The following is a 121,896-nucleotide window of genomic DNA, read 5'->3' as shown; positions in this document are numbered from 1 at the left end:
TATCCTTTATATCATTTATTAGAATACATTTTTAAAGCATAACAATCTTTTAATTACACTTAAATGTCTATGGATAGGTTTAGTATTTATATTTTTTTAATCAATAGAAAACATTTGATTATATCTTTGGAAACATTCGTCAAGCTCAACAAGCTGAAACCTTGTGGATTTCTAATAGACGCCTTTGAAAAAGTGCTTTACCTTGCAGAATTATAAGCCAGGAGTTGCCATGGCATTAAGTTATTGCAAAGCATTGTGATCCATCCAGGAAAACGTGTGGCTACACCCTGCATGGGTTTCTTACACTAAGGTACATCCTCCTTCATCCTCACAGAGAAGTGATTTTGCACTGCCCATGAACCTCAAGGTTGCTAAATGACCTACTGTGTGCCCGTCCATCCATGGTGGCCCCCAGTTTTGTACTATCTGGACCAACACTGATCTCAGGCAATCACTCTTCTTCCATCTCCTATGCCTCTCCATGCTTGGAAAGGTGCCTTCTCCCTCTTCTGGCCTGACTTTGCTAGAGAAGGTGTTGACAAAGGAGGACACATCCTTTGTCATTCTACATTTTGTGCTGACCTGGAAGTGCCTAAAATCATTCTCCTGACATTTAACCCCAGGATTCATTTTGTCATCAGATAGGACAAGCTGGGGTAGAATGTGGTCCTACTCAGTCCTGGTGGAAACTGGACCTGTCCTGAACCTCTCCCACTCCAATTCCAGACCAATGAATCTTACATTCCCACTATGTTTTCAGGCTTTGAAATGAGACCTGTGTAGACTAATGACTGTACCACCCAATTTTACTCAAATGTGAGCAGTATGCTGAATGTTAGACACAAAAGTAACAGCTTATCTTGACCTATGACCTCATAACCAATACAAGTTAACCCGTTTTGTGATGATGGAAGTCTCTCAAGCTCCCTCCCCAAGAGCATGGAATGCTGGTATTACCTGGCTCATTAGCAGAGACCCAGCAGGACTTCACAACTAGACCAATTCAGACCACACAAACTTCAGAATTCTTTGTTCTTGATTACCACTCTCACATTTTTTAAGCAATCAGAGCAAAATTCTCAATGCCTAAGTGTCTCACTAGTACCTTCTATTGGATTTGCAATTGTTTAATTTGATTAAAGTCAGTAGGTAACTTGAACACTATTAACAATCCTATTAAAAAATGCTAGTTGCTACATTTTTCCCTTTGAGCTTTCTTTTGGTAATGTAATGGCTCTAAATCTTGCTCCTGTTTGTTTATGGACTGTTTCATTTGCTACCACCCCTCTCCCTCTTTTCATTAGACTCCAAGGATTTAAAAGTATTAAGGTACCCAGGGCAATATTACTAAGCTTTTGATAAATATTGTTGAGGAGGATGATGCTTACATTTTTAACTTATACAGAACCCAGAATTTTGACTTGGCCAATATTTTGAATTTTAGGGCTTAGATCAAGCTGTCTTAATGGTTTTTTTTTTTTTATCAGTTTTCTTCACATTCCATCTGAAGCAAAGAATAAAAACCAAACTCCTCTATCTGGTCCATTTTGGTAAAAAAAGAAAAAAAAAAAGAGGGGAAAAATAGTTGGCCCAAGGGCCATTTTGCCAATAAATACAGATTATTATCTTCTTTAGCAACCACTAACACTGAAAGAAAACTTTAGGAGATGCATGCATTTCACTTCAAATTTAACATTTAAAATCAGCCACCCCCATTTTGAGGACTGGTAACTGGTTTGAAGGAGCACTTGGGAGAATTTGATTTTGCAGCCCCTTCTAGAGCACCATGCAGATCCACCTAAAAACACCGCCCTTGTCCTGTCCGCTGTCTGGATGGAAGCAGGCAATTTGATTTCCATCCAGCCATTCTCAGGGGGGTCTTTTTTCAGTCCCAAATGAATGACCAAACAGGTAATCTTGGGGCATTTGAGGGAACAATTTCAGGGGAGGAAATCTGAGTTCTCTTTGCCATGAAACGGAATCTCCTCGGCGTCGGGTTAGCCCCAGCCCACAGGAAGCTTATGAATGTGTTTGTGACAGTTGACAGGCTGGGCTGTATTGAAGAAGTCCACACTTTAGCCATGGGACACTGATCGAGAAGGTGAGTCAGCTTCCACAGCCTTCCGGATTCACTGGCTTAGGAAAACTCAGAATAGAGAGTATCTCCAGACAGTTGTCATTGTGTCTCATGACAGCATCCACACACCCACACTCTTGAAGATGATGCTATAAACAAAAGATGTCAGTCTCTGGGGCATGGCAGCCATTTAACAATCTGCCTAGGCGCCTCGGGCAGAACTCATGCATTAAGGTGTACTTAGTGGCTTCTCAGTCTATCCCCGAGTAAAATATATCCTCTAAGCGTTACAAACAAAAATTCAAAATAATCATAAAATAGTTTAAATATTTCATTATGTGGCTCAGAGTTCTGATGGTGAAGCAAAGTCCAGTTCCTTTCCTCTCTCACATTCTAACTGGAACATGGTCTTTATCAAAGCATAGACACCACAGTGCACTGCGACTGGGATAAAGCCTATCTGCCCACATTTTCTGATAAGGCAGGAATGTACTTTTCAAATCTCCTGAACATGGCCTTTCTCATCTGTCACCACTATATTTCTTCACCTTGCTTGCCCAGGAGGGAAAATGCCATACCCCAGCACTTTTTTTTTATGGGTTGACATCCCATCGGCTGGACCCACTGGTCCAGGGGCTGGCTCACCTCATGAGAAGGCAAGACACTGAACCTATTAATCTGCTCCCCTTGCTCATTCACCTTAGTGCCCTCTGAAAGGAGAACTCATCAGCTGGCCTCCCAGTTACCCCTGAAACAGACACTGGCTTAAAAGGTTCAGCACAAGATTTCAAAACTGTAAGGTTTATCAGGGAAGAAGGGAGAGAGGAATATGGATCTGTTGCAGGGTACCACCTCCAATTCTCCCTGGACGAGGTAACTTCAGTTCAGCCCCTACCCATCCCACCGGCGGCCTTGTGAGGTCTGCTAAGAGTTACTGCTAGCCCCTAGAGAAATTTCTGCAATGACAGAGCTTGTGGAGAGAGTTCAGCCAGACTTGAACCTGAGAAGATGTGCACAGAGCTAGAACAGGTCTGTTTTAATTTCTTTCTAAATAAAATTGCTGTGTTAGAAGGTTTGAAACCATTGATACCCTAATGGGTTTTGCCTTGAGAAGGGCTCCTGTGAATCCCTTTTTGGGGGAGCACCAAAAATCTGCCAGTAGGTTCTATTAGTTCTCCTTCCTCTTACCAGCTGAAAAAGAAAGAAGCACTGAGGTTCTAAATAACTGAAATAAAATCACATTGGTTTATTGCTTCTACTTGCATGTAGACAGGAGAATGGCCATGGGTGGGTAATGGATGAGGGGGGTTATGGGATGGAGAAAGGTGCCTCAACTCTGCTCTGAGTAATGGAAGAAGAGGGAGAAAGGGAGGTACCCACTGGCTAAAATGAAATACATGTTCCAAAGGGCATTTCTCCCCAAGTGACAGAGATGGCCACCCTGTTGGGGCTCCCTCCTTATCCTCTCCTGTACTCCCAGCCTAGTGTGGAAGGACAGGGAACCTGAGCTAGAAGTGTTTTCTACTAATGCCCCATCAATTTAAACACATTGACTTTGGAGCATAGTTCTACCTATGTGTGAGGTTGTTCTCTACGATGATATCCTGTCTGTAGACTCTGATGGAAAGAACACAGGTCACTTCACTGTTGCATATCTAAGTGAAAATTCACCACATGTCATTGAGGTAACCTTCAGCTCAGCCCCCAGTCTGCCCAACCACTAGATTTATATATCAGAGGTCAGGAGAATGGCAGAGTCCCCAAAAAATAACAAAAGCCACAGCCAGGCAGTCCTCTTAGATTTTGCCAGTCATAGAATTTGCTCTTGTGTATAGATTCTGATTTTCTACGCTGATACATGCAACCATCTCCCACAGGTCTGCAGAGGTTCCAGGGAAAGAGCATGGGCACCTTCACCCTGTCGGATCTGTAAGTGTACATTAGTTTGCACTTCCAAATCTACTTCTGTTCTGGAGTGTACATGTGTACAAAGCTTATCAGAAAACTGGTCTAAAAGAATGCATGCTTTAAGGAGCATTAAAAAGCGTGAAGGAAAAAGGAGGCCTTCCAACCTCAACAGCAACATTTTCCAACACAGGCAAAGGATTTCTCTTTCTTTCAAAAAAAAAATGTTATTTTAGCCAACTCTCAACAGTAATAGGTAATGACAGTGTGGGAGAAACATAACTCAGAAACAACCCCAAATCTCATTGGAAGAAAGCATTTTGGCTTCTTTCTTTACCTGACCTTTTCCCACCTGCTGTTAAGGACTGATCTAAATTTCATTTCTTGGTCCTTCCCTTGACCTCTCTTCTGGCAAATGGACTAATTAATAAATGGTCAAAAAGCTGAAGAAAGAAAAGAGGCCAAAATAAGTCCAAACTTGGATAACCTATGCCTGGAATAATGGCAAGTTGGCCCTGTAATAACTTCCAGATGATGAATCATGACTTTTTTTTCGGACACCAGCAGGTGAACTGATGTCATTCTATTTGCCTCCCACTTCTTCCATCCAGAATCACTGACCTCCTCTGGGGCTGGTAAAAACAGCTGGTTGAGGTCTCTAGTCTTTGGCCATTCTTAGGGATGGTCATTTTATTCCTAAGCGTAACCCCTTCTGGTGTGACCCACGTGTTTTCTGCCAAATCCCCACAAAGAAGGCCAGGGGAAACTGTCTGGGTGGGACTTCTGATAGGGGACAGGAGAACCTTGGAATCTGTCACTGTGGAGGAAGGGGGTGGGTGGTCCATAATGGGGAAAGGAGGACTGAATAAGATTAGGCTCTGAGGTCTTCCTGGCCTTGACCTGTGGAAAGGTTTAGAACCCCCTGATGGTCGCTCTATTTTTGAAGAAAGAAGGTTGTCTCCGGAAGGCTCTGTCTCTGATGTACGCTTTCTGCATTGCACTGTTGCATCTTGGGTGGAGAGCAGATTAGCCAAGACTGGTTCTGGAGGAAGGGTGGGTCCCTCGCACATGTGGGATGTAGTGGTATCCATTAGCGAGGCCTCAATGGCTCCCATATCTTGCTTTGGTTTCTCTTCCTTTGGGCTTTCCAAGGAGGGAGAATCATCTCTGGCAGATTTCTGCGAGGTCCCACCAGTTGAGCTGGGTTCTTCCTGGCTCCTCTCCAGAGGCTGAACTCCACTGTCCCCTGAGTTCTGAGATGGCAGGGGCTGTGGGATCTGTGTGTACTGAATCTTGGGTGGGATGACTGGGACTGCCCTAGCCTGGCACATTTTGACCATGAAGGAGGTTCTCACAGCTGACACACTCACAGGAGCTGAGTTACGGCGGCCCGTCAGGGCATGAGCCACAATGTCCAGGTCCTGAGGGTCCTGGGAGCAAATGCTCCACGGGTCTACTTTACAGTGAGATGAGGTCATCCATGCGACTTTTGTGTCTCCTGGCTCAGAGAGCTGCATTCCAGGTGAACCAAATGAGGCCACATTGTCAAACCGAAAGAGGTCAGTGATGGGAACGGCAGAGTCCAAATTAAGGGAAGAAGGCCTGTTTTTCCCTTTTGGAAGCCCAGACTCAGTGCTCTTCAGCTGTAACTTTGGGGGATGCTCTCCACATGAGGCACTGTCTTGCACACCAGGAGAACTCTCTTTGCTGTTGTCTGGCCCAGGAGCACTACCTTGTTCAATCTGAGGGCTGCTGTGCCCTTGGTGTGTCCCTAGTTCCTTTCCCTCTGCTAGGCTCCCAGGGCTGATTTCTGCTGATTTGGGCTGCAAACCACCCAGTCCCTTCTGGCTGGGAGCAGCCTCTGTCCCTCTGTCCCCAGAGAACTCTCTGAAGGACTTCAGGGTTTTCTCATCCCATCCAGTAATCTCTCTCCTGGGGGCCAGGGGCTGCAGAAGGTCGGAATTCCTCTCTGCTTCGAGGTTAGCACAGCTGCTGGAGGAGGGAGCCTCAAGAGTCCACTGGCTCTTAACCGTGGTGGTTTTGCTATCTAGAGAATGGCTCTGACGAAGGCTGGGCCTGTGGGGAAGCCTCCTCTCCAGTCGGTGGCCCTGGGGGCCCTGCACCTGGGCCTCCTGCACATCTTTCAGGGTGGGAGAGTGAAGGGGACTCGTTACCCACTGGGGCTCCTCCCAGGGCTCCACCATCTCCAGGCCATGCTGGGCAATGTCTGTCACAGTTTCGTCTTCATCACAGTCTGAGGGCTCCTGCACTGAATGGGCTACATCCCCCTCTCCTTGTGGGGAGATCTCAACCTCGCTTGTTGGGCTTTGAAAACCAGAGCCTTTTCCCTCACGAGCAGCATTCTTTGAATTTTGCTTTTCACTTTGTCCTAGAGAGGGCTCCTCCTCCTGACACAGGCTGGGGGTCCCAGGGCTGCCATTAGACTTCAGCTGGTCTGTGTATGGATTTGTCCTCAAACTCCTAGATGAGTCTTCTCTCTCAGGACTGCCCTTTGATAGCTGGACTCGAGGCGCCTCCTCCAGAGGAGTTGGAGGAGGCGCAGCAGGCGGGAGAGGAGGCGACAGATTCCCTGTGCCTTCCTGGCCCACCTTTGTTTGTAAAGAAGCCGTTTCAAATGGAACTATTTCCAGAGGAGCTAAGCTGGTGGGGTCCCGACGCGGGCCCTTCTCTGTCTCGGGTCTGTGGAGGACGCTCGTCGTCTCTGGCTTTTCTCTATTGGCTGCCGGGGAAGCCCCCTGTGCCGGGGTCTGATTGGCTGGATCGCTAGTCCACTCCTCCGGAGGGGTGGAGCCTGGTGGTCGGCCACAAGACAAGCTCCCAGGAGGCTCCTGGGAAGCAAAAGCCACCGGATTGGCCTCCAGGATTGGCTGAGTGGGGCTGATCTTTAGGGCAGGTGCTGGCAATGAGGAGAGCTCCTCCTCAGATTCGATGATCTTCAGCTCCTGTTGAATCTCAGGCCAGATCAGGGCATTGGCCAGGTCATCCTCATCCTGAAAAATATCAAGGAACGGATTATTTTAGAGCCAAGGACTCATGGCCCTGACAACTGCACTATTTTCCCAGTGACAGTGAAGGGCTTGGCGCTGGGCCAGGCTGCACTATCCCAGCAAATAAGGACTACCGTATTACTAATCACTGGCTGTTTATCCAGGGCTTACCGCGTGCCATAACACATTCTAACTGCATGTTCTTGTTTAATTGTCCCAGCGATAAATACTACTATAACTACTCCCATTTTAGAGGTGAGGAGACCTATGTTCAAACAGATTAAACAATTTACCTAAGTCACACAGCAGCAGCCCGGGACCGAAATCCAGCTATGTCCACACCAGAACAAAACACTTAATCCCCGTGCACTGTTGATTTATAAAACAAACCAACCCCTAGTCTAGTTAACCTCAGGTTTACCAGATGGCACACAAGAATGTGATTCTCCCCGTGGAATGTAAATGTTAACTCTTGCCCTGACATCTGCTTTCCAAATAAATAAATAAATACAGCTTTTCTTATTACCAAAGAAATACATACATCACGTGGAAAAAAATTTGACACATGTTAAAAGAAAGGAGAATACAAAAACAGCAAAATCTTATATTCCAACTACCTACAGATAACCATTGTGGATCTAAAGAGGTGCCTCCTACTGGGTATTCAGCCCAAAGATACAGATGGAGTGTAAAGAAGGTGCCATTTTCACGCCAATGTTCCTAGCAGCAACATCCACAATAGCCAAACTGTGGAAAGAGCCAAGATGCCCTTCAACAGATGAATGGATAAAGAAGATATGGTCCATATATACAATAGAATATTACTCAGCCATCAGAAAGAATGAATACCCAACTTTTGCATCAACATGGACAGGACTGGAGGAGATTATGCTGAGTGAAATAAGTCAAACAGAGAAAGTCAATTATCATGTGGTTTCACTTATTTGTGGAATATAAGGAATAGCATGGAGGACATCAGGAGAAGGAAGGGAAAAATGAAGATGGGGGGGATTGGAGGGGGAGATGAACCATGAGAGACTATGGCCTCCTAGAAGCAAACTGAGGGTTTTAGAGGGGACAGGGGTAGGAGGAATAGGTTGACCTGGTGATGGGTATTAAGGAGGGCATGCAATGCATGGAGCACTGGGTGTTATATGTAAACAATGAATCTTGGAACACTACACCAAAAACTAATGATGTACTAACATAACAGAATAAAAAATAGTAATACTTAAAAACAAACAAACAAATAAACAAAGGTGTACCTCCTCCTCCATCTTGTTTGCCACCCGTTGTCTCTCCTCAAGTCTAGTTTCTCTTTGACTCCTCCCTTCCCCTACACAAAGTCTCAAACTGCAGATAGGAAAGGGATGAAGGAAGTCCCAGTAAGGGCCATGGAAATAAATTTCAGTGGCCTTCATTTCTTGTCTCAAGACACATCTGTCCCAAGGAGAAGCAGTTCCAGGAGGCAAATCCATCCTGGGGTGGGGGTGGGGGTGGAGTTCAGCTGGGGTTCTTTATGAGAAATCTGACCTGCTGTCAACCTGACATCACTTCCCACCAGGCTCTGATCACATGTTTTATATTACAATTAATTTGATGTTTATCTTTCTCAATGGACTATGAGCTCCTTGAGGTAAGGAATTTGGTTTGTTCATCTTTGATTCCTCAAGGCCAAATGTTATCTGGTATACTGTGAATAATTGCTCAATAAGAGGGTTTTTTTTTTCACTATTCCAAAATTCATTGTTTATGCACCACATCCCTGTGCTCCATGCAATATGTGCCCTCCATAATACCAACCAGACTCACCCAACCCCTGCGTCCCTTCCCCTCCAAAACCCTCAGTTTGTTTCTCAGAGTCCACAGTCTCTCAAGGTTTGTCTCCCCCTCCGATTTCCCCCAACTCACTTCTCCTCTCCATCTCCCAATGTCCTCCGTGTTATTCCTTATGCTCCACCAAGTAAGTGAAACCATATGATAATTGACTTTCTCTGCTTGACTTATTTCACTCAGCATAATCTCCTCCAGTCTCGTCCATGTTGACGCAAAAGTTGGGTATTCATCCTTTCTGATGGAGGCATAATACTCCATTGTATATGTGGACCATATCTTCTTTATCCATTCATCCATTGAAGGGCATCTTGGTCCTTTCCATAGTTTGGCGACTGTAGCCATTGCTGCTATGAACATTGGGGTACAGATGGCCCTTCTTTTCACTACATCTGTATCTTTTGGGTAAATACCCAGTAGTGCAATTGCAGGGTCATAGGGTAGCTCTATTTTCTTTATTTTTTTTTCAAAGATTTTATTTATTTATTTGAGAGAGAGACAGTGAGAGAGAGCATGAGTGAGGAGAAGGTGAGAGGGAGAAGCAGACTCCCCGCGGAGTTGGGAGCCCTATGCGGGACTCGATCCCAGGACTCCGGGATCATGACCCGAGCTGAAGGCAGTCGTTTAACCACTGAGCCACCCAGGCGCCCCGGGTAGCTCTATTTTAAATTTCTTAAGGAATCTCCACACTGTTTTCCAAAGTGGCTGCACCAACTTGCATTTCCACCAACAGTGTAGAGGGCTCCCCTTTCTCCACATCCTCTCCAACACTTGTTTACTGTCTTGTTGATTTCAGCCATTCTGACTTGTGTAAGGTAGTATCTCAGTGTAGTTTTGATTTGAATCTTCCTGATGGTTAATGATAATGAACATTTTTTCATGTGTCTGTTAGCCATTTTTATGTCTTCCTTGGAGAAGTGTCCGTTCATGTCTTCTGCCCATTTTTTGACATGATTATTATCTGTTTTGTGTGTGTTGAGTTTGAGGAGTTCTTTATAGATCTTGGATATCAGCCCTTTGTCTGTAGTGTCATTTGTGAATATCTTCTCCCATTCCGTGGGTTGCCTCTTTGTTTAGTTAACTGTTTCCTTTGCTGTGCAGAAGCTTTTGATCTTGACGAAGTCCCAAAAGTTCATTTTCGCTTTTGTTTCCTTTGCCTTTGGAGACATATCTTGAAAGAAGTTGCTGTGGCCAATGTCGAAGAAGTTAGTGCCTATGTTCTCCTCTAGGATTTTGATAGATTCACACCTCACGTTGAGGTCTTTTATCTATTTCGAGTTTATCTTTGTGTATGGTGTAAGAGAATGGTTGAGTTTCATTCCTCTACACATTGCTGTCCAATTTTCCCAGCACAATTTATTGAAGCGACTGTCATTTTTCCATTGTATATTTTTTCCTGCTTTGTCAAAGATTATTTAACCATAGAGTTGAGGGTCCATATCTGGGCATTCTACTCTGTTCCACTGGTCTATGTGTCTGTTTTTGTGCCAGTACCATGCTGTCTTGGTGATCACAACTTTGTAGTAAAGCTTGAAATCAGGCAATGTGATGGCCCCAGTTTTATTTTTCTTTTTCATCATTTCCTTAGCAATTCGGGGTCTCTTCTGGTTCCATATAAATTTTAGGATTGTTTGTTCCAGCTCTTTGAAAAATGCTTGTGGAATTTTGATTGGGATGGCATTGAAAGTATAGATTGCTCTGGGCAGTACAGACATTTTAATGATGTTTATTCTTCCAATCCATGAGCATGGAATCCTCTTCCATCTTTTTGTGACTCCTTCAATTTCTTTCATGAGTGTTCTGTAGTTCCTCGAGTACAGATCCTTTACCTCTTTGGTTAGGTTTATTCCCAGGTATCTTATGGTTCTTGGTGCTATAGTAAGTGGAATCGATTCTCTAATTTCCCTTTCTATATTTCATTGTTAGTGTATAAGAAAGCAACTGATTTCTGTACATTGATTTTGTATCCTTGATTTTGCCACATTACTGAATTGCTGTATGAGTTCTAGTGTTTTGGGGGTGGAGTCTTTTGGGTTTTCCATATAAAGTATCATGCCATCTGCGAAGATAGTTTGACTTCTTCTTTGCCAATTTGAATATGTTCTCTCTCTTTTTGTTGTCTGATTGCTGGTGCTAGGACTTCTAGTACTATGTTGAACAACAGTGGCAAGAGTGGACATCCTTGTCGTGTTCCTAATCTCAAAGGGAAGGCTGTCAGCTTTTCTCCATTGAGGATGATATTCACTGTGGGTTTTTCATAGATAGATTTTATGAAGTTGAGGAATGTTCCCTCTATCCCTATATTTTGAATTGTTTTAATCAGGAACGGTTGTGGTATCTTGTCAAATGCTTTTTCTGCATCAGTTGAGAGGACCATGTTGTTCTTCTCTCTTCTTATTGATTTCTTCTATCACATTGATTGATTTGCAAATATTGAATCACCCTTGCATCCCATGGATAAATCCCACCTAGTCATGGTGGATAATCTTTTTAATGTACTGTTGGATCCTATTAGCTAGGATCTTGTTGAGAATCTTGGCATCCATATTCACCAGGGATATTGGTCTGAAATTCTCCTTTTTGGTAGGGTCTTTGCCTGGTTTGGGGATCAGGGTAATGCTGGCTTCATAAAAAGAGTTTGGAAGTTTCCCTTCTGTTTCTATTTTTTGAAACAGCTTCAGGAGAATAGTTATTATTTCTTCTTTAAATGTTTGGTAGAATTCTCCAGGGAATCTGTCGTGTCCTGGGCAATTGTTTTTTGGGAGGTTTTTGGTCACTGCTTCAATCTCGTTACTAGATATTGCTCTATTCAGGTTGTCAATTTCTTCCTGATTCAGTTTTGGAAGTTTATAGGTTTCCAGGAACCCAACCATTTCATCTAGGTTGCTTAAGTTATTGGCATATAACTGTTGATAATAATTTCTGATGATTGTTTCTATTTCCTTGGTGTTAGTCATGATCTCTTCCTTTTCATTCATAATTTTATTAATTTCGGGTCCTCTCTCTTTTCTTTTGGATTATTTTGGCCAATGGTTTATCGATCTTATTGATTCTTTCAGAAAACCACCTTCTAGTTTTGTTGATGTATCTACTATATCTCTAGTTTCTATCTCATTGATCTCTGCTCTAATTTTGATTATTTCCCTTCTTGTGTGTGGGGTTGGCTTAATTTGTTGTTGATTCTCCAGTTCTTTAAGGTGTAAAGAAAGCTGGTGTATTCTGGATTTTTCAATTTTTTGAGGGAGGCTTGGATGGCTATGTAGTTCCCCCTTAGGACTGCCTTTGCCATATCCCATAGGTCTTGGGCGAAAGCGTCTTCATTCTCATTGGTGTCCATGAATTGTTTAAGTTCTTCTTTGATTTTCTGGTTAATCCAAACATGCTTAAGCAGGGTGGTCTTTAGCTTCCAAGTGTTTGAGTTCCTTCCAAACTTTTTCTTGTGGTTGAGTTCCAGTTTCAAAGCACTGTGGTCTGAGAATATGCAGGAAATAATCTCAATCTTTTGGTATCGGTTGAGCCCTGATTTTGACCCAGTATGTGGTCTATTCTGGAGAAGGTTCCATGCGTGCTCAAGGAGAATGAGTATTCTGTTGTTTCAGGGCAGAATGTTCTGTATAAATCTTTGAGGTCCATCTGGTCCATCTGGCCCAATTCAATGCTCTTGTTTCTTTACGGATTTTCTGCTTGGATGATCTGTCTATTACTGAGAGTGGCATGTTAAGATCCCCTACTATTAATGTATTCATATCAATATGACCCTTTATCTTGATTAACAGTTGTCTTACGCAGTTGGCTGCTCCTGTATTGGGGGCATAAATATTTACAATTGTTAGATCTTCTTGGTGGATAGACCCTTTAAGAATGATGTAGTGTCCTTCTTTATCCCTGACTACAGTCTTTAGTTTAAAATCTAATTTACCTGATATGAGAATCACTACCCCAGCTTTCTTTTGAGGCACATTGGCATGAAAGATGCTTCTCCATCCCTTCACTTTCAGTCTGGATGTATCCTTAGGTTCCAAATGGGTCTCTTGTAGACAATATATGGATGGGTCCTGTCATTTTATCCAATCTGCAACCCTGTGCTGTCTTATGGGAGTGTTTAGGCCATTCACGTTGAGAGTGATTATTGAAAGATACATTTTTATTGACATCATGTTGCCTGTGAAGTCCTTGTTTCTATATATTGTTTCTGCAAATTTCTGTTCTATGACACTCTTGGGTTCTTTCTTCTTTTATAGAACACCCCTTAATATTTCTTGTAGTGTCGGCTTGGTGGTCACATACTCTATTAAACCTTGCCGGTCTTGGAAGTTCTTTATTTCTCCATCCATTTTGAATGTCATCCTTGCTGGATAAAGTATTCTTGGCTGCATGTTATTCTCATTTAGGGCCCTGAATATGTCTTGCCAGCCCTTTCTGGCTTGCCAGGTTTCTGTGGACAGGTCTGACATTATTCTTCTGTACATAAGGAATCTCTTCCCCCTAGCTGCTCTCAAAAGCTCTTGTCTAAAATCATGATCATCAGTCTTACAATCAAGTGCCTCAAGGTCTTTCTAGATTCATTGATCTTGGGGGGGGGGGGTGTTCTTTCTACCTCTAGGGCACGAATGCTGGTTCCATTCCCCAGACTGGGAAAATTTTCACGGAGAATTTTTTCAAGTATATCTTCTAGTCTTCTTTCTTTCTCCTCCCACTCAGGGATCCCAATAATTCTGACGTTGGAACGCTTCATGGCATCATTTGTTTCCCTAATTCTGTTTTCATGGCTTCTAAGCTGTTTGTTCCAGGCCTCCTCCTGATCCTTTTTCTCTATCAGTTTGTCCTCTACATCACTAATTCTATCTTCTGCCTCAGTTACCCTAGCTGTTAGAGTATTTAGATTAGATTGGATCTCATTGATAGCATTTTTAACTTCTCACAGGTGGCTTTTACTTCTGTCCTTAGCGATTCCATGTTGTCACTAATGGTTTTCTCCAACTTAGCCTTCGCTTGGATAATTGTTACCCTGAATTCCCTTTCCGACACACTATTTATGTCCATATCCAATAGTTCTGATGGAGAGGGCACAGTCTCTGAATTTTTCTTCTGTTGGGTGTACCTCCTAGTAATTTTGGTGAGAGGCAGTTGAGGGGATATGTAGCTGAATGTATCAACTGTGATCCAGGCAAGATGCACCCTGGAACACTTCTGAGCAATTGAAGTCACCACCAAAAAGAAAGAAAAAAGAAAAAGAGAGAGAGAGAGAAAGAGAGAGGCAGAAAAAAGAAAAGACCCAGCCAGAATGGGCCCCAAAGGTAAGATTTATAAGGCATACAAACAAAAAGACCAACAAAAGTAAATGACAAGAAAAATAAAGAACCCACCCAAAATGAACCCCAAGGATAGGATTTATATAATACCAGAACAAAAACAAATACACTGACAGAAGAAGAAGATGGGAGGGTGGTTATAAATCCTCGATGTGGGAGAGGAAGATCATTTGATTCTTTCTGGGTGTATCTTGATATTTTTGTTAAAGGACTCAACTTTCCAGGGATAAAGGGAAATTAAAACTGGTTTATATACAGGGGTAGTATTGATTAGGGAAAGAGGTTTACCTTGAAGCTTATATCTATATGTATATTTAAAAAAATAGAAAAGAAAAAAACAGGTATAAGTATGAAAAAAGTTCAAGTTAAAAGGTTATTATGGAATATGTTGTATTAAACCTCTAGTTGTAATGGTAAGTAGGTTTAAAAAAAATTAAAGAGAACAAGAATAGTGAGAACAAATTTAAAAGTAAAAGTTGTATCTATGAAATATACAGGTTTTAAGGCAATACCGGGAGTTTAATATCTTCTTTTCCCCTGATATTGGGGCTTTACAGTTTTATGGGGACCCTGTGGTGGCTGTCCTCTCGATCTTTTGACTGGCTTTCTGGGGGGAGGGGCTCGCCGCATTGTTTTTCAGTCAGTCTTGCTTGGGTTGAGTCCTCCTGCCCCCTATCAAGGGACTGGGCTCTGTGGAAACTGGTTTTTCAGGCTTTTGTCCTCTGGAGGTTTTTCCTTTGGAGGCTCTTTGCGGCTTCTCAGAGGTTTGGTGGAAAGCAAACTGCACCCAGACCTCCGACTCAGAGAGAAGCCTCCATCTGCTCCTCTCTGGGTGGTCCAGAACACAGACTCCCCCTCTGCAAACTCCGCTGAGCCGTGTAGCCTCCCACAGGCAGAGCACGTCCCCAGCCACTGTCTCAGGGGTCGCCTGAAGTGCCCGCTTGTCTCTGCACCCCTGTGCCACTAAAACCGCAAGCGATATTGGTCCAGGGAGCTTGCTTCCGGTGACTGCCTTTGCCAGGACTACTGTCTGGGGTCCAACCCTCAGGTTGCCACCACAGATCGCACTGAATTCCTTCAGGCCCCGGCTAGGAGAGTCCAGACCCTAGGCCGCTCCTAGAGAGCACCAGCTAGTGTCAGGACCGGTGCTGGCAGGGAGTGGGTCAGACCCTGGTCACACGGTGAGCAAAAGTTCTAGGGAGCGCAGGCTGGCACTGTCACCAGACTCCCTCATGTGGGGGTGGGAGTGTGCCCAGCCAATCCGTGATGCAAGCTGGGCAACCCTGGGGGCTCCGCCATACTCTCTCTGGCACAGATGGTTGCTGGCGGTGGCCCTTCTGGGTCTGTGGGCTTTGGCCCGTGCCCATGACTGCCTGATTCCACCAGCTGCCCCTTAAGATCTTTTGCTCTTTTTGAGTGCTTTTAACCAGACTCCAAGTTAATGCTGGTCCCCAATCACAGGGCACTCTTGTATTGGGGTATTACTTTCCAATGGGTCGCTTCTGGTGGCTCCCTGCCCCTTCTGTTTATCCTCCGATATCAGTCTGATCGTTCCTACTCCGCTTTACCACTCCACTGTTGTCTTCTGCCCCCGAAGAGATCCAGAAGTGTATAGTCCTACAGCTCAGGCTGATTTCATGGGTGTTCAGAGTGTTCTGGTAGATAATTAGCTCACTTTAGGGGACTGGCTGAAGTAGAGTCTTCTACTTCTCCACCATCTTGCCCCTCCTTCAATAAGAGGTTTTCTTTTGTGGTATTTCTATTTGATTGTTTCCTTCAGAGAACTCTCCAGCAGTAGGATTCCTTGGTCAAAAGGCAGGGGTGTTTTTGAGATCTGATTCTATCATATCACACTGACTTGTATCTACTCCTATTTCACCTTCAGGCAGAGGCAGACTTTCACTCAACTGCTTACTCTCCTTAGCACCTACACGAATTGATCTCTTATAAGAAATAAATATTTAGATAAGTAAATGAGCACATAAACTCTCCTCTCCCACCATCTCAGTAAATGGATCATAGTGTGTCTTTCTGCTTAGATCAGAAATCTATGAGGTGTTTTGACTCTTCCTTCTTCCTCACTCTTATCCAATCCTTTACCAAGCCCTGTTCATTCTAGCTTCTTTCTCTGTGTGGGTGATAAATTCTATTTCAGACACTGCTTTTTATTTTATTTTATTTTATTTTAGTAGGCTCCATCCCCAATGTAGGGCTTGAACTCACAACGCTGAGATCAAGAGTCACATACTCTACCAACTGAGCCAGGCAGGAACACCCCCCACCCCAAAAATATGGAAGAAGTCCAATGCGCTATCCATTGCGTGACAGAGCCAGGCACTCACCCCAAAAATATGGAATGCTTCACGAATTTGTATATCATCCTAGCACAGGGGCTATGCTAATCTTCTCTGTATCATTCCAATTTTAGTACAAGTGCTGCCAAAGCGAGCACCATTCTAGTTTCTAAATAGCTTTTGAAGACTTCCATTTCTTTCCTTGTTAACCCCGCCCTCCAAGCCACCATGTTTTCTCACCTGGCCTGTCACATACTAGCCTTCTAACTGGCACCCATGCCTCCTCTCCTGCCTTTTCCAAGCCATTCTCCTCACGAAAGAGTGACCTTTAAAGCATAAAATTCTAGGATAGCCTGGTGGCATTAATTTATACTTGCCCCTTCCCCGAAATTCAATCCCTGTAAGAATCTCTGTATCCTTCTCTTTCTACGGTTGCAAATACATCTTTTGGGAACCTTATTTCGGCCCTCTTGAGGCCACTACAGCCCTCCAGCACTGCCCTAACTCCCAGCACGTGGTTGTGAAGGTTGTCTCTTCAAGTCATGTTGGCAGAAACTGGTTCTTAAATAAGCCCCCTTCCTCCCCCAACAAATCCCTGCTTTCAGCTCTACCAGGAGCCCCTGGGACAAAGAGGACTGTATTGGCTGGCCCACACGGTGAGTGCATCTTACCACGTCCTGGAGAAACACTGCTTCGGCTCTGGCCCCGGGGCTCTCCTGCAGAGTGCTGGGCTCCACCTGGCCAGCCTCTCGACCCTCCTCCTCCGCCATCTCTGGGTCCAGCCTCTCCTCTAAGTCACTTAAATGTTGAGAGCCCAGGGAGGTTTCCGAGGCCTTCTTTTCCTCCTGTTGGGGGCCTGGCTCCAGGGGGAGGCCTTTGTTGCATTCCACCGTCCTCACTGCTTCTGGTCCTGGCTTGGCCTCCTCGAGAACCCCCTTCTTAGGTACGGAAGCTGTGAAGGATGAGAGTTACGTTGAAGACTTCATTTGCAGAGAGGCCTTAACCCGAGCACTCACTGTCCTGGACAGTCCCGCTTCACAAGGATGGAGGGAATTCTCCCAGCTTGCTGCTCTTCACATTTTGACCCTTTCCCCTTCGCCGTGTCCTGCCTTTAGTTCCCAGAGTCACAGACTGTCAGAGATGGGACGGGTCTTGAAGATCCCCCAGTCCAGGGGCTTGTGACCGGGGACCCCTTGCTCTTTCCCTCCCCAGGAGACATTTGGGCGGGGAGGAGGTAGCTATTGGCATTTAGTGGGCAGAAGCCAGGAATGTTGCCAAATATCCTACGAAAAGTAAAACAGCCCCTGCCCCCAACAAAGAGTTGCCCGGCCACAATGTCAATAGTACCAAGTTGAGAAACCCTGTTCTAATCTAATCTTTCACTTCACATCTAAGTAAATTCAGATCCTGAGGAGGCAAGCTGTTGCCTAGGGCACAGGAATCCCCTATTACACCAAGCCATAGAGATGGGCTGTGATTTGGACTGACAGCTTCCTGTGTGACTCTTCCCAGGGGCAACTCCACACCAGTTTGGATATATCTCACAAAACCCTCTGGGAACACTTTTTCCTCAAGTGCTTCCCTACCTCTTCTAGCCCTCACCCTGCTCCATCCCACCAGCCCACCACAGAACATTCTCCACACAGGGCATCAGGGCATCACGTGATACCCCTGAGTTTTTGCTCATCTTCTGCCCTCTGTCCTGAAGGGAAAGGGAGGAGAAAAGGACAAATACTTAGTGAACATCGTCTGTGAGCCAGACCATGAACAGGCATTTTATGGACATTCCCCCGTTCAGACTTCACCCCAGCCCTTGTGAGAGCGACCACCTCTGGCTCAGCGATATCAACCACTGTCCACTGTCACACAGCCCCAAAGCGCTGAAGCTAGGATTCAAATCACCCCAGGTGAAGTCCAAAACCTACAGACTTTCCACAATATTCAGCTGCCTCTCACCCCAGAATGCCTTCCCCGTCTTTTCTGTATGGAGAAAGCCCACCCATTTACGAAAGCCCTCCCAAATGTCACCACTTCTGGGAAGCCTTCCTAGAATCCTCCCGAGAGGACTGCCTCTTCTTGACACCCTTGAAATCCTTTCTGAACACCTCTTTCATTATCTTTCAGGGACTGAAGTCCTCCCTCGTTCAAAGAGCCCAAGGAGAGGGGCGCCTGGGTGGCTCGGTGGGTTAAAGCCTCTGCCTTTGGCTTGGGTCATGATCCCAGAGTCCTGGAATCGAGCCCCGCATGGGGTTCTCTGCTCATCGGGGAGCCTGCTGCCCCCCTCTCTCTCTGCCTGCCTCTCTGTCTGCTTGTGATTTCTCTCTGTCAAATAAATAATCTTAAAAAAAAAAAAAAAAAGAGCCCAAGGAGGGAGGCTCTTGGGTGGTGCAGTCAGTTAAGTGACCAACTCATGTCATGATCTCAGGGTTGTGAGATCGGGCCCTATGTCGGGCTCCATACAGAGCTCAGAGTCTGCTTGAGATTCTCTCTCCCCCCTCTACCCCTCCCCCTTGTGCTCTCTTGCTTTCTATAAAAATAAATAAATACATCTCTTTTTTTTAAAAAAAGCCCAAGGAGAGTCTTGTGCTACTTCGACAGGCTGACCCTGTGCCACACTTTGGTATGGTTTTAGTTTCTCTTCCTAGTTCATGAGCTTGCTGGGCAAAGGGATCCTGTTCTAACAATCTCTGAGCCTCCACAGCCCCTTGTAAACATGTGAGGGTGCATGGGGGAGTGTTTTAAAGCACAGGTTTTAAAATCTGGGTTAAAACCCTGGTTCTTCTACTTCCTTTCTTTGAGTCATTTGGCAAGTTAACTGATTTCCTCTCTAAGCAAATGGGGAGGATAGTAACAACCTATACCTCATAGGGTTGTTGTGCAGAACACTTAGGACAGTGCCTGATATCATAACAGTTGTTCAAAAAACGTTAGCTAATATTAATAACAAAAATAAGCTTAAACCAAAGTGGGCATTTGCTGGTTTGTCTATCAGTCATCCTTTCTTTTGCGGTTCTCCCTACTTCCATTTTATGTGGCTCACAGCTGGCTGTTGACCACAGAACCCCTCTTAACTCAAAAGATGGTTCAGACACTCGGCCTTAGCCAATCCTAAAACCCTAAGCGCCTGGCACCCACGATTCATCCAAGGCTGGGCACGTGTCCCAGGCAGGCCCAACAGAGTCTTCCCTGCATTTGATATATGGAAATTGGGAGCAAGATACCCTTTCTCATTGCTAGGGTTGCTAGCCATATTCTCTTCAGATATGAGGTAGAAGTGAGGGGTGGATGGATGGGTGGAGAGAGGCTGAGTCCAGAAGAGTTGAATTCCTTGAGCTTTTCCTCCTGCCTGCTCACTGTATGGGTGAATAAAATAATAGGCAACATTTGCTGAGTACTTGCTATGTATTACTCCCTGTTCTGAGAGCTTCCCATGTATTAACTAATTTAATATTCCCAGCAAATTTATGAAGAGGATATGATTAGGAACTTCATTCCCATTTTACAGCTCAAGCAGTTGAGGCACACAGCTGCTAAAGATCATCCAGTGAAATGGCTGACACTGGACTCGGGCAATCTGGCTCCAGAGCCCACAGTCTTTTTTTTTTTTTTTTTAAGATTTTAATTATTTATTTGGCAGACAGATCACAGGCAGAGAGGCAGGCAGAGGGAGAGGGGGAAGCAGGCTCCCCACTGTGCAGAGAGCCTGATACAGGACTGGATCCCAGGACCCTGAGATCATGACCTGAGCCGAAGGCAGGGGCTTAATCCACTGAGCCACCCAGGCATCCCCGGAGCCCACAGTCTTAACCACTTCACTAAATTATCTTGCAAACTCTGGTTAGGCAAGTTTGTCTATTTTTTTAAATTCCTTTCGATGAAAAGAAACCCTCCCTCCCTGCTTTACCTGTAGAGGTCTCAGCAACCAGTGGCTTGTCATCTTCAGGCCAACCTCCACTCTCTGACCCCTGGAAAGAAAATTCTTCTAGGCTGGAAAGTGACTGGAGCTCCTTCGGGGGTGTTCTGCACGGGGTGCTATTGGTGCTGATGACCGCTGACACGCGCAGCGGAACGGACACCGCAAAGGGCTCAGAGATGTTCAGGGCCTTGCGCTGGTGACGGGGAGAGGGCTCCATCTGGAAGAGACTGCTGGTAAAGACAGATTTGCTGGGGCTGTCGTTCGATGTGTAGAACATACCCAGCATCTTCGGGGCTGTTTGCTCACTCTCTGGATCCTCGAGAGGCCGGAACACCTTCAGCTGCTCAGGTGGGGGCCGGGCCTGAGCGCCCTGAAGTTGGCTTCGGTCACTGCTCATGTTGAAGCCCCCCTCCGCCCCTGCCAGCATCCCCTCCTGGCCCCATTCGCCCTCCTGCTTGCTGAGGTCACATGAGCTACCAGTGTTGGTTGAATGCAATTTTGCCGCTGGGATGAAAAATCCACCAGTGGTGACCGTTCGATTAAAATTTCCTTTGGTTTCTTTCCCTAGTGAAAAAGCAAACACACACACGGTCAGCAGCCTTGGCACACACACACACACACCACGACACAGCCTTCCAGTAAGGGAAGGTGCACAACACCTGAACATTGGGAAGGCATAGCCTTCTAAAAAGGATGTAGCCCTCCCAAGAGAGACAGATAACGTTTGGCTGATGGGAGAGCAAGCATCTTCTCGTGTGCACAGAATGTTGGCACGATGCCCTGACAGGACCATTTTCTGTTGTGTTGTATGCATCTGTTTTAAACTCTGCAGGGAGAGCAGTTTCCAAATGGCTAATGTTGCTAGACACAGCAGTCATCCACATAGCAGTAAATGTAGATCATGAAAAAAGACAAAGATGGGAGATGGAATGAAGTTTTCTCAAAATGAAGGAGAAGACAAAAAGGGCAAAATAGCAGAATTCTGTTTTACTTTAAAACTTTCAAATGTATTGTTTTAAGTCTCCTCTGGCAGACGGACCCAAAAGGGGTTTGATTTCCCAGCAAGGAAACAAATGCTGTTCTCAGCTAGACCTTTCTCCCTTTTCCCAGGCTTCCTCCTGCTGATTCAGGGGATGAGAAACTAGAAATGTAAATTAACTAAAAGTTCGAAAGCCCAGTTGTGAGCAGCAATTTCCCAACTGACTTAACAAGTGAAAGCAAAGAGGAGAAAAATCTGTACGGGAAATAAGGTATGAGATAACGATATGGGATCGGGAGAAAAACTACACGAGGTACCAAGGGCTCTACTGGACGTCTTATGTGACACGAGGTTTACAATTCTCCTGACTGCTCATGGAGGAGAAGTTTAATGACCTCCTTTAACACATGAGGAAACCGAGACTCAGAGAGGCAGAGAACCTGCCCAGTGCCCACCAAAGTGAGGACCTCAGTTTAGGTCCTCACCTAAATTCAGTAGAACCGCCTCAGGGGGGTTCAAAACCAAAGCAAATGGCCAAATAAAAAGGCATGAAAATGCTAAAAGTATCGAGTCAGCTTGAAAAAGAGCTCACGGAGGATTTTACAAGTTTATAGTTATTTTTTAAAAGGTTGTTCTGCGGACGCCCTGCACGGTTTCAGGCTGCCTCCTTTATCAAAGAGCAAAATGGTTTGCATTTTCAAAGGAGCTGGAAAAGTCACGGGATACATGTGGGGGTATGAACCTTCTGCTGCTGGGGAAGCCTTGTGCCTTATACCATGTAGAGGTGCTTGTTGCTTCCTTAACAGAACAGAAGCCAGAGGGATAGGCAAAGCAGCTCTGAAGACCAGTGTGGTGTCACTGTGATGTGTCACCTCGAGTGCAACTCTACACACATCTACTCCACCCCAGGCTGACTGGCTACATGACAGGCTGGTGTCCATCACTGTTTACTGGTGAATGAATGAACCAATCTACCGACTCGAAATCATGACCTGACAGGTACGATGAAGCTACTGCCTGCAGAAGGAAATGGGCAAATTCAAGACATGTAAGTATCTAGGCACCAAACTATGAGGTAAAAACCAGTGCTTGGCTCTTCCTTACGCCTAAGGTGAAAGCCTCGCCTGCCTTGGCTCGCAGGTGTTGCCCTTTTACCTAGTTCAGGTTTGAGTGTACAATGGCTGCCATCGCCAGCTGTGGGGAGAGGAAGGCCGGGGGAGGAGGATGGCCCTTGAGGCCAAGACTTGTGTAATGTGGGGTGGGGAGAGGCCGGGGAGGTGGTTAAGGCAAGGGCTGTGGGAACCTGTTGGGTTCAGGAAGGGTCAGGATGGATTTGGGACTGCGCATGATTGTGATGAGACTGGCAGGCAGGTAACTCATGAAGGCAAGTCTGGTAGGGGAGCTTGTGTCTCCCAGTGGTGATCCCCAGCTCCGAGAGCATTGTGAGAGCTCACCTTCCACAGGCACTGAGCACAGCGAGTCCATGCTTTTAGCTGGTCGGATAGTAGCCTTTTCCACTAAAGACAAAAGAGAAAATATCCCTGATGAATGCATATTGAGAGGAAGCGTTCAGAACAAAAATCAGGCTCTAAGTACACAAGAGAACTTTCTTTGCTAAAGTTTTTCAAGTATTTATAATTTTCCCCTTTGGTAAACATTCCTCCATCCCACCCTGGATGCTCCCACTTTCATGAGACTGGCTTATAAAAACAGGGCATTTCTAGATCAAAGTCTCATGAATATTTTACAGATAAAGGTAAATTACAATTTTATCAAGTAGCTTTTAGCAAATGAGCCCTGAACCAAATTTTATGATACAAAGATTCATCCAGGAGGTAGATAGAGTCCATGAGGCTCAAGGCAACAACCCCCCACCCCACCATCCTACAGGCTGGAGAGCAAGATTCTTGGCTGTAGCCACAACTGAGGGCACCCAGGAATGTGGTACAGCAAAGGAGGGGGCCCCCAGGGACAGAAGTCCCCTTTCTCCCACATGCTCTGATCCTGAGATCTGCAGGCTGGTTGCTGCTCTAAATCATCTCACCCTGGAGCAGATCCAAACCAAACAGACCTTTTTTGAGTACCTAATATATGCCTGGTGTCCCCGGCGCATCTTGGTAAGCCACCTAGGCAGATCTGGGGAGGAGTGTGGCTTAAAGAAGTAAACACTTATTCCGGGCACGGGATTAGGCACTTCAAGATTTCCTTTCTTCTCTGGGAGCTGAAGTGGTTGGAAGGTAGTTCCTCTTGACGAGCTTGCCAGGAGGGGAAAGAGGGCAGTCTGGGAGCCGAGTGGGGGCCCCAGGACTCGTGGCTGTGAGGTCACTCTGGATTCAGACAGATCAGGCTTCCAGTGCCGACTCTGCCCCTTCAGGTGGTAAACTCAGACACGCAGCTGGTCCGCAGGAAGCCCTGGGAGTTGGCCCTACCCCAAACTGAGCTGTTTTATCCCTCATAAATTTCCCCCATTTCCCTCCTTGCCCAAACCCTGCTGCCTCTGAGAGGCTCTAAATTAGCCCCTTGGCCTCCCTGGCTTAGGGCTTCTCTCTGTCTGGGCCCTGTAAGGAGGGGACAGGGCCATCTTCACTCAGAACCCTGGAGACGGCAAGACTGCCTTCAACCTCCTCGCTTCTACTGAGGCACTAGAACCCTTGTCCTTTCGTGATCTGCTACTTCTGCAAGTTTACAAACTGACTTATCCTACAACTGCCTGATCAGTGTCCCTTGATTCAGAGACAATTTTTTGCCTTTGTTTTCCAGAGGCTGTGTTTCTGGACTTCCTCTGGGTTTCATATGTCAGACTTGAGGGCCAGTGACCTGATGACACTAAGTGTCATGGAGGATAGGTAACAGTTCTCTCTGCCACCAGTGTTCACCTTTCATGTTGGATCCTCTTTCTGATGACGTGGCTTCTTGTGGCCTTCGTGGCCACAGCGGCTGCCTTTGGGAACAGTCCCCAAGGATTCCCTGGCTTCATTTCCATTTCAGTAACTGAGCACTCAGGGCTCCTTCACCCATGACTGTATTTAGCCCACAGTTTTCTGTCTGGGACCTTGTCCTGGACTCGTGGAGGTACATCTACCAGTTTTCTGGCAGCTTTGGGGTCCTCAAGTCCCCTCTCTTTGATTATCCCTATAGCTTTGGGACTTCCCTGCTGAAAAGTGTTTACTTTAGAGAGTACCCTGGACTCTCCCTGTGGGATAAGGCATAAATTTCAGTACATCCCCTTCATCTGTCCCCTCCAAAAAAATCCCCAGTACTATTCATGGTGAATCAATTTTTAAAATTCCCTTAGTTATGGAGCTTAGAAAAGATTTTAAAAAATCATTTAAATATGTCAATCCACTGACTCATTTTTTCACATGCATATTTCAACAAGCAGTGGAGTCATGTCACTTACAGACACCATGCAGGTGGATATGACCACAAGTGGCCCCCACCCCTGTGAGGGTCCCAGCAACACTCCTCTGGTGGAAAGTGGGCACTTAGGCCCCCAGTCAAGGTCAGAGAGTCACTTGTATTGGCCCTGACAGTTCTTTCATTTCACCCCTGCATCCCATCAAAATTCAGTCATTCCCTTGATCTGCCTGATTAGTGTGTTCATGAGGTTTTAGACCAGCAGCTTCCAACCCTGGCTGCATTTCAGAATTGCCTGGGGAACTTTCTAAAAATGACCAAGACTCTGGTTTTCCCACAGCTCCTGAGGCAGAACCACTATGGGTGTGAGCCTCTGAGGTGCAGCCAGGCCGAGACCCCCAGGCCGGGGACATCCTGTGCGTTCTGTGAGTAGACGACCATTTGATCCTGCACCTTGGACTTCTTCCTTCTGAAAGCCACGCGGGGGGTGGGGGTGGGTGGGGGTTGGAAATCTTCCTAAGGCCAGATCAAAGCAGACCATTTATTTCATTTTTTGCTGTTTGTTTTGCTCTATTGTTTTTGACTTTTTGTTATGTGGTAAACTTCTTTCATGGTATCACTGATTCTGTGACTGAAATTGTCTTTGATGTGCTCAAGCAAATCCCTTTATTATTAGATCAGGAGTTTCTTGCCAGGTACTCCTCCCTTCAGATTCTCCTTTGAGAAGCCTAATTTCTGATTTGTATCTGATCTACCATACCTGTGGCAACCCACCCTCTTCACCTGAGATAGCTTTCCGGTTGATGAAAGCCTTGTTTCCTCATATAGTGAATGTTGTAGATGCCTACCCAGAATCCTTTGCCCTTCCCCCTTCTCACAGAGCCCTTGTACTTCTTGGCTGCTTTGACTGTAATCCCATTCCTCATGCTGGGGATTGGTTTAGGAAGCCAGACCTATGCCAGTCAGTACAGGGCACCCCCTTGACCATAGGGATTGATCCATACGACCAGTGAAGGCAATGAGATGGGGTGGCATGGGGGCTGTTTCTGATGGGGGGCTGCTGGGAAAGAAGGGTCCCTGCTTTGAGGAGCAAGCTACCAGAAATGATGTTCTTTCTCCTTTTGGATGTAGTGATAGTCAAAGGGAAAGCCTAGAAGTACTACAGCCACTTTGTTGCAGCCAAGAAGCCAGACTGGGGATGAAGCTGACCCAGGAGCTGAGGAAAACAGGGAAATGGAGACAGAGCCACTGTGTTAAACCCTGAAGCCCTCCCTGTATCTGGGTGTCCAATTTCAGAGCCCAGGAAGTCCCCTCACTGGATAAGCCAATAGAGTTGGAGGTACTCTTGTTTCCAGGCTACGTCACTGTACCTGCTATACCCCACGACATGCTTCATTACTCCAGGAGGCAAATGTGATTTCTTTTCTTTTTTTTTTTCTTAAAGATTTTATTTATTTATTTGACACAGAGAGAGATCACAAGTAGGAGGAGATAGAGAGGGGGAAACAGGCTCCCTGCTGAGCAGAGAGCCCGATGCGGGGCTCAATCCCAGGACCCTGAGATCATGACCCGAGCTGAAGGCAGATGCTTAACCGACTGAGCCACCCAGGCGCCCCAAATGTGAAGATTTCTAACATCTGTCTTTGGCATACAGTTATCACTGGCTTCAAGGAAAGTCCTTCAAAATATTTTCACTCATTTTTCCTATAAGCATTCATTTCTCCCCAAAATCTTTATTACTAAAAACTTCAGGGGGCACCTGAGTGGTACAGTCGATTAAGAGCTGGACTCTTGTGGGTGCCTGGGTGGCTCAGTGGGTTAAAGCCTCTGCCTTTGGCTCAGGATATGATATCAGGGTCCTGGGATCGAGCCCTACATTGGGCTCTCCGCTCAGCAGGGAGCCTGCTTCCCCCTCTCTATCTCTGCCTACTTGTGATCTCTGTCTGTCAAATTAAAAAAAAAAAAAAAAAAGAGTTGGACTTTTGGTTTCTACTCAGGTCATGATCTCCAGGTCATGGGTTGGTACCCTGTGTCTGCTTAAGATCCTCTCCCTCTCCCCCTCCCCCACTCATGTGTTCACTCCCTCCCTCTCTCTCTCTCTCAAAATAAAATCTTCAAAAAACAAAAAAAACTTCAAACATTTCCAAAGTTTGAAGATCTCTAAACTTACTACTCAAGTTGACATTTGCCATATATTTGCTTTCTCTATTTAAGTAGATATCTGTATCTACTTACTCCCTTAAATTTTGCTGAATCATATGAAAGTGAGTTTCAATATTTTGATGCTCATCTTTACATACTTCAACCTTGGGGGCACCTGAGTGGCTCAGTTGGTTAAGTGTCTGACTTTGGCTTGGGTCACGATCCCAGGGTTCTGGGATCAAACCCTATATCGGGCTCCTCGCTCATCAGGAAGCCTGCTTCTCCTTCTGCCCCTCACCCTGCTTGTGCTCTCTCTCTCTCAAATAAATAAATAAAATATTGAAAAATGATAACAAATAAATAAATAATTCAAACTTATCATATGCCTCCTAAGAACCATTAGAACCCTATGAAAATTTATAATTCTGTAATAACATCTAATAACTTATCCGTCCCCAAAATTATCATTTGTAGCCCTTTCTCAAAGGACTCAATCAAGGTTTGCTCATTGCATCTGTACATTTAACTTTTACAACTTGTTTTCATAACTATTGGCCCCCATTTAAAAAAAAAATCAGACTTTCAGTCTATCACACTAAAGGTCATTATGGCAGATTTCTTTGGGCTTCCCTTTATGACAGTATTCAGCTGGATTGGTTATATTCCTTATTGTACTGTGATTCCCTCAGTTCCTTCCTGCACTCATTCCCATTCATTATTTAGATTTCATTCCCACAAGGCAACACTCGTATTTAAAAATTATAACCCCGGCATGAGTCATGGGGGAGAAGAGACAGATCTTCCTTATAGTAGAGTTTAATTAATCAGTGTAGAAGGAATGATGGAAACAGAAAATGGCCATTTGGCAAACACCACAGTAATAACTGCTGTAATAACAGTAATAACTTTTGGGGCGCCTGGGTGGCTCAGTCAGTTAAGTGTCTGCCTTCGGCTCAGGTCATGATCCCAGGGTCCTGGGATTGAGCCCCGAGTCAGGCTCCCTGCTCCACGGAGAGCCTGCTTCTCCTTCTCCCTCTGCTGCTCCCCTTGCTTGTATTTCTCTCTCTCTCTCTGTGTCAAATAAATAAATATTAAAAAAAAATAACAGCAATAACTTTTGCAGACAAGAATCAATGATGGATGCTTAAATTCAGGGATGAGAAACAGGATATTTTCATAGTCTCAAAATATCTTCCACAATATACTTGTTAATTAGAAAGGAAAAAACAGTAACTTTACATGGACAAGCACTTTAAGCAAGTGATCAAAATTAAGATCACAAGCAATAAGACATTGACGTCGTGTGCCTCCTGATAACGACACGCTGAGACAGGCACAACATTCATCACCACAACTGAATCATGAAAAAACGTCAGACAAACCGAGGCTGAAATACTATCTACAAGATAAATGGCCGCACTCTTCCCAAGTGTCATGGTCAGTAACACTGAGGAAATGTCCTAGACTAGAGTAGATTAAGGAGGCATGACAATTGAATGCAGTGTGCATTCCTGGACCAGAAAAAGGATAATAGTTGGACAATTGGTCAATTATGAATAAGGTCTGTAAATTATTTAGTAGTATTATATTGATGTTAATTTTTTGGCTTGGCTCGTTGTATTATGGTGAACATCAAAAGCAGCTGTGTGAAGGCTACAAGGGTTCTCTGTGTACTATTTCTGCAACTTTTTTTTGTAAATCTAAAATTATTTAAAAAAAAAAAAGACTCCCTAGTTAATCTTTAAGTTTATGTTTCAGGTCTAGTGAGTTTCACATGATCAAAACAAAGACCACCCAAGAAGCAGAACTAGGGAGGTAAAATAAATATACATAGATTTATATATATATTGAAAGAGTATTAAATATATTTTCCATTTTATAAAAATTTATTTATCATATATATACATATGTATATCACATGTATTTATGATATACATATGTATATGATAAATATTTATAAAATAGAAAATCTATTGGTCTCTGTCCCTGTTTTAGGAGCACAGAGCCGCTAAAACCCTTATAACTTCCTAGGTAATTAGAATGTCCTTTGTTCTAATGAGTCCATTAGTGGGTGGGCTCCTGGATGGCCCCTGAATGGGGCTGGTCACCAGAAAGACCAAGCCATGATTGCAAACTTGGAATTTTCAGCCTCACCCCCTATTCTCTTGAGAAGGGAGAAGGGCTGAAAATGGAGTTTATGATTGATTATGCCTATGTGACAAGCTTCCATAAAATCCCAATGGTATGTGGTTCAGAGAGTCTCCAGATAAGCAAACATCCCCACCAGGAGAGTGACGCACCCCAACTCTGTGGAGGAGACAGAAGCTCCTGGGCTCAGGCTTCTCTCAGACCTCACCTCATATATCCCTTCCACTGGCTGTTCATCCGTGTCCTTCATCATATCCTTCAATAAACTGGTCAACATAATGAAGGGTTTCCCTAGGTTCTGTGAGCTGTTCTAGCAAAGAACCCAATGAGGGGGTCTTTAGAACCTCCCATCTACAGCTGGTTGGTCAGGAGCACAGGTAACAACTAGGCGTGTGACTGGCCCCTGAAGTGTGTGAATGTGTGGATGGGGGCAATCTTGTGGGAAGGAGCCCTTAACCCGTGGGACCTGGTGCGGTCTCTGGATAGACAGTGTCAGAATTGAGCTAAGTTGTAGACCACCCAGCGGTGTAGCAGAGAATTGCTTGCTGTGAGGAAAAACCTCCACACATTTGGTGACCAGGAGTGTCAGAAGTGAGGTAGTCTGTGTAGGTAGTGAGGAGACACATGGGAAAGAAACAGTAGGGAAGAACTGGGTTTTCCCTACACAGGAGGTCGATTGAACAGTTTTTCAAATACAATATATATCTCATAAAACTGCTAGGGATTCTTACCTGAGAGTCTCTGGCCTCTCACAAATACACTCCCATTTCTACTCAGCTTTGATTTGGAGTCTGATCCAGAACGTCCCAGGTTAAATATTGATTTCCACTTCTTTGATTTACTGGAGAGCTTTCTTCTAAAAGAGCCAAGCCATAATAAAGGGTTAGTTCAGTGACTGGTCATTTCAGTGGGACCTTTAAATTGAGAAGGAATACCCCAGTCATGTTCTTGGTTACGAATGGCTCTGGCATTTCAGGAAATTCCTCTCTAAAATTCAGTTTGAGCCCGAGTCTGACCCTGTTTGGGGTTGCCTTGGACGACCAAGCTGGGCTTTCATATTCCTCAGGGGAAGGGGCAAAGTTGTGCTTTTAAAGGCAGGCATGAGGGCAGACAGAGGCAGGATGGGCAGGAGACTTGGAGGTCACAAGCAAGCACACGGTTCTGGGAATTTTGGTAGGAATTCTTGTAAGCACCGCAGTCCTGGGCTTCGAAAGAGACCTATTTTTTGCAGGAGTGAAAGACCAAAGAACTCAGTGCCGTTATGCCCCCTGCACTTTGGACATCCTGCTTGGTCATCCACAGGGAGGGACCAGCTGGCGAAGACTTCCATGGACTGAAAAAGGGGCAGATAAGAAAGTGACATGGGAAAGAGTCTGGCCTGGAAGAGTCAGGCTGCTGGGTGTGGTGGGACATCACTGCAGAGAAAAGCAGAGGGTAATTAGGGCTTCACTCTTGTTTCCCTGCCAGGCTGCCTTAGCAGGAGGCAAGAAAAGGAGAGTGCTAGACTGGGTCGGGGGAGCCTGGAGCCACCAGAGGTCACCCTAGAGGCCCTGCCCTGCTCTGGCCTGCCCAGCTATCAGACTTCATATGAAGTTCCAGGATGAAACCCTCAACCTGTGGGTTCCACAAAGGGCCTTTCCTCCACAGGGTTTTCATAGAACATCCAGATTTCAAGCCCAGCATGTTTTCACAATCAATCAGAGATAGACCTGCAATGCTTGGTGGTTTCTTTTGAATCTGGCCCAGTTTTTTTTCCAAGCACTTGGCCTGGGATGTATTTTATAGGCTTGCGTACGTTGGGGTGCACCACATGTGTGGTGAAGGCACAGAGAAAACACACTCGATGGTCTCCCTGGGGTACTCTTCTTCCTGAGCCCTGGGTAGAAGTCTTATTCCCCAGGGATTTAGGGAGCGGAGTAATGGGGCTCAGTCTAGAGAGAACATGATCCATGTACTTCAGGAAATGGAGGGGTTTCTCGCCAGGTGAGGTCGAGGTGTGCCATTCCCATAATGCCCATGCACTGTGACAGACACCCCTCCTGCTGGGTAATGTGGCATCACTCCTCTCTCCCCAAAGGGAAATAGCCCCACCATCTTGGGGATCATGATGACAAGAAGATTGAGATGCCTCTTTTTATACCTTGATGACTAAACATTGAGGATGACAGTATCCCATGAAAAGGTTGCCTTTTAGCCCCTCTACCTACTATCTGCCTAGAGGTTGGGACTCCTGCTTCAATCACTGCCAGCTTTCTAGAGCGCAGTGTGAAGCTGAGAAGGGAAGGGGGCAGTGTGGAGACCAGGGTTCCAACAGAGGAAGCAATGAAGAAAGAAAACATCCTATGAATAAAATTGATGTTTGGTTTGGTTTTGGAGGGGAAGGAGAGCTCTGATGGGTATGGACGGAGGAACAGAAGCCAGACAAATATGTCCCCAAGTGCCACCTGCCCAGAGCTCTCAGTCTAGAGTGGCACTACTTGTCAGATTATGCTCCATTCATCTCTATGGCTTTTATAATGTCACCTGGAGGTGCAGGATGGGGGGAGGGGACCAAGTTGTTGATAGCAAACTTCCTTCCGAAAATGTCAAGACTGTTTTGTGTAAATGAAGGAGTAAGGGATTTTAGCCATAACTCTTGACCCCTTTGACCCCACCCCCATCATGGTACTTAGGGATCTCTGGTGGGAGAGCTGGTCTTGATAACTTGGGGGCAGGGAGGGAAGACATTAATCACCAGTGGGAGAGAGCTGTGGAGACAGCTCCCTTCTCTTCGGAAATGTTCCCTCATACACCGACCCAGCCCGTACCCCCAACCCATGCTGCCATTGTGACCTTGAGACTATATAACTACTTCCTCTTTCCCCCTCCACCCAGGTGTTCCCTAGAATTTAAGAGAATGCTGCTTACTTGTTGTCTGGTAACTCAAGAACAGTGTGGAAGAGGGTGCCCATGGGAGGGACAATTTCAGGCAAGCTATTCTCCCTCCTTTCCTTCCGAGCAGGATGGTTAGTAGCCAGGCTCCTGGCCTGAGCTTCCTCCAGGCTCACCAGCTTCATGGGCAAGGAGAGGGCTGGCAAGGTCAGGCTCTTTGTGATGGGTGGGTTTTCTGTACAAAAGAGAAAAGAGCTCAGTCGTGGAAGGAGGCCTGTGCATCAGGTGTAGCCAGATTCCCCTTCCACAGTGCCTCCATTCCTGATCCCCTGACAGGAGGCTTCTGGGGACTTTGGGGGTTGGGGGCAGAAGCTGCACATAGGAAACCAACAACCTCATGGCCAGCCAGCCAGCCAACAGACATGTAGGGCTTCAGGAGGAAACCTGCACTTCTTATACCTTTTAGAGAGGGATCCTGCTTGCTTGCTCCCTTCCTTCCTTCATAGGACAAACATTTATTGAACATTTACTGCCTAGTACTTTCTTGTTTTTTTTTTTTTTTTACTTAAAAATTTAAAAAAAATTTTTTTTAATTGACGTATAATGTATTATTTGCCCCAGGGGTACAGGTCTGTGAATTGTCAGGCTTACACACTTCACAGCACTCACCGTGGCACATACCCTCCCCAATGCCCATAACCCAACCACCCTCTCCATTCCCCCCCCCCCCAATCCCCGGACAACCCTCAGCTGCCTAGTACTTTGGCCAGGTGGGAATTTACGTCCGGCCATAGACGTGACCTCACCAGCCTAGAACAAGGCAGGGGACCTTTCCTGCTCTCGGTAGCTGCAGAACCCACACACCAAGGTGATTTAATGTGGGAGCCAATACTTTCCCTAGATCAGGAAGGTTTTTATTCCTGCAGTGAAAAGACATTTTATGGCCCCTACTATTCCCTAAAAAACAGCTTGCTTTTTACTCACTACTCAGCGGTTTTAAGTGTATGCAAACTAACCTTTTCTATCCATGGTTGGGGGGGAGGGTTTGTTTATTTTTTATTTTTGTTTTTATTTTTTGTTTAAAGAAATAGAAGTAATGATGATAGATCAATGGTGTCCAGGGTCATCTCTTTTCTCCAAGTCATTTGTTCTCAACTTGGGGCAATTTTGCAGCCCCCACCCCTTTTCTAGGGACATTTAGCAATGTCTGGAGACATTTTTGGTTGTCATAAGCATGTGTGGGAGTACTACTGGCATCTAGTGGGTAGAGGTCAAGGACGCTGCTAACCACCCTACAATGCATAGCACGGCCCCACAACAAGAACTACCTGGTACTAGCACATGGGCAGGCACTAATGGCAGGCCCTCCTCTGTGGGCCTCTCATAGTGGACCCATGCCGGAGGAGCGGGCAACCCTGAACCAACCTCCTCACTGGTGGGCTATGAGCACTAAACGGGGCTGTCCAGTATAGGAAAATAAAAAAGGAAAAAGAAAACCCCAACCACACACACAAACAAACAAAAAACCAAAAAAGTACTACCCAGCACAAAATATCATTAGTGCCAAGATTGAGAAACCTTGGTCTAAGTAAAAGAAGGGGAGGTCCAAGTTGGCCTCTGTGTAGTCTTTGGCAACCTTTGCAGTTTTCTGCAACTTTAGAAGGTGTCAAGAGACTCAAAGATAACTTGGACCAACTGAGAATCAATCTTTTTCGGTATAGGACCCACCTAATTTTCAGAAAGCAACTTGGCAGCACACTATTCCTCTTTGCAGAGCATGACCTTTTCTGGGAGGAGGGAAGTAAAACCACTGAACAAGGGCCTTGTGGAAACAGAGACGGTGTGCGATACCAGGGTTCTTCCAGGCAGGAGAGCATGGCAGTCATTTCATGGGACTGCAATTAAGTAAATCCGTGATCCTAAAAACTTCTTTTCAGTAAAGTTTCCAACATTAGACCAGTTTTCCAACTTAACCCCAAGGAGGTTAAAATATTTAAATTCTATATTCTCTTACTATTTGCATTCTAGATTATTTATGATTTGTTAATTATTTATTTACTTAAAAAATTCAGTCACTCTGGGAGCAACCGGATTAATGGGAAGAACCTACACTGCAGGGTTGGAAGACCTCAGCTGGTTCAGCACCTACCCCTAGTTTCAGGCCGCAGTGTCCTAAGGCCAGCTCACTGTCTCTGCTCTGATGTTTAACAAGCATCTCTAACTTATCATTTCATCACAGAGCTTGTGATGGCTGCTCTTCACCTCTAAACTGCAACCCCCTCCCATCTTTGCCATGTCAGTCAATGGCACCATGGACCACCCAGCCAAAACCTGGAGGAGTTCTTTTCCATGCGTTCCTTTTTTTTTTTTTTTTTTTTTTTTGATGCACCACCTCCTCCCACATCCAGACTATAAGCAAGTCCTATGACTCTTACCTCCAAAATGCATCCCAAATCCAGCTACCTTCCTTCTGTCCACTGCTAACATGCTAGCCCAGGCCACCATGATTGCCCACCTGATTTTGGCCATTGCTCCTTCACTAGTCTCCCTGCTTCCAGACTTGCTGCCTTTCCATCTCTCCTTCATACCATTGTCAGAATGCTCAGACCCTGTACTCCCTGCTCAAAATCCTCAGATAATCTCCCATGGCATTGAGAACAAACCAAACTCTTAGCTTGACCTACAAGGACCTTCCATCAGGTTTCCCCTCCTCTTTGCCCACTGATCCAGTGGGCTACAAAAATATACAGTAAAAATTTTTGACTGTATAGTCCCATTATAAATTCTATACATATGTCACTGTATTGGTGTTATTTATAACAGAAAACATAAAAAATCATAGAAATTACAAAATATACAATAGAAAGAAATGAGAAAGAAATGCTAATAGTTTCTTCCAACATCTATGGTTTGGTACCTCGGTCTTTGGTGCCCCCTAGGGTGGGGCACCCCACTTTGGAGACTCACTGGCTCAAGCCACACTAGACTACTTTCTATACCACTCGGATCCCCTGTCCACTTCAGAGATTTTATAATTTCTGTTTCCCGTGTTTGAAACATTCATCCCTCAGATCCTCACATGAGTGGTTCCTCTTATCATAAGGTCTCAGATTACAAATCACTTCTTCAGAGATCATGGCCACTCTGTACCAAAGTAACACCACCAAATCATTGACCATCGCACTAACCTGCTGTGTTTTCTGCATGCTATTTCTTGTCTTTGAAGTGATAATGTATTTATTTGCCTTCCTTCCCAACTAGACCATAGCTTTCTGCAGGGCAGGATCATTGCCATTTTATGCACTGATGGTCCCCAGTGTGTGGACTAGTGCCTGGCACCTAGAAGTTGCTCGATGCATATTCATGTTTTAATGAATCTTGGGTACATCACAATCTCTCTGGCCTCCTTGCTCTTATTCATTAAACAAAAGTACTGGATTCTGTGACTACTAAAATCTTTCCAATTTGAAACAGAACCCTAATCCCAAATCTAAAATTCCAGAGGGTATGGCTTCTCCCATTTTGTGTAAACATTACCTGTGCTATCTTAGCAAAGTCAATACAAGTTCATGACAACATTTAAATGAAATGCATTGAATAATAAGCATTAGAGGCCATCAAGAGTTAAAGGCTCACGAGGCAACTGGATTTCCGTATACAGTACAAGAGATGATGAAGGCAATGGTCACAAGGAGAGCAGGCATTTCCAGGTTAGAATCAGGAATGGCTTTAACACTAACTGTCACAGATAGGATTTGCTGTTGGGAAGAACAGTTCCCAAAAGTCATTAGTTCTTTACAATGGTTTACTGGTCTATTTTTCTATTTTTTTTTTCCTCTTCATAAAGGCAGCGTAGAGCTGAAGAAAGAGCCAGGGGCTGAAAAATTAGGTTCCATGTTCAGTCTCAAAGCACTAGTTGTACAACTTGGGGCAGTTACTAAGCTTTTCTGGTCCTCTGGTTCTTCCCATATAAAATAAGGTCCATGACAACTTCTTGTGATAAGCCAATGAGATGATGTATGGGGAGTGCCTGCAATCATTCCTGGCATAGAATAAGTCCCCAATAACTTACTGGTCGATTCAAAAGGGTGAATGAATGAATGCACCCTCTCACCTACCTTCAAAAAGGATTTCTATAGCTTACGATAAAAACTATATCTCTAGTGGGAGAGTTAAAATAAAGATAAACGAAACATTAGCCACTCCTCAGTATATAACCAAGAGAATCGAAAACATGTGTTCACACAAAAACTTGTATTCACAGCAGCATTATTCATAATAACCAAAAAGTAGAAACAACACAAATGGCCATCAACTGACGAGTGGGTAAACAAAATGTAGTACAGGCATACAACAGAAGATATATTATTCATCTGTAAAAAGGGAGGAAACACTGACATATGTAACAACGTGGGTCAACCTCAGAGAACATGTGCTAAGTGAAAGAAGTCAGTCACAAAAGACCACATGTTGTATGATTCCATTTATATAAAATGTCCAGAGGAGGCAAATCCCTAGAAATAGAAAGTAGCTTTGTGGTTGCCAGGGTCTCGGGGGAAGGGTGAAACGTGCAGAGACTGCTTCATGTGTATGGGGTTTCTTTCTGGAGTGATGCAATGTTCTGAAATTAGATGGTGGTGATGGTTGCACAATTCCGTGAATACTAAAAGCCACCGAACTGTATATTTTAAAATGATTAAAATAGTGAATTTTATGCCATGTGAATTTTATTTCAATAAAAAATGTTTTCAAAGGAAGGTTATAAACCACATAGAGGACTGGGTCGGGGTGAGAGCACATATACCAGGAATCAAAATTGGATGTTAGCTGCAATTGATTATTCTAATGGTTATGTTCGTCTTTCCCAACTACATTAGCTAAATGAGAAAAGAATGCTTTAATCAGCTAACCCAAATATTTGGCAGATAGGGTTCTCATAGACCACTGGTTCCCCAAGTGTGGGCCCTGGCCAGCAGCAGCAACACCACCTGAAAACACATCAGAAATACAAATTCTCAGAAGCATCCCAGACGCACCGAATCACAAGTTCTGGGGATTAGGTCCGGTAATCTGTGTTTGGACAGCCCCCCAGGGGATTGTGACGTATGCTAATGCTGAAAAACTCACACAAGTGGTAGTTATGAGGCATCCTGACCAGCTGGATAGTTGATTTAGACAAATCAAGCCTACAGGAGTTCAAGCAACAGAAACCAGTTCATTCCTAGCGTGTTCATTAGAGCATTACAAGAGCTATTGGAAACCACAGTCTTGCATCTTCTCACATCCAGCCTCAAATTGCTGTATCTTTCTCACCAGAATGGCCACAGAGGGTTTCAGTGCTGACCAGTCTCTGCATAGGCACACCTACAGATACACACTCATTTTTGTATGCCTAGTGCCTGGTGCGTGGTAGAACAAAGTAAGCACTCAAGAAACGCTTATGAAGAGAACCATTCTGCATATACATGTGCATACAGCCATACTGCCTCTTAACCCACTCATAAAACTCCAAGATGAAGACATAAGGGTCTTCTGAAATCCCATCAGGAAAGTAAAGGTGAGGGAAGAATGTTACCTGCTGATAACAACCCAGAGAGTTTAATCGCTCACTAAAACCAATAGATTATTCCAGCACAGAACTCTCTGTTCAAGGGCTAGGTCATGCATGCGACTGCTCAGAAACATGCCACAGCCACCCATGAACACATCTTGTTGCACGAAGGCCAATGTACACACGTGCACGATCCCCAGACGCTGACACACGGAGTAGTCAGCCCACACACACACAGCCAAAGCTCAGGGCTAGAAGCAAGGCCGCCCTAAGTTGTTCTTGGGCCCCGTGACTAAGGCAAGGAAGAAGGATGGCCTGGTGGGGAGTATGCCAGAAGAAGCCATTACCGTTGTGCTCCAAAGATGCAGGTGTGCCGTTGTTAAAGAGTTGATCCACATGATTCAGGATGAACTCGATCACCACCTGCTGGACCCGAACTGCAAGGAAAGCCGCGTCTCCATTGCACCCAGTGGCTTCGATTTCTTTGGACCTAAATCGTGGATGAAACACATTCAGTGAGTGAGTCTGCCCACCCCCCAATGGAAAGCAGTCAGGGGGAGCCAGGGGGTCTTTTGTACAAGCCCCATTTCCTAAATGTATACAGTTTGTTAATCTCTAGAATATTTTAACTATTTAAGACCAATGAAAAGGACTCCCCAAAGGCTGTGATGCCAAACACACTGAACAAATTTGAGAACAGTTACCAGGGACCATACATTGCTAGACTATAAACACTGTATTTGTGAATATACAGGAATTGCTTTTTTTTCTTCATGGGATCTCCTTCCATCCCCTCCCCCCACCACCCAATTGTTCTGTGGGTCAGGTCATCATTTATGAAGTCCTCTGACACTGTGACTCCGCCAAAACCAACAAAAGCCAATGAGCCCTCAAGACAAGAAAGGCCTTTTCAAGAAATTATAACACAAAGACCCGTAACTTTAGCCACATGCTGGTTGTAGCCAGAAAATGCCTTTGGAGCCCAGAGTTTCCAGGATGGCAGATAAAGAGCTCAGGCTATTACAATCCTCTTAACTTACAGGTGTTACAAATGACCACTTGGCTACAGCTTTGTCTTCAAGGGGCTTCATTTCAGTCGGTGGCTGCTTTGAGCCCACGGGGGTGGTGAGAAGGTGAGGGTATGGGGGTTACCTGAGCAGGTTTGGTGCCCACACCAGGGCGAGGTTCCTGGCATGCATGTTGGTCTTGCTGCTGAAGGAGGCAATGTGGGCCAGGTGTCGAATCAGGTATTCCAAGGTCCTGTAACGGTTCATTTTTTTTTTTTTTTAAAGCAAAGTAAGAAACTTTAGTGCCTACGTCAAGACCAACATCTGGAGATAATTTCTAGGTTTGGATTTAAGAGATTCTAAATATTTCTATCTCATGAATTTTGGAGGAAAATCAGGAAGGTTTCAAGATTGATGGAAATAATCTTCTTAGCCCTAGGCATGCTGGCTCAGGGTGGAGAAGGGGAATGGTTTTGTCAGAAGTCAGCCGAGGCCCCTGGAGAGCCAGAGACCACTCCCTGGGCCTCGTTTTACCCAGGCCACCATTGCCGCCACACAATCTTATAACCGCGTCTTAACTCTTCTCTTTCTGGAATTCTCCCAGCTACAGGTAACTTGGTCCTTGTTAGTTAGAGAGCTCATCTCATGGACGAATGACATCTGTTACTGTAGGAAGTTCTTCCTTATACCACATCAAAATCTACCCCCTTATAAAAGAGGCTTAGAGAACCCTGGGAAAGGTGGTAAGATGAGGGGCTAAACTGCGAGAACAAAATGGAAGGATGGGATGATGTGGGGGATGGTACTGAGGAGCAAATAGATCGTCAGCCAGAAGTTCAAGAGCTACAGCCAAACCCTATTTAAAGACCCTTCTGGATCCCACAGATGTGTTTATGCTATGAATCTGGGTAAGAACCTAGGATATCACAGCCAGTGAGGCTGACTTGTGTGATCATAATGACTTCCTGTGAGACTCTGAGGGGGGCCCCACAAGTAAATAGGACATGGGCTGCCCCTTCCTGCCAATATCCCTGGGCAGGCACCAATGCACTCTGATAAAAGTTGACCCATTCACCCACCTCAAAATGCCACAGGAAAGTCACTGTCCACTAAACTTGCTCGCTCTTATGACACCAGCCCGCATCTCTGGTATTATACCACCTTGAGAGGCTGCGGACATCTTTTACCAAAAATTCTTACCTATAATGGGATGGGGGAAGCTCCTGGATAACATTTTGGATTCGGGCCAGTTGGCCTTCTTCCGGGCAATGCGACACGGCCTCCTGTGGAGAAGAACGTGAAGCAGCCCAGTGAGTGCTTGAGAGGATGGATGTCCACCTTGTCTCCTGGCTTTATTTAGGTTTCTGGTACTCCAGCCTCCCAACCAGGCCTAGAGATCATCCTTCCAAGAGGCATGCTTTTCTATTAAAAACCAACGACTAAAACCTGAGGGTTCATGATGCGAAGTGTCTAACAATGAGTGCACACAGGGGCATGTGGATTGCTCAGGTCTCTGTGTAGCCTCAAAAGGTTGTTAGGTATCTGATAAGGGTGTAGAATCTTGGGTGTGTGGTGTGGCAGAGAGAGTGACAGAGGTTCACACTGGGAGAGAGGAAGAGGCAGAGACGAGGAGAGATGGACGGGGATGACAGGGTGTCTCCATGTTGACTCAGCCAGCTGTCTTCTTGGGTGCAAACAGCCACTTTCTGTCTGGCCTGACACAATTCCGTGACCTCACTACTCAGTGCCTCATCCACTGTCATAGATGCTGATGTGAGGAAGGAGGGAAGATGAGCCTTCTCAGCAGGGTAAGAACTTTGTACCCTAGACCTGATGGTCTCACTTGGACATGCTCTGGTTATTTCCTGTGTGGGTATTTGTTCTCCTGAGACAGAGAAACCAAAGGGATCCTTCGAAAAAAAGCTGTTGTTTTTTGTTTGTTTGTTTTAAATCTTTGCTCCTTTTCCTGCTTCTTTTTTTTTTTTAATTTTTTATTTCTTTTCAGCATAACAGTATTCATTGTTTTGGCACCACACCCAGTGCTCCATGCAATCCGTGCCCTCCCTAATACCCACCACCTCGTTCCCCCAAACTCCCACCCCCGCCCCTTCAAAACCCTCAGGTTATTTTTCAGAGTCCATAGTCTCTCATGGTTCACCTCCCCTTCCAATTTCCCTCAACTCCTTTCTCTCTCCATCTCCCCTTGTCCTCCATGTTATTTGTTACGCTACACAAATAAGTGAAACCATATGATAATTGACTCTCTCTGCTTGACTTATTTCACTCAGCATAATCTCTTCCAGTCCCGTCAATGTTGCTACAAAAGTTGGGTATTCATCCTTTCTGATGGAGGCATAATACTCCATAGTGTATATGGACCACATCTTCCTTATCCATTCGTCCATTGAAGGGCATCTTGGTTCTTTCCACAGTTTGGCGACCATGGCCATTGCTGCTATAAACATTGGGGTACAGATGGCCCTTCTTTTCACTACATCCTGCTTCTGTTCTTGCTAGGACCGACACCCCTCGCCTTACAGAACAGAAAACGTTATGTCCTCCTTGTAAAGCAAGAGAAGTTAATGATCTCCAGCACAATGGATGAATCTAAGGAATGATGGGGGGAGGGTTTGTCATGACCAGTTTCCATGACCACTGACTCATTAAGACTCCTGGCTCCAGGGCATAAGTGACTTACAGAGTCTTTATTCCTGGATTACTGAGAGGACACGTGCACCACACCTCAACAAAAACCTCAGGCCCCAAGCAAAGATGAGACTCAGTCTTATCTCCTTTCTGAGTCTTCCAGAAAATTCTCTGTCCATATCTACTCTCTCCATGTTTTCGATAAACTCGACTCTCACTTCTTCTTGGCTTGCATTTGATTTCCATCCTGTGACAAGCCAAGAACCTTCTTGGCTGGTCCTGTGGGACTCCCCCACTCTGGGCCCGAGGACCCAGCCAGCCTGCACCACTCCCGCCTGCCCAGGGTCTTCAGGGAGAGCCAAGGGCATTCATAAAGGCAGTGTGAGCACAGACTTGCCCAGAATGTCCGCACAGTGTAGATGTTCCCGGGCAGATGCCTGGTGTCCTGTCCTGAGAAGTTGTCCTGCCTGTGCCCAGGCTCAAGGGGGCCTCTTCCAGTGCAGTGGCCGAGGGCTCACAAACTGCCTGTGTGGGAGCAAGTCTAAGACCTAGGTCCAAGGTCAATGGTAATCACATCTTTCTTTGTTTATTGAGGTATACTTTACAGACAGTAAAAATATACCAATCTTAAGCCGTAGCCCCATGATTTCTTTCATAAGCACATACTGTTGTAACCCCACCTAGATCAAGACACACTTTAAAGAGAGCTCCTGAGCTCATGTCAATCCGTAACGGCCCTGAATTCACAAGCAGATGTGACTTACACAGTCTTGAATTTCCTCCCAGTGCCAGAAACTTGCTTTACATTTTGTACATAAGGCAAAGTCAAATCGGGAAATACATTCTTTACTTTGAGAAATAGTGCCCTTTCCAATTCAACCAGAAAGAAGATCCTAAGTGTGGTGTGGTTTTCTCATATCGTTCACCTCTGCTCAGGCTTCAGCTGTCATCTTTGGCTTATGTGCAAAGGCTGAAGCTCATACTCTGGGTAATGAGAATTCTTAGGCACAGAAAAGTAGAAGGAACTTGACTTGGGCAGTCTCTGTTATGCCCGGCCCTATTCTAGGCCACATGTGCAGTGTCTGTTCTGCTCTAGCTTTGAGAAGACGTCCTAAGTGCCGCCCCAGCCTAGACTTCCCAATTCCCTGACTTGTCTCCATTGTTTCCCACAGAGCACGCACGCCACCATTACCAAGAGACTGCAGCCCGTACTTAGTGATTAGGTCTATTGCTTATTGTCAGTCTCCTACACTAGACGTAAGCTCTGCAGGTGCAGGGGTGTGACGAGTCCTAGCACTCAGAGTGCCTAGCACCCACAGAGCACTCCCTTCATATTTGTCAGCTTTGTTATACTCCATCTAAGTGGGACATAGTGCTAGGGCTCTGTCCACCCCCCCCTTTTTTTATCTTTCTTCTCTCCCCTCCCCTTTTAATTTAATTGAAATAAAACATACACAGACACCAACTGGTTTTTTTTTTTTTTAATGCTATCAAAATTCTCCACATGGAAAAACTTGAGTTTTTGTTTCCTAAGCATTGGTGGGAGAAATGAGGCACTGGGAGGGTCACAGTGTCCCAATCTTCAGGTCGGGGTGCAAGCCTGAGACTAGAACCAGCATAAGCGTGATCTCTGTTGCAACCCTCCATTTTGGAGATAGGGAGGAGACGGAGGGTGGGAACAAGAATGGGGCCTGGAGTAGGAACCTGGACACCCCTGCTTCCTTTCTAAGGAACTCATAAGGGGAGCCAGCAGAGAGAAGCTCCCGAGGAAGGAGGGGCTATGGAATATGTGGACCCTCCCGCATTCTATTCTGCAAAAGGGGAAGGGTGGAAAGCCTCTCTTCCTCTCAGCAAACTTTGTACAGTGCCCCCCATTTTCAAAAAAATGTGTCTGGGGAATAAAGGTGCCGGTCAATCTAAGAGCCCTCATGGAAAGTTTCTTTGATATTTTAGGAAGCTGTTAGTCATCTTTGTTCTGAGAGGCTGGGCGGGTCCTCCCCCTGATGCCTGCAGGTCCCATTTGGGATTCTTGTTTATTTCATTGTTCACAGCCTCTCCCCTTCCTATTCAGAAGCCCTCTGGACCCCGGAATTTCTCCTGGAGGGGTCCAGTCCTACAAGCTCATTTTTCGCTCTATGTTCCCCCATTAGGTTGGCTGAACCTATCATTGGGGAATTGGGGAAGGGGAGTTGAAGCTCTGCCTATCCCATTTTTTTTGCCTTGAAGAGAATTTCACTCAACTTTTGCCAAGCTAATCTGGCTATGAGTTAAATCTTAAAAGACCTAGGATGAATCTGTGACTCTTCATTCTCTTACAATCAGTATCAATAAGACCGGCTTCCTGCCCTTTGAGGACTTGGTCCAAGACTGGACTCTCGTTCCTTCTGGTGGCCCCTTGCTCTTGTTTTATCTGTTCACCTGAATGCTACGTCACCCTTAGAGCTCAAGTCCTGCTGCCTCGGCAGCCCTGTCACCAGGGGAGACAAACAACCCACACCTCTCCGTTTCAGTTGTGCCCCAGCTACAACTTAGCCAATTATTTTAAATTATTAGACTAAAAAGTCTAATGCCCATTATTTAAAATGGGCATTTTAAGTCTAATGTCCATTATTTAAAAAATGAAAGCATTCAAAGGAATACACAGAAGAAAGTCAGTCTTCCTGCCAACTGCAGACCTTCAGGGGTTGTCTCCAGATGCAACCTGTGTGTGTCCTTCCAGATAGTCCTTAGACCTTTCCAACTTTGTCACACACGTGGAACAAGCCCGACTGTGACAGAGAACTTCAGCTACTTCTGTTTGATCTCAAACTTTCAGTTGATTAAGTTCTTCTTTCTGGCTTATCTCTTAACTCAGGCAAAAGACCCTGTGGACAAGCAGCCCCTGAGGGGAATGAACTTACCCCTCAAGCCATAAGGACCACCCTGAACCAGCAAGACCCCGTGTGACTGACCCTGAGACAAAGATCTGTGGGACCTTCACCGCCCACCTGCATGTACCCACCCACCTTTGCCCCCAATTTTCCTTATATAAACCTGGAAAGCATCTTCAGGGCTTTGGAGGTGGTCTTGGAGACGCTAGTCTGCTGTCTCCCCGGTGCTGGCCTCACTGAAATACATTCCTGTCTTGTTTCACCACCACTCACATCTCTGCCTTTGGCTTTCGTCAGTGGCGAGTGATGGAACCTGGTCCCTGTGGCACCCCAGGAGTCAGGTGCTCTTGTGGTCCTGCACCCCCACTTGAGTTACGGGACCTGGTCCATCTGCAATTTCCCACCATCCTGGTTTGCCTGAGATTAGGGGTTTCCTGGGGCTTTCAGCATTAAAGCTGGGGGAGTCCGAGGCAAACGAAGAGCAGCTGGCCGCTGCCCACCCCTGCAGCTCTCTTGAGCTCCCAGCCAACCTGCTTTTGCCTTGTGCCACACACTAGTAGCCCATCCCACCCCAAGGAACATTTCAAATTCTGTATGTGAGTCCACAAACCTGTCAGCAAAGGCTCACTAGGTAAACATCTTCCAGCATCAGGAGAGCAGGGAAAGGAAACACAACAAGGAACAAAACGAACACCGTTTCTGTCCTCAGGAAGCTTACAGTTAAATGAGGAAGACTGATCCACAAAGAAGTTATTTCAATATAAACTCACTCTAAAATTAAACACCTCTCTAAATTGCCTTCTCTAAAAATCCAGAATCGCAACTTTCCTTTTGGGTGTAATGATTCCAACTGAATCAATAGGACCAAAATTGAATTTTTCCTAAAATGAGCTTTTTATCTGATAAAAATAAAATGTAATATAGTAGGCTGAAGAGTTGCTCTCAAAGATAACAGGTCCAAATCTCCGGAACATATCCACCTTACTTTATTTAGGAAAGGAGTCTTTGCAGATGTGATTCAGTTCAAGGTTTTGAGATGAGATGATCCTGGATTAACCCAATGGGCCCTAAATGCAATCACAGCTATCCTTATAAGAGGGAGGCAGAGGGAGCTCTGACACAGACAGAAGAGGAGAGGAAAATGCCATCACAGAGGCAGAGATAGAAGTGCTGGCACCTACTGGAAGAGGTGACCACTTCCGGGCCCCGCCCCAGCCACTCCCCTACCCCCAATCTGGGCTCTTGAACTGGGAGAGAAGAAATTTTTTTTGTTTAAGCCACTAAGTTTGCGGTGATTTATTACAGCAGCTACAGGAAACTTATATGTGTACTCAAAATTATAATATGAAATATGAAGTAATTAACAATCACTTGCTATCCTACCAGTCAGACATTACTATTAACCTCCTCACGTGTGCAGCATACAAGAGGCAATCTTCCTGACTTCCCAGCACCAAATATGAACATGCATTATTTCCTAGTCAGTTGCATATACTGCTTTCTGCCGTTTAACTTTATATTGTGGCTGATAAATACTCTTCAAAAATGTGACTTTTCATGGCTACCCAGGATCAAAAATAACAGCATTTATTTAACTTACCCCTTATTGTTAGAAACATAGATACTCCCACATTTTGGTATTATACTATTGCAATGGAGCATTTAGAAGTCCATTATTTGTGGACACATCTGATTGTTATCGTAGAATGTGGTCCTAGAAATAGTTACTATATTTAAAAAATAAGAGCACTTTAGGATTCTCAATAGTAATTACAAATGACTTTCTGAGCTGTCCAGCGAATTCACACTTTCCAACATAGAAAACCATAGAGGGGCACCTGCTAGTTCAGTCAGTACAGCATGCAACTCTTGATCTAGGGGTTGTGAGTTCAAATCCCATGTTGGGTGTAGAGATTACCTGAAATTAAAATCTTAAAAAGATAACAACAAAACACCCTAAAAGACCCAGTGTCACCACAGGATTGCCAGCATGAAATACTAATGTCAAAAAATTACTTATTTAATATGCAAATATATTTTCTAATACATTTATACTTTTTTTTAATTAAAAATTTTTTTCTACATTTTAAAACTATCTATGGTGGCTGGGTGGCTCAGTCAGTTAGGCATCTGCCTTTGGCTGAGATCATGATCCCAGAGTCCTGGGAAGGAGTCCCTCATCGGGCTCCCTGCTCAGTGGGGAGCCTGTTTCTCCCTCTACTCCTCCCCGCTGCTTGTGCTCTGTCTCTCTCTCTCTCTCACAAGATCTCTCTCTCTCACTCTCTCTCAAATAAACAAATAAAATCTAAAAAACAAAAACCTATTTACCTATCTGACTTTTCTTTTCTTTTATTTTTTTTAAGAGATTTATTTATTTATTTATTTATTTGTCAGAGAGAGAGAGAGAGGAGCGAGAGTGAGCACAAGCAGACAGAGTGGCAGGCAGAGGGAGAAGCAGGCTTCCTGCCGAGCAAGGAGCCCAATGATGTGGGACTCGATCCCAGGACGCTGGGATCATGACCTGAGCCGAAGGCAGCTGCTTAACCAACTGAGCCACCCAGGCGTCCCTGACTTTTCTTTTAAACTGAAGTACAGTTATACACAATGTTACATCAGTTTTGGGTGCATTTATAATTTTTTAAAAACTATATTTCTTGGGGACGCCTGGGTGGCTCAGTTGGTTGAGCAGCTGCCTTCGGCTCAGGTCATGATCCCAGCGTCCTGGGATCGAGTCCCACATCGGGCTCCTTGCTCCGCGGGGAGCCTGCTTCTCCCTCTGCCTCTGCCTGCCACTCTGTCTGCCTGTGCTCGCTCGCTCTCTCTCTCTAACAAATAAATAAAATTAAAAATAAATAAATAAATAAATAAAAACTATATTTCTTCACTGCTTTGTTCAACAAATTGTTCGTTGATGTTCTTTGCTCATTTGTTTAGCAAGTGGTTTTTGTTATGTGGTGCTTTTATCTTTTTTTATAGTTGATCATTTGCCTTTTAATTAATTAATTAATTTATTTATTTAGGACAAAGAGAGATACAGAGAGAGAAGGAACACAAGCAAGGGGAGTGGGAGAGGGAGAAGCAGGCTTCCCGCTGAGCAGGGAGCCCTATCTGGGGCTACATCCCAGGACCCTGGGATCATGACCCGAGTGGAAGGCAGATGCTTAACAACTGAGCCACCCTGGTGCTCCTGCCTTTTAATTTTGTTAATGTGTTTTTTATATAGAAAAAAATTATATATAGTTTAGTTTGTTACATTTGCCTCTGGTGATCTTTTGCCTTTTGCTTTTGTTAAAAAGCTTTCACCTGAAATCTGCTAAATGGTAAGAATGTAACTTGACTTTCCTCCTTTCTCAATAGTTAGTCAATTTTGCTAATACCATTGATTGAATTCTTTGTTAGCCTGGGATGCTTTCTTTATCTCATATTAAGTTACTGACCACCTGGGCCTACTTAGGAGTTGTTAACTCTATTTTAAAATAGTGTCATAGTTTTGAGACAGAATATTCAATCTTTCCTTCCATTTACTAGCTGTACAAACCCAGGCAGGAGTGTCTCTGAGCCTAATCTATAATTCACTCATCTGTAAGAGACTATAAAACCTACTTTATAGAGTTATTCTGAAGAGGAAATGAAATAATATTTTAATGTTTATTATATAGTAAGTACTCAATAAATAAACATTATTATTATTATTATTCCATTAATATTTTTCTAGTTTTACTATTTCACTGAGATAGTATTCTAATTTAGCGGTGCAAGTGGGTTTAAATAAATCATTTTAAGAATATGTGACGTTAACAGAGCTATTTCCATACTCCCGAAGGTTTGCTTATATTATAATTTGTTATTGTGATCAAAGAAATCAATTAAATGATATATTTTCAGTGTAGTTAACTTCACTAGGTCCTACTTATGTAGAAGTCAGTTATACAGCAAAATATTCTTTATTTTATTTTTTTAGTGTCAATACCATGTTAGATTTCCTGGAAACCTGATGACAAGTTGAAAATAATGTTGCTTTGATATTATTCTGTTGCTGTGGGAGAACAGAACGATTAGCAATGTTAAGGAATAAAAGTGGGAAGAGATAAATACGGGGTTCGCTCTGAGCCTATAAGCAAGACTTAAGAAAAAAACACATCTCTGAACTTTCCAGATAAGAATTCTTATCTACCCCCAACTATCATAAAGTGAAATTTAGTTAAAATAAATTAGACTCATTCTGTTCTTTAACATGATGATATTCTATTCTATCATATTCTAAGATGTACTATTATACTGATAAGAGGATTAAAACTATGTAGAAAAAGACAATAAAGTCTTATGCACAAAATAAAACAAAAATAATAATTTACAAATTGGAAATATCAAGTGTTGTTGAGGCTGCCGGGAAAAGACCATTCTTATCTCTCTGGAGAACAATTTGGCAACGTAACATTTTATTTTTATTTTTTTTTTTTTTATTTTTTTTTTTTATTTTTTTTTTAAAGATTTTATTTATTTATTTGACAGACAGAGATCACAAGTAGACAGAGAGGCAGGCGGAGAGAGAGGGAAGCAGGCTCCCTGCCGAGCAGAGAGCCCGATGCGGGACTCGATCCCAGGACCCTGAGATCATGACCTGAGCCGAAGGCAGCGGCTTAACCCACTGAGCCACCCAGGCGCCCGCAACGTAACATTTTAAATAAGAGTTTTTTACTCAATAAATCTAAATCTATGGTTTTTTCCTAAAGATACAAACAGAAAAGGATAAAGATATATGTACAAAAATATTTATCATCACATTGTTTTATAAAAGCAAAGTTTTGAGAAACAAAAAGTAAAAATGTCCATCAGTCGGAAACTGGCTTCAGAAATTCATTGTGCATATGAGAAAATACTCTGTAAAAATGGTGTTTCTCTCTTTGTCAGCATGGAAAGATGGCCACATTGTTGAGTTAACATGAGAAAGCAATGATACATAGTATTGAGAAGGGAAAGGGGAGAGGGAGAAAGAGAGATCCTGAAATGAGAGAAAATGATGTCTCCTGAAATGTTGCCAGCAGATATGTCCGGGGTGTGGAGTTTCCAGCAATTTATACTTTCTCCTTTACACATTTCTGTATTGCTTTCATTTTTGCAATAAAATTCTATTTTGACTTGGGAAAACAAAATATACCAAAAACACTATGCGAAGAACAGAAGAGTGAAAGAAATACCCACATATTAACCATAGCCGACTTTGGTCTTTAAGAGAGGAGACAAAGGGTTCCTCTCTACCTTTCCTCCATTTTCCAAACTGTCTTTTACCAAATACGATTACTTTTAAAATGAGGAAATAATCACAGATTATACTCTGGCAGACTCACATGAGACCCATAACTTTTCCTCCTGGTTCCCAGGAAAGACTCCTCTGTAGATTCAATTGTTAGAGGCTACCATTATTTTTGACTTAGCCACTCAGAGTGGAGGCTCGTTTGCCTTCAGCCTTAGATCTGGAGGTCACCTTAGATGTCTAAGGGTCCACAAACCCCTGACACTTCGTATCAGCTGATAATGTTGGCTTCTCCAGTAGTCAACCTCTAGGCCCATGTTTTTTGTGTTTTGGCCTAATTTTTTTCATTAAAAAATTAATGTACATTTAGTAGATGAGATATCGAACGTTAAAGTCTTAAAGAAGCAGGGTAAACTATAATCTCATCATTGAAACAAATGGCTATTAATCTTTGCCCTTATTGGGATGAATAATCCATCAATGATATTTTTTCACTGTTACTCACTGCCTTATGGCCTTACTTCCCCTCTTATCCAGACAAAATTCCATGGTCAACTATTTCTATCACTCTCTTGCATACACCCTCATCTTCCTCACCCCCCTTATTAGGTGAACCTCAATCTCGGCTGAACCCGTCTCTCCACCTACTCTGCACCTCCACCCCAGCAGCCAAACGTTCAAGCCCATTTTTAATGCTATCTCTACAAACATCCTGTGAGCATTTATTCTTTCTACTTTTCCCACAGATGCCCCTATTTGGTGACCACAGAGCTGCTGGTAAGGTGTCCTGCCCACCCACCCTCCACCAATTCAACTCACGGGCCCAGCCTGTTCTTCCTCTTGGCTGCATTTCCCAGATTCTTTCCTCTTTCCAGCCTTCTGATCTCTCCCTTGACTTAGGTGTGTTCTCTCTCCCTTCTCTACCTGCCCGCCTCATTCCCCAGACCCCAAAAGAACTACAGAAGGAGAAGCCTGATGAAAATGAACTAGCAGTAGAGGTACATCTGGAGTCTTTGGTTCCTGTCCTGCTGTGTGACCTTGGGCCGGTCGTTTCACACCTCTGCTGCTTAGCTTTCCCTTATACAATGAGGAGCATTCAGTTAAGTAAACACAGAGATAATTCTAATCCAGCTCTTGAAACAAATAAACACGATTCTGAAAATCTAAAAAAGGAAAAATTTAGCCAATGGATCCACTACCTTACTCCCCTCACTATAGCAACCTACTTCCATTACCTGATGAAGATAATGTCAACCATCTGGTGAGTTTTATTATTGTTATTTTAGTGTTGAAATTCTCCTTGGCCCATCCAGGAGTCCCACCCAATAACCATAATGGAAATCCAAACACTCACCGTGAATTTCTCATAGAGCTCATAAGTCAGGAGGGGGTTGGGCAGCTCCCTAAAGTAGAGCTTGCAGAGTGAGCCCACACAGTGGATGTCCTGGAGGTACACTTCCCTTGTCAGATCTGGACATTGATCTGAACCAAACTCTTGCCTGAAACAACACAGACAGAGACATAACAATCCGGAGAGCATAGGCTCCTTGTCAGCAGCTGCTTGGCTGCTGATGGGTACAAAGACCCTAAACTGCTGATCTGACTCTGTTTTTGACCTTGATCAAAATGACCTTCTCTTCCCAGCACAAGGAAGCTCCGGGAAGACTTCCACTTCAGGTCTGGATCTTCCCTGTGAAAGCTTGCTGTCATCGGAAAAACACAATGCCCATTTACAAATGGATTTCTCAAGGCATTATGTCCCAGCCTAAACTATGAACGGTGGGGAAATACGAACTTTTGTTGCCAAAAAAGCCTGTTCAGATTTCAGTTCTTCCAAAATATTTTTCTAAATGAACTTCTCTTTCTTGGAGGAGAAACCAAAACCAGGGTGTGTCAGATTGTTATCATTCATCTCCGTACACTCACGTCAACAAACTTGTTTTATCTGGAGACTCCGAACCCTTCTAAGCCAACGGAGAGTGACTCCCACAGGATAGTCGGGAGTACAAATGTCTTCTTATGAACAACGTATAGCGAGGTGTTTGGGAACAACATCAGGTTCCAGGCCTTGTTTCTAATTTAAAAACATTTCTTGACCAAGGTGATAAGAATACACTGCCTCAAATAATATATACATACAAGTTAAAAACCTGTTTGAAAGGGACAAATTGGAGCTTTCATATACAGGAGAAGTTAGATTTCTTGAGAGAATTCATTTGGTCAGCCGCATTGTGACAGACTGAACAGGACTCTCAGAGCCGGCATTTTTTTTTTAAGGTTCTAAAATTTTTATTTTTAAAAAGTTAACATGTGCATAAAAGGAAATTGAAAAACACAAGAAGCAAAGAACAAAGTGATCCATAATCACAAGCAGTTTACAGTTTGACTTCTAGGTCCCATGTGTGTATCTACAAAAGTAAGCATTTTAATGTAATTAAGATCGTAGTTATGTATCATGCTTTTCTACACACCATGAATATTTACCATTTCAAAGTCCCCAAACTATGAGTATTTTGATAACCAAGAATACACCACACCAACTCCATCTGAAAGAAAAAAGTGTAATCCTGCCTTTCTCGGCGACAAAGATTTCAGAAAAGACAAAAATTTCAACAACAACCCCCTGCCCGGCTTCCTGCCACCTGCTTCTGGCCCTTTAACAAAGGGTGGGGAAATCCCTGAGGCTGCCTGAGCCCAAAAGGAGCCAGGTGGGGCCCTGAAAAGAAAACCTTGCAGCACCGTATAAATTTAGGGGCATGGGTTTGTTTTGGGTTTTTTTTTTTTTGGTGTTCTGTTTTGTTTTATTTGTTATTGTTTTTGTTTTTAAGAGAGCAGAAGAGCAGAATAAGAACACATTTGGAGCTTACCCATTTATTGAGCCAAAATTTCCCTGCAGAGGCTAAGGTTGGTCCTTTAATGAAAAAGAATTTGGCTACTGCCCAAGAGTTCTCCCACCATACCAACTACTGTGTAGTCTCTTTCAGAGCAAAGAGCAAAATATTAAAAAGTATTTGCTGTTGAAACTCTAGAAAAGTTCAGGCTAGTAAATTATAGCGACATTATGTAAGTACATAGTTCTGTCAAACTCGATGGTTGCACAAACCAATTAGTTTTTAACAGTCATCACTTCCCCAGGAGTAAAAAAGAATGTCTTATTCCTTTTCCTTTTGTAGAATGTCATTACAATTGCGATAGGAAGAGGAGAGGCAGAAAACTAAATCAGAGGGAGAAGACAGAAGATGAATTAACCGTACAATCTATTCAATTTAATGGACTAATCTGCTAATATGAATGTTTTTATTGTTTTAAAAGTCTACCCTTATAATTAAACATATAAATATATAAAAATAACACTTGGTAAAACACTGTAAATATACTATATATCTACTCCCTTTATTATATATATATAATACACATAAAACATACACATACATATCTGTGTTTTGTGTGAAGGTTATTGTACTCTTAATTCAATGTGATAGAAATTTCTTCCCCACAATTCAAGATACATTTTGGAATTGTTTAGGATAAATCTATGGAATTGGAAATAGTTCACCTATTCATAATTTTTAAAATCTCAGCCTCATTGACAGAAATACACAGTCATGCAGATTTTTAATTTCCTGAGCGAGGGAACTAGCACATGGTGAGTGTGCGCACCAACAAAAAAACTCGAATCATCTCCAAGTTCTGAACAGGAACCTAACTGAGCTCTGGGTAGATAAGTGAGTCCTAGTTATGTTGTTCTAACTTGTGATTGAAATCATTTGAGTTCCACTGAATCCACCTAAGAAGGATAAACCTGGTGCAAGACAAAGAAACAGATTAGGGGCGACTGGGTGGCTCAGTGGGTTAAAGCCTCTGCCTTCAGCTCAGGTCATGATCTCAGGGTCCTGGGATCAAGCCCGGCATAGGGCTCTCTGCTCAGCAGGAAGCCTGCTTCCCCCTCTCTCTCTGCCTGCTTCTCTGCCTACTTGTGATCTCTCTCTGTCAAATAAATAAATAAAATATTTTTAAAAAAGAAACAGATTAAAAACCTCAGGAGCTTTTGTTGGAAAGAATTACATCAGAGGAGAGGATTTCCTGATTAGATTAAGAAACAGTTAGGCATCTGAAAACTTAGCACTTAGTCTGCTCTGCCACCCTTCCCTCAACCCCTTCAGGTCTGTAATACTCCCAACCCTGGCAGACAGAGGTACGGACAGTGGAAGGATCGCAGGAGAATTCTTTCTGGGGCTATTCTTTCAGCTTACCTTAGCCTTTGTATATTTGAGGTGACTCCTGAAAGCCGATAGATTCCATCCACAATGCCGTGAGTCTCTATAAATTCCGCACAGCTCTTCAATACATATGGAACTACGTAAAGAAAAACAATAAAGCATTAGCTATAAGTCTAACTGTCCTTTAAAGATATCCTTTAAAAAATCCAGGTAACTTCAAAGTGAAGCAAGTATGGAATGCATGTGAGTTACAAGTGGAAACAATTACTTTTCAATGGTAGATGATATTCTTTTGTGTTTAAAAAAATCATGAGGTTTTGTTAAAGTTTAGAAAAGTCATGTGTTTTAAAAGTTGGTTGGGTTTTTTCAAGGAATTTGAGAAATATGCAAACACTTAGATTCTGAAACCAGCAGTGACCTTGGAAATCCCACAACTCGATCTCCTCATTTCACTGGTGCTCCAAGTGTGGTCTTCTGACTGGCAGCATCAGCATCTCCTGGGAACTTGTTGGCCGTGCAAATTCCCAGGCCCTACTCCAGACCCAGTGAATCAGAAATTCTGGAGGTGGGGCCTAGCATTCTATGCTTTAAAAGCTTTCCAGGTGACTGTCGCATGATACAACTGTCTATATTCTACACATGAAGAAACCGAGGGTGCGGATAAATTTACTTATGTCACTCAAGATTATTTGTCACTTATAAAAAGTAATTAACATGTGGAAAAATGCATATAAGTCAGTAAAAGAAAAAACAAGGCACAAGTTCGAATACACGTTGTGAATTTAGCTATGTTTAAAAAGATGCAAAGGAAAAGAGACTGATGATGTCTACTAGAATATTAAAGGTGATAATAGGTTAAAGTGTTTTTTTAAAGGTGAGAACCACCCTCCGCCAACACCATGAATGGGTCAAAGAGCCATGGATTGAATGGACCACATAAAAGGGATCAACATGGCCTTCTGAATTCCTGCCACTCCAGAAGTTTCTACTGCCTAGGTAGAAATGTCTGAATATGCCGACCTCTCCTCAAGGCTGACCCTGATTGGTCCAGCAAGATCAGTGCCATAGAATGGCAGCTACAAGCATTTTGGATGGCATGGAGAGAGCAGTGAATTACTTGCCACTTTGGCCCCTGGCAGATCACCTGAGGTCCCTCCATGAGACTGCTGTGGACGGTGGTTTTTTATGGAGCTCCCAAAGCCTTGGGCACTTGAAGTCTTCAGTTGTGGAGGTGGTAGGGTGCAGGAACTCTATGAGCCAGTGCTTGGGCTAGCACTGTGCTGCCTCCCCCCAAAATATACCCAATCCATGAATGCCTTAGGCTTAGAGGAACGCCAATCCATTAATGCTTAAGGTACATGATGGTGCTTGCACACGATTCCAGGCTGAGCTGGGCTTTTATGGAAGTAAACACTGGGTTTTTAGACACAACGCTCTGCCTGGAGTCCCCATTACAACATTTCCTTTCTTCCTTTTCTCTTTCTTTCTTTCTTCCTTTCGTTCTTTTCAACTGCCCAGTTTTATGATTAACCAGCAAAATGCAAATTGAAACACTGATTATTTTTTCTATTACAACATTTTCTAAACAATTCCTCCACCGTTTCATTCAACTACTAACTCTAACTTTGGACGCTCAGTAAAACTTGTTATACTTCAAGTATTCCACCCATCTTTCAAAGGCCGTGCATCCCCAGGGCCATTCCCCTCCGGGACACATCCATGTTTTAGCCTGGTCTCCCATGACCGGAACCGGAGAAGAGCTTCGTAGTTATCCCAGATGGAAAGAGGGCAGGGAATGGACTCGGGACTGGAAATATTGAGACGAGAAACCTGCATGGTAGTACCCCTCACTATGAGGGAATACGGGATGGGAGCAGAGTGTGGTGGAGGAGGGGCTGTGAGGGTGGGAAGGGGTCTGGGACCTCTGCTTGGCTTCTACAAGAAGAGCTCTACTTTGATCTGTTTTATGAGATAGTGTTCTTTGTGAGATTTTTGTCTCTTACCCTATGCCGCTAAATAATAAATAAATAAATACATAAGTAGGCAAACAAAGTTCCATTGCTTTAAAAAATTGTTTCGGGTTTTCTTGTTTTTGTTTTTTTTAAATCCCTGTCATACACAATAATGGCCAGTCCTTTCCCTATCATGCCAAGCTGTGGTTTTTGTAACCTGCCACATTTGGTCTATGGTTAAGAACACAGGTTTGGACATCAAACTGCCTTTGCAACCTTGAACAAAATATATATGTCATAATCCGGTTTCTTGGTTTCTACATCTATAAAATGAGGATAATGGTGATATTAACCTCATACCTAGGATTGAAGTAATACTGTAAACATTTAGCACAGATCCTGACATATAATAAGCATTCTACAATGACGGTTATTATTTCTATTTGAAGCCTATTTGTGATTTAAGTTCATAATTTGTGAAATGTAATCTTGGTGAAAATAATTTGTGTCCTCCCATCCAATGGGTGATTAGGGCATAATGGATCAACCTCTTTCCAGCTGACACTCATCGCTACTATGTGGAATGGCTTTTGTGTCCTTCTTTGGTTAAATATTTCTACTTGAAGATAATTTTGCTTGTCTGAAGTCTCTTTTCTATGCATTTAGGTGTGTCTTCGTAGCACAGAGGCAGCAGGATTCAACAGTGTACCAACTGTGCATTAGAGTCCCAGGGCTGTGGTTGGCCTTGTGTTCTGCAGTGTGTCTCTGTGCCGAGGCACACAGCTATTGGGCCATGCAGGGCACAAGTGGACTTAAGAGCTCTGAGCATTCCCAAGAAGGACTCAAGACAAAAGCCCTGGACTTGAAGGACCTTTAGAAAACACTCTCCAGGAGGGGTAGTGCAGGGTCACCAACCATCCTATCCCATTCTCAGGACCATAGCTCTTAGCTGTAGCACCTCGGGTCTGTTTGTTTTAAAGGTGGAGAAAACACATTCCCGGATGGAGCCTCTGCCATAAATTTACTCTGCTTTTGATACCGAGGCCCTAGAACCTTTCATCCACAGCTCTGTTTAAACAAGAGGCAATATTAAAACAACTCAGGGGAGGAGGCCATGGTCCCAGTCCCTGAGGAGTGTTAGCTTTCCTGGATTCTTATCTCAGGCTGAGTTGGGAGATGTAGGGATTCTCCATCATACTCAGCAAGTGGTAAAGGATCCACTTAATCTCTGTAATCATCTAGCTCTAGAGCCAGAGCCGCGGTTCTCAGACTGTGGAACCCCCAGCCAGGTGCACCTGCAGCAGCTGCCTCCGGGAGATTCTCATCTGGGCTAAGGCTGAAGAACCACTAGTCTATAAACATGAGCTTCTCATACTTTTTAATGTGACACAGATCTCTGGGATCTTGTTAACATGTGGGTCCCAATGGGGGAAGAGTGTCAAGAATTTGCATTTTTAAGAAATTCCCAGATGATGGGAACACTGCCCACCTGAGGCCCCCACTTAGGGAAGCCAGGGTCTAAGGGTAATACTGGTGCAGGGTGCTGTGGGGGGCTACTAAAAGTTCAGTCTCAGAGTCTCAGATCTCTTTAGACCATTGTCCCTAGGGTCCAACCAAATTAGGGACACCCTCGGATTCTGGACAGGATAGAAGTTTGACACCAAATAGCTGAATGGTGATAGATGGAAAGAAAGCTTTCACTGCCACTTTGGGCATGGGAAGGAGTGATGCTAGCTAGAGTCCCAGAGCTACTTCTGTAGGATTTATCACGGACCCAAAGAACTTGAAGTCTCCTACAGAGATCCACACAGATGCTGATTATGATATAATGTTATAACTTCTTTGAACTGTTTCACTGAAGGTTCTTGAAGACCCTTTTTTGTTTTGTTTCTCCTGGATCAGCAATCTCAAATGTTACATTTTAAATGTGAGCACAAAATAAATCTTGAGGTAGTTTCTGGTGGGAAAGAAAACTCTGCCTTTGATTTATGCCTTACAATTGACACAACATTTTAAAGTCCTTTGTCTCGTTTGATCCAATCTGGTACAACTAAAAGACATTTGATACTTATACATAATATGGTGCACTTCTTTTCTCAATTCCTAGCCTCTTCGAGGGCAGAAGGGGTTAGGAAGAAAAGGCCCGCAGTTAAATCATTTCTCTGAGTACTCCTAGAAGTAATGTCTGCTAAGCTGCCCTGGTTCCCTTTGTGGCCAGGACCTGATCAGATCTGGAGACAGAGATTGGAACAAGCAGTTTGGTTTGCTTACTGATTTGCTCCTGGCGGCCATATGATTTCATAGTTCAAAGTGCATTTGGGTTTTAGGAAAACATGGTCCTCTTTCCTCTCTGTTCTGGATTTTTGTTAAGGTCTTCTACTAATCGGATTTCATCCCCTCTCTGGGTCCTGCATTCCTAATCTTGAAAGTGAAGTTAATGGTGTATACACACAGTGGAATCCTGGTCAGCCATAAAAAAAGAATAGTATGGCATATGGGTGACAGAAGCCAAACTATATACATTCTGTACACTTCCGTTTATATTAGCAAGTGCACACTAATTTATAGTAGGAGAAAGCAGGGGAGAGGCAGGAGGTAGGAATTGCGAAGGAGTCAGGGAAACTTCCAGGAGTGAAGGATAGTTTCATCATCTTGACTGAGGTGCTAGAAAGGACCAAGGGCCACTTGGGTGGGTGCAGAAGAATTGATACTTGCAGGAGGAAGGTAAAAGAGTGAGGGAGACAAGCCCTGAACAAGGAAGAAATTCTCTGAGACTGCTGATGTGTGTAGGGTAGAGAGTGAGGTATTTAAGCAGCATTGCTATGCTGTGAATGAGGTGGCCCTATGGCATTGTTTTTCATGAGATGGAGTAAAGAATTCGTTTGCTTTTCCATTATTCTTGGCTGTCAGCAGAGAACTTCCTAGCTCCCCCCCACCCCCGGGGAATCTAAGAGCTGTCCCAGTGGCTCCGGAAAATCTCTCTCTCTGCTAGCTCCTGCTCTTTCTTTCTGTCCTGCAACTCAGGTTATTTGTGCCATGCTCCCCTCTAGCCTCTGTGAGTCTCAGCTTGCCTAGAGGTTGCCGTCCCCCGCAATTTCCCCTCTGATTCTTCTTCCTCCCCTTGTAACTTCTTTCTACTCTCTTCCTCCTGGTCTAATGTCGTGTTAAAGAAAAGTTTCAAAATGTGTGGTATTGATTTTATTTATTTTTAAAGATTTATTTATTTGAGAAAGAGAGAAAAAGAGAGTTCAGGACAAGGGTAGGGGAAGAGGGACAGGATCTCAAGCAGACTCTGCCCTGACCATGGAGACAACCAGAGCTTGATCTCACGACCCTGAGATCATGACCTGAGCCAAAACCAAGAGTCAGATGCTCAACCTACTGAGCCACCCAGGCACACCTGTGTGGTATTAATTTTAAGAAGTATAATGTTCTTTGTTCTTTAAAAAAGCAAATTAACCGCCTTCTAATTTTCTAAAGACAAAAATTTTAAATATATTCAGGCTTTGACATGTTTTCCTTAGAGGAAAGCTGGTTTTTTTTTGTTTTGTTTTGTTTTCATCTTTAAAATATTCAGATATAATTCAAATGCTGTAAAACTCACCCTTTCAAAGCATATACTTAAGTGGTTTGGAGTATATTTCAGATTTAAGCAACCATCACATTTCAGAACATTTTCATTATTTCAATTCTAGGATATTTCCATATAGGCAAGCTTATTTCATTGAAGTAATTTTTGTAATAGTATAAGATTGTCCATCAGTAGGAGGCTGCTTATATAAATATAGAACATCCACTTAGTGAAATACTACACAGTTATTAAAAAGAATGAGAAAACTTTCATGGACCGATAGAGAGTGGTCTCCAAGGTACATTGTCGAGCAAAAAAAAAACAAGGGGAAGACAAGCATGACAGTATGCTAGCATCTGTTTTTTTAAAAAGAGAGACTAGAAGAATAGACATGCAATTCATTTGTATATGCATTAAATATTTGTGGAAGGACACATAAGGAAGTCATAAGTTTAGCTGCCTACAGAAGGACCCAGGGATGGGCTAAGGGTGTAAGAGGGAGACTTCTCACTATAAGAAAAAAAGTGTCATGAAAAATGAAATTTAATAACAACAAAAACTGAAATTTAACAAATATTTACTACAAGCCTACCCTCATCCAGCTATTTGGTAAAGCGATAGTAACCAAAACAGTATGGTACTGGCATAAATACAGACAGACTGACCAATGGAACAGAAGCGAGAGCCTAGAATAAACCCAAGTATGTACAGTCAACTAATATTCGGCAAGAGAGCCAAGAATACTTAATAGAGAAAAGACAGTTTCTTCAATAAATGGTGCTGGTAAATCGGATACTCACATGTAAAAAAATGAAACCAGACCCCCATCCTACACTACTTACAAAAATCAACTTGAAATGAATTAAGTTTCAATGTAAGACCTGAAACTCTCAGAAGAAAACAGGGAAAAATTTCCCTGACGTAGGTCTTGGCAATAAGTTTTTGGAGATGATACATAAAGCACAAACAACATTAATCAAAAATAAACAAGTAGGACTACCTGAAACTAAAAAGCTTCTGCACAGCAAAAGAAATAATCAACAAGTGAAAGGACAAGCTACAGAATGGGAAAAACTATTTGCAAATCACATATCTGATTAGGGGCTAATATCCGAAGTATGCAAAGAACAATAACTCAAAAGCAAAAAAAAAAAAAAAAAAAAAAACCAAACAAAAAACAGAAACAAAAATAAATAAACTAAAAAACAAAACACCAAAAAATTCAATTAAAAAATGGATGAAAGACCTGAATAGACATTTCTCCAAAGAAGACATATGAAAGGCCAACAGACAGATGAAAAGATATTCAACACCACTCATCATTAGGGAAATGCAAATCAACACCACAATGAGGCATCGCCTCATGCCTGTTAGAATGGCCATCATGAAAAAAATATTTTTGTGTGTGTGGATGCGGAGAAAAAAGAAACTTGTGCACTGTTGGTGGGATTGCAAATTGGTACAGCCACTATGGAAAACAGCATGCAGGGTTTAAAAAAAAAAAATAGAACTACCATATGATCCAGCAATCCCACTTTTGGGTTATTTCCAAAGGAAATGAAAATACTAACTTCAAAAAGATATCTGCACCTGCCTGTTCACAGCAGCATTATTTACAATAGCCAAGACATGAAAACAACCCAAGTGTCCATCAGTGGATTGTACACACACACACACACACACACACACACTCTCTCTCTCTCTCTCTCAGGAATATTTTTCAGCCACAAGAAAGAAGGAAATCCTGCCATTTGCAATAATATAGGTAGACCTGGAGAGCTTGTTGCCAAGTGAAATAAATCAGCAGAGGACAAATACTGTATGAATCCACTTACCTGTGGAATCTTAAAAACAAAACTAAACAAAACAAAACTCCTAGAGAGAGAGATCAGAATTGAAGTTACCAGATGCAGAAAGTAGGGGAAGAGGAAATTGGAGAAAGGTGGTCAAAAGACTTCCAGTTACAAGACAAACAGGGATATAACATTCAGCATGATGACTCCAGTTGATGCTGCCATATGACATGCAAGAAAGTTGTTAAGAGAGTAAATCCTAAGAGTTCCCACTACAGAGAAATTTTTTTTTCTTTTCTGCTTTCTCTTTTTATCCTAGCTATAGGAGAGGACGGATGTTAACTAAACACATTGCTGTCATCATTTCACACTATATGCAAGTCAAACCATTATTCTGTACACCTTAAACTCATACAGTAATGTCAATTATATCTAAAAAAAGACTAGAACAAAGTTTTAATGAATTCCAAAAAAGCTGGTAGTATAAACAAGCTGGAAAGCAAGAAACAAATCAAAAACCACATAGTGATGGTCTCTCTACACACTGAAATGTTAATAGTAGTTACCTCTAGGAGGTAGAAGCCAAATGATTTTTGCTTTGTTGTATTTTAAACTTTGCTTTTTTGAGTTTTCTGTAATGAGGATCAGGTAGAAATAGTTTTTTGTTTTTTTTTTTAAAGAAAGACCTAGGTTTTTGAAAAACAAATTTCACTGAAGAAACCAGAGGGCCTTCTGAAGTCCGTGAGGCAATTTCTAAATGTTGAAATCGTCTCTGATGACCCCACTGAGATAATTACTCCTTGTTAAATAGAGGTATTTACCTAACCGGCTGGCCTGGTGTGGCCAAGGACTAGCTCCGTTTGGGAGCTGGGCTCGTGATGGCGGACTGCATCCTGGAGCCTCCTCCCTTTTCCACTTTCATGGTCTCAGATACTAAGTTAAGTCCGCTCTTTCCTGTAGAATTGCCCAGATCTTCCCTCTGGTGCATACCCTGATCCACCCCAGCTGTTGTCAGTGCACCCCCTCCTTCCTGGTGACAATGATTCTCAGTCAAACGTGTAGAGAAGCCATCTAGCCCAAAGGACGAAAAGGTAAGACCTTTGTCCTCAGGAAGACAAGAAAGGAATGCAACTCACTGTGCACCTTCTTTATGCTGATCTCTGAGCTCTACACTTTCACCCATTGTTTGCACCCAAGGCACAACCACCTTATGGGGGAGATATTCATCCCTTCTTGATAAACGAGGAAGCTGAAGCTCAAAGGTGTTAAGCAACCTGGCCGATATGAAAATATCAAGCAAACTATGTTAAGGGCTCTAGAGAGGCACAAAAAATGTGATAGAAGTCCTTCTAAAGAGATTACATGTGGTGGGGGAGGTCAGGCAGGGCTTTGGGGTGCTGACCAAAAGAGGAGATTGTGTGCATTTATAGGGTGCCGACAGTACAGGGGGACCACACTACAGGCTTCTGGGACAGGTTCCTCACCCCGAAGGGCTCACATGTGGGATATAAGTGGATAAAGATGGACCAATCCAGGCTAGGCCATAAGAGGTCTTGACCGCTGGTTTGAGGGGGTGACGGGAGACGCTGTGATGCGATACGATACAACGTGAGGTCATGTATATAATGTATACTATAAGACATGCGGAATGCTTGGTTAAGCGTCTGGCATATAATAAGCACTTAATAAATGCCACCCACTTTTTGGTGCAGGGAATGGTATAAACAAGGTGGGAAAGCAAGAAACAATGTGGTGAATTCCAGGAATGCTGACTAGACCAGTCTGGTGGAAAAGCGTTCAGGTAAACTGGGGGAGTTTTTAATGACAGCCCAGGAAGACTGTGTTCCATTTTGATCTCCACTGCCAGACAAATCTTTCTAAAACACTAACTGGATGGTAAAGCTCCCTTCCTCTTGAACATTCAGTGGCTCCCTGTTGCCTCAAGGAGGATGTCCAATCACAGCAGCTCGAGGGACAGACTCTCTCAGCTGCCTCATCAGGGCTAACCATTGAATTCTTCTTGCCAAGCCCTTTGAGAAAGCTGGGCAGGGGGAGGAGATACTATGAGGGGAAAGACTTCTCCCAAACCTATTGCTCCAAAAAGAAAAAAATGGAAGTTAATGGAGAGGGCCCTTTATGCTTTGTTGAGGATGAAAGAGAAGGGGAGAAGGAGAAGGCTCACTCTTTTTTAGCTGATTTCTGAAATTTCTCTAGTGCCTTTCTGACTCAGAGGTAAAAGGCTGGTTGAGGGCAGGGAAATATCTGGGACTCCACATCATCAGTGAGTTAGTGGGCAAGTGGAAACAGCCTCAGAGGGGCTGGCGGTAAGGTGGAGGAGGGAGGAGGCTCTGGCCTCAAGAAGGACAGTACTGAGTAGAGACAAGGGGAGGGACAGGATGAGGCTGCATTCAGGGAAAACAAATCTCCCAGGAGCCCCTCCATGGCCTGGGGCTTAGCTGGCCCGGTTCACCTTGCACAAAGGAATAGTACAGAAGGACCTTGTCCCATTGCTGAAAATGGAGGCTTCTGGGCTGTGTGTCATTTGTAGACTTTTTAAACACTCATCTTTCCTACTGTCTGACTTTGTTCCCAGGCTATTTGTGGGGCAGGCATCACTTACTCCATGGGGCTGACCTTTTAGTCACACCCCAGTCTACTCCCAGGCCCAGCCTGTGAGCACCACTTTCCTTTCCATTGTCAACAAATCATTCAAATCCTCAATTTAACTGCATGAAGGGCACAGTCAGCCTCGGTCACCTGATCAAGGTTTTAGTTTCTGGACCAGCACGCCCTCTTCCTTGCCACCTGCTTCTAAGGATGCCATGGATAGAGGCTCTACCTTGGTCACACGTGAAGAAGATGAACTCATATGCCTCCAGGGAGAGTCCCGGGGGAGAAGGGATAGTGCTGAGGAGGTTAACAAAAGATAAACAGGGAAAGTAAACCTGTTTCTTGAATAGTATGCTTCACTAACACCAATCATCTTAAGAACGAGGATAATGAGACTTTCTTCCCTCAGCTGAGTGTATCCGGCTGACATTTTTTTATTTTTTGCATGCCTAGTGGGTGGTCATGGGATGCGCTCATCAAATGCTATGTGGAGTATCATGCTTAATGATTTAATTCTCACAACCCTGTCTTGGAGGCATACCTATTCCTATTTTATAGATGGGCAACTCAGATGCTAGGTAGTTGGATGATTTGCCCACGGTTGAACAGCTAGTGGCAAAAATAGGGTGCCATTACAAGCCTGTTCAAGACCAAAGTTCATGCACTTTCCAGGACATTTTATAAATATGACCTCCAAGCTAGGGAAACTGAGGCACAGCCCAGGCATGGGGAAGACCAGAAAGCAGCAGGAAGAAGAGGTGATTTCCTGTCCAAGAGCAACCTGATGATGGACAAGGATGTAAAACAATGAGTTAAGAAAGCTGAGTTTTCATCCTGACCCCCAAATACCAGATTTCAGACTTTCGAGGAGAGTAACTGTTCCCCTTTTGAATTCTCCCACAGGTACTAGGGGCTGGGTTCTTATCCGTTAAAGCCACAAGAATCAGCTGTATATCTTCCGGTGGCGGGGGGGGGGGGGGCGGTCGGCGGAGGCACTTCTAGCCTCAGACTTTCGTCTGTACCAAGAACAGGTTTTGGATCTAGACGACGGCTAACGTTCCCTCCGGGTCTAACATCCCCCGGCGTGAACTTTCTGCATGAAGCTGGGCTCGAGACTGAAGACAGACTTGGCTTCTACCCACAGTGTTCAAGTTCTCACCCGTGCTGGTTTCTACCTAGTTCTTCCAGGGCAAAGTGCTAGCGTTCATTTATTTTTACTTGTGTTTTTGTTTCCTACCTGTATGAACGTCTCCTGAAACTTACCCTTCCCATATGCATGGAAATTTGTGTTAAAATAGATACAAACGTCAATCTCAGAAGGTTTATCCATATCTCCCTTGATATAACTGAACTCCTATTAGCTCAATGCTATTTTTATTATTACGGATGCGGCGAGGATGCAGGGAGGCCTCCGGGGACTTAGCTTGAAACGGTGTGAACCCATCTGAAGGCCCCACCCCACCCCTGCCTGAGGTGACCCTGCCCTGAGGGTGAGAAATACCTTCTCTAGCTCCTTGTACCTTCTGGTTTCCCAGGAGGCTCAGCTTCCTAATGGTTTCCAGACCAATGGCACCCTGGGTTCTTTTCATTTCTGTGTTTTTCTAAAATAAAATTTGCTGATGAAAGATGAGGAGCATTTAGAAAAAACAACTTCATCGTTGGCCCTGTAAGTCCACGCGAAGAACAACCAGGTAGTGCTTATCAGTTCCTCGCTGCACTCCCTGTCCCAGCATCCTTTCATTTCCTGCCCAATATTCCCGAGCCACAGGCAGCCATTGTTTCCAGAACAGCTCTGCTTGGAAGCCTGGGTTCCTCGGCCTCCCAGCGCTTCCTGTTGTTACAAGGCCTCTCTTTCCTGCCCAAAACAAGAGCACTTCCCTGCGGTATGTAACCCTTTGGGGGCAACCCATTTCTTACCTGAGTTTGCTCAGTGCTTGCAAATACTAGGTGCTCATTAGACTTATTTTCTTTAACTTTTAAAACATGATTATTATCCAAGTACGGCAAATGTAAAAATATAGCTGAGCAAAAGAAAAAAAAAATCACCAAATCTCACCCATTCTGTTAGCACTTAAAAATTTCTTGGGTGTTCATACGCTAAGACTCTGCATCAGGCATCTATAGACACAGAATTTACCACGGGACCCAGAGCTTGAAGAGATTTCTCGCTCCCAATGGTTGAGACAGGCAAGGAGGCCTGCCAGGAAACTAGGCTCTGGAGGTTCTCATGTTAGCAGGCAAAAGCCCTTGGCGGCTTCACAGAAGTAGAGACTCCGGGCGATTTCCCTACAAATTCTCAGCTTTACTCTTAGAGGAATTCAGAGAGATAGCCTCTTTAAGAATTTTGTTAAAAGAATTTGGGAGGTTGGGGTGCCTGGGTGGCTCAGTGGGTTAAAGCCTCTGCCTTCAGCTCAGGTCATGATCTCAGGGTCCTGGGATGGAGTCCTGCATCAGGCTCTCTGCTCAGTGGGGAGCCTGCTTCCCTCTCTCTCTCTGCCTGCTGTTCTGCCTACTTGTGATCTCTCTCTCCCTATCAAATAAATAAAAATCTTTAAAAAAAAAAAAAGGATTTGGGAGGAGCTCTTGGAGCAATTGAACTTGAAGGGATTGGGGAGGTGGCAGAGGGATGACATAGTTGGGGTTTTTAGGAATCAGAGTCTACCCAATCTATCTCACTGCCAGCTGCCAGAATGAGATTTCAAAAACACAGATCTGATTGTGTTTCTCCCTTGCAAAGACCAAGGTCCATAGCAGGGCTAGCTGGGTCTTTGTGGTCCTTGCCCCAACACTACTTTCTCTAGTTCCATCAAGGTTCTGTGAAGACCACCGCTCGCGCTTTTGCCTTCTTCCTCCCACTGAAATGCACCATCCCACAACTTTCCTGGAACTTCCAACAGAATAAATCACTCAAAACGGTACACAAATCTCTGCTGTATCATCTAGAATTCTGGATGTTATTTTATGATACAAATCAAGATATCCTAATTTCTGGGAGTTTCTGTTTTGTGGTCCCAAGGAAGTTGAAGTATACGACGTAGAGTATTTTGGAGACTAACATGTTCCCCTTCCCCAACTTCTATGAATCAGACAGATCCCAACAAAAGATGTACTCCAGCAGACAGACTTCTTCTTTACCTTTACAGGTAATGGATTATCCTTCACGTAAAACCAGGCAAAAATTAGTAGCAATCGGTGGTTTATTGAAACAGCAAGGGATGATGATGTTCAAGCTTTTATCTTGAGGCTCTGCAGCTCAAAAATGACCTCCTATTTATTCTCTGAATGTCTTCTATAAGGAACCAGCTTTCATTCAGAGACTAGATATTGCAATTACCAGAATGTGCTCTCTCTTCTCCCTCACTCACAACTATTATACCCCTGTCTTTACACATGATTTTCACCAGGTATACCTAGAATTACTGTTCAGTAATGAAGATGGCACAAAGAACTACTGTCAGATTTCTGGGCGCCTTCTTGGAGGAGGAGGTAGTCAGAATAGATAAAGGATCCAGACAACTAGTGAAGAAAATGCCAGCGTACCATTTAAATATCCTCAGTGTCCAGAGTTCGAGGAGCCAGATATCACAGATCTCTTTTGCTTTAAATTTCTATCTTTTGCTCTCACTTTTTCTGTAACAACTTCAGGATTGGAACTGTCTGCAGTTTGCGGTTTGCAACAGAAAATGTGCAGGTCAGATCTGATCCAAGGGTAGCCCAGGGACAGGCAACTTTTAAATGCTAAGGCTCAGGTCCTGACCCCTTTCCTGGGTACTCATAAGGGGTCAGGGAAGGGGTCAGAGATGCCTCTGGGGGCATTCTGGGCACCAGAAGGCAGCGGCTAGGCCTGGGTGTAACAGCCTAGAAGGGGCTCCAAAGGGAGGCTAAGTCTCGACTCAAATTTGCATACAAGGAGGCCACTGTAAAGCTTCCATCAAGGAAACAATGGTAAAAAGTTGGTGTTTTCCAACATCCATCAGGATCAAGCATAGTGGAGAGAATCAAGAGGTGGAAAGACCTTCTGGGAAAGACGCAGGCACTGAGGGATTCACCCCTAGGTCACTTCCTCTGGGAATTCATCTCTGATCCCAAAAAGGAGGGAGTACTTGTTATACAGTTTTAGAGTAACTGATATACACTTGATCCTTAATTGAGTGGTTTCGTTTTTGTGTTGTCAAACGACTGCTTTTCTTCTATTCTGTAAACTCCACGAGGAGCTACTCCACCTTACCCCACTTAGAAGACGCTGCCCATGAGCTCAGCAGTCTACTGACTGACCCGTTCTCCAGCAGCACCGGGAACACGGCGTGCACTCATGGATGACTGAGGGAAAGGACAGGCCGGCCCACAAGTGCAGGCATCAACTGGGCCTCATGGGGCACGTGGCAAGATGCCTTCGTCTTGGCGAAGACCAAAGTAGAGGCAAAGAGCACCTTTGTGTCCCAGGCTTTTTTTCTTCGCATCTCCTATTTCTTTTCCCCCACCCCCAACCACTGACTCCACACTCTGCTTCTGCTCCCCACTGCCTGGGCAGCCAGCATCCTGGCATTCTGGGATGGCAGAGTTGCGAGGGGCCTTAAGATCTTCTTGCCGAAGCCGCCTGGTTCAGTGCCAGGTACGCAAGGCTCTAGGAAGTGTGGGGACTTATTCAAGGTCCCCCAACCCTGTGGTGGTAAAGTTCGAGAATTGGAGAGAGCCCGAGAAAAGGGGGGCAGGAGCACTGAAAAGGGAGCAGGATTTCCTCTCTTTTCAGTTTGGAGAATTAGGGTTTAAATACCTGGTAGGCCTCTCTCTGGCCTAGACTAACACACACTTCAGCGCCAGAAGCAATTTATGATATTTAAGCTTAGCTGCACCCCGAGCAGTCAAACCAAATTAAGTGTGTTTACTGTATCCCCACGTGTAAAAGCCTGTGCCAAACTTTTGGGATTCAAAGAAGTATCTTGTACTTATAAGACACTGCCCACGACCTCAGCTGACGCTCTAGTTAGTTCAATTACATGCAGTGAAATTGTGGGTAAAACAAAAACGTCAGAAAGAGCCCTTTCTCCATCTTTCTACCGCTGTCAGGCAGGAGTCAGTTGGGTCTAATGAAACCTTTCTGGAGAGGAAAGGGAGTCAGCCGCCAGAGGCTCTCTCTCCTTTCTACAAACTTGCTCTCTCTTCTTAAAAAGTGAGCAGCTGATCCTCAGCAAGGAGGAGGGGCTTGTTTATTGTTCTAAAGACCTCCTGACTCCTGTTGAGAGGACTGTGGGCTCACAAAGAACTGTCCTCCCGGGCTTAAGGTCCCCAAAGAGGTGGAAGTTGCAGGCTATGTAGGCGGGCACTCTCTGAGCAGCCTGTGGCCGCTGTGTGGGTGTGGGAGGGGAGCTTCAGGCCAGGGGCTCTGCTGGGAACACACAGGAAAGCAGGCCGGATCTGGCTGGGGAAATTCCAGGGGACTTACTGAGAAGAAGCTCTGTGTGGAGGACAGAGCAGCCGTGGTGCCACAGGACCCCGGCGATCCGACCAGTTCTCAATCCATGAGATCCCAGGGTGACTGGAGAGGGCCGGCCGGCGCGCCTGGGTGACTGCGTAAATGGATGGGGTGGGCAAAGGCTGACAGAGAGCCCTTCGTGGCTTAGTCTCAAGCGCACACTTTTTCTTGGTCATGTCCCAAAGTTTTGGTTTGGAATCACTTGCTTAGTTCATTTAATGGCCGTCTCTCGCTTATCTTCCCTCCAACATCCAGGAAGAGAACTTCAAGGAAGAGAAAGCAGTCCCGACCCTCGTCTTTTCCATTATTCCACTGTATGCTTCCCAGATTCATCTGTCAATCAAGCATTTTTTGGCACCCACTCTGTGCTTGGGAGGTGGGTGCTCACGTTAAGGACACAATGGAAAGCAAAACAAGAGGCCTCATCTTCAGGGATTTGAGTCTAATAGGAAGGAATTCATTGAAATTAATCTCCTCCTCTCTATTTCTGATTAAGGGGATAAATTCTCAAGCCACTCTACCTGGGTTCAAATCCTCCCATGGCACCTTTCTACCAGTGAGACATGGGCGTGTCTCCTGTAAGCTGATGCCATCATTCTGGTGTCCTTGGTTGGTTCCAGTTTATGCCTGTTCTGTGTAATTACAGAACAAATAGTAATCCTTTTCACTTAAAATCATTTCCCAGTTTGGGTAAAAAATTATGTGGTTACCTCACCTGTATTTTACTTTATTTATTTATTTACTTACTTATTTAAAGATCTTATTTATTTATTTGATAGAGATCACAAGTAGGCAGAGAAGCAGGCAGAGAGAGAGGAGGAAGCAGGCTCCCTGCTGAGCAGAGAGCCCGATGTGGGGCTTGATCCCAGGACCCTGGGATCATGACCTGAGCCCAAGGCAGAGGCTTTAACCCACTGAGCCACCCAGGCGCCCACCTCACTTTTTTTTAAAAGAGGGAAGGAACAGAGGGAGAGGGAGAGAGAGATTCTTGAGCAGCATCGACACCCAGCGCCCAGTCCTGTGTGGGGCTCGATCTCACCACCCTGAGATCATGACCTGAGCTAAAATCAAGAGTCAGATGCTTAACCGACTGAGCCACCCAGGCCCCTCTGGTTACCGCGCTTCTAATGTTCAGTTTCCTTATTTATAAACTGGAGTTAATAATAAAATCCACCTCAGAGAGTAGTTGTGAGATTTAAATAAAATAATCTGCAAAGTGCATGGAACAGTACCTCAGTAAGCTCCCAGTAAATATCAACACTTGCCATCGTTATTTTTATTGTGGTTATTGTCCCTTTGGACTTTGGTCCTCTAGGGTGAGTGGGTCCTTATGTCAGGGGCCCTTTTACTTCTCTCTGAATTGCTCGCACCCAGCACCGTGCCCTGCACAGAGATTCTGACCCAATGTCTCCTCAAAGGCACCAGGCCACACAGGCTATAGCCATAGTAGGGTCAACCCACCGAACAGCAGATTCTTGGTCTGCCCAGAGACGCTGCCTCCCATCTGGTCTCACACAGCAGCACGGGAAAATGGACGATGTTGTCCTAATTCCCTTTCTGAGTAGGTCTGCCAGCGAAAATACAGAACACCCGGTTAAATGTGAATTTCAGATAAACAACAAATAATTTTTAGTGTAAGTGTGCCTCCAAAATTGCATGGGACATATATTAAAATATGATTTATTGTTTACTGGAAATTCAAATGTAGTTGAGTGTCTTGTATTTCTTTCCTTTTTTTTTTTTAAAGATTTATTTATTTATTTATTTGACAGACAGAGATTACAAGTAGGCAGAGAGGCAGGCAGAGAGAGAGGAGGAAGCAGGCTCCCCGCTGAGCAGAGAGCCCGATTCGGGGCTTGATCCCAGGACCCTGGGATCATGACCAGAGCCAAAGGCAGAGGCTTTAACCCACTGAGCCACCCAGGCGCCCCAAGTGTCTTGTATTTCTTATTTGCTAAATATGGTAACCTTATTTCCCGAGTCCACCTCCCACTCCTGGCTTCTGCCTGCCCCACAGCAGTATCTCCCTCAAGCCTCATAGCCACAAAACCACTACCACAGATCTCCCCTGACTCATCTCTGTCGTATTGGCCAAGCCTGGGCCGATCCGTGAGACCCTGCTCTTGAGCTCCCTCCCTCCTTCCGATATGAGGAGGAACTCAGAAAGGGGTGGGCAGCAGGTGTGGATGTGTTTCTGGAGAATTCTGGAGCCAGAATTCTCACTGGTCAGAGGACTCTGGATGTCCACAAGTGTCTGTGGGCTCTCCTCCCTGCAGAGGTAAGGGAAAGCTATATTCCCACCTGGTCTCTGGGAGAAAAGGGATGCCAAGGATAAAGCCAGTCTTGATATCTAATTAGCTTGGTCTTCTAAGCTAGTCTCTGCATGCCCCCACCTCCAGGGGGCCCTTTTTCTTAGTGACCAAGTCTATTTTTGACTGTAGGAGTGTGTGGGTGGGTGGGGGTATCTTGACAGCATTCTTTCAGAAAAGGAGGGAGCAAGAAACCAGGGTATGTCTGAGTTTAGGAAGTACAAACGTTTGGAGTACCATCTCCCCTTGCTCCTCCTTTTCCTTAAGACGTTGACCGTGTGCCAGGTACGGGGTTAAGTATCACATACGTATTACTTCATTCAAGGCATACCTGCAAGGGAAGTAGAAGTATCCTCACTTCATGGCTGAGAATTCAGGGGCGAAGAGTTGACTCCCTTGCTGAACATCGGTCGCTTTGCATGTGGCGGAGCTAATATCTAAGCTGAGTCCCTCTGACTCCCAGTCCCACTCTTTCACTGGCCCCCTACTCTGCTTCTCCTTCAGCAGGCCCCTGGAACCTCCTGGTACTCAGTAATTCCTTCCTGAAAGGGTGCACAACTGACTATGTAAATGAATGTGTCTACACCGAAGGAGCCAACTTGACTCTATAGACAATGCTCAGCAAGAGAACTGGTTTGTCATGAAGGATATATCAATTATTATATATATATATGAATAAAATTATAGAAAATTTGGGGGTATAGCTCAGTGGTAGAGCATTTGACTGCAAATTATAGAAAATTAATTATAAAAATACATTAATATATTTTTGATTTTGGAAATTCATCCAAGTATAATTTGTATTAGTATTTCGCGGCCGCTAATACCATTGCAATCTTTCATATGTTTGTTTTTAAATGAAAATATTGTGCTCAGAGTTCCTAGGTCCCACAGACTTTGATCCTCCTAGTTGTATTTTACATTTATTACAGTGTTTGGTGGCCGGGGGGGGGGGGACATATTCCCTGTGTAATTCAGGATTCAGCTGGCTTTTTGGGAAATCATCCTTGTGGGATACTCAAATCATAGCCTCTGGCTGGTCCCTGCCTTTTAAAGAACTTCACGAAAACATGCTCTGACCTTCAATTTTATGTGAACCAGCAGTAACCAATGGTCTCTGCATAGCTCTGAGTATTCCATTGAGAAATTTATTTTTTCTTTTGATCTTGATGTACATTTGGTATTCATTTTTTTCTTGGTGTGTTTCCATTTACACATGAATGACCTCAGTCTGTTTTCAGCAGAGCCCTGCTCCAGTTGGATGAAGATGTGGGGCTTATTAACAAGAAAAGTCCTTGAAGCTGCTGGCCTAGGATAGAATTGCTTTTTCAAAGTCTATACATTTATACCACACATTCTGTCACACACACACACACACACACACACACACACACACACACACCGGGTCACAGGACATCAGGTTGTGAAACACAGAGGGATTTTACTTTAAGGAATGTAACCATGAATATGAAAAAGTAAAACAGTCGTCGTCTTAAGAAACAAGTGGCAGGGACCAGTTGGGTACAAGCTGGGATATGCAGCCTGGAATGGTTTAGATCAACATTCCAGGAGTGCCCAGAACTCCTAAGTCTGTGTCAGAAAGTGAGAAGACATCTGGAAGGGTCCTGAGAGGTAGCAGGAATGTCTTGTGCACAGACTTCTGGTGGTTATATAATAACCAGCGGTGGGTTTTTCAGTCAAGATATGTGCTTGGACAAACAGGAGAATACTTAAGAGAAGAACCAGGCAGAATAATAAATACGGAATTGTCTCAGATAGTCCTGGCCATCTGGTCAACAAAATTAAACTGCTTCAGAAAGTCCCTTAAAACTCCTCCTGGAGACTGTGGCCTTGGCTGTTTGCAGAAAGAACATCCACCCCCACGCTGAGAACGGGGCTGAGTACCCCCAACCCATCCATGGATTTCAATCTGATCTCCACAATGCCTCCCAAGGTAAGAATTATCATCCTCATTTCCAGAGCCGGCAACTGAGTCTCAGAGAAAGGGATCCCTTGTCACATCGCACAGTCGGTAAGTGGCCCAAGCGTTGTCCACCTCAAGTAGCTGCCGCTGACATGGCTGATTATTGTCAATTTTCATAGACACTAGAGCTACTCCTCTATCCACTCAGTCACTGAATCCTACTGGAATTTTATATGGCATTTGAGAGTGACACCTCTAGAAATCTTTGTGGATCCCCAAATTTGGGGATACCACTAGAGCACTTAATTTATATGATAAAAATGAGAAGAGGACAAATAACCTTAGGAGATGGCGACTGCGGTCAGCCAAGTTCTTTTGCTGGCTAAATTATTAATCTCTATAGGCCAGACCCTCAATGTGTGTCATAGACGTGTGGCTCAGCAAATTCAAAATGCCTGCGTGACGTGTATCTCACTCTGGTTTTAATTTGCATTTCTACAGTGGCTAATGATGATGAACATCTTTTCATGTGCTTATCCATCTGTATATCCTCTTCAATAAAATGCCTGCTCATGTCTTTGGCCTATTTTCTAATTGGATTGTCTGTTGTTGTTGTCAAATAAGTAAATAAAATCTTTTTTAAAAGTTTTATAGTTTTGTGTTTTATATATGTCATGACCCATTTTGAGTTAACTTTTTTAAAGATTTATTTATTTATTTGATGATGGGGAGGGATAAAGGGAGAGGGAGAGAGAGTCCTAAGCACACTCCACATTGAGCATGGAGCCTGATGTGGGTCTCGACCTCACGACCCTAAGATCATGACCTGAGCCAAAACTGAGAGTCAGACGCTCACGGTTATTTTTAGATATTTTAGAATAAGCTTGCCTATGTCTACAAAAAACCTTGCAGGGATTTTGAGAAGAATTGCATTAAGCCTTTAGGACAATTTAGGGGGAAAATCACATCTTTCTTATGTTGAGTTTATAAGATCTTTTTTTGGTTTGTTCCTTCTCCATTCCTGTAACTTCCACCCAAAGGAGAATGTCATTAGCTCATGTCCCAGTTACTTGACCAGCCTTGTAACTCGACTTTGAACTGTGGTCTTCTGTTGTTCCCATTCATCTCACATATTGCTGCCAAAATAATGAACTCAAACCCGCTTCCACAAAACTTTTGTTTGGGGGTCTCAAATGGCTTTCTATTCCAGACCCAAATTCAGGCTTCCCTCTTCTTCAGACTCCCCAAATTTCCACATTTCATTCATTTTTGATATATCCAGGTAATTCATGACTCTGTACCTTTCCCTATTCCTATAACTTAGCCAGGAATTCCTTCCACACTACTGGCCACAAACAGGCTAATCTGTTTCCATCTTTCCCTGCCAAGTCAAGCTTACTCTATGCAAGAAACATTTCCTAAATAACCTGGTTGTCTTGTACATGTTCATACACAGTACCATGCCCAGTGTCAGATCAATAAAAATAATCTGACATCCAGAGCAGATCATTTTTTTTTCTTAAAGATTTTGTTTATTTATTTGACAGAGAGAGAGAGAGATCACAAATAGGCAGAGAGGCAGGCAGAGAGAGAGGGGGAAGCAGGCTCCCCACCAAGAAGAGAGCCCGATGCGGCGCTCGATCTCAAGACCCTGAGATCATGACCTGAGCCGAAGGCAGAGGCTTAACCCACTGAACCACCCAGGAGCCCCCAAAGCAGATCACTTTTAATACCACCTTCCTTCATAAAATGAAGATATTTTTAGTAATTAGCATAAAACAAATAGTGATATAGTAATAGTTGTTATTTTTCTTTTTTTTTTAAAGATTTTATTTATTTATTTGACAGAGATCACAAGTAGGCAGAGAGGCAGGCAGAGAGAGAGAGGGGGGAAGCAGGCTCCCTGCCGAGCAGAGAGCCTGATGTGGGGCTCGATCCCAGGATTCTGGGATCATGACCTGAGCCAAAGGCAGAGGCTTTAACCCACAGAGCCACCCAGGCGCCCCAATAGTTGTTATTTCTTATTTTGTTCTTGAGTTTTAAATCAATCACTTAAAAAGGGAAAATACAGTCACATTTTAAAATCTAATCAAATTCAGTAAAATATTTCATGTATGAATTGAAATTTGCACTTGTAAAATAAAAATATCAGTTAATACTGTTTATACTGTTTCACTATCTCGAGTTTTAACCACCAATAAAAAAACCCAATTGGTCATGTAATGACTTATGTCCTGTTTCTCCCTTGTTTGCAAGCATGGTGCTATCATTATTTACTTCACATCCACTGTTTAAATGCAAGAATATGTAGCACTACAGGGGCTGGAGACACAACCTGCACCTGAAATGAGCTCAAACTATTCAAGCCAGTATGGACGGTCGTTAAACTGAAGTTCACATGGGTTGGGGGATGGCTGTAGAAGTGGGAGTTCTCCAAGTCAACATCCATGTAGAATACAATGTTCATGAAAGGATAAGTCATGAAAATGTACTAGCACACTAAATATATTTGCATATACATTATTAAAACTCAAGGTCCCCCCACATGTTAAAATGAGTCACCATAGGATCCAGCAATTCCACTTCTAGGTATGTATACCCAAAAGAAATAAAATCATACATCTGCACAAAAGCTTGTACACGAATGTTCATAGTACCATTATTCATAATAGCCAAAAAGAGGAAACAACCCAAAAGTCCATTAGCTGTTGAGTAAATAAATGAACTCTCGTATATCCATACAATGGAATACTATTTGGCAATGAAAAGGAAAGAAGTATGGACTCATGCCAAGACATGGATGGACCCTGACAACATTTTGTGAAGTGCAAGAAGCCAGACACAAGAAGCAATGTATTGTATAATTGCACTCATACTACATGTTCAGAAGAGGCAAATCTGTCAAGATAGAAAGCAAATTATTGTTTGCATAGCACAGGAGGAGTAAGCAGAGAGGTGGGGGAATGGGAAATGATTGCTAATGGGCACAGAGTTTCTTTCTCGGGTGATGAAAAAGTTCTAAAATTCATTATGGTGATGGTTGCCCAACTCTGAATACATTATAGACCATCCATCTGTCTTTAATGGGTTAATTGTAGGATGGGTCAATTCTATTTCAATACAACTTTTTCTTAGAATACAATAATAAGCATAGCAATTGTTTAGAACTGAGACCAACAAAAGACTTTTGTGGGGAAGGATATTTTTATCACTGTCATTGTTAGAACTACCAGCGCATGGTGATTAAGAAAAGCAATCCCACTCTTAGTTGGTTTTATGGTCATTCACTTCTCTGCATACAGTGCACTCCTCATTTTGGGGCACACAGGCTGGACCTCTCCCACCACTGTGCCTTGATGATATGTTCAATGTATCGCTCCACCAGGGCTCACCTGGTGATTGGCTGATATAAATTACTTATGTGAAGAAAAAAGTGTGATTTGGGACTTATATTTTAAACAAAGAATACTGAGGTAACACTCACATTTTGGGGGAATGAAGAGCCCCTAAGAATGAAATAAAAACTTTCATATAGTTAAGTGAGTCTTCTGTAGACGTTTTACTCAGACACCATGGTTGTTAAACTCAATGAACCCAAGGCTCTAGATTCCCTGTACCCTTGACCAACACGGAGCCCCTTATACTGATGAACTGTTGCTGATCCATAGATAAGTGTCTGCGGCTCTTTCCAACTCCCAAAGCAGTAAGAGCCCCTATTCCCACAGCTGTGGAAACACTATCCCGGAGGTTACCTCTCCCTCCAGCCAGGGCCCAATGCCCCTGCTCCTCAGAGTCCAGCCCTCCACTGTGGCGTGGCTGCTACATACCTCCCTTCTCCTGAGACCCCAAATCCCAGTAAGAGCCTATGTGTTCTCCTCCCTCCACACACTTCTGTATCCCTCCTCCCCTCACTCACAGGGTCACCAGCTCCATCTAAGGAAGACAGATTTCCCCAGAGATTCCCAGGCCCGCCCTGGCATGGTCACCCCTCTTCCCACTACCTTACCTGGTTAGAGGGAGTTGTTGTCTCTACTTAGAGTTCTTGGAAACCTAACTTGCCTCCTGGCAATGTCATAAGCGGCAGTCCATTCCTATAGTACTTCAAGGGCTAATTTTAAAGGAGTTTTATGCACATATTTCCTGTGATTCTTATAATTTTTCTGCAATTGAGAATTTTGTAGGTATTTTCTCAATTTTTTAAAAGATTTATTTATTTATTTTACACACACAGAGAGAGAGAGACAGCATAAGCGGGAGGAGGGGCAGAGGGAAAGGGAGAGAGAATCTCTAGCCAATTCCCCACAGAGTGTGGAACCTGATGTGGGGCTCCCTCTCACGACACTGCGATCAAAACCTGAGCCAAAATCAAGAGTCGGCCTACTGACTGAGCCATCTAGGCGCCCCTATTTTCTCAGTTTTGATGATAAAACTGAGGCTCAGAGAGGCTAAGTAGCTTGCCTGAAGTTACCCAGCAGACAAATGAAAGAACTATGATAGAAACCTGTGGTTTCTGCTTCCTATTCCAGTTCAGTATTACGTAGAGGAGTAAACCACAATGAAATTATAGTCTGCATAGACTTTTGGTGGTTGATCTTGGAACCTAATCACCATTTTAGACTTTTTTTTTCCATGGGAAAATGCATTTTGAATTCCAAATGATCAATGTACAAGTCTTTCTCTAGAGCCAAACTCATTTTTAATTTGAGGGCTGTCTATCATCTCTCCACCAAATGTTTTATGTTTATGGGCTTCATCATTACACTGATCAAGACACAAAGGATGAAAAACAAAGGATTTGGGGTCAGGCTTGGGCCTACCACTTGCTAGATGTGACCTCCAGCAGATGATTTAAACTTTTTGAACTTCGGTCTCCTCCTCCATAAAAGAGGGGCAATGTTTTACATGGAGGAATAAGATTTAAATGAATAAGGCATGCATGTAAAGTGTCCACGGCGGGGCGATGCTTGGTGCAAAGTCCATCCCGGTAGCTGGGCAGTGCTGTTCTAACAGTAAAGTCAGGCTGATTACAACCCAGATTATATCCCCACTGGCCAGGGATGGTCCTTGTTTATCCTCCCGTGCAGGTGAAATTATTATTAGCATCCCTTCCTCTTCTGGTGCATCAGTATGGATGAGAACGGATAAATCACCCCCCAGCAGACTGGCTGGCAGGACCCAGGAGTGGGGACTTAAGGGGATGGCACAGTTCTAAGGTCGGAACTCCCTAATCATAGGAAAATCTGGCCTTTGTTAAGTAAGAGTGCACCACCCCGGGGGCTGAGAGCTACCCTTTGGATGTTTCCAGAAGCTGAGTCTGGGTTCCACTAAGGGTCTGAAACCAGGAGGAGAGCTTGCAGGGATTAGGGAGTCCAGCCAAAGGAATCAACAGTCATGCAAGTGTCTGGGCAGCCAGCAGCCTTGCCAAGGAGTCAGACCACAGGGGCAGGGCAGGAGCTGGGGAGGGGGCAATATGGCAAGCCCCACAGGAGGTTAGGATGAGCCAGGAGACAAGGGAAACCAGTAAGGGAGCTCAGCAAAGCACCAGAAGGGACTCCCTGTGTGTGGCAAGGGATGCTGGGCATCGGCCACCCCAGCAGGACCTGGTTCCACCCTCCCTCGTCTTTAAAGGGGCTAAGGCACCCTCCCTCCGTGATGCCACACGTGTGCCGGGGTTAATCAGTAACTCTGAGAAGGCTGCTGGTGATAACAGGGACCAAACACGACGTGGGTGGGGCCACTCCCACCTCCGGAGGCAAATGTTTCCTCCACCTGCCTGCGTCACTTTCCACATTGAACAAACAGAAGGGGCAGCTTATTACAATGTTACCTGAATCCTTCTCACAAAGCGACTGTTGAAAAAACCTCATGAATGATTGAAAGCCCTACTCACCCAAAGGTTGGCTGGCAAAAAGAAATAACAGGGTAGGAGTCAGAACAAGGTTCTATCCTGGTTCTGCCTCCTTCGGACTCTGAATCTGGAGCTAGGTCATCTCACCTCCCTGAGCTCATTTTTTTCAACTGTCAATGATGAAAACAGTTGTAAACATAGAAAGTATGGGTATGCCAGCATTACAAACACAGTGGAGCACCACCAAATATACAAATACATATAAGCTGGACAATATCCAATATAATAATAAAGTAGCAGCATTTTATAAAACAACCACTTCAGGCGCCTGGGTGGCTCCGTGAGTTAAGCCTTCGCCTTCGGCTCAGGTCATGATCTCAGGATCCTGGGATCAAGCCCTGCGTCGGGCTCTCTGCTTGGTGGGGAGCCTGCTCCCCCACCCCTCTACCTGCCTCTCTGATTATTTGTGATTTCTCTCTCTGTCAAATAAATAAATAAAATCTTTAAAAAAAAAACCATAGAAAAAAACCAAAACACTTATCATTTGTATTAAGAAAAAAGCTTAGGGCATCTTGCTGGCTCAGTCTGCAGAGCATGTGACTCTTGATCTCAGAGTCGTGCGTTCAAGCCCCACATTGAGCGTGAAGCCTACTTTTAAACAAATTATAAAGAAAAAAGAAAAAAAGCTCAGGAAAATAACATTGTATTTTAAAAAATATGTAGGTGGGGTGCCTAGGTGGCTCAGCTGCTTAAGTGTGACCCTTGATCTCAACTCAGGTCTTGATCTCAGGATTATGAGTTCAAGCCCCACACTGGGCTCCATGCCTGGAGCCTACTTAAAAAAAATATAGCTGGGGTGAATGTAGTAAACACATTCTAGTATATTAGAATCACTTCAAACACTACAGAAATGTTCCTTTTACATGCTCCTTGAATATGTTAGTGGAGTTGCTAACCTCATCTCCCTCTGGAAACATACAACAGATAATATAAATATCCTCCCAAAACGTTGGGATAGATACAGGGATGACAGGCCCACACTGGAATATTGATATTAATGGAAATTCAGCGTTCCCTTTTGAAGAAGGAAGGGCAATCTTTGCTTTCTAATGAACACTCCTGGTCTGAACCAGAATGCTGAGTTGGGCTGTTTTCCACCAGTATTCCCAACATTTGGAACAAATGACATCTTTGATCAAGGTAGCATACTGTTACAGAAAAAAGTGTGGGCTCTGGAATCTGATAAGCCAGGACCCCTTACCAGGCCAGCCCTTCTTGCTTCCATGTGAGGTACTCGTGCTCTCTGAGCTGCAGGGCTCTCACCTGGAGAATGAAGATGGCGGTTGCTGGGAAGACCGAATTAAAACACACCTGGCATATTGTCAGTAGCTGTGACTAGGGAGGCAAGGCAGCCAAGAAAGCAAACCCGGCCCAAGCCTCGTGCATGGGAGGGGAGGATCTGGCACTCAGGCGAGGGGAGAGCTTGTGGAGATTCATCTTAAAATACAGGGACTCCGGAAGGGTGAAGAGGAGGCCAAAGGGCCTGAACACTACCTCATGTGGAGAATGGTTGAAGAAGCCCGGGTGTCTAACCTGGAAAAGAGAAGTCTTAGGGCAAAGCGAGACTGTTCTCCAATACTTGAAGGGTTTCATGAGGACCCAGGTAAAGACATATTCTTTGTGTCTCTAGAAAGCAAACCAGAACCCAGAGATAGAAATGACAGAAGCACCAGTTGGTTCAATAGCAGAAAAGTCTCTCCACCCAGGGGGGGGTTTCACCTCAGGAATGTCACGGCAGGCAACTCCCCAGGTCCAGGATGCCTGCCCTGGGCTAGACTGAGAGTAGCTGCCTTGTGAGGTCCCTTCTGAGTCAACAGAAGCCCTGTTTTAACACAGCTCCATTTGTAAAATTCTGTTATCATTTTCTGTTCATAGTTTATATGATTAAATCAAACTTTACAAATCTCAAGTTCTTCAAAATGGTTCCTCAAGGTGATTCTCCTGGGACATATGAAGAGCCAGAGGAAACAGTGACTATGTTTTATCATTAGGTTCAGAATGCTTTTTGATGATTTTCTTTCCAGTCTAGAATTAATAATTAGTTACTAGAGTTCCCAGGCACTATACACACACCCTCCCGACTCCCCCTCCCACCCTCAAAATCCAACCTGGAATCAAAGACTCCTATGAATTAGTGCTCGGTCCAAAAGTTGAAGTATTTTTTAATTTGAAGTCTAAAAAGGTTAATATCGCTTTCCTTAACCCTTTCCATTTTTTTCTTTTCTCTCAAATCATTCTAAAGTTCAGAATGGATTTGCATAGGAATATGACACACATACAGGTAGAAAGAAACAATTAAAGAGTTGATTTTGATCCTCTTTTTCCTCTAAAGAAAGCCGTAGATATTGCATTATCTATCTCTTCTCAAGCTCAGAACGGCACAGAAATGTGACTCAGGGCTCAAACAACGTTCAATTATTCAGCATGAGGACCCTGGGAGTAACGGAGTTATGGGGACTCTAAGGTCCTGGCCAAGCCCTCTTTGAACTCATCGGACCAAGGGCAAGACCACGAGAAGTGGACGTTTGAAACATGTCAGCAGTTTCAGAGGAGCACCCAATGACATTTTAATCTGAAAAATTATAAACAACCTCACTCCCACCAGTAGCCCTGCCATCTCCTGAGGAATGTGCAGTGTGGCAGATCTGAAGGAGCTATTGATAAGCAGCGTGGCTTTCAATGCCCTGCTGAGGAGAGAGTTTGACAGCGAAGATGACGCTTGCAGCTTCCAAAGGCACACACTTTAAAAATAAATTGCGCATACAGAGCGTAGGTCTGTTTCTGAGCCTGGCATGTACACCACACAGCCTATTTAAAAGCATCTCAAAGCCCATTTAGTAATGGTTTCTCCTAAGCGCTGTGGGGTGAGGGATAAAGAGATAAAGGAGGTGAAGCCTCTCTCCACAGAACTGTGGCATGCCTTCGCTTCCGGCCCACCTCCCTCTTTCTCACTGGACAGATGAAGAAGCTGGGATTCCAAGAAGAGAGGTGACCTGCTTTAGGGTTGTCAGAAAGGTAGGCCTAGAGCCTAGGTTTCTTGATTCTAAAACTAGAGTTTATTATGTGATGGTAGAAAGAAAATATCCACACTGTCGATCACAGAACAAATTCTAAAAAATGGGCAAAGCCACTGGGGGCCAGGAGCCCTGGTTTTTATCCCAGCAAAGGAAGGCACATTGTGTCCCATTTTGGGGGGGCACTGTAACAAAAACAATGGGGCCCTGACACTGGGTCACAGAAGAGTCATGCCTCTGGTGTGGAATGCAAGATGGCCGGTCATTCCTATGAGCCAGCTGCTGGCACCAGCCTGCTTGCAAAGCGAAGAAAGAGCTAGCCACACCATACTGCCTCTCTTGTGCAAGCCCCGGGTTCTCTATCATTGCTGTGGGGATCCCGTAAGTCCCTGGAGAGTCAAAGGGAAGATCCCGAAACCCCGTCTCCTACATTTCTCCAGTGTGTAACTCTTGCCTTTCAGCCTGGTTTGGTCCCTTCCTGAAGGCTTGGACCACAGTATTAACGGGGGGGATTTAGATCACTTCAAACAAGCAGTCAATTCAATGGAAGTATCGACCACACCGGTAGGTTTTATGAAGCAGTTGGCTGAGTCGCGGATACCAGGGCAAAAGCCCCTTCACTCAAGACACAGCCTCATTCTCCTTCCATGTGACTTCCTCAGTGTCTCTGTTTGTTTACCCAGACAGGGTCTTCATTTACCCGCTCCTCAGCACCAGGGAAGATCCACACAATGAGGCTTGGCTAACACTGCGGTGGGGACAGTGCGGATGCGGTCTCTCCATGCACTCCTGGTTCAGTCACAGAACAGTCCGTCCTTTCACTGGCCACTGTGGAATGAGCGCGAGCTCTGTGAGCAGGCACGCAGGGCATCCTCTGTCCGAGGGCCAAGTCCTGTTTCTAAGTTCCCCGCTGTAACCGTGGAGACGCTGCAGGGGGTGGGCAGGCCCTGTGAGAGCCCTTTGTCTGTCCCTGGAGACTCTCTAGCAGGAGGGTGTGGGCAGCTGGGTTCTGGGCCTGGCAAGGAAGGAGGGAAAAGAACTGGAAAGAGGGCCCAGAACTGCAGGCCCCCAAACCAAGGACCCAGGCCAGGGCAGATCCTCTGTAATAAGCTCTCCAGGTTTTCTAGCACCCTTCAACACCTCTTGAAGGTTTCCTGTCAGCTGCTCCCACTCCCACAGGCTGCAAGGGTTTTGCACAGAAGGACCTGGGGCCCAGGGTGTGGATGTGGCACACTGCACGTGCGTGTGCATGGCCCTGCTACAGGGGCTTGACGCAGGCAGTGTTGATGTGTGATGGAGACAAGCAGTAGAGAGAGATGAGCTTGGTGACCATATGCCACCATGATCTAAGAGGCAGCGATACGACAGGATCCACCACGGTCTCCAGCTCAGGGCAGACTTGGCACACTGGACTCACTTAGATCCTCAGACAGACTTCCTTGCCATAGGGTTTCCAGGTTCCTTCCAAGGTATGTGAGGTAACAATATGATCATGTCATCAAGTCCCATCATGGGTGATTTAATTATCCACTAGATATTTCTTGGAATAATAATGATGATTAGTCTCTTCCTAGTAGCTATCATTTAAACCATCTATGAGGGCCCCCTGGGTGGCCCTACTGGTTAAGCGTCCAACTCTTGATCTCAGCTCAGGTCTTGATCTCAGGGTCACGAGTTCAAGCCTGCACTGGGCTCCATGCTGGGCGTTGAGACTGGCATCTAAAAAATAGCATCTATGATATGCCAGACATCCACTTGAATGATTTTGTTTCTTCCCCTCAACAATCTTGGAAAATGGGTATTGGTATTCTCTTGAATAAGTGAGAGCACAGAGGTTCAGACGTGAAGGCTGCCCAACTGGGAAGGGGCAGAAGTGGCTTTCAAATCTGACCCCAAAGATTGTTTATCTTTATAATTATAAATACAGATGAGAAAGTAGTAAGCAAACACTGCATTCAATTTTTTAAATATTTTATAATTTCTTAGTTGCCATATAATGTGCATTCAATTTTGAGTATCATTTTCCTCTCCAAGGGCACAAGTCATTCTCCTGCTGATTATACCTGACAGGAAGCCCACTATGGCCAAAGTATGATGTGGCTGACAAGGACACTGAACTGCCGCAAGCTCCATTACCAGAAGTATGGTGTCTAGAAAGAGGAAGGAGAACACCACTCTACAATCCTCAGTCAACACCTGGAACGGTATGTTCCATCCTTGGAAAAACAGTTTAAAAGGAGGACAAGCAGATTGAGCCACATTCAGAAGAGTCTGATCCTGAAAGCAAGTGCACCTAAACAATGTCCTCTGTAGAAAAACTGAGCAACTAAGGTTATTTGGCTTGGAGAAAAGTGAAGTTTCTGGTGCCATGTAGGAGTTGGGGTGTGTGGCAGAGAAGGGATATAGTGGGTATCTCCAAAGTTTGAAATGGCTGTCTGGAGGAAGAATGCAGTCCTTCAATGTGATAATGAATAGCTCTATTCACTTACAAGACTGGCATAAGGATGTTGCTAACTGTCAACAGAAAGAAAAACTTTGCAGTATGTGGAAACCGTTCACAGATGGAAGACTGCTTTGTGAGGTAGTGGGTCTCCTGTCACTGGGAGATAGAGTACAGTCAAGCATTAGGACTCCGTGACCTTTAAAGTCCCTTCTGACCCCAAATCCCACAAATCATCAATAAATTCACGATCATAAATGTCCTCTCAGATTCTGTATTTCTTCCTCCTAATATCTCATTTGCATTTAATCTGTTATGCTTGGTAAACTTTACTTTTTCCCTTCACTAGAATCAATGATATCTTACAATATTTTGATATTAAGTTAATTATTGATGGCTTTATGCGATTTCCTTGAGGAAATTTTTAGACACTTGATCTTTCTGATCAGCCAAACATTTGTTCTAGATTTCTAATATGGGATATTTAACAAATCTCTTATCCATCAGGGTGGAAAATTTATTTTTATGAACACATTATTCCAAATTTTCCTACCTAGTGACCAAATACTGTCATCATTTCCTTTTCTAAATGGAACAGTAGCAAAAGTAATTCCTTTGCTTTCTGATAGCCCTGAATGATGAATTTACCTGGATTGGCAATAGTACTGTGTATGTATTCAATTCAGTTCATTAATTCGTTCATTCAGTAAACATTTGTGGAGTGTCCAATATTGTTCTAGGCACTGGGGAAACAGCAGTGAGTAACGCAAACAAAATTCTCTGCTCCTCTGGAGCTGCCTTTTAATGGAGGAGACAATAAGCAAGATAAGAAGGTAAATATATACAAGATAAACAAAATATATACTAGATGGTGACCCTTACTAAAGAGAAGAAGAAAGCAGGGAGAAGTGTGTGGGAGGGTGGGGGAAAGAAAGAGGATGTTTCCATTTAAACAGTCTGATCAAGTCCCTTTACATCTTATTTAAACGATGGGAACCCCACTAAGAAGGTAACAGTTCAATTTAAAATCTCAAAGGAAGTAAGTGAGCAAAATAAGTATCTATCAGAACATTCCAGGCAGAGGGCGTATCAAGTGCAAAGGCGAAACCTTAGTCAACAGTGCAAAATCAGCTGAGTGGTTAGCATCACGTACAACAAAAAGAAGTCAAACACAGGTCTGTGCACACAGGATCTTGAGGGAAAAGGAGCACATCTGTACGCAAGACAGTAGGCAGTCAACTGCCACGTAGTTAGCAGCATAGATCAGATCACTGAAAGTTTTCTGTTTAGTTATACTGAAACAGCCATTGCTCCCCAGAATATACCTTGCATGTTCCCAGCTGTAGGCCACCTGTAGGCCACAAGGCCAGAATGTTCTACTCATACTTCTGCATTAGATCTTTTTTTAAAAAGATTTTATTTATTTATTTGTTTGCCTGTTTGTTTATTTAGAACACTCACAAGCAGGGGGAGGGGCAGAGAGAAAGGGAGGTAGAGAATCTCAAGCAGACTTCAGCGCTGAGGGCAGAGTCCAACCCGAGGCTCCATCCCAGGACCCTGAGATCACGACCTGAGCTGAAATCTAGTCAGACACTGAGCGGACTGAGCCACCCAGGCACCCCTGTATTAGATCTTATGCCACCTTCCAAGCCAGGCCCAAACATGTCCTCCTTCATAGGGCTCTTCCGGACTAGCACCCATTTGTCTGAACTCAAACACTAGCATGTCTCCCTCTCAACCTACTGAATCAGGACTCACATCTTAACAAGATCCACAGGTGATCCATGGGCCCACCAAAGTTTAAGGAGCTCATCTTAAGGCCACTCCTCTTCAAATGTGGCTGTACACTGTGAAACCCCTGGGAGCTTTTAAAAAGTACCAATGCCCAGTTCCACCTTCAGAAAATCTGATTTGATTGCTGGGCAGTGAGAGTTTTGAAAACTTCCCAGATGATTCTAATATGCAGCAAAGTTTGAGAATCAGGGCTAGCTTCTCTTTCGTTTCTAATTCCTCTCCCCACCATTTTTTCCTTAATTGGCAAATAGCCTCCCCTCCAGCCTGGTCATTTTTTCCTAGAGGTAAGAACCCGGAGAAGAGGCTTCTCTCCACCCTTTGTCTCCTGACTCAGGGGCTCTGGGCTTGGCCTCACTGATTCCTTTATAGGTGCGGAGACTGAAAGTAGGAAGGAGTCAGCAGATCAGTGGGAGAAAGAAAGCGGAAGTTCCCCCACCCTCCAGCAGCATTGGCATTGGCAATAGTACCGTGGGCGCCTTGGGCCAGACTCCTAAATACCTTCTCTGTAAACGGGGAACAACAGTATCTCTCCAGTGCGCCTTGTGGAGTCACAGGGGGCTTGGGGGAAGATCCACAGAAGTCATCCGTGAAAGTGCTTTTAAAATAGTAGACTATAATGTACATGAAAGCTGCCACGGCTTCCTATCCAATAGTCCTAGAATACTCATTCCCAATTTTAAAAATCTGCCTTTCCCCTATTTCTCAAGTCTAAGCAAGCATGTTAAGTGAAATTTTATCTTAGTGTCCAAAAGGGAGGAATATGCCTATGTGGTATCTGTACGGACGTGGGTAGGTGATTCAAGTTATACTTCGCTGCACCACTGATCACCAGAAGGAAGTGACCCTGTGACTTGAGGATACTTTGATTAGCACCAAACATCCTGTGGGTGTTCAAAAAGCATTTAAGATGGTACCATGGTAAGACCACACTATGTCACTACCGAAGTAAGGAGTGCTAAGTATCTCTTACCCACCGTACCTAATTTTCACCTTTTAAGGAAAAGTATAGCACCTTCATTTAGCTGTTCTGCTGATCTGCAAACTGAAAGACCAAGAAAACCTGGCTTATTCAAAAATAGGTTCTTCGTTTTACTAAAAGGTATGGTCCCTTAAAAGTCATGGTAAAAGCTAAATGCCAGAAGTTAAAACTAGATACAACTGTACTACCTTTATCTAGAGTAAGCACGAGATGTTGAGTGAGTACAGAAAGGCCCCTTTCTGTATATTTTCCCCACATCTCTCTAGAAATTCTTTGAGGTTCTCATTGCGGCAGTTTCTTTAAATGTATACAAATGTCCTTGGGAAGGGCAACAAAGTTTTTTAAAGTAATCTCCACACCCAAGATGGGTCTCAAACTCACAACCCCGAGATCAAGAGTCGCAGGCTCTACTGACTGAACCAGTCAGATGGCCTTGTAATTCAGTTTTTTAAAGATTTTGGGGAACTCACATGAGATTCCTAATTTTTTGAGAGAAGACATCAACTAACAATTAAACTATCATCATTTCATAATAGAATGGACAGTTCAAAATAAAGTCAGGAAGAACATAATCTCAGAATAAAGTACTGTTTTTTTTCCAAAGGGAGTTGTGTTTTTGTTTTTTGTTTTTTTTAGGTTTTGTTTATATTAGAGAGAGAGAGCACAAATGGGGTGGGGGCAGAGGGAGAGGAAGAGAATCTCAAGCAGGCTCTGCACCGAGCATAGAACCCTACGCCAGGCTCAATCTTACAACTCCAAGCTCATGACCTGAGCCAAAACCAAGAGTTGGAGGCTTAACCAACTGAGCCATGCAGGTACCCCAGTACTGATCTTTTCAAGACAGGATAGTTGTAATCTTAAAACTGCGATGATTATGTACAAACATATTACACGATCTGTCCCACTTTTTCCATGGCTCTCCATTTGTGAGCTGCGTCCTAGACAGCCAGGAGGATGCAAAGTGAATCGAGAGTGCTGATGTCCTAGAGATGTGTGGGGGCTAAAGAAGACAGTACATTCTAAAAAAGGGGAAAGAGAGAAGAGAGGAACACACTACAGCAGTAACTTGACCCAGGATCATCTACAGTTATAGACAGCAGAGCCCAACCGTGTTGGACCTGAAGGGAACTGCTTCCCTTGGTTATAAAGCAGGAGCCCCACATGTGAACCTGAGAAAAGCAAGCACACAGTGGCAGAGGGTCCCTGGGGCTAACTTTTCTTTTTCATTCACAAGTGTAACCTGTCTCGCTGAAGATCCACCTCTCCATTCCCTGGAGGAAAGAGCAAGGATGAAGGAAAGGAAATGTGAAAACTGTTAACAATGGGAAACATAAGCTGGAATATAACTAAGACGCAAGGAAGGAAGAAGAAAAGGAACTCACATCTAAGCTGAAAACTTTCACAATGAAACGAATCCCTCCCTTTGCAAGTAAGGATATGAGCCACAGAAGTGAAGTGAACATTTTCTGTTAAAGATGAGCTCATCTTGCCTGAGAACCTGAAGCTCACGGGATCTGCCCAAGACCATCCAGCCCCAGATGGCAAAGTGAAGCTTGCACCAACCCCCACGGGTGTTTCCACGGCTTCCCGCTCTCCACAGGTAGTACATCATGTGAGGCAGTTAAAACAATTTCCCAAAGTTTTGATGTAGCCTCTCTCTCTTCTTTTCCTGTTATCAGTCGGGTTGCCCTTCTTCCTGGATGTGGTTAAAAGACAAACAAACCCCCTGCTGGCAGTCCAGAGCGCCCCTCCTCCGCGCGTTCTCGCTCAGGGCAGGCTGGGTCTGCCCCTTGGCCCAGGGGGGGTGAGGATGCCACCCTATCCCGGGTGCCTCGCAACCCGAGCTGCTGCGGGAGTCAGCGCCTCGGTGGCCCCTGGGGATTCCCCAGGCCTGGGACCGCTGCGGGAGCGGGGACGGCGGAGCGCCGCCGGGCTCCGGGTGACTCAGACCGGTCCAGGCATTCCGGGAAGCCGGCGGGAGGCGCGCGGGGGTGCAGGGCTTTCCCGCAGCCGCAGGGTGTCGGGTTCCCGACGCCGAAACGGGGATCAGAAACCCGTGGGCGGAGTGGCCCAGGAGGAAGCCGAGCCATACCGAGCAGAAGCAAGCGCCTCTGTTCCTTTTGAGAGGGATAGGAGGGAACATGGCCTTGACCTAATGAAAGCCTTAGACGTCGCCCCTAGGATACTGCGCGCCGGCAGTGCGCATGCGGGGGCGGGGGGCCGGGGCCCCTTTGGGGGGATCCCAGGCCCCCTGCTGGGAAGTGGGGGGGCAGGGGGCGGAGGGGTGGGCGGCCGGAAGTGGCAGGGTGTCGCGGACCTCGCCACCTGGGTCCTGTTCTCCTCGGCGCCCCACATGGAGCTAGGCGCAGGGTCGGATGTAGACCCAGGGCAGCAAGGAAATGACAGAGCAGCAGGCTGAGGAAGGCCGGGACCCCGAGCCAAGAGGGCTTTGAGGGAACTGCAAAAGTGAGGGCTCCCCAAGAACCCCCGCCCACCTCCCCTTCCAGCCTGTCCTTCCCAGACTAGCCGGTTCTCCATCAGAGATTCCCTTGTTTTCAACGTTGGCCTCTCAGCCCTATGGTGGGAGGCTGGGGAGGAAGAAGGTTGGGCAGAGCTGGGACAGTGGGTGGGAGGTCCAGGAGCTACCCACTGGGGTAAGCTGCAGGAGGGCACAAGGGAGACATCCAGACAAACCACATCTGGAACACAAGCTGGTGAAAATGAGAAAAGGTGCCATGAGGGGTAATGGAGTGCAAAGCTCAACCCCCACGCAAGACAAAATATAAATCTTGGCTCTAAAAAAAGATAGAAGGTGGTGCAAGGTTGTCTCTGTGAGTTAGGAACTTTAAATGCATAATCTTCGTTTTCATTTATCTTTGTAAGATAAATGCTATTAACCCATTCCAGAAACAAGGGGAAAATCAGAAAGTTAAAATGTCAGTCTCAGGTCCCAGCTCTCTAAAGCCAGTCCCCAAAATCCCCTGTGCCAAGGTCCTCTTATATTATGAATTAATCACCACCACTCCCTTTTATTCTATTTTTTTTTAAAGATTTTTTTTTACTTATTAGAGAGAAAGTGTGTGCCTGCCGGTGCACAAGAAAGGGCAAGGGCAGAGAGAGAGGGAGAAGCAGATTCCTTGAAGAGCAGGAAGCCCAATGTGGGTCTCAACCCATGACCCTGAGATCAGGACCTGAGCTGAAGGCAGACACGTAATCGCTTAATCAACTGAGCCACCTAGACACCCCTACTCCCTTTTAATTCCTATGTAGTTTTGAGTTCCTTCACTCCCAATCAAAAAAGTCCTAATAATACACCTTTTAATCCAGTCACTATACTTCTGGGAATCTTTTTTTTTTTTTTTTAAGATTGATTTATTTATTTGAGAGAGAGCGAGAGCACAGCGGAGAGGGGCAGAGGGAGAGAATCTTCAAGCAGACTCCCTGCTGAGCAGGGAGCTCAAAGCAAGACTTGATCTCAAGACCCTGAGATCATGATCTGAACTGAAACTAAGAGTCCAAGGCTAAACCGACTGAGCCACCCAGCTGCCCCTCTGGGAACCTATTCTGAAGAAATACATAAGAGGTATATATATATAAATACACACACACACATACATGCGTACATACACACAATGTAATCACAACCACATGGAAAATACACATAGAAAAAACCCTGAAAATAAATTACATCTTTTTTTCCTACAATGCTTATATATCTCCCATTTTCTCTACAATGTGGATAAGCATGTATTATTAATTAAAATATTAAAATATTTATTTCAGAAACTTTCCATATCATACCCACATATGCACACACACACACACACACACACACACACACACATCTATAAAATATGAAATCACTAATGAATAGGAAATCACTAGGCCGGGTGAAAGAAGATAAGATGTACTTGAGTGATTTTTCCATCAATTGAAAGATTTTCCATAATTAAAAAGATATGTGGAAGTTAGAGGGGATGGGGCAATTTATATACATCCAAGACATCACCATAAATGGAAGAGCATGCCTCACTGGGCCAAAGCAGGGGCCAAAAATCTGAGCTTTAGAATCCATAAAAAGGAAATGATGAGCTCACAGCTGATTCCTGATTGGCAAGGACATGGGGATTCATGGGCAGAAGGGACCAAACTGGAATGGAACTCTTTTTTTTTTTTTTTTTTTAAAGATTTTATTTATTTATTTGTCAGAGAGAGTGAGCACAGGCAGACAGACAGGCAGGCAGAGGCAGAGGGAGAAGCAGGCTCCCCGCTGAGCAAGGAGCCCGACGTGGGACTCGATCCCAGGACACCGGGATCATGACCTGAGCCGAAGGCAGCCGCTCAACCAACTGAGCCACCCAGGCGTCCCTGGAATGGAACTCTTAACAGCGAAGGAAAGAATACATTTATAACCATGATTACTTAGGAAAGGAAGTAAAGGACTAAAAGGTAAAGTCATGACATCATGAAAATTTTATTTACAATAAATGTATTTATCAGAAGAATATTTTCTAATCATGAAGATTAGATATGCAGAATGAACTTAAAATGTTTATGTTTGGCCCAAGATTGTTTGAAACCAGTATGGTATTTTTTTTTTTAATTTTTTTTTAAGATTTTATTTATTTATTTGACAGAGATTGCAAGTAGGCAGAGAGGCAGGCAGAGAGAGAGGAGGAAGCAGGCTCTCTGTGGAGCAGAGAGCCCTATGTGGGGCTCGATCCCAGGGTCCTGGGATCATGACCTGAGCCGAAGGCAGAGGCCCCAACCGGCTGAGCCACCCAGGTGTCCCCACCAGTATGGTATTTTGTATCTCAACCCATGTAGATGATAATTATGCTAATTTTGGGTTAGAAAATGCCTAACAATGAAATGCCCTTTATTTGGGGCCCATAACTTTTCCATGAGGAGGGAAGGGGAGAAAATGAAGAAAGCCACATGTCTACATGTGTGTGTTCCTGGAATCTTATGCAGCAGCAGGAAAATACGCATTAATTAACAAAAGCAGGTTTTCCTTTTTTTTTTTTTTTTTAAGATTTTATTTATTTATTTGACAGAGAGAGATCACAAGTAGGCAGAGAGGCAGGCAGAGAGAGAGGAGGAAGCAGGCTCCCTGCTGAGCAGAGAGCCCGATGCGGGGCTCGATCCCAGGACCCTGGGATCATGATCCGAGCAGAAGGCAGAGGCTTAACCCACTGAGCCACCCAGGTGCCCCAAAAGCAGGTTTCTTTGGTTTGACAACTTCGAGTCTTGTATAAGGACCTAGTAGAACTGAAGAATACTGTATTCTTCAAGCTATCTAATACTAGATGTGGTATGAAAATCACACGTGGAACATAAACTATGCTGAGAACCTATGTTACAGTAGAAGGCAAAATTCTTGTTCTGGGATTGAAATCCAGGATTCTCTGGATGGTCAACAAACCACATACAAGAAGCTCCCTGTTCGGGCTTATGGACGTCTTGGGTATTTCCAATTCCCCTCCCTTGATTCTTACTGATGTCCTCTCTGTTGCTGTTGTCACTTTTTCTCCCCTATCTGTTGAAAGCTGTGCACCCTTTACTGGGGAGGAGGTGGAAGGACTTATTAGACGGAGGGCCCAACGCTCTCACCCTCCAGTCTTCCCAATTCCAGCACTTCATTTTCCAATCACTGAAGGAGGGCAAGAGGAACCACCCTTTAAAAATTAAAGGGTACTAGGGACACCTGGGTATCTCAGTCAGTTGAGCCACTGCCTCCAGCTCAGATTATGATCCCAGGGTCCTGGGATGGAGTCCCCGCCTTGCTCGGGAGGGAGCCTGCTTCTCTCTCCGCCTTTGCCTGTGTGTGCTCGCATGCTCTCTCTCTCTCTCCCCTCACACCCCCCACAAATAAATAAATAAATGAATAAAATCTTTTTTAAAAAATTAAAGGGTACTAGAGCCAGGAGATGGGATGTTGTGGGCACTAAGACAATGTTAGTATTTCTACAAATACTTAACTGGTTAAATAAAGTAATAAAGACCACAATGTGTTGTTGGATATAACTTTGTACCAGTGCCTAAATGGAAGGTGGGAGCTCATCCTGCTCCATATCCTGTAAGATACCCTGTAACTCACGGAATGCAGTGAAATGTTATCTTCTTGAAGTGTCTTATGCTACAATGTGCAGTGAATTCTCAATATCTCCCATCAAAATCAAAGAAGGTGGCAGAGAAATCACGTTATTTAAAAATTATAATAGAGGAACAGAAAGCATTTTGGTTTACTTTGCCTAAACTATTGAAGACTGAATGTAAGCATTTGGATGACATTTGGGTCACAAAATGGAGGAATTTTCTGAACTTGCTCTTAAAAACGAAACAACAACAACAACAATAACAACACACCACAACCCTCTAGAGACTGTTTTATAAAAATATGTGATGAAATCCAGAAGGTGTTTTTATCTCCTACCACCCATACCAGAAGATTAATCTCTGTGGTCAGTGTCTTGTTCTGGCTGGGGATGCGTTTGAGCCCAGCTCTGGAATCTTCTCCCATCAGAACATCTGTTCCACAGTTGGTAATGTTTGTTTAGTATTGCCCAAAAGAAGGGAGCAGAAGGGAAGAATTTTTAACAATGAGTCCCAAGATAGACTAGGTCAGAGGCACTGCTTATTTTTGAAAAGGCTTTTTTTTTTTTTTTTTTTTGAGTAATGTGACCTGTATGTTCAAAAAAGGAGGGCAGGTCATTGGGCCAAGAGATGGATGTCCATCCAATACTGGAATGCAGTTTAGCTTGTTTTTTACCACTTCTTGAATTTTCTACCCAGAAATATTTTTCATTGACTTATTACTACATTCCCTACTCACTAAGCTTAGGGTTTTTTTTTTTTTAATTATTAGACAGAATCTGAATGTTTAACTTAAAATGCAAATAATCGTAAGTAGAGACAGATTCTACAGTATCCAATTAGGATTCTGCAAGAATAAAAAAATCTAGTTGTCTTAAGAAATCTAAGTAAATGGGGCGCCTGGGTGGCTCAGTGGGTTAAAGCCTCTGCCTTCGGCTCGGGTCATGATCTCGGGGTCCTGGGATCGAGCCCCGCATCGGGCTCTCTGCTCGGCGGGGAGCCTGCTTCCTCCCTCTCTCTCTGCCTGCATCTCTGCCTACTTGTGATCTCTGTCTGTGAAATAAATAAATAAAATCTTTTAAAAAATAAAAAAAAAAGAAATCTAAGTAAAATATGTAAATAATCTGTATCATTTGGAAAAAGGCCATGTTAACCAAGAAAAGGAGCTATTATTTCTTGGGCTCAGTGAAACCAGATTAAATTCGTTGATCAGTAAGCAAAATATCTTTTCATTTTTCTAAATATGGGAGGTTCAGAAAGATCAAGCAGGCCTGCATCTGCAGGACAGAAAAGTTACGTTTAAGGCAAAATTCAAATTATTAGATGATATTTAAAAAAAAAAATTCAGACTGTAACTTCTCTGTCATTAGTGCTATCTTTAAATTATTGTTTTTACAAGAATATTGTTCGAGACTTCTAGCAAAGATCATTTATAAAGATTCTGGGTTTTACCCAGTCAAAAAACCATTGAGGCCTAGCATTTGAAAACTTTGTAGAAACAGCTGGGTTTAGTTTCAGAGCTCCAAAATTAAATTGAAAGAGGGAAAGATCCTAATCCCTCAAACCATCTGTTCAAAGAGCAGTGAAAAAAATGATGACAGAGTCTTCAGCTGGGGGAACAATGACCTCTTAATGGAGATCTGAAGTCCCCTTCCCAGTCACTATTTCAGCGGATCCTCCCAGCATCCCTGTGAGTCTATACGGTAAATATTTCTACCCTCTTATTGCAGAGAAGGACACTGAAGCTCCTTACTCCTCTTCATACAGAACATCCTTAGCAAAGGCTAGTCTTCCACTTGGCCATTTCCAAAATTTTGTACCACCTTCCAATTCCATTCTTCCTTCCGATCTCCCTTCCTTTCTTTTTCCCTCTTGTTTCTTCTTTCTTCCCCTTCCTCCCACATTAATGGGGATGCCCCTTTAGTGTCAGAAATTATTCAGTGTTGCTAGTGTTCACGTAAGAAACTATACCCACGATGGCAAGAAGGCTAAGAATTATTCATAGAAATCTAGAGAAGCGGCATGAATGCCAGTCCTCTCTGCTTGCTTGCTTTCTTTTTCTTTCTTCCTTCCTCCCTTTCTTTCTTTTTTAAGATGTTATTTATTCATTTGGGAGAAAGAGAGAGAACGTAAGAGCAGGAGGAGGGGCAGAGGGACAAGCAGATGCCCCGCTGAGCAGGGAGCCCCACCTGGAACTGGATCCTGGGACCCAGGATCATGACCTCAGCCGAAGTCAGACACTTAACCAACTGAATCAGCCAGGCACCCTCTCTCTGCCTTATTTCTATACTGTTCCCATTGAAAATGGAAACTTCACTATCCTGTAAAACAGAAAACAGCACATTACATATGGGTGCTGGACACTTTTTGCCAAAGAACTGAATTTGCATGGGGATTCTGCAGGCCTTTTGTGAAATGTCACCAAACAAAACAAAACACACGTGACACCCGGACTGCTCAGAGGAAAGGTTCCAGGGCAAACCTCAGGCAACAGATCTCAGAAAGGAGGTATTAGTGAGGTCAGGAGGGAGCACAGGAGATAAAAGGTTGGCTGGGTGGGTGACCCTCAGACAGAAAAAAAAAAGTTTTGCTGATTTGCAGATTTAAGCAGCAGTGGTTTTCAAACTTAATTTTTCAAATACAAAGTGTTTTGTTCAGATACATTTTATCCCAAAGCATAAAACAAATAGGACTGAAGAAACCAAGAGTGCCCTGCTGAAGCGGGGCGAGGGGCAGGGCACGCAAGAGCCCTCACTGCAGGCCTCTATAGTGGTCCCTCTTATGGGAAAAGCATAGCACAAACTTTAACTTATTTATTTATTTATTTATTCTAGGCAGGTGGTGGGGAGGGCAGAGGGAGAGCACAAATCCCAAGCAGGTTCTATGCCCAGCACAGAGCCTGATGTGGGGCTCAGTCCCACAACCCTAAGATCATGATCCCAGCCAAAATCAAGAGTCAGACGCTTAAACGACTGAGCCACCCAGATGCCCCACAAATGTAAGTTTATTTGTACTTAAATATCCCTCAAAATAAGTAAGTAAGACCAATTTCTTAGGATTAAACTATGGGGTCAAGCACATATTTCAGGAAGAGTCCCTAACTCAAGCCCACTCCAGCCCTGGGAGGTTTCAGAGAAAAGGGATGCTTCTTTTTCTTGGAAACTCTATTACTTATCTTCAAAGCTGAAATTCTACCTGAAGCAGGATAGGGGGCATGAGAATAGAGGTTTGCCTTCCTAGGGAACTCGCTGAGGGTTGTTGGACTGTTGGGGGCTGCATAAAGTTTATCCAGTTCTAAAATAACAGTTTTGTTTAGAGAGAGTTATTCGCAAACACACATCCCTCAGTCCTGCCCTGAGAAATTGTCATACTTTTTTACTCCTTTAGCAATTCACTATGTTCAGAACACACTATTTTTGTGTCCAATATCTTGTCAGATCCCCACCCCATAAAGCAAGCTGGACAGATATTATTATCGCCATTCTACAGAGGAGGAAGCTAAGGCTTAGAAAAATGAAGGTCATTTGAGGTCACATGACAAATACATATGTCTTCTGATTCCTAATCCAGAGCTTTATGCATGCATGCTAGCTACATAAGTCTTGTGTCCTAGTAAAAAGGCCATGGATTTGGTGTTCTGTGTCCTTGGGGACCATCAGTGTCCTCATTACACAGCAGGTGTAATAATAACCTGTTCCATCTCACTCACAGGATTAGGAAGGACAAAGGAGAGGATTTGGTAAAAACACTTAGTAAGGCACCATGTAAGGGTTCGATACTCCCCACCGACCTCTGCAACCTTGGCAGGTTCTCTGTCCTTCCATTAACTTGGACTTTACTTTTAAACCCCAAAATATTTGTCTCACACCATCTGACGGTTTGGTGCAAGAGTCTCTTGCAAAATTCAGCAAGCGACCAAAGTGGTCACCCAGCCATATTTTTGCATAACTTCAAGAACCGAAGTTCTCTCTCCCTATGTTGGAGATTCAAGGATGCGTTACCAAAGGCTTCCAAGACCGCTCTACCCTGAACCCCAAGCAGTGGCCATAAGGACTGTGAGTCCAGCTGATATGTTAAGGAGGGCCTCAAGGGGTGTGTGCATAGGGGAAGCTGGGCCTTCGTGGAGTCATCGCAGGCCAGGCTCTCTGTCTTCTCCTCAGCAGAATCAGAACCTGAATTTGGCAAGTTCATCTGAGAGTGATTCATTCTCTGCAACCAAGTTCTGTGGGGATGACTTTGTGACATCTAATGGCAATTTTGTCTTTTTTTTTTTTTTTTAAATAAGAATTCACATTGGGTCTAGCCTCTGTATAGATGGGCACATCCCTCAGGAGGATAAGTGTTGATAGGGGCGTCTGGTTGATTCAGTGGATTAAAGCCTCTGCCTTCAGCTAAGGTCATGGTCTCAGGGTCCTGGGCTTGAGCCCCACATAGGTCTCTCTGCTCAGCAGGGAGCCTGCTTCCTTTCCTCTCTTTCTACTTGCCTGCCTACTTGTGATTTCTGTCTGTCAAATAAATAAATAAAATCTTTAAAAAAAGAAAAGTTGTTGATAAAAACAAAATCAGAGTAAAGAAAGTTGTAATAATTTAGGCAATCTTTACACTTTTACATAATGAAAATGCCTTACTGTTTTTCCAAAGTATACACATTATACATGTACATTATTTAAAAACCCCGAATCATTCAAAAACCCCAGCAACACAGCAAAGCATGAGGAAGGAAGAGAAAAGCACCCATCCAGAAAAAAGCTATTGTTAATGTTTTGAGTGTATTCCCCCAGACTTTTTCTTATGTACACAGTTACCAAAATAGAATTATATGGTATATGTTTTGATATTAGATATCAAATACCTATAGATAGAGTTGGACATCTTTCTATGACAGCAAATATATGTCCTCCTTTTAACCAGACATATAATACAGGATATTTTTTCTCAGGCTGTGAGGTAGTCTTCTGAGTCCTCCCTCCTTTTTAAAGGCCGTTATCATCTGAGCCTCTTCTCTTTCAGGGATTCCTGATGATGGATGGTTCTGAGAAATGCACTGACCTGTTCTCTCTAACACCAACTGGTAGCCAGAAAACACCACTGGCCAGCTGCATGTTCTCAGGCAAATTACTGTCTCGTCCAGGGCCCCAGGTTTCTCCGTGTATGAAACCAGAAGTTTGGGCAACAATTTTCTGAGATTCCTTCAGCTCTAAATGACACATTAGCTTCTAGCTCATTGATCTCCATGGTTGCCTTGGCACAGGATGACCCTGGCATAGAATGGACGGGGAGCCCCAGCTGTGCAGCGGCATGAGTTACAGGCCCTGAAGAAGAACCCTTGTTGGTAGCCGATGCCTGAGCTAGCAGGGCTGGGGAGGCCCAACGATCGGGGGCAGTGTTATGCCAGGGAAACAGCACTCCTGGTTTCCTTCCAACATGGCAGTGGGTGATGTCTACAAAGAGGCATCAAACTCACAGTATATCAGTAAACTCAGCCTTTGGGGCAGCTTAGTCTTTCCTGAGCATGAGTGCCTAAACTACAGGATAATTATGGTATTCGTAAATACTGATACTCATTTCCCATTTTAAAAGCTCTTTGGCCTATAGCTTCTCATGTAAGTCTCATTCCCCTCTTTGATGGGGAAATTGAGATTCAGAGAGTGTGATGATTTGCCTACGACCAGCAGACAATTATTTGCAGAATGAAGAAGCCACCCCACGCTGCACCAGTGGATTCTTCCACCTCTACTCTCCATGTTGGATACCTAGTCACATGACAGATGCACACATATGGGCAAAATGCTCACATAGACGCACTCCTCCATCCCCACCCCACCACTACTAGGACCCAAGACAGTAAGCATCGCCCTTCCCTGGCTCCATCTACTCATTTAACACATATTTGTCAGCATTATGCTGGGCATCAGTGATAAAGTGGTGAGCCAGGAGACATGGCTCCTGATCTCACAGAGTCGACCCAGAGTCATTGAGAGTCTAGAATGAGGCAGGGATAGGGTGGATGTGAGAATGGGACATTCAGTGTGATAACAGCAGCACTGGGCAGTGCAGCGCAGCATGGGAGCACCCAATCCCTCCTCAGAGGGATCAGGGAAGGCATCTTGGAGGATGAGGCATGCACGCTGAGACCCAAATTATGGGCTGGAGTTGGCAAGACCCCGGGTGAAGCTAAAGAGAGATAGGAGGAGATAGGCAGGTCTCTGGGGATGACAACTGGTAAACCCTATGGGTATTTATGGAGCCAATGTTCGTCTTAAGGGTAATGGGAAGCCATTCAAGGGTATAGAGAGTGATACCAGTGAAAGGTTCTTATCAGACATTCTCTTTTCCAATCCTACTGTAAGATATACTCTGGCTATAGTTTTTGCAAAAATATGGACGCTCAGCTTCGGGATACATTCCTATTTAGGCTGCCACCTGTTTCACTGTTGTTGCCACTTCCTGGGTCTCTGTGGCCTGTGCTAACGTGGTTCAGATGACCAGAGCACTGTGATATGCCAGCGTGGGGGCCAAATAGCTTCCTACTAGTCCCTGCCCCTAGCCTCAGCCTTAACCCAGGGCCTGGACTCCAGCTGATAGAATATGAACTGACCAGCTAGTATTGACCAGCCAAGTATAACTAGAAGTTATAACTAGAAGCATAACTAGTATAACTAGTTATGTATATTAAAGTCTAATATAGTATTCTTTAGTATATATATAATATAGTATACTTTTAGTATATTAAAGTATAACTAAAAGAATGTGGACTAGCAAATTCTACCCTCATTATACGCAAAGGGAAGCAGTATTAATATTCAGTAAGTTACAGATAATAACAATTATCAATGAAAATGATGATGGCTCGCATACCACATTCAATAAATACTAATTGATCAGTATTTAGACAAAAAGAGAAGCCTTATAGGAACTTGTAAAAAGGGAAAGAAATGGTTAAATAAATTATGATCTTGTATAAAAAGTATATATGTATTTGCTTGTATATATGCACGGGATATCTACAGAAAGATTTCCAAAAAATTAACACTACTTCCTTCTGGGATGAGGAACAGGGAGGCTGAGGACAGGGATGGGAGGGACATTTTTTTACTACATCCATTAGAGTATTTTACATTGGGAAACACAGGAATGTGACACACACCCAATTAAAAAAATAAAATTATACTTAACAACTCATCCATTCAGCAGAATCCCCTGCAGTGATAAAAAAAGAGAGACTGAGCTATATATAATTACAAAAATGGGTAGTTCTCCAAGATCTTCTGTTATTTAAAACAGCCTATCTCAAAACATATACATGTTGTAACTTTGTGGGGAAAAAGAAACAAAGCAACTCATTCTATGCATATGGTTTTTAGCATATACACAGAGAAAGTTCTCTGTGCCATTCAATTCAGTAGCCATTGACCACATATGGCTATGTAAATTTAAATTAATTAAAATGTAGCCTTCAGTTCCTCCGTGGCTCTAGCCACATTCGAGAGCTACCAGCCACATGTGGCCAGTGGTTGACAAATCCGACAGTGCAGACAGAGCCCATTTCCCTCAGAAAATTTCGCTATACGGAAATAGTCTGGTTGAATTCAGCCCTGACTCACACATGGGACTGCAAGGGTGTGAGAAGGGACTCTGTACTAAATCTCCATATTGTTTGAATTTCTTTTTCTTTTTCTTTCTTTTTTACAATTGCTTTTATAATTTTACAAGAGAAGACGATGGCTTGCAACTGTGGCAGGTGTTTATGCCTCATGAAAATCACATCCTGTATTTTTTCATGACTCCTGCCAATTCCACTTAGGAGTCAAGGGAGAGCAGAGCACAGCCCGAGGGGCTATTCTGGTGAGGGGGTAATGGAGACCACCGCCATCCGGAATGGGAGCGAATGCACCTCTGGGAGGGAACCCCTCGGGTAGTGGCTGACCATCGAGCTAGTCTTGCTTCCTTCTGGTCCTCTGCTTTTCAGTCACAAGGGACAAAACCGGTTTGAGCGCCTGCCAGAAGGAAAGGCAGAGGCTGAGGTATTTTTAGTTCTTGGAGTTGTGGAATCTGGCAGAGGCGAGGCAGGCACTGGACAGGGAGGTCCACCTCCAAGGGACCCCAAGGTCTCCTCAGAGACGGAGACCTCTCAGGGTGGGGAGGACACTTCTCTGAGGCAGGGAGAGCCATCCCACAGCAGAGTGGGAGCATACTGCGCCAAGCTCAAAATAGCACCTGGGACTAAAACTGACAAGAACAATGGATCTGATAACTACTCCATGGTTTCTTAAACTGGAGGAATGACAAAGAGGAGGTGAAGAGAACCTCGGAAGACAAAGAGATGGGAGGGAGTAGAAGTGTGGCCAGGAGGTAGATGGGAAGGGACATTACAAAATTTTTCAACTCAAATAAAACTTGGATTTGAAATATTAAACATTGCTCTGGTTTTCATCCACAAGACAGAGAAAAGTGAAATTTCCTAAGATTATAAATAGATGGAATAAAATGAAACTCTGGGTTATAACTGCTTGGGGCACTTCATTCCCCGTCCCCGCCTCCCCGGAGGAAGTTTAGTCCTAGCCTGGGGTCCAATTTTTTTCTTACCAGCAACAACAGAAACAGCAAAAAGGACACAGAAGCTTTAAAGGTAGCTCAAGATTCTTCCTTTATCGAACTGGAATTTGAACTGGCACACTTGTGTCAATTGCTCTTTTCTTCTGTGGAAGAATTATACTGGTTATTTCATAAGCCATTTGTTCTTATAACCCTAGCCCAGGCAGGTGGGTGGCTCATGCTTCACCCTCGTTCTCTTTGTTCTTCTTTTGAGAATGTTGGTCCTGCCATATTGTTTTACACCCAATGCCTTGGCTTGGATTCTTCCCTCTGTCTGGAACATCTTCCTCTCAGGCAGAGACCTCTCAGATTCCACTCATCTTAGAAGACCCAACTCCTCTGAGTCAGAATTAATGTCATCCACTTCCTGTTGTGGTTTGTGTGAGAGTCAGTTGAGAGTGTGCTCATCTCCTGCATGAGACTGTGAGATACCACAGGGACAGACCATGCGTCTTCATCCCTGTGTCCCAGCTAACCCAGGGCCTGGTTTATGTAAGTGCTTAAAATGCTGATGTCCTTCTCTTCCTCCCCTCACAGAATCACCACCTTATTCCCTTTATTCACATTATTAATATCTACTGAGCCAATGTGCTGTGGGGAAAACAGATTGTGGTAGGTTGAGTCATGTCACTCCAAAGAAGCCCATGTCCTTATTCTAGAACCTGTGAATGTTGTCTCATATGTATAGAAGGATTTTTACAGATGTGGTCAATCTAGGGATCACAAGATGAGGAGATTACCTTGAATCATCTGATGTAACCACAGGGTCTTTATAAGAAAGAGGCAGGAAATCAGACATGTGATGAGGAGCCGCAAACTGAAGAAGGAGAACAGCCTGTAGAAGATGGAAAAGGCAAGAAAATGGATTCTCTCTGAGAGCCTCCAGAAAAGAACCAGCCCTGCAGACACTGAACACACAGACAAACAGGGCATGGTCCCAGTCTTCAAGGAGCAGCTTTTCTTTCTACACAGGGGAGAGACAATTTAGGAAACTAGGACAATAGCCATGGAAAGTGAGAAGTAATGAAGGTCTACAATTCACCACCCTGATCACCTTCCTAAACATATTTTGGGGCCAAGCTTCCATCTTCAAATACAGCACTGAGAAATGAAAACAGACTCCATATTTGATTCAACCCACGAGGAGTGCAGGGGGGATCTGTACGTTTTACAACCTGAGGTTCTGTTTGTACAACCTACGATTGAGCCAGATCTACTACATTCAGTCAACTGTCAAACTGTGGTTGTAGAGCAAAGAAATAGGCAGATGGGAAATAGCATCTGGGCCAGCTAAAACCCAGGCCTTCCGTGGTTCCATCAGTGATGAAAACAGGCTCATTTTCCAGATTTATAGCCCTCCTGAAATACAAATGGAAACCAGAAGATTGGATGGCTGTCACTATGATTATAGCCTTGTACCATAACTCTCACTTTCCTCCCTTTTGATTTTGTTTTTAGGTTACTTTTTCTGATTACTAAAGAAATGTAAAATTTAGGAAGTTTGCCACAGTCCCACCCCAGAAATATTTATCAACAAATAAAAGTCTGAAGATTGGGGCACTTGGGTGGCTCGGTTGGGCAACTGCCTTCAGCTCAGTCATGATCCCGGAGTCCTGGGATCGAGTCCCGATTTGGGCTCCCAGCTCCATGGGGAGTCTGCTTCTCCCTCTGACCTTCTCCCTTCTCATGCTCTCTCTCTCTCTCTCAAATAAATAAAATCTTTAAAAAAAAAGTCTGAAGACTTAGCATTTTTATGCATTCAACCAAAGAAAAGAAATAATTGGATGTATATATATATTTTTTTCAAAGAGGAAGCCCCTAGAGATAGATGGGAGCCTCAGAATAGTATTTGTTCTCAGCTCCCTTAACTTTCCATATCTGTAGCATTACTCAGGAACCACATTCTGAGCAATGAGGCCGAAACAGGGAAAGACTTCCAGTCACCAAGGAAACACTAGCCATAGTGTTAGGTTTATTAAATTCCAGGCCATGCAATAGTTCATTTGGTCCTCATGATAACCCTGCACAATAATACCATAATCCCTACTTCACAGGTGAGGAAACGGAAGCACAGAGAGATCTGGTAGTTTGTCCAGGGTCACAGAGCTAGCATGTGGGAGAGCTGAAATCTGAACCAAGTCAAATTATCAGCAAAAAAGCCACATGCTGGGGCACCTGGGTGGCTCAGTGGGTTAAAGCCTCTGCCTTCGGCTCGGGTCATGATCCCAGGGTCCTGGGATCGAGCCCCATATCGGGCTCTCTGCTCGGCGGGGAGCCTGCTTCCCCCTCTCTCTCTGCCTGCCTCTCTGCCTACTTGTGATCTCTGTCTGTCAAATAAATAAATAAAATCTTAAAAAAAAAAAAAAAAGCCACATGCTAACCACCACATCACACTGCTTCTCAGAAGAGAAGTTAATTGATTTTACTAAACTGCACCCATGAAGACAGGAAAGCAAACAAACAGGACTTAGGAAGATTTTTTTGGTCATAAGGATTTAAAAAAAAAGGCTTTATGAAAAGTTGAAAGAATCAGGACTATCCCATTCCCATTATAATTTTTAAAGATTCCCACCCTCCCCCCAATTTAAGTAGTAAAAATACATGTTTACTGTTGAGCATTTGAGCAATATGTAAAATGTAATGAAGGAAATAAAAATCATGTGGTTTCATTCAGCTGCTGCTTTCTGTGGGCTAAGTCAATGTTTCTGAAAATGAAATCAGTAGATGAAAGAGATCAAGATCACCTGGAGCTCATCTTTAAAAATGTGGATTCCGAGACCCCAACTCAGACCTACAGAAGCAGAATCTCTGAGGGACCGACCTCAGAATGCAGCAGCACTTTACAGCTCGCAGCCCTAGAGAGGCTAGAACTCATTCAATGAAATCTCATGCTCTCCACAGACCCAGGTACTACGACCTAGGCAAGAGCCCCTACTGGAAATTCTTACTACATGTCCATTTCGTTTCGAGGAGTCTGAAAGGGAATTTAAGGAGTATTTCTAATATTCTTTATAATGTACTAAAGTATACTATATTTAACTAATGCTTTTTTACATTTTGAAATTTAATTTTAAATTCAATTTTAAAAGTAAAAGCTGCAATTTTAGTCATTCTTATGCCCAGTAGAGTTTGAGTACCACTGCCAGAGGCTTAAAAAGAGAGGGCCAGAATTCTTAGACCCAGATTTCAAAACTAATGTCCCCCATCCCCTACCCCCCTAAGGCCTAACCACCCCCCTCCTTCCACCTGCCTTTCCTTTCTGAAACCAAATTGTCATTAGGGGCAGTAGAAAAAGGGGAACTGAAGAAACCATGTCCCATTTGAAAGTCAGGCTTGGGGTGAGAAAAAAACATTTACTCCATGAGTATATTTTCCTGACCTTCAGGGTTCTGTGCCCGGGGTCCAAACAGCTTTAATGCACCTCAAAGGGCCCCCAAGTAGTGTTTGTGTCCTCAGTTCTTTTTCTTTTTAAAGATTTTACTTATTTGAGAGAGAAAGAGAGAGAGAGAACACTAGAGAGAGAGCAAGCAAGCCTGAATTAGGGGCAGAGGCAGAGAGAGAAGCAGGCTCCCCGCTGAGCAGGGACCCCCCCCCCCCCATGCAAGGCTCGATCCCAGGACCCTGGGATCATAACCTGAGCCAAAGGCAGACACCCAACCGACTGAGCCACCCAGGTGCCCTGTGTCCTCAGTTTTGAGCCCATTCAGAGCCCTGCATCTAGCTTTGCTTTTCCATAAAGCAAAATGGCTCCTCCCCATTAACATCAGGCCCATGTTCTAGCTATTGGCCAAACAAAAGATTTTCCAAATATGGACCCAAAAAAGCATGTGCACTTTGAAGGCCACAATAAGCTTAAATAGCTAAAACATATTTAAAAAAAAAAAGAAAGCCAACAATGGACGCCAAAAGCATGAGTCCTTAAGGAACAGAACAGCAAGACAAAAGCCAGAAAGAGGAACAAAAATATGCATTCTAGGGGAGGGGCAAGCAGGGAGGTGTAGATTTATATGGAAGAGCTGACATCATTGTTTCCCAATAATGCTCTGCATGCAGGAAACAGATGGGAAAGAAGTGGTGGAAGGGACTACTTATGGTAACAGCGCATGCTCCCTGTTTAGAAGCCTGCCATTTGGAACCTAAATGTTTCACTTTGAAAAACTGGGGTTGAGAGCTCCATTGCCAGAAGTTTTATTAAAAGTCTAGCTAAATCCTGCTGAACTTATCACCTTGGCAATGCATGGTAAAATGAGGCTCTGCATCTCAGAGCCTGATTTACTGCCAGCTGACCTGTTTGGGTCCAGGGGACACAAAGCTGTGGAATGGGAATTTAATATTGGACAGACAGGCTTTTGGTCCTGGTTCCTCTACCTCCTGGCTGGGTGACGTTAGGCAAGTTACTTAACCTGAGTTGGTCTTCATATAAAGAATGGGGCTGCCCACCGATGCCAAACTGATAGATTGAATCAAGACACATAATTAGGAGAGTCACTTAACATCATTAAAAATTTTTTCTCTTTTACCAGACTCCCTCGTTGTTCTGCCCTTAGGCAGGGCACCGACAACAGCTAAACCAGTCACCACTCTTGGTACGATCAGCTAGTCTGTCTTCTCCTGAGGGTAGTTTCACTCTCCTGCCACTGAAGACAGCCCCCACCTCAAGCCGGGTCACAAGAAGTCCCTCTCAACTCCTTTTCCCAGAATTTCAGCATCTCTCCCTCAGGGTGTAAGAAGGCATGACCAATACAAGTATCAGGCAAGACCATGTTGTTTCCTGTCTGTAGACACCAAGCATCCCGTCTCCCCCCATCTCTGCCACTCCTCATGGTCAGACGATATTTATCATGGAGTCCTTGGTACTCCATGATAAATTTCATTCTTGGTACTTCTTTGAGCTATCCTCCCTTCCCATGACCTCACCAGGCTGAGAGCAACTTGAGAGCATCTTTGTAAATCCGAGAGTGTCTTGCACATTAGTTAAATACTTTTTGGGTTGAAATGAAAAAAAAAAAAAAAAACCCACACAAGATGGTTTCTGAATAAAAACATGAAAAGATCCAGGGAAAGAAATATGCATAATTGCACAAATTAGCTCAGTTGCCTGTCACGAAAGCTATAGATTTATTTATAGTTTGCCAGAATCCTATTTTATACGTCAAATTGTTTTCTGGTGTCTTTAACAGTAAGAGCTGGGATATGTTGCTTTGGGAGAGGAGGTGACATTCATCCCTCTCTCTCTGGGGGAGGTGGGGAGGGGGCCCCTAAAGGCATTCTGGGGCAGCATTAGGCTATGGGCGTGGTACTAGGGCCTGGTATGCATCAGCCAAGCTTGAACTAGAACAAAGAGTGCCTGAGACTCCATCCCAGAAACTCAGTTGGTTCTGGGGCCCCGCCAAGAATGTGGTTCATACCAAGGAGTGACTGGTGAGGCACTAGGAAAAGTCAGTGTTTCTGGGGCGTCCTGTGCAAAGTCTGGGTCAGTTTCTATCTTGGAGTAGCTAGGAGCCCCCAAGGGGAACCTTAAACAATCTTGGATTCCTGACGCTGCAGCAGCCCATCAGCGGCAGAAGCCCTGAGCTTCCTAGAAGGGCTCGAACACTGACTTCCTGAGAAGGAAATAGGGTCAATCAACCAAGTGCTGTGTGCTGGCCATGGGGCTCACCCCGACAGGCACTTTGCACGACCAAATCTGCCTGAGCTGCTGCCTGCCACCCACCTTCAGCAGAGCTCACCACCGACATGCCAGTTAGAAAATAGGATAGTAAGGGAAATGAAGATCAAATTGGGTGTCTGGGACTCTAATGCAATGGGCATTCCAAGAAGAAAGAGGATTGTGGCTGCCGTGGGCAGGGAGGGGCCTGGGAGGAAAAGGTGGGGTCTGGTTGGTCTTGAAAGCTGGCAGGTTTAGAATAGACTTGTGTGAAAAGTGCCTTGCACAGGGGAAAGTGCCATGCAAATGTCCTTTGTTATTATTATTAATGATCTAATGGCTGGGGGAAGAACAAAGCAAAGAGAGAAAAAGCTATTTTTTTTGCAGGATTATGGGTTTGTGTTTTGTTTTGTTTTTACAAAACTAATGTAAATGCCAAATTGTAAACTGTGCTACTCTGGGAGATTGTGTTTGTGCTTAGGACTGTGGCCTTGGGAGTCAGGTAGATCTGGATTTAAATCCTGCTGTTCCCATCTCTAAAATCTTTGTAACGTATTTAACCTCTTTCATCAAGTTTCCTCTTCTATAAAATGGGGATAAAAAATGCCTGATTCTTACAGATGTCAAAAATATTACTTTGTATGGATAAAGGGACTGGCACATAGTAAGCAATCAATGCAGACATTAACTCTAACTACTAATAAAAATAACAAGCAAGTCTGACCTGGGGCTCAGCCTTCATTTCTGGGTCCCTTCTCTCTTTCCAAGACACCTACTTTTCCTCCTTCTTCCTTTAGCTACCAGCAGCATCATGCTCTCATCTGTCTCCATTAGAAGTTTCTCTTAGGAAAAAATCCAATACCGGTATCTCCTCTTCTCTGAATCGCACGCTCTTTATTCTAAACCTTACCTAAAACTGCATCCTGGAGGGGAGGGTTAGAGGGACAGGCTCCAGACTCCTGAAGCTTTAGCAGGATGTGGCCCCACGGCAATAAGGACTTGAGGCCAGCCCTGCCAGGGAGGAGCATTAAGACCACTTAAACTCAAGTGCTGCATTTGTACGAGGGCATAGAGATAGCTCAGAAAATTGGGTGGGACATGCACACATAAGCAAAAAGAAAAGTCAGCTGAAGGGTGGGAATAAGTGGGAAAAAGCTACATTGGCTTACATTCAAGATAAGATATGAGTGAAAAACAAAACAATAAGAAAACAAGTAGCTCCACGTCCCTGGGCCTCCAGACTTGTATGAAGGCACCACAGAGGGGACAGTGGAATTCTGAAACCCAGAGCCCAGTGGGGGCGGACAGCTCACCCTGATCAGTATGTTCTGGAGGAAATGAGCACCAGGTCACCCCAATTAGAAGGGTCTGTCACTACTTTGTTCCAAAAATATTTAGCTACAATATCTAATGGAAAAAGAATGGGGAGGGGGCCACAGTTCTTATCTTCGGACTAAGTCCTGGGTCTTTCAGCCCACCTGCTTCTCCCACCCACAGCCAGCCACGCTGCCACAAAATCCCAGGAAACTCTCCAGTGAGGTGATACCCAGGAACAAACAGTCTCCAGCAAGGGTTTCAGGATGGCCTAGGTCAATCAGCTTCTGGAATTCAGAATGCGTTCTCCCCTCCTCCCCACTCCCACAGAAAAGTTTTCCAGTTAGCCTACAGATGCCTGAGGGAGTGGAGGTGGGGTGGGGGTGGGGTAAAAAGGATGCAGCAAAATCTACAGCTCCAATGGCACGGGGAGCTTATCCCCCACTCACAGCATTGGCTATGGAAAAAGGTGCTCCTGCTTTCATGTTTCCCTCTGCCCCAGCACAAGGCCAGGCCTCCAGGTCCCTCCTACCCCATAGCAGATGGTTCACTTGGCTCCAGGGAATGGCAGGTGACAGAGAGTGGGCTTCCTCAGCAGGGCCAACGCCTGAGCCTCCTGAGGCTGGAAGGCATCTGAGTGGCCGCCTGTGGGGGTGGGTAAGGGAAGGGGAAGGGTGAGGCCGTGCCTGTGGTCGAGGGGCTGTTGGCATAGGTCTGGAGAGTGGCAGGAGCGAGGGCCGTGGGTAAATGGAAGTACCTGTTTCTATTCTTTATGAGGGTTGTTTGCCATGTCCAGACGATGCAGAGTAAGTGACCGTCAGACTCTGTGTTTTCAGTTTGCTTCCGGCTTAAGGCCTTAATTCTTCTGCTTGGGTTCTTCCTGTTCAATTCTGGGACCCAGATATGGGGATGTCCCTCGAAACTCAAGCCTGTGAGGTTGTTGTTCTGTCCCCACAAGCTCAACCTCCAGGACCTGATTTCTCTTTCAGTTCCCTTTGGTTACAGGAGTGGCTGGGCATCTTTCTCAGAGCTTTCTGAGGGCCCTTTCGACTCTCAGCATTTCCAGGCCTTGTGGGAATAGCCCGGGTGCTGGGCTGAGGATGGAGAAGGTAAGGAATGCTGGTGGACGGGCTCCGGCCTCACAGGGCCTCACCAGCAGCCTTCCAACCCCAGGTGACAAAGTGATGGGGTTTTCATTACATTGCTGCAAGCAATGGCCTTCGCGTTCACTGGTCAAAAAGAAGATCCCCCCAAACTGTACTATTTTCAGCATACCAGTGAGGGAGGGATGCTCTTCTGCCTCTACTCTCACCAGGAAGATAATGCTATCTGGTTCCCAGGGGAGAGCTGAGGGTTGGCGTGGCAGTCATTGTGCTGGCCAAGTTGGCCACCAGCAACTTTGTGCCATGCTTGAGTGTTCTCGCCAGGCAGCAGGAAAGTGGTCAAAGAAGCAGAGGGAAACTGACCCTTCACATCAGGCCTGTGTACAGCTGGCATGATCAACAGCAGGGTCTGAATCTGTGTGAATGCCCAGAGAAAACGTATACACGATGTGTGTGTGTGTGTATGTGTGTGCGCGCGTGTGTGTTTCTATAAGAAAGGGCTTCTGGTTTTCATCAGCTTCCTAAAGATTAAGGCTGAAGCTTGGCCCTGGGCAGCTTCTGCTCTGTGCTGGACACCTATTCATCACCCACACAACCTCCGCTAGCAGATTTATCCGGCTGAAGGTAGCAGGGCTGGCCAGAGCAAATGACTGAAGTGGACGGCATTCATCTTTTACGCTCGGCCTCACGGTGTAGCTTCCACGTTTGCAGATGGTCTGAGTACAGCGAATTGTCACCAGCTTTGTCTTCTACCCCAGCTTCCCTCTGTGGCCCAGCATAAGTACCCTCTTGGCTTCCCTACATCTCTGTCCTTCTCTTCTGCCCTTGTGCTTCCAAACCTGGATCCATTTCTCTTTGTCTCTATGCAGGATCATTCCATTACCCTTGACTCCACACTTCAATAATCATGTCTGTCTTGTGAGGCCCTCCCCAGCCTTCTGGTTTCTTTACCATGCGACTTGTCACCCTCAGGATTCTGGGTTGAACTTCCAGGGTGGTGGGCAGAGGGGCAGTGCCCAGGTCAGCTTTTCCTCCCTGGAAGCAGAGTCCAGGCCTTGTCTACAAACCAATACATGCTTCAGAAAGTCCATGAGGAAAACACACTGTCTGAGAAAAAAACATTAGCATTTCACTTACTGATGCTATACTGCAGGAAAAATAAGAGACAACCACATAATGAGTTTTAAATGTGGCAAAAAAGAAATCCTAATCGCTCTCATTTATATAAGCTGTTTATTATGCACACCTAATTCTCATGCGGCACAAGAATGGTGTCTAGATCATTAAGTGGGTCAGTTTCCTTTTGTTTCAAAGCTAAACTGTATTCAGGTACGTCAGACTTGAAAGTTTGCTGATCCTGTGACAGGGCTGTCTGCTTTCAATTTAGGAAAAAAAAAAAAAAATCATTAGAGGAGAATGTTGGCCTAGATGAGAAAGCTAGGGAAGGGAGAGGAGCCTGGTAGGCCAGGTCCCTCGGCAACCTCCATAATTTACTGTATGACCTTAGGCAGGTCAGTTTACCTGTCTGGGCTTCCTTGCCTTCCCCACCCCCCAATTCACCAAGTCTGGGAACACTGGGTACTGGTTTTCAATTATTTTTCTTTAAGCAGTAGCCCCCTTCCTTTTTTTTTCCTTCCCCAAATGAAACCTGTGTGGAAGCCCAAAATATAAAGCAGGTGAAACAAGAGATGCCAAAGGCTGCCTTTGAGGTGTCTTCACAGAATGCTGGGATTCCTGGCTCCTCTTATGATTTATGACATTGTAAGAATGGGGCGGGACCAGCAAGCACCCCCATGCAACTCTCATGCTTGAAGGGGGGCCCAGAATAACACCCACATGGTGGGCCGGGGCATCACAGGAGCATTAGTAGTGAACCTGGACTTAAACTTGAAGTTCCTCAAGAAAACAGGTGGAGGGAAACATTTCCTTCTGAACTTCTGAGGGTAGTGGTTAAGATGCACCCTTGGAGTTCTATCACATTCAAAAAAGTTTAGTCCAATTTTATTTCAAATTGCCCTCTCCCAGATTATCAGAGAAGATGAAATGAGTTGACTGTTATATCTTGGTTTCAAAAGAGGCAGTTCTGAAACCTGTGGTCCCCCAAGCTCTGAGATACTAAGCCATTTGTCCTAATGGAACAGCACACACTGAAGTCTAGAATGCCACAGGAATATCACACCACTGCAAATTACTAGGTGGTACTGAGTCTTAAAAAACAAAAACAAAAACAAACAAAAAAAACCGGAACTGAAACAAAATCATTGCCCTGTTTTTGAGATGCACATTTGATATGAACTAATCAAATCGCTTTTGAGATGATTTTCCTGGAGGCAGAATCATTCTGCACAGTTAAACAGCCCTCCAGTTTCCTCCTTTGTTATAGCTCTCTATGTGTAAATACAAGGCCTATATAGTGAACTGTTTTCTCTCTCACTTAAGTTTCTGAAGACAAGGCCTTTTTGTCACGGTATGCACAAGACCAGTCAACCTTACAAAAGGAGTCATTTTCTGCTCAATTTCCCCAACTTTCCTATGATTAAAAACTTCTAACTCCAAATGCTGTTATTGTACTCTAGATTGTTTTCTTTCCCTCTGCCCCAACAAATGTTTAAATTGTCTCTACTCTGCAGGATTCCCCCCCCCACCTTTTTTTTTTTTTTTTTTTTTAAATCCAGTCTGACCTTGAAAACAGAAACGCTGGCTCTCCTTTTCTTTCATATGCCCTAAACTATTTTAAAATCCGGGCCCTCTGACCTTTTTACAACACTCTTCTTGTCTGACACACCAAACGCTAATCTGAAAGCCAAGAGGAGGTAAAGGGTCTGGGGGGTTGGGAAGGGGAGGGAGGGAGGTACTATATAACTGGCATCCGTTCAGAAATTCAGAAAATGTTTGTGCAACCACTCCCCCAGCCAGGATCCACCGCACCCCCTGCCTTCCAGCACATTAATAAAAAAAGATGCGAGCAGATGAAATTGGAGAGCCCGGGAAGGACACCCAAGGCGGTCGTAATTATGTACCCGGAGAAGCCCAGTGATCACCATCCCACAAGTCCAGCCCATCCCTCCCCTCCGACATCCACACTTCGCGATCAGGACCCTTGGAACTCCCACCCCCCAGCCCGCAGAGGTAGCGGGTTAAACTTGAAGCAGCACCGCCCATTAACGGCTGGTGTGCGACCAGCGGAAGGACCGCCACAACCTCTGCACGTCGGGGCGGCAGCGCCGTGCACCTTAGGAATCATACGTGTTCTTTCAAAAGAAAAAAAAAGTACACTGCGCCCACAGGCCTGGACTACATTAACTTGTGAACCGAATCTAACACACCCCAGCAGAGTCCATCTCGCCCTCAAACAAAAAGAAAAGGTGGGGGTGGGGGGCGAAGGCACTTTACCATCCTGTCCGGAGCTTTCCAGATACTCGGTCAGGTCACAGCCGAAGGCACTGGCGGCTCCCTTTCGTTTCAGCTTCTGCTTGGCACCCTTGTTCTTCATGAGTTAGTCCCAAAGAGGTTGCCCCTCCGTCTCCCCCTCCCCTGTGCGTGGCACCGCGCCTAGGCCGGTCTCCGGGGTCAGATCACTGGCTGCGGCGCGGCTCTGAGGGGCCGCATGGGCGCGCGGACGAAGAGCGGCCCGGGGCAGCGCGCATGGAGCCCGCGGGGCGCTGAGCCCGGCGCGGCCGCGGAGCCTGGAGTCCACGGCGCGCTCCTCCAGGGCCGCGGGGCGGGAGGCCGGGCGGAGCTGGCGGCCGCGGGCCGGCCGGCGGGAGTGTCACTTCCTCACTCGGAGTCCCGGGGACTTTCACGGCTCCTGCGGTGTCTTCGGGTGTTTTCCTCCGCCTCGGAGGGAGGGCGAGCTCTCCTCTCCGCCTCTGCAGATGCCCAGGAGAGGACGAGCGCGTGGCGAGCGGGCAGCAGCCGGGGGGCGAGCAGACAGCCCGGGGGCTGCGTGGCTCCTCTGCCCTGCGCCCGCTGTCTTGCCTTCAGACGGCTTCGGGAACGCGAAAAACAAGCATCCTGTCTCTCTCGCCCGCCCTCACGCCTTCCTTTTTCTCCTGTCTTACAAATCCTAGGATCATCCAGCTCAGGAAATGCTGGAAGGAAGTTAGCTAGGGAGGGGGGCGGAGGGTGGAAATTTTTGGCAGCTCCGCGCTGCGTGTGTATGGGGCCGGAGGAAGTAGGTGGGTGGGTTGAGGAGTGCGGGGTGGGGGGGGGAGGACGCGCTCCGCCGAGAGCTGGTCGGCGGCTCTGGAGATAACTGGGCAGCTCGGGAGGAAACCGCCGCGCTCCCAGGAGGACCCGCAGCCCCAGCCGCCCGCTTCCTGCCCCACCGCGGCTCTTGGAGGAGGGCGGGAGGAGGCGCGCTGGCCTTCGGGACGCAGGGTGCTAGGTGGAACTGTAAAAAAGTCCTGCCTTGTTTTGATCCTCGTTGTCACCATCTCTTTGACACTTTCTATTTTGGTGCCTGCGTTCTCCTACACAAACACTCGAAGTAGTGACAGGGACAAAGACAGGGAGTCCAGCGGAGAAACCCGATGGCGAGCGGTTTTCCGCCAGCCACTCCCATCCTCCTCTCCCGCGCCCAGGTACCCCCAACCCCGTTAGCTCCCCTCCTACGCTGAGGGAAGACTGGAGGCTGCCGCCTTGTAACCGCTGCCCAAGAAATCAGATCTCTGGTTACAGATTTACACACACACACACACCACCGCACACACGCAGTATTGCAAGTTTGCCAAGTGGAAGTGATTTGCGGGGTATCCAGGATTTAAGGTGACTGATATTCGAGCATAATGGGGAGAAAGGAGTCTCCCAGGCCGTTTGATAATTTGTTTCGAGTTTTCAGGAGGACGTGATTTTTTTCTTCTCCAGTTAGATCTGAAATTCCTTGACTTCTGTATACTCAGCACACAGTAAGCACTCAAATTCTTGTGATTTAACCATTTGAAGATTAAACTTCCTGTATAAATTCAAATCCATATATAGACATTCAAACAGTTTAGATTGCTGATGGAAACTTTATAGTACTTTAGTTACTGAATCCCTTTACAGTCCCTTAATTCCCTATGTATCACAGTGACAGTGAACTTTGACCCTTAACCTTTTGTCTTTGCCAGAGGTCACAAGTGACAGCCTGCCTTCCGAATCTGGCCCACAGATGTGTTTGGTCTGGCATACACAACGCTTTAAAATTTTTTAAAATTACATGCCAACTTTAAAGGGTTAAGAGATTTCACTTAAGAGATCTGAGTTTCTAGCTCCTCTTGCAAAAATGGGAGGCCTGGTAACAGGGAAAGTGCAATCCCACATGGCAAGGATTGCTGATGCCCCACTGTGACAGCTCCCTTTCAGGTTTGCAGCACCCCCCACCTGTCTTCCCCCTCTTTGCACCTGCCTGACTTCTGGAGCCACTGGAGTTCCAAACCCAAGCTCTGTGTATGGGGTCTCCTTCCTTCCATTTTCCATCCGTCTCTCAGTGACACTAGCATAGCCACCGTCATCTTGGCTAGACATCTTCAAGTAACCACTGACTCATTTCTTTCCTGCCAACCCCACCTCCAGGCTAGTCCTGCCTGGACCGATGATGAGTCCTTCAAAATGCCTCCCCTCTGGGTTTCTTTTTTTCCATGCCCCTTCAGTAAGGATTGTTCACTCCTCAGTTATTAGAAAAACTCATAGTGGGATTTGCTGGGTCCAGGCTCTGCCCACTTCTTCCATCGTATGTACTAAAGGCTTGACAAACCTTCCTGAAGTATTGTTGTCATATGCCTGCTTTGTTCAAAAGCGGTCAATGACTCCCTGCTTTCTAGTGCCAGGACAGCAATTTCTAAGCATTAGAGAATCTCTGGTAGGGTATTCAGTGTGATGGCTTGTTCCTCCCTTTATAGAGAAGCATTTCCATATGAGATGATAATTATTACTATTAACATTTGTTTAGGAGTTTACTTTAGTGAGGACTTTCATAATCATTCATTTCATCTATCCTACAGTGGACTTCATCACTTTGACAGCAAAGGAGAGAGGCTGAAGGGGGTCCTTTTTCCTGGGTCCAGGCCCCCAGAAGACAAAATATGGATAAATTGTCAAGTTTGAATTACCTTTTTCAATCCTTGAAAACAGTCTTTAAACATTTCATTTTGAAGTAATTTCAGCTTATAAAAGATCTGCAAATAATAGTCAAAGGATTCCCATTTACCCTTCACTCCGCTTTCCCAAATATTAATATCTGCTATAATCAGAGCAAAATTATCAAAATCAGGAAATTTATATTGATACCATAATATTAACTAACCAACAGCCCTTATTCAATTATCAATGAATTTTTAATTACATGTAATTTTTGTTAAATGTAATCTTTCTCATGATAAAGTCCACCAGTAGTTTACAAATAATTCTCATACACTTCATAGTATAACATTAGCTATGTATCAGATCCCCTTAATCACCAACAAACACAGAAGTGTAGGTTGTTGCAAAACAGAGTTGCCTAGGTGAACCAGGAAAGCTGGTGACCTTGACACAGTCCTAAAATTCTTCTGTGCTTTCCTGAGGATTCCCCAGGGGAACACCACAATCCTAGATGTTTCATCCTGTAATAGCCTGAGACCTTTTCGTCCCTGATTCGTGACAAGTCATGTTAAGTTGGGTTCAAGTTGCTTAGTGTTCAGGGTTGAGGTAGTACTGAGCACTGGGCAAGGTGTCCGTTACGCCTGGGCTGATTAAACAAACATTTGATATACATTCATGGGGGTTCTTTGTCTTTATTTGATAATTCCCAATAATATACGCTTATGGTCAGAAGAACTCACAATTTAGCAAGCCAGATAATGAAGCCACATGGTAACAGCAAGACTCAGGAAGCTAGAAAACTGTCCCCCTCCCCATTTGTCCCTGCCCCCTTTCTTTGCTGAGTATGCCTTGTGATAGATGCCAAACTTGAAGCTAGCCCTTGTTCTGGACACTCTATTTTTCTTTCTCTTTCCTTCCTCTGCTTATCTCTTCCTCTTCTCATTTTTCTTTCTCCTTGCTTACCTGAAGATGTGTAGCTTTTTCTGGGTCTGCTGAAGAAAATCAGATTTGGGTTCCAAAGGGCTTATCTATTGGGCTGGAGATTTCCTAGAAAGTAGGATTATATGGAGGTTGCGTAGGAATGTTAATAGGAGAACGAATTAAGCTGTTTGGTGGTAATATAAATGATCCCTTCAGTAGATTATCATGAGACAAAAAGCCCTTCACTCACATGGAGCTCCCACCATAGAGTTTTGTTATTGCCTGTGATTTATCTTATCTGCAACTAAGACTGGTGCCTATCAAAGTGTGCCATCTGCATCCTTCACTCACCAATGTTGGTAGTAATTTTCTGGGCTGTAAATAAATTAGATACAGAATACAGAGGGTGGGTATTGGGAGATTTTAGTGTCACATGTGAGGTAGCCTTTTGTTTTACTTGGCCATAAACTAGAATCAGCAATCAGCAATTTTATTTATTTTTTTCATGATTTATTTATTTCAGAGAGAGAGAGAACAGGCGTGCAGAAGTTGGGGGGAGGGGCACAGGGAGAAGGAGAGAAATCCTCAAGCAGACTTCTGGCTGAGCCCAATGAAGACCAGGGGCTCAATCCCAGGACCCTGAGATGAAGACCTGAGCCGACAACAAGAGTTAATATTATGGAATCAATATAAATTTCCTAATTTTCTCTTCTCCTTTTCTATTCCCTGTTCTCAGCTTAAAAATGCTGGTCTTTTCTCTGGTGGCTGGGTGTTAAGAGCTGAATTGTGCATCCCCTGCCAGATTCATATATTACAGCCCTAACCTCCAGTGCTTCAGAATCTGACTTTTATTTGGAGATACGGCCTTTAAAAAGATGATTAAGTTAAAACGAGGCTTTTAGAGTAGGTTCTAATCCACTCCAACCAGTGTCCTTGGGAGAAGGGGAGATGAAGTTGCAGAGACATCGGGGATATGGAACTCTGAGAAAAGACCATGTAAGGACATCATCAGAGGGTGGCCATCTATAAGGCAAGGAGAGAAGCCTCAGGAGAAACGGAACCTGTGACAATTCCATCCTGGACTTCTAGCCTCCAAAACTGTGAGAAAATAAACGTCTGTTGTTTCAGCCTCCCGGGCTGTGGTAGTCAGTTATGGCATCCCTAGCAGACTAATAGATGGAGTGAGGCTCTTCTCTGAGACAGGCCTTGTGCCCACCCTGGGCCCGGATGCCAGTGCCCTGAGGGTCTCAAGCTAATAGAGGATGAGGACGGCCAGAGCAAAAGGACTTCTAGAAAGTTACATATCCCAAGTTCTATTACTGCATTTCTCTGTGCCATGAGTTCCCAGATCTAGGTTATGCTGCCACTTGTGGCCTGTAAGTGGTCAAATGAGGAAGAGTAAGCACCCCTAGTAGGGTTGGAGGAGGTCCACAATACCAGTCTCAAATCAAACAGAGCAGAGGGGAAGAGAGGCCCACATGATGGCAGAGAAGGAACAGGAGCCGGAATCAGTCTCTGTCCTAGAAGCAGGGGCAGCGGCTAGCAGTACGTCCTGAATCACGCCCGCTGAGCTCCGGTTGCTCCACCGCCTCTTGCTTCTAAGTGGGCTCCCAAGGGCAAGCCGTTGCAGTGAGAAGAGCAGAGGAGGGGGTCCTTACATAGTCCTACTCCTAGCTCAGAAGTTGAAGGGCAGACTTAGTTATGACTTACGATATTCTCTCGCTCTCTCTGAAGCATTGTCTATATTTTAGTTCCCTTTCAGTTCCTAGAATTTAACAACTGCATTACTCAGGCAGAGAAAAAAGCATGGGGAAACCCTGCTTTACGGCCATAGTTCCCCAGCTGAGAATGCGGTTCAGTGGCTTCCCATCAACAAGGCATTTCGGGATAGAAAGGGCAAAAAGTGAGGGAATAGTGAAAAAGAAAAAGACTCAGTTATAAAAAAAATAATAAGGTCTTACTTATTATAATACAATTGCATTGATCGGTGGGCGGGGGAATGGGGTAACTGGGTGATGGGCATTAAGGAGGGCACCTGATGGGATGAGCACTGGGTGTTAAATGCAACTGACGAATCATTGCACACTACATCTGAAACTAATGATGTACTCTTCAGTTGGCTAATTGAATTTTTTTTAAAGATTTTATTTATTTACTTGAGAAACAGAGATCACAAGCAGGCAGAGCAGCAGGCAGAGAGAGAGGGGAAAGCAGGCTCCCTGCTGAGCAGAGAGCCCAATGAGGGGCTCGATCCCAGGATCCTGAGATCATGACCTGAGCCGAAAGCAGAGGCCTAACCCATGGAGCCACCCAGGTGCCCCTGGCTAATTGAATTTAAATAAAAACAATTGCATTGATTAGTACCCCTCCCTACTAATTAAGAACCTCAACTTTTATTTAAAAGAGTAAATATAGGAGAGGGTAGAGTCTAAGATGACCCCAGTTTGTAGAAACAGAGGCTGGTGGTTCATTAGGTTGAACATCTGACTCTTGGTTTCCAAGTTGTGATGGCAGAATTGTGAGATCAAGCCCAACATCCGGCTCTGCACTCAGTGAGGAGTCTGTTTGGAATCCTCTCTCTCCCTCTGCCCCTCCCCCTGCTTGTGCATGTGTTCTCTCTCTCTAAAAAATCCTTAAAGAAATACAGGCCGGTGAGTGTAAAAATTATTTTTTGCAGGAAAATAAAACTTCTTTATATGTTAAGGGCCCTATTGTAACCAAACTAAGGTTATTTCACTATGTGGAGAGCTGCAGATAGAAACTATGTCAAGACGCCTGGGTGGCTCTGTTGGTTAAGCATCTGACTCTGGATTTCAGCTCAGGTCATGGTCTCAGGGTCACAGATCGCCCTAGTCGGCTCCACACTGGGGGTGGAGGCTGCTTAAGATTCTTTCTCTCCCGCTCTGCCCTTTCCCCCACCCTGCTTGCATACATGCATGCTCTCGCACTCTCTCTCTCTCTCAAAAGAAAGAAAGATGGAAAGAAAGGAAGGAAGGAAGGAAAGGAAACTACAGCAGATGAGTTGTTGCACAAAGGAAACTTTATTTGCAGGAAATAGGGAGATCATGGGGAATAACTTCGAAAGCCATGACTCCCCAGCAAGGGTGAATGGGTCCTTTTATTTAGGGTTAGTATGACTGTTCAGATAGGAAGGAGAGCCTTGTCATCATATGTAGAGGCGGGCATATGCTGGCACATGAACCCAAAGGAATCATGCCTCTACATAAATTGTATGTTATGGAAACAAGGCTTGTGCTCCTGCCCGAGTGGAGATTTTGCTATTAGGATGATGTAAAGGTAACTTTCAGTCATTGGGTCCAACTGGGCAAGTGTGAGTCAGGGTTAAATTCATACTGGTCTGGGTAGTCTGGGCCAGCAGGAGTTCTTTGTCTGAGCAGTCTTTATTGCTTGAGGAGAAGTTTCGGTTTCCATCACAGGATGTTATGCCCATTGGGTCTTTTGCCTGAGTTAAGAGATAAGCTGGAAAGAAGAGCTTAAGAAAAAATGCGGGACAAAAGTCAGTGAGTCCAAGCAGGTAGGCAGTAAAGGTCAGGTCTTGGGGTCCAGCCAGTGACAGTACCAGAACTTTCAGGAGGCAATACCTTTCATGTAAAATGCACGACAGGGTAGGAGTGAGGAGGTTAGGCCTAGAAATTAGATGAGACCTCTGAACACTCTGTTTGAAATGATTTGAGAAAGAAGTCTTTTCCTACCAGTATTTTAGTTAGGCTCTAATTTCTTTGCATTGAATGTTGTTCCAACACAAGAGGTTTGGGAATCTTTTGTGTTCTGCTGAGTGTTTTGAAAACTGTAAGGTCATTTTGACCCATGATATACAGCGCAGCGCTACATGAGTCTTTAGTATTTCAGACACGATGAGCAAAGCAGGCAGCACAAGATCGCCTTGTCCCACTCCACCAAGGGCACGGGGCACTGCCAGACAGCAGCAGGAAGCATCCTGCCTAGTCTCATGTGGCGAGACTTCACAAGGCCGGAGGGAGAGCCAAGTGCCGTGGGCTGAATCAGTAGTAGACAAGACATTTGAATCTGCCCGGGGTCTGGCCTTAACCTCTGAGACTGAATGTGGATCTCTTTGGCTGGGAGCCCCTGTCTGGTGGCCCAGAGGGAAGGATGTGAGAGGAAGGATGTAGGCAGCAGCCCCACAGGCCTGGCTGGGTCTGTCCTGAGGGTCTCACAGAGGTCCTGGGGTCCCTCTCAGCAGCTGGGTTTGGGATCACTTCTCCCACCCCACACTCTGTGTCTTTGGAGTTTGAAAGCTTAACAGAGACTTGGGTGGAAAAACCTGGACCCCTCAGAGAATTCGGGAGTCCTTGGATAGGGGATGACTTGGCTACTTGACCAATTTTAATTATGTTGGTTTTTGTTTTGTTCTGTTGCCCCTTATTCTGCCTCTGCTTCCTAATTTTACTCTGTTCCGCACCCCTTGGGGCATGGTGACTTCTCTCTGGCTGGAAGAAAGACGATAAAAGGGAGCAAAGACGGGTTTGTGAGCTCCAGCTGTCCCCCCTCAGGGTCTCTGAATACTGGAGCTGGTGATGTTCTGAGGTGGGTGGGGATCTGTCCCCGCCCCGTTCATTGTGTTCCAGAGTTTCCTGTGCATTGCCTGTAACCCTCTACCAATCTGCCAGGCGCCTTTTAACACAAAAGGGAGGAGATGGGGGAAGGGAGTGCTGAGGAAAAACATCCCTATAAATAGCCCTCTTGAACAAAATTGTTTTCCCAATACACAGTTGTTGTGAAGCCTTGATGCGCCTTAATCTACCTCTCACTCTCCTCCCAGCTCATTCCAACCTTCCTCCACATGCCGCGTGTTGCTACTCCATTCTCTCTGAGGAGGAGATGCTGTGGAGGTACTTTACGAGAGCCTCAGACCCCCAAAGGCCCCTCACCAGCTCTGGGCACATGGGCTGTGGGTTCAGGCTGACTCCATTCCTGCTTCTGCCGCTTCTTTACCCCATGGCCTTGGTTGGGCAAATCTC

At 44.6% G+C, this 121,896-nt stretch overlaps 1 protein-coding gene across 1 annotated transcript; it reads right to left on the bottom strand.

The window, feature by feature from the left end:
- Window positions 1-1,488: 1,488 nt before the first annotated feature.
- ARHGAP31 (Rho GTPase activating protein 31) lies at window positions 1,489-113,973 on the bottom strand. Its single transcript, XM_080804921.1, has 12 exons — window positions 113,306-113,973; window positions 53,424-53,526; window positions 50,525-50,669; window positions 39,601-39,683; window positions 38,546-38,653; window positions 37,741-37,883; window positions 31,879-32,077; window positions 29,703-29,827; window positions 22,779-22,841; window positions 20,334-20,909; window positions 17,101-17,381; window positions 1,489-6,993 (listed from the first exon to the last, which is right to left on the bottom strand). The coding sequence occupies exons 1-12, from the start codon at window positions 113,403-113,405 to the stop codon at window positions 4,561-4,563; spliced, it is 4,359 nt and encodes a 1,452-aa protein (XP_080661047.1). The 5' UTR covers window positions 113,406-113,973; the 3' UTR covers window positions 1,489-4,560.
- Between the last annotated feature and the right edge of the window lie 7,923 nt (window positions 113,974-121,896).

The sequence above is a fragment of the Martes martes genome, assembly GCF_963455335.1.
Source record: "Martes martes genome assembly, chromosome: 1".
Classification (NCBI taxonomy): domain Eukaryota; kingdom Metazoa; phylum Chordata; class Mammalia; order Carnivora; family Mustelidae; genus Martes; species Martes martes.
The sequence above is the reverse complement of the archived record's forward strand: the minus strand, read 5'-3'. Positions and strand labels throughout refer to the sequence as shown.

Excerpts from the sequence above, each read along its gene's own strand:
- ARHGAP31 (XM_080804921.1), bottom strand. The coding sequence starts at position 113,405 with ATGAAGAACAAGGGTGCCAAGCAGAAGCTGAAACGAAAGGGAGCCGCC. Across the intron at positions 50,670-53,423 it reads TCAAATATACAAAGGCTAAG|GCAAGAGTTTGGTTCAGATC; the intron begins GTAAGCTGAAAG and ends GTGTTGTTTCAG. Across the intron at positions 20,910-22,778 it reads GTGCTCAGTGCCTGTGGAAG|GGAAAGAAACCAAAGGAAAT; the intron begins GTGAGCTCTCAC and ends CTTTTTCACTAG.